The sequence below is a fragment of the Adiantum capillus-veneris genome, chromosome 8, assembly GCF_014529385.1.
Source record: "Adiantum capillus-veneris isolate H3 chromosome 8, ASM1452938v2, whole genome shotgun sequence".
Taxonomy (NCBI): Eukaryota; Viridiplantae; Streptophyta; class Polypodiopsida; order Polypodiales; family Pteridaceae; genus Adiantum; species Adiantum capillus-veneris.
In genome coordinates this window covers 131,901,498-132,045,676 of record NC_140938.1, presented here as the reverse complement: position 1 = coordinate 132,045,676, position 144,179 = coordinate 131,901,498, and the positions used below count along the sequence as shown (strand labels likewise).

At 42.1% G+C, this 144,179-nt stretch overlaps 2 protein-coding genes across 4 annotated transcripts; both read right to left on the bottom strand.

Moving 5' to 3' along the window:
• Positions 1-63,158: 63,158 nt before the first annotated feature.
• Positions 63,159-126,037, bottom strand: LOC147452974 (thylakoid lumenal protein (Mog1/PsbP/DUF1795-like photosystem II reaction center PsbP family protein)). 3 transcript variants are annotated; one of them, XM_086518524.1, is made up of 5 exons: positions 125,693-126,034; positions 104,308-104,411; positions 103,980-104,091; positions 103,572-103,799; positions 63,159-63,451 (listed from the first exon to the last, which is right to left on the bottom strand). In XM_086518524.1, exons 1-5 carry the CDS (start codon positions 125,982-125,984, stop codon positions 63,387-63,389), a joined length of 801 nt encoding a protein of 266 aa, XP_086374650.1. In that variant the 5' UTR covers positions 125,985-126,034; the 3' UTR covers positions 63,159-63,386. The 3 variants fall into 3 exon arrangements, with proteins under 3 accessions (XP_086374650.1, XP_086374651.1, XP_086374649.1); XM_086518525.1 differs by lacking the exon at positions 63,159-63,451 and adding an exon at positions 73,332-73,411 and having other exon boundaries at positions 125,693-126,036; XM_086518523.1 differs by lacking the exon at positions 63,159-63,451 and having other exon boundaries at positions 103,477-103,799; positions 125,693-126,037.
• Positions 87,948-90,960, bottom strand: LOC147452975 (uncharacterized). The gene has a single exon (XM_086518522.1). It carries the CDS (start codon positions 90,406-90,408, stop codon positions 88,267-88,269), a length of 2,142 nt encoding a protein of 713 aa, XP_086374648.1. The 5' UTR covers positions 90,409-90,960; the 3' UTR covers positions 87,948-88,266.
• Positions 126,038-144,179: the final 18,142 nt, after the last annotated feature.

Sequence of the window (144,179 nt, the reverse complement as noted above, 5' to 3'; positions counted from 1 at the left end):
ACAATAATGGCAACGCATCTTCTTTTTGCCCTTAGTACCAAAATTTCAAGACAAATTGCTGTCAATAGAAACATTGCGAACAAAAGTTTTGCCACTCGTAGCAGAACCATAAGAAGTGGCTGCATTGCTGTTACCACCCTTTCTTTGAGAGGCAATAAAACCTATTCAACTACATGCTGTCTAGTCCTATTTTTTTTGGACAGTGACTCTTGCAACAGCAATGTGCATATTGCATCAAACTTGACAACTTCAAGATTTCCTTGGGTCATGAGTCTCCACGTACTAGCAAAAGTCTGATATGAATCTGGTAAGGCATCAAGAATAGTCTGCACAAGGGAACTGTCTGAAATGACTTCACTTGCAAAAATAAGTAGGTCATTGATATCCTTGACACCAGCAAGGAAAGTGTCCATATCATCTTCCTCATGCATAATCTTTGACTCCAACTCTTTGCCTCATTGCAACTTGCATAAAGAGCAGCCAATATATCCCAAGCCTGTTGCTGAACGAATGTGAGGAACAATGGTGCGCTTCATAGACAACGAAATCAATGCATAAGCCTCCGCATCCTTTACATCCCAAAGAGATTGTTCTGCCGTAGGCAAAACAACTCTAATAGTAGCATACCTTGTGCAAGACCTGCAACATCCTCAACATCGCCTGCATCCTCAGAACCAGGACGTACATCAATGCCCTGCACAATATTCCAGACGCCCTTTCACACAAGACCATGTTGCATCATGTAAGCCCACATAGGGTAATTGTCCCCATCCAACCTATCCTCAACAACAAACATCTTGAACACATCTGTGTTGTTGTCAGCCATGGTAAATGCTGCACCTGATGTGCAAACTGCCCGAAAAGAGGAGAAACGAAGCGGGAACAACACGTGCTATATAACACAAACCGTAGAAGACTGTAAGGCACCTGTTATGCAAAAAACGGCATTGACAAAAATTCTCCACAAAATGACGAAATAGCCTGTGCAGTACTGCCTGTAGTGGAAACGGAGGCCAAAATGAGCCCTAATCAAAACTCTGAGCAGACTAAACTCTACGAGCTCTGCCAAAATTTTTGTCGACCTGTGAATGCTTGCCAAAGCTCACTAAAATGGGAGAAAGTGAGCAGGCGTGTGCTGGAGCAACTGGTGACTAAGCCTGAGAGGACACAACCTGCTCTAATATCAATTGTTGGGATTAGGGTTGTAGAGAAACGCACACATCTTGGAGAAGATAAAGGAAGATCAAGGCACACAATAGAGAGTGTGTTACTTAGTGTGTAATGGAAAGATAGATAGCCCTAGAGTGATGGGCGTATTTACAATGCACGAGGAAAAAAACCTCCTAAAGAGGGAAAAAATGCCCCGATGGTCCTAGTGTGTTCACACACATCACTACCACATGTATATGGTAACACTCCTGTTCTCTTTAATTGAAAGTAGGATGGAACTCTACGTCTTTGTATTGATTATCATGGATTGAACAAGGTAACAATCTATAAGTATGCAATACCAAGGATTGACGGATTGCTTGAACGATTACATGGAGCTTTTATCTTCACAAAGGTTGACCTTAAGTCAGGGTATTACGAATCTGAATCAAGGAGGAGGACATACCAAAGATAGGATTTAATACTTGTTTTGGACATTATGAATTTACAGTTATGCCTTTTGGACTTACTAATGCTCCTGCAACTTTTAATCGTCTTATGACCAACGTGTTTTGAGAGCATCTTGATGATTTTTTTCTTGTCTTCTTTGATGATATCCTGGTTTACTCAAGAAATAGAGAAGAACATGAACAACATGTGCGGAGAGTACTTGAACTTCTTCACACCAAAATCAACTTTATGCAAAAGTAGTAAATGCACCTTCTTACTGACAAGGTGGAATATTTGGGATTTATTGTATCCAAAGATGGTGTTTCTATCGATCCAAGTAAGATCAAAGCTGTTACAGCTTGGCCTACACCAAAATAAGTACGAGAAGTACGTGGCTTTCTTGGTTTGATAGGATGGTATTATACATTTATTGAGGGTTATGCTAAGATTGCATCTCCATTGACTAATACGCTTAAGAAGGCTAAAGTATTTACTTGGAATGAACGTGCTTACGATAGTTTTGAGAAACTCAAAGAAGCTTTGGTGAATGCTCCAATACTACAACTTCCAAACTTCTCAAAGACATTCACTGTGCTCACTGATGCAAGTGGACAAGTTATGAATCTCGTAAGTTACATATACATGAGTTAAATTATCCTACACATGATTTGGAATTAGTGGCCGTTGTGCACTCTCTTAAAGTATGGTGACATTATCTTCTTGGAAGGAGATTTGAACTACATACCAACCATAAAAGCCTAAAGTGGATCTACATTCAACTTGACCTTAATATACGGTAACGAAGATGGATGGAGTTGTTATGCGAATATGATTTTAGAATTGAATATAAACTTGAGAAGGAAAATCTTGTGGCCGATGCCTTGAGCAGGAAGAGTACTGTAGCGGCTGTCACAACCTCTACTACTTCTTTAATTGACCTTATTTGAGAAGGTATGACTAAGGACCCGTATTACATAGAAATCCAGTACTTGATGAACTTTAATAATCTCACAGAGAAGCAAGACAGGAAAATCAAAGGCTTTCATGTTGAAGGTGAAGACCTTTACTTCGGTAACCGTCTTTGTATTCTGAATCAAGGTGGAATCAAACTTCAAATATTGCAAGAAGCTCATGATATACCTATAGTAGGATATCCAGGATACATTAAGACTTACTCTATTGTAAGAAAGAGTTTCATTTAGCCATGACTAAAGCGTGATGTGTTGAATTATGTTACAAGATGTTTAACATGTTAACGTATTAAAGCTGAATAAATTCGATATCCCGGTAAGCTTTAACCTATTGACGCTCCACAAATGAAATGGGAATGAATATCCATGGATTTTATTACATGACTTTCTACATCTCTGTGATATGACTCTATTTTTATGGTTGTTGATATGCTTACAAAAATGACCCATTTGTTTCCCATCAAGACAACATTTACGGCTAAGGATATAGCTCAAGTCTTCATGAAAGGTGTAATTTTTCAAGTGTGGGAGGATGTAAGATCCCCAATTTTTGGGTCTCTTCTAAAAATAAGAAAAATAGCTTTCAATATCTATTTTTCCAAATTTTGTCTTAACATGCTTGATTGACAATGTTGGAAGGTTCTAAAGTAAAAAGCAAGGTCGTTTCCATATTCCAGTAGGTTAGACGAACGTTTGATGTAGTTTTGGAAAAATTCGCTATTTTTAGGCTTTTCATGCTTTTTATGGTTTTAGGTGTTTTTTTTGCAAAAAGCAAGGTCGGATCCTTGATCTACGCGTTCCGGGGAAGCTATGGTCCAATTTTATAAAAATCTGCTTTTGAGTGCTTTTCACATTATTTATAGCTTTTCATGATTTTTAGTGCTTTTTAGTAAAAATCGAGTCCGTTTTCTTATTCGAGTGGATGAGGGGAACCCGTGGTTCAATTTTAGAAAATTTTACTTTTGTTTTTTGCTTTTCAGGTATTTTTAGCTTTTCGTGCTTTTCGGCGTTTTTGAAAAGCAATGTGCTTTTTATGAAGACCTAACCATAAAAATATTACTTTTAGTCTCCGTTGGATTTAAAAATGATCACCCGAAGCAAAAACGGACCAAACTGGATTTTTATGAAAATTATTTTTATAAAAAACGGTACCATAAATATGCTGGGGCAGTACAAGAAAGCCATAATTGTGTCGGGACATTACGGTGTGACATAGTCTAGCTACGGTTTCCATTAGTTGGCCATATATTGTCCAGTTGGTCAATTTTACTGTGAAAATTGAATAGTAAGTCGGGGAGTTGACCACCAAAAGCTGTGCCATGTTTTCAAAAGCAAGAGGCTATTCCAGGCTGAAAACTAGCTCTACCTGTAGCTTCTGACCAGCTGCAGAACCTATAAATTGGCATAGGGTGCTCAATTTTCAGTGCCGTCTGTTGCATCTACTACCGCAAGGCTGCATGTATCTATTATACGGAGTGGTGTAAACTCTTCATCACCATCTCTATAAGCTCTTCTCTCTTGGGAAGAAGAAGAAGAAGAAGAATAAGAATAAGAAGAAGAAGAAGAAGAAGAAGAAGGATACTCTCTCTCTACTTGCTTATTATCTTCTCTCTCGTTTCACGGTGTACGCGCTCTCCGAAAGCTTTCATGGTGGATACCTCTACGTAGCTCTCATCACCGCTCTCTTGAGGCAAAGCAAGAAGCCTTTTGACATCCCCTAATCGAATTTAAAGCACGGTGAGAAGTTTTAAACTCCATAGCCATCATCTCTCTCTCTCTCTCTCTCTATGTTATTTTTTTTAGTAGTCACCCTCTCGGTGATTTTTTTTTCGTATACGAGTGCATGTATGGATTAATTGAGTACATACAAAGTTTTCCCATTATTATTTCATCATATTTAACACCCTGATTTATGCACATGATGCGTTTATGATCATATGCGTGCATAAAAAAGTGCTTTTTGTTTCATGTCATAGAGGTGGTAGGAACACTATTTTGGTCATAAATCACAAACCGTTATGAATCAATCCAAAACCTCCTTACCAGAGATAAAACACATCATTTAGAACATTTTGGTGTCATGTGAAAAACACGCATAAGCTAAGAGATATGGTCAAAAAATAGCTTGCTGCTCACTGCACAACCAATTTTTTTGACTCCAGGCTCCTTGGAGAACCACTAGATAGATCCACCGGATGGGCAAACCCACTTAACCAATTGAAAATATTGATGAAACTTGATGATAAATGAATTTAGGTCTCCGTTATCACTTCAAAAATGCGAGTTATTAATTGTTCTATAACCGATTTTACCTACACGTATAGGGGTGCTACCATATGACATCGTGAGTTAACCGAGCTATTTTTATATGCTTTATGGTTTGTTTTGGTTAGTTGATTTCAACTATTAGATGGACAGAAACTTATGTGAGAGTATATGGTTAAACATCACGAACCGCATAGGCAGATATGATTAAAGCGGCTTTCTTTTGGGATTATCGTTTGTTGTGTGAGTACCATATGGGTGAAGTGATGTGATAGAGTGATAGTCTATATTATGGATCTTAACTTGAAGCATTGGTTTGAGGTCAAATACTTACATTTGCATGTTTTGCATACTCCCAAAATGCCAAAAATTTGTTTTTTCCATTTGTGTGAAGTTATGGTTTATGGTTGATCTAAAGGTTGGAGTTGTTTTGCATCATGTTTATGGTGATGGAATGTTATCATATGATGTATGAGAACTTATGGATTGATGTGGATGCTTCATATGCATGGTTATGATTGCTTTCCACCCCTCTAGGTTAAAACTAGCGTTATGTGGTGCTAGAGAGGTGAAGTGCAAATGTGATGCATCAACTTTGCATGGTTGGATGTTGTCAAAATTGGATTTTTATATCATGATTAGTTGTTGGTCGGACTCTTTTTATGCATGAATGAATCACTTCTTAAGGGCCGCATGTGTATGGACTCCAATTGGTTGCAAGGGATAATTCAAACTCCAAGTGTGGGACTTGGTTCAATGTGGTTATGATCTTGGTTAAGGGCTGAGATTCCCTTATGGATTATGGTGGTGATTTTTTGGTGGAAGCCGGTGTGGCTTATGTGTTTATTTTTGGATATGGTCATGCTGTCAAAATGCTGCCGGAATGTTTGCAGCCATGTTATGTTCTAAAGTGGTTATGCAGGATTGGTTGTGCCTCACCCGAGTTGGGTGGAGCCAGAACACCTCCACTCTCTACCTATGTCTTCTCTCTACCCCTTACCCTTTTCGTTCTTCTCACCCTTCATCCCTCTACCCTCTACTTCAGTCCTCCCTATATTTTTATCACCACTCTTCTCTATACCCTTTACATATCCCCTCCCTCCAGCCTCTACTTCTCTTATCCCTCCCACCTCTACCCTCTACTTCTCTCCTCTCCGTATGCTTTTTCTCTCCACTCTTCTTTATACCCTTTACAAATCCCTTCTCTTTAGACTCTACTTCTCTTATCCCTCACACCTTTCATCCCACTATCCTCTACTTCTCTCCTCCCTATACACTTTTTCTCTCCACTCCTATATACCCTTTAGATATCCCCTCCCTCCAACCTCTGCTTCTCTTATCCCTTTCACCTTTCATACCTCTGTCCTCTACCTCTCTCATCCCTCTCACGCTTCCTTCACCGCATCCCTCTACATTTACATACAAGTATTGGAATGAATATAAATCACAATATGTTCATCCATCAATTTATTTTGAACAATCACAAGTGCAACATTTTGTTGCAAAACAAAAGATTGAAGTAATGTTTTTTATGAGTTATCATAAAATCTCTACCAAGGTTGAGAAAGCAATTTCAATATTATGGTTACTATGAGTAATGTGTTTGTCAAATCTTTTGTTTTGTTAAAAGATTTTTATGCATTTGACTCAAACTTTCACATGTAACACTTTCTCACATAGATACATGTATCGATGGAATCATTGATAGTAGTTGTGTAAATAAACTAAATCACACACAGAGTCCTTGCTATTTGTGACCATTGTGATGATTTTGTAAAGATATAATGCACAAAGATGTGTGTGTGTGTGTGTGTGTGTGTGTGTGAGAGAGAGAGAGAGAGAGAGAGAGAGCGAGAGAGAGAGAGAGAGAGCGAGAACGAGAGAGAAGGATGTTACCTAAGCAAATTAAGGAAAGAATGAGATGCAGTTGAAACGGTGCTACCTAAGATAAATACATACAAAGATGGAAGGAGAGAGAGAAAGAGATGGAGACATGGAGACAAAGGAGGGATAGAGAGAGAGTGTGTGTGGGAGAAAGAGAGAGAAATGGGGTGAGAAAAGACGAAGAGAGAGGGGAGCGAAATCAAGAGACATAGTGTATGAGATGGAGAGAGAGAGAGAGAGAGAGAGAGAGAGAGAGAGAGAGAGAGAGAGAGAGAGAGAGAGGCATAGTGAGAAAAGAGGGAAAAAGGCTAGATATTGAAGAACTAGCCCTTGAAAGTTAGAAGGCCAAAGAAATAATGAAAATAAAAAATGATATATATAAAGAGGACTATGTGCATCACATGTGTATTAAATCTCTCTCTCTCTCTCTCTCTCTCTCTCACCGTGGTCCTCAGTGCTGATCTACTCACTCATGAGTGCTTGCCAATTTATCCTCTACCCCAAGCGCTTATTTGACCCTATTCCCACCTCCAAGGTCTCACTTGGTCTTTTTCAATACAAGATGCAATGAGGGAGGTCATCCACACCAATCAAGCTAACATACCTCTTCGTGACTACACCACGGTTGGATCCAATAGATATTTTACAAGCACAAATTTGAGAACTCAAAGATGAAAACACAAAACTCAAGGTGGACCTTGTGGCCTTGGATACCCATCTCACCCTCTTGGAATCACAAAAGCAAGTTGACACTGATCATATTCTTGCCAAAGAAAGGAAGTTGATCACATGCTCACCACCACAAGTGTGGAAAACCTTGACACTCAACTCAATGAAGCAACCATCGTTGTCTCTTCCAAGGTAGAAGAATGCATACAAGAACGCTGTCAATGGGAAGGATTGGTGGCATCTCTTTGCATCCGTGGCTTGCCCTCTACGTGGTGGGAGGTGAACAATGATTACACTTTGACCTCAACCAAGCTCAACCAAGCCATTCACCCAACCAAGCTTGATCCCAACACAATCAAGAAGGTCCATCACGACTACTGCACCAACCAAGGCACCATTGTCTTAAAAAACAAAGAGGCACACATAGCACTTCTACAGTAAGGTCAACTATTCAAGGGCTCCAAAGTTTGGATAAGCAAGGCCTTGATCCCCGCTCAACTCAAAATCAAGAAAAAAGAACTTCAGAAGGCGCAAGATGCTCAAATAGTAGGCAATTGGCCCATCTATTGAGGTGGCAAGGTGATTATTGAGGAATATTGGGTTCCATTTCAAGAACTCCAAGACCACCCACCCTCCCTTACCCACCATCCCCCCATCTATAAATAATGGCAAGGATATTATTAAGGAGTTTTGGGTTCCAAGAACTCCCAGACCACCCTCCCCCCACTCTCTAAGTGACGTATGTCACAATTTTGTTGTATCCGCATCTAGCCATGTTTCCAATGTACCCTCTTGATAAGAGGCACTATGTATGTTTTCTTGGTCCCATAGGTCATAGTTTGTTGTATCTGCATCTAGACATGTTTCCAATGTACCCTCTTGATAAGAGGCACCATGTGTGTTTTCTTGGTCCCATAGGTCATATTTGACCTTTGAGAACGAAATGAAATCTATCTTTCTCTTCTCTCTCTCTCAGACCTTCAAAGAGGGGTCAATCTATAGTAAGTAGTCATTGTCCAAGCCGATAGACACCCCAAAGAATGAGGATACTTCCAATACATTTTTGTAGAAATTGGGCACTAAATAGGTTTTTCCTTCTTAGATTTTTGCTAGTAGCATAATAAAGTGACTACTACTATATACATTTACATCTACAAGCAATCGATTTGTGTAGGTTTTTTGATATTGTTGATCTCTAAAACGCCAAGTAGTTTATTGTCTTGTGTGGGTCGTGCCATTTAGCATAATTTGGGTTTGTACATTCTTTTCTCTACACAACCCACTTTTGCATTAGTATAGTCACTAGCAATCCTGAAAACAATAAATTCAATGGATGATGGTGTTGGCTCTAATAGTTCTATTGCTAGAGTTGTTTTATCTACTGCTAAGCAAATATCTTGGGATGCTAAAGATTTGCAAAGTCATGCATTGATACTTGCACCACTGCAGTCCAAGCATGGAATATCCTAGAACAAAATTTTGGTGCAAAGACAAAGCAAAGTAGAATCAATTTAAAGAAAATCTTGTACATTTTAGTCATGCTTCAAGGGGAGGATGTCTTTAGTCTCGTCTCAATAAAGTAATCAGCATCACTATGAACAACTCACATAGATCAATTGTCAAGTTTTTGGTAGCCCCTTTCATGAGTGCCTTACCCCCATCATTTGACCATATTGTAACAATTTTGGAAGAGAAAGATGCTGCAACAACCTTGCAACATGTTGTTAGCTCGTTGCATGACAAAGAGAGGAAATATTTGAAGAAGTTGTGATGAAGTGGAGGAGCTTTAGTTGCATCTTGATTAGCATCAATAATTCAACCATTAAAAAGAAGTGTCATGAGTGTGGCAAGATTGGAAACTTCTCCAAAGATTTTTACAAAAACAAATCTTGCATCAAGAGGGGACATCCACTATCCAACTATCAATGTAGAGTTAATAGTATTTGTAACAACAAGTTAAAAAAGAAAGGACAAGTCAACCTATTGATATTAAGCAAAGGTGACTAGGACTCTAATCAAGAATCAATTAAAACTAGTGTACACCATAAACATCAAAAGAGAGTAATTGAAAGAATAATGAAGATTACATTATGATCAATAGTTAACAAGATCATGAAAAGATGAAGAACCTCATGACTACACCTACAAACGAGTGTGGCTCTAGCTTTCTAAGCATAAAGCTTAAAACTCAAGATTAGTCCATTCTCTAAGAATACATAGAGCTATAAAGAGCCTCTTTATATAGGCTTGGACATCAAGACCAAAAAAATAAAAACCTTGCTTAGCGTGTGCTCAATCACCATGATGGCACACAATTGAGTAATTCTAGATTTGTTAATCCAAAATATAGAGAGACCACCAAATTCCACTCTTCACACACCTTTTGTTGCACTTGTCTTATAGTTGTAGCTAGATTGCAATAATGCAAAGCCGTAAAACTCCAAAGTTCCCAAAACCCTCAAGGAGAAGATCCCAAAGGTATGTATCCCTCCTCCTTTTCTCTGGCACAATTAATAAGAAGAAGAAATAGAAAGCTGAAATATCTCTTAAACGATGTAGGATTTGATTCTACATGTGAGATGCAAAAACAGGGTGAATGAAGTCAAAGATATGTACCCCTTTTCCTTTTCTCTGCCACAATTAATAAGAAGAAGAAATAAAACACTAAATATCTCTCAAATGGTGTAGAATCCGATTCTACATGTGAGATGCAAAACACAGTGAACGAAGTTTTCCTTCCGTCTTTTGCAAGCTATTTTTTAAAGCAAAAAGATACCAAAAATTTTCTTCATCAACCTTTCTCTTGCATGTCCTCCCCGTTTATACACAAAAGCAACCTCCTATTTTTAGTTCTTTCTGGGGACGCAAATTTTGCTTTTCTATTTTTGGATCTTTCCTCTCAATTTTTCTTGGGACCCAAATATTTTGCTTTTTTATTTTTGGCTCTTTCCTCCTCAATCTTTCTTGATGATTTTCATCAACCGTCATAGTACTTGGCACATGCTACATGCGAATGTTCTCCAAGGAGGCATCAAGGCCTCCTCCCCCCCTTTCCATGTGAGAAAGAGCTCCACAAAACCTTTTTTAGCTTTTGTACAAGCATCACATTTGTATACATATAAACCAAAACTCCACAAAAGTTAAACCAATTATGTAAACACTTTCACCCCAATATTTCACATCATAGATTCAAAGCATCATGAAAACATAGGATGGAAAAGATTAACACTCTTAGATTCACTATGTTGACAAATGAGTTGTGGAAGTGTCTCAAGGGCAAGTGTAAGCATGATTGGCTATACTATAAGTTGTGGAGTATTTTGCAAAGAAGAGCTCTCTGTCACTTTAATAGAAGAGAAAACTATATAGGTCCACACACCATCCTTGTTTCATGAGTCATTGAACTAAATAATTAGAAACACATTTCCATCAATAATGTGGGTGGTTGCTACAAAAGAGAAGAGTACATGTGCCCATGGATTTGGATACTAGGCATCAATATTTTATTACTGTCAAATGAATCCAAGTGTAGACTGGTCAAGGATATGAAAAACATACACACAAGTAAGATGATAATTTTAATGGACAAAAATGCACCATAATCCAAGACTACATCTCGCATTGTTAAAAGTGTTATGCAAACAAAGTTGAGCATCTGAATGCAAGGAGGGATATTGCATCAAGGTCTTAAATATTGAAGTGAAAGAGTATCTCTTTGGTTTTGACATGATTACATTTAGGTCTTGGTAGATTAGGCGATAAGGATGTATAGATTTCTTCCTATCAAGTCAATAGTAAGATTTGTTTAGAGTTGTTTTTTGCAGATTGTATTCAAAAAATTGGGTACAATGCTCAATTTAAGTACCACTAATCATCCTAGGCTAATAGCCAATCATAGTGGGTTAGACAAGTGCTTGGAGATGTGCTTTATGTAAGCAAGGAATATACTAATTTGAAATATCACTATCCATATTCGAGTTTTTGGATAAACTTTTTAAACATGTAATGAATGGATTTAGTTTGTTCATGTTTCTATATGGCTTTCAACATAAATCACATGTCAAAGTGGTTAGATAGAGAGAAAATTTAGCTAGGTAAGGGTTTTGTCCATGATCATATTGATATGTTTCACTTGTTGCACATTGTTTGTTGCTATGCAAGACATATAACGGACTGTTACAATTGGTATGAGAACAAAAATAAAAGACATACTAGCTTGAGTAAAGTAATCAAGCATTCCTAAGTGTACCAAGATATTTAGACATTCTAGGAAGAAGTACCCAAGTTTTCTTCTAGGCAACAATCAAGAAGTTTAACTTAAATGAAGTTGCCTACAAGTTAAAGTTCTTTGCTAACTTGTGTGTCCATCCAAAGTTTCATGTGAGTCATTTGAAAAAATGGTTAAACACAGTAGAGGAGATGGGGTTGACACAAGGCATGTTAGCAGCTCGTTCATAGATTTTATCCAACTTCTCATTCAACTTCATGAAATAGAAGGTAATCATGATTATTTTGAGTAGCTTTGTGAAAAAAAGTACTTGTTAAGTGGAAATATTCAATCAAAAAAGATTCCACTTGAGAAACCATTAGCATTCTTAAGAAAAGATTTCCCAATTTTTCTTTTCAAGGACACAACCTTTCCACAATGGTGGTAGGGCATGGATCCTATGGAAGAAGGCACCCTAAAAAGAACTGGTAGGTAAGGGGCTATATAAAGGATGGGCTTATATGCATGATGATTGGATGGGCTATATAAAGGATGGGCCTATATGCATGATGATTGGATAGCATGCTTTTGAAGTGAGGGGTGCAATATGCTTGTCTAGGGCTGATCTATGGTCATTCTTTTAAGCTAACAGTCTCCTTTTTAAAATTTCTTCTCTTAGTCAGTGGAAGCTCTACTATGCTTAATTATGTATACATCAAACTAATATATATTATCATATACATACAGTTCTTCTTAATGAGGACCTTTTTAGGGGCGCTTATGCTCTACCAATACTCTAGGTGTGTTGCATTCAAAAGATAACGATAAGTCCATGAGCATCATGTATGGAAAGTGCCTCTTGAATCTCTATTTTGGAAGTTTAAACCTCCCTCTCTCCCTTTGTGTGTGTATGTGTGTGTGCGAGTGTACCTACCCTAGGCTTTTCAAAGTGGAACTAAAGCCAAAGCATCTAGTTATCGCTAAAGCCTTCCCCAAAACCAGAGTAGTTAATGATCATCAATTCTCAAATAGTTCTTGCATACTCATCAAAGAGGAACAATGTCCTAGCCATAAGCTTTCAAGCTTAGCTTACACCTGCTATTTACACAAAACTTCCCAAGTGCAAGTGAAAGTACCAAGACCATGTAATCGTCAAAGTAAGTGATCTCCATCCACGCATTGCCCTAATTTAGAGTAAAAATATTTTCAAACAAGACAGAAAGGGAAGTTTTGCCTTACTTGTACTTTTTAGTTGAAGTTGCAATCAAAGACGAGAGGAAAATTCAACCAAGTATCACAAACCAATGAAACGTGCCTTCCCACAATAGACGAGGGAAAACTTGACATGTAAAACAAAGCTGTTAAGCATGCTCAAGGTAGGTAGACCATGCCACAGTCCAGAACTAAGAGTCCAAGCTAATACAAAAGTTTTTGAGTTGTAAAGCATGCGCCAAGCTAGGTAGACCATGTCAAAGTCCAAAACTAAGAGTCCAACCTAATACAAAAATTTATGAGCTAGTATTATCAACATGTATTAGAGTAGAATAAAGCATTTTTCATATTTTCTCAAGTATTTAGATTCCAAGACCAGTTAGATAAGAGCTAAGAAAACTATCAAAATCATATGCTTAGCATTTCTAAGACAAAGAATTCCACACCTAGATGGCAGTAGCAAAGGTCGATATCACAATCATTACCTTATGTTTTAAAGGTAGAATCAAAATCCATATTCTTGGAGTGTATTAGAGATTCATGAGGATTTTCAAGAAGAGCTCTATGCAAGTGAAGGTATCAGAAAACCCTAGTATAGTAAGAGCATCCTAGGGATCAAATACAGGTCATGCTAGATCTATGAGCTAGGGGAGTCTAAGAGCCAGCACAAACTGTAGACCACATTTGTCAAATGTCATCCAAAGTGTAAGAAAAGGAAGCAAGCACCTAAACCTCTCAATTAGAGAGCACAATTAAGCTCAAATTTACATAGCGAGAAATAGCTAGGCATTTTTAATAGTTTGCCAAACTTAGAAAAGATAACCCAATTTTAAGTGAGTATATGCATGTTAATCCAGGAGGTAAAGTTTCCAAGCTGCAACTCTTCTAGTTAAGTATATCCCATCTATTTTAAAAAACTTCCCAAGTGAAGGTAGCAAGTCATGCAAAGCCAAATTTATGTAATCATCATAGACAATAAATTCCAACCAAGAAAGGTCTCAAAAAAATGGAATCGCAATAGAGCCCCAAAAGAAATCCTATTCGAAGAGCCAGTTAGAGGTGAGATTAATCAAGCCCCGATTCAAATAGTAACTTATTAGTATGAATTGGTCATAGCAGTCCAATCAAGGAGAGGAAGCTTAGAGCTAGTAAACTGTGAGAGTTATCCACATCATTTCAAGACAAACATCCTCCAAGTAGAGGTCAAAGTGTCAATCTAGGATCCAAGGATAGCTTTAAATTACAATGGATATACATAGTTTCATATAAGTATAAAAATATTGAGGGAACCTTGCTAGGCATGCCCTTACTAGCTACACCCATGCCTTTCCATAAAAATCCAATTGTTTAAGAAGTTTCTTCAAACCAAAGAATCAAAGTATCATAATAGTCAAATTGGGTTTCCCAACGCAGAGGAAGATATGTTATAGACCAAAGTAGTTGAAGCCGTCGAGAAAGAAAAAACAATGTAGACAAGTCATGGCCGAAAACCATGTTTTGTCAAAACTAGAATCCAACACAATAGAGAAATCTAAGAGCTAGAAACACCAAAGGTCATCAGAGCATTATATAGTTAGGAAAGCTTCAAGCTTTCTCAAGTATCAAGATGCCAAAACTAATCAATCAAGTAAGAAACCATTCCCAATACCAAAGTAAGCATTTATAATTTTAAACTACTCAATGGGGGTTGTCTCATAAAGCTATGAGGGTGTAATAATATAGAGAAGCAACTAGGGAAAGTAGATGGGTTACCCAACAATGCATTATCATATCAAGGTTCAAGTCTGATTCAAGCCAAATCTAGGATCTAGGAAAAGGTAAGAGCTAGCAATTGCAGTAGATAATATGTGTCAGATGCAAGTAAAAATGCATAAAGGTATAAAATATTTAGGCCCATCAAGCATAAATGAAATCAAAGCTCAGGGTTTGCTATCCATCGGAGCTTACAAGAGTTAGGAAGCAATCAACATACATTCAATGAAATCCATGTTAGAAGGAACCCTGCTAGCCATGCCCTTTTTAGCCATGTAAATGATTTACATCATAAAAAATCAATTGTTTAAGAAGTTTCTACAAACTAGGGAGTCAAATTATCATCATTCATCAATTTCGATTTCCCAAGGCATATGAGAGATACATTAAATGTAGCATTTAATGGCCTAGTAACTTGTGTGTAGCGGAAAATAGCATGAACATAGTGAGCATTTCATTTAAATAGATTCCTAATGATATTAACAAGAGTTCTTGGGTGGAGAGAGCAACAAAAAGCATAACACCTAGTTAGATAGCATGAACAATACTTCAAAAGAGAGAGAAATTAAGCTATTGACAATAGTTCAGGGAGCCGGTCCCCCCTCCAAAAGGCTTTGTATTATGGTTTCTCCCATCAAGAGAGACATTTTACAATACAATTTCTTGTGTTTCTTCAATACTAGCTAGTGCAATGAAGATGGAAACTTCATGCACTAAGAAAAACACTTATCAAACACAACATCAATTCCCTCACGGTCTCAGACCCAAGACCTCACACACCTTTGAAGATGGTGAGAGCTAGCGGGGTATGAGAGTAGATTGAGAGGAAGAAGGAGTATTCTTATGAGAAAGATGTACATCTGCTCACATAATCACTCACATTAGCATAGCTTAGCTTAGTAATTAGCATGGTAGAGGAGATGAGCATGCATTGGAGCTTGGCTCTTGGTTGGATTTGCATCACAAAGCAAAGAGTTGTTGGTGTAGGCCTCCCTTCTCACAAGCTTAGAGTAGGTGATAAGCTTTCCATTAAATCTTGAGAAGGAGACAAAGTCTTCTTTACTTCACACATGAGCTAGGGTGAGTGTGTAAGTGATAATCCTTTGAAAAATCAGCCCTCTCTCTCTCTCTCTCTCTCTCTCTCTCTCTCTCGATCGACCCCTCTTGCTATTTGCTCTTGCTAGCATCCTATTGGACCTCTCTAGGCTTAGCCAATGGTAATTAAGAAGCATAAGTGATAGCCTTCTGACATGTGTCCCCCTTTCCCCTTTTGTGAGAGCTTTAGGTAATTATTTCATTCAACTAAACTCTCATTGGACCCCTTTGCCTCCTAGCCAATAGGAATCAGGCAAGCCATTGGGATATTGAATGCTCATTGGTCCCCTTGGGAGACATTCCAATAGTCTTCTAGAGAGCTTAATTCTTATTGGTTCTTTTATTAAGTGTTTTTAAATTAATTAAACTAGATTTACTCTAGCCTAATTCTCATTGGTCCACCTCCAATGCCATCCAATAGAAATTGGGTACACCTTGTGGGCATCTGGGCTAGGAAGTTGACATCTGTCCCTCATTCCCTTTGTGTAAAGGGAGCTTGTGTGTGTGTGTGGGTGTGTGTGTGTGTGTGTGTGCATGTGAGTTTCTCTCTCATCCCCTACTTGGAAGGCTCACCCCCTCCTATGTAGGGATTGCTAAAAACTTTTGGGACACACACACAAAGCATCCAATTTCCCCCAAGTTTGACCTTTGGACACAACCTTTGAATTTTGGAACCTTAGCATTTTGGAAGTCTTAATGGGCTGAACCTTAGGGTCTTTTAAGCCCATTGTTGCACATGGCTCTTTTACAGATGGCCCCCCCTTTGGATCCCTACTGTGGCCGGTCTGCTAGCTTAACCAATATTCTAGCTTTTTCTCCCCTGGTACTTCCCCATATTAAATGATCAGTTTAACATGAGAAATCATTTAGGAGAATTAGATATTTATTATTATGACATTACCTCTCTCTTGAAATCATAGTCGTCCTTGACTATGGGGTAGAGAAGATAAAGCATATTCATTAGTCCTTTTCTTAGTGGGTAGAGGATCCCTATGTTACCCTACGACATCATTCCACAATAGATGACTAGTCCATTTAGCGCTTGAGAGCCTGAGGCTGCTGCAAGCATGTCTGTGTGTTAGTCCTATCATCTTTCATAGTAGAGTGAGAAGCTCTACTTGGTGTTTGGGAGACATCGTCTCCGCAAACTTGATCTAAGCATGCATACTACTTCATTTTTGTGCACAATAAAGAAAAATAGAGTCTTATAAGACAAAAAATTTGTTCATTTTTAACATTTGTACATTTGCTTACTCTAGGGAAGCATTGTAAGCATTGACAAGGTTTAGGTTATCCTTTAATTCTATGCCTTGCATCCATCTAGCATCTTCAAAAGGATAATTCATATAGTCCATATTCCCATATTCCCATGGATAGACTTAGGCAATCCAAAGATAAAATCCATGGATATGCTCTGCCATGGTGAATTAGGGATTGGCAAAGGTTGAAGCAATCCAAGTTGCTTCCCTCTATCAAACTTCGTCTTTTGGCATACCACACATTTAAAAACATACTCTTGTATGTTTGCTTTCATGGTAGGCCAATAGAAATATGTTTCAATCCCCTTTATGGTAGATTGAATCCCTCTATGCCCTGCATAAGGAGGAGCATGAGATTCATACATTACTTTCTCACGTAGTGAGCTAGTAACGCATAGTCTATTGCCATAAAGAAGATAACCATCTTGTAAAGTAAATGGTTCCTCTTTCTTCCCTAGTGCAAGGGCTGAAATCACATCTCTAAAATCGGGATCAATAGCATACTCATCTATCATAGAAGATAGATCATTGTGAGTTGCTATGGAAACCGCATTCACTTGCGGCCGTCTTGAGAGTGCATCAGCTACTTGATTATGCTTGCCAGCAATGTGAGCAATATGAAAATGAAATTGCAAAAGGAAATTTTCCCACCTCATTTCTTTGTCGGAGAGCTTGGTCTATGTCATGAAGTACTTAAGACGTTGGTGATCCGTTCACAGAATGAAAGGAGTCCCCAATAAATAGTGCTTCCATGAGTCTAAGACATATAGGATTGCAAGGAGTTCCTTTTCATATATGCCTAGAGCTTGCTCAACAGGGTCAAACCTTCGACTTTCATAGCCTATGGCATGCCCTTCTTGAAGTAAAACAACTCCAAGACAATCACCACAAGCATCACATTGGACCTCAAATGGCTTTGAGAGATCAGATAATGTAAGCATAGGTTGAGAGATAAGCTTTTCTTTAAGCTTTTCGAAAGCATTGTTCTCCTTGGCAGACCATGTGTACCTAATGTTTTTCTTTGTTAGGTCATGTAATGGTCCCGCTATTAGTGAGAACTTTTCTATGAAGTGTCTATAGTATGCGCACATACCTATAAAGCTTATTAACTCATGAAGATTCCTTGGTTTAGGCCATCCTTTTATTACCTCTAACTTTGATGGATCCATTTGGATGCCATCTTGAGAGATAATGTGACCTAAATACTGAATCTCTTGTAAGAAAAATTCACTTTTCTTTCGATTAACATAAAGTTTATTCTCTCTTAGAACTTGAAATATTACCTGGAGATGTCGCTTGTGTTCGTCTAATGAATTAGAGTAGATGATGATATCATCAAAGAACACTCCAGTAAAGGTTCGTTGAGGCCTGAATAGCTTCTCCATCAAGCGGTTGAATGTGGCTGGTGCATTGGTGAAGCCAAAAGGCATGACAATGTATTCGTAAAGACCAAACGTAGTGCAAAATGCGGTCTTTACAATATCTTGATCAACTATCCTTATTTGATGATAGCCATTTTTTAGGTCGACCCTACTGAAGTAGGTGGACCCTTGTAGCTTATCAAATAGGTCTTCTACCCATGGAACAGGAAACCTATTTTTGATAGTGATCCTATTTAGTGCTCTATAGTCGACACACGTATGATATGTGCTGTCTTTCTTTTGCACCAGTAGCACAGGAGAACAAAATGGAGATGAGCTAGGCCTAACCATGCCCTTCTCAACTAACTCATGCACTTGCCGCATAATCTCCTCTTGTTGAGCTTGAGAAACTCTATAAGGAGGTTTGTTAGGCGGTGAACTTCCTGGAAGAAGTTCGATTGCATGGTAATCATTGCCTTGTTTAGGAGGTAGCTCACAAGGGATGTCGTCAATAAAGACATCTTGAAACCCCGTGAGAAAATTGGATAACTCTAATTCCTTTTGGTTGTGTATATTTTCTTTTGCTAAAACATTAGGTTCATTTTGAGAATCTTTAACAAAAATCATGTTCACGGAAATAGAGCTCTTTATTGACTTGTTGAAAGCTTGTGTATGTACAATGGGCATAGCGGGTGGGACATCTCCCATCTCATAGGCTTGTATGCCTAGCTTGGTGGCCAACTCTATAGATATAAAATTGTGAGTAGAACCGGGGTCAAAGAGAATAAAAGCATCATGTTCTCTTACCTTTCCCCAAGCATGGCATAGAGGAGATCCTTTGTGGTGAGTTTCCTCCTCTTGGATTTCGACCAAGGTAGCTCTAGGAAGATCATGGCGGTTGTTCTTTTGGGGACAAGCGCGGTATGCATGCCCTTGTTCGCCACACTTGAAACACTGGTTATCCTTGCGATAACGCTCAAGCTCTTCAGGAGAGAGTTTATTTTTGCCTTTGTAAACTCCCTTCTCCTTAGCTTTGTTGGAATTGCCCTTAGGAGACTTTTGGACATTGTCCTTCCCCTTAGGATCATTGGAACCCTTGTTTTTAGGGGGCTTAGAATTTCTCTTAGCCCCTATGAGAAAATTGATTCGAGAGGCCACCATAGTATGATGTATTCTCGCCGATATGGTGCGTGGCCTTTGGGAGTTGACATACTCCGCCATTCTTCGATTAAGCCCGCACAAAATTGCTGCTTTTGCTCTCCAAAAGTGCCATCATAGGTAGGGAAAGAGATGCTCTTCCCTCCCTCTTTGAATTTCTTGAGCTTGGATGACCTCTTCCACGCGGCATTAGGATTTTCTATGGCCTCTTCTTTTTGATGGTTCAAAGGTTGCACCATCACTTTCTTCTTTTTGATGAAGAGAGGATGAAGAAGATGGAGAAGAAGGTGTCCTCTTTCTCGCCTTTTTCTTCTCTTGCTTTTTGTCATCCCTCTTTGAAGTATGGTGTGGAGAAGTATGCGATGGTCTTCTCCATTTTGGAGGTGATGGAGAGCGTTTAGCCCACCATCTTCATGGAGCCATCTCTGCTGAGGAGGCGGGAGACTCACTTCTTTATCATTCCTTCGGTGGAGGCTCTTGAATTCTCCTTTGAGAAGGAGATGCGTCATCAAGGAGAAAATTTTTGAGCCCTTCATAGGGATCCTCTTCTTCTTCCCAAATCGGAGAGAGACCTCTTTTGGAAGTCTCACAAGGAGGCTTCCTAGGTGCCCTCTCGTCATGGTGGAGAGCTTGGAGAATCCCATGAGCACGAAGCTGCCGTTGCACTTCACTTTGGAGGGATGGATTTCCCATGGCTTGTTGAAGCCTAGAAACAAGATAGTTAACAAGAATCGAGGCATCATTAGTAGCTTTCTCATTAGCAAAATCAAAGTTATCAACATTAATTTCACTCTCTTTACTATTGTCAGCCATTCTAACAACTTTTAGGTGTAAAATTTTGAGGTGTACTTTGGCACTTCAAGCCCTAGTTGCTACTCCTTTTTATCCCTTTAGAAAAAGCACTCAAGCTACTGCACCGTGGCTCGAATACCATTAATTGCAAGGAATAGAAGAGAGGGTTGTTCAACACCAAAACAACACCGACTCCTGTCAAGCTATTAATAGCTCAATAGTGGTTAGCAAGCCCCGTAGGACTCCACTATTAAGACCATAGCTCTTGACAGTGATGCCCCATTAACTGCACAAAGACAGGCGGACTGCAAGGCTGAAAAATCCCTATTCTACTTACTCACATGCAATTAATAGTACCAACCATTTATAGCTAGCTTGAGGACCTCCCTTCTTGAGCAAGAAAAGAGAAACCTTGTGCTCTAATACCAATGTAGCATTTAATGGCCTAGTAACTTGTGTGTAGCGGAAAATAGCATGAACATAGAGCATTTCATTAGAATAGATTTCTAATGAGATTAACAAGAGTGCTTGGGTGGAGAGAGCAACAAAAAGCATAACGCCTAGTTAGATAGCATGAACAATACTTCAAAAGAGAGAGAAATTAAGCAATTGACAACAGTTGAGGACCCCTCCAAAAGGCTTTGTATTATGGTCAAGAGAGACATTTTACAATACAGTTTCTTGTGTTCCTTCAATACTAGCTAGTGCAATGAAGATGGAAACTTCATGCACTAATAAAAACACTTATCAAACACAACATCAATTCCCTCACAGTCTCAGATCCAAGACCTCACACACCTTCGAAGATGGTGAGAGCTAGCGGGGTATGAGAGTAGATTGAGAGGAAGAAGGAGTATTCTTATGAGAAAAATGTACATCTCCTCACATAATCACTCATATTAGCATAGCTTAGCTTAGTAATTAGCATGGTAGAGGAGATGAGCATGCATTGAAGCTTGGCTCTTGGTTGGATTTTCATCACAAAGCCAAGAGTTGTTGGTGTAGGTCTCCCTTCTCAAAAGCTTGGAGTAGGTGATAAGCTTTCCATTAAAGCTTGAGAAGGAGACATAGTCTTATTTACTTCACACATGAGCTAGTATGAGTGTGTAGGTGATAATTCTGAAAAATCAGCCCCCTCTCTCTCTCTCTTGGTCAACCCCTCTTGCTATTTTCTCTTGCTAGCATCCTATTGGACATCCCCAGGCTTAGCCAATGGTAATTAAGCAGCATAAGTGATAGCCTTCTGACATGTGTCCCCCTTTCCCCTTTCATGAGAGATTTAGGTAATTATTTAATTCAACTAAACTCTCATTGGACCCCTTTGCCTCCTGGCCAATAGGAATCAGGCAAGCCATTGGGCTGTTGGATGCTCATTGTCCAATAGTCTTCTAGAGAGCTTAATTCTTATTGGTTCTTTTATTAAGTGTTTTTAAATTAATTAAACTAGATTTACTCTAGCCTAATCCTCATTGGTCCACCTCCAAGGCCATCCAATAGGAATTGGGTACACCTTGTGCGCATCTGGGCTAGGAAGCTGACATGTGTTCCTCATTCCCTTTGTGTAAAGGGAGCTTGTGTGTGTGTGTGTGTGTGTGTGTGTGTGTGTGTGTGTGTGTGTGTGTGTGTGTGAGTTTCTCTCTCACCCCCTACTTGCAAGGATCGCCCCCTCCTATGTAGGGATTGCTAAAGACTTTTGGGACACACACACAAAGCATCCAATTCCCCCCAAGTTTGACCTTTGGACACAACCTTTGAATTTTGGAAGTCTTAATGGGCTGAACCTTAGGGTCTTTTAAGCCCATTGTTGCACATGGCTCTTTTACAGATGCCCCCCCCCCCCCCCTTTGGATCCGTATTTTCCCTCCTTTGGATCCCTACTGTGGCCGGTCTGCTAGCTTAACCAATATTCTAGCTTTTTCTCCCTTGGTACTTCCCCATATTAAATGATCAGTTTAACATGAGAAAATCATTTAGGAGAATTAGATATTGATTATTATGACATATTACATACCAAACTAGTTTATGAAAAGCTATCCAAAAAGAAAACGCAATATAGACAAGATAGATACTACCACCATGTTGTGTTAGAGCTATCCATTCACATAGTCAAGGTCAAGAGGGTTGGTGGATCCTTGGCTAGATGATCATAACCAACTAAATGCACAAATATTTAGGTTATCCTTTTTTTTTTGGTAATAGAAAGCTTATGATGACACAAAACCATCTTACCTACATTATAAAAAATTAGTAAATTTTTTGAACATTATCTTGGAATCGTTTCTCACCGTGTCAAAGTTGATCGGATAAATATTTGTATCTTTTGACACCTTTGTATCAGACAATTTTGATGACATTACAATCTCTTTTCATCTTCTTGAAAAGAGAGATGGAGGTATTTCCCTAGCCAACATAAAAGAAACAAGTGAAAAGCTCACGAGGCCTTCCTCCTTTTCCTCTACTCTTGTTTTCCTTTGTTGCTCGCATGAGAGAGAGAGAGAGAGAGAGAGAGAGAGAGAGAGAGAGAGAGAGAGAGAGAGAGATTTTATATTATCATCCTCGGAGGTCAAATATGACCTATGGGACCAAAGTTACATGTGATGTAGTATGTGTGTGGCTGATGAGTGACTCTCGATGCTCCAAAATTGTGGTGATGAGAGTCGCAGCGGAGAGCCCACATTGTGGCTAGGAGAGAAAGTGTGTAAGTCTAAGTCATGGCAGAAAATGTGTGGGAAGCAATTTTGGATGTGAACAAAATCTGAGCACTCTAGTAGTGTGTGGTACTCAGACTCTTGAACTTGCAGTGAGCATAATGTGCACACCCCATTTGACTCTTCTGCATTGCCCTAATACCCTGTATCGCATCGAAGGGAGTGGGAGATAAGCTAAATGGCTGCGATAGTTCATATCATTGAGAAGGGGATAGGTTCGAGCATGTAAGGGTGAGTGTGGTTTCCTCTTTTAGCAAAGAACATGGCTTTGTAGTTGGGGGCAATATGGGTGGTGTAATGTATGCATCATGCACAGATTCCTCCCAAGACATAATACATTGGCGTTGTAGAAAATCTTCATTCACTTGGGAGTCAATCGAGGCATCATGTAGCAAGTGTAATGCATCTCATCTCCCAAATCACTTCTTTATTTATTGCATCCATCCCGTGCTCAAGATCTTGCTTTTATGTGTCTGCTGAATTCTTTTGCTTGCTTCCCATGCAATTATAAGAAGTCAATGTGAGGGAGTTTGACGCATCTTTATCATGTACTCAAACAACCCTTTCGAAGCCCATAACCTCAATTGGAAGAGATCATGACTCAAGAAGTAGGAACACATATAGTGTTTGTGTCGTAACTTGGAGAAAATTTGTAAGAAAACGCTTTTGGACATTCTCAAACACTTTCCAAGTAGACTTTGAGATGCTACCGTCCCATCAACTCCATAAAGAAGAACCAGTGTCACCAATGTGTCAAAAAGGTACTTCTTGAGAACCCAGCACTTGATATTTCCCACATTACACATGTTCTCAAATGCATAGTACACTCTTTTCCACTTCCAAACAGTACATAACACATTCATGCCCCTTGTGATTGGCCAGAACCTCAAGACCAAGGTACTTAAAGATCATGACAACTTCAAGTGTCTCATTGTTGTACACAATGCATGGCTTCTCCTTATGGTTTGTTTTCACAACTATAACCTTTGTTTTGGATTCTTTCACAATCAGACCACTATGCAAGCAAAAGTTCTCAAGGACAACCATAAGCTCTTGTGTATCCTCTAAAGTGTGTGCTAAAAGCACTACATCATCCGCATACAAAAAAAGCATGATTACCCCATTGCAAATAGTGATCTCTTCAATACCTTCTTCTTGCATAAAGTCAGGTACCATTTGTTCATTTGTCCAATTGATCAATACATAGAACAAAGAGAGTTAGTGACAATGGACATCCTTGTTTAACTCCAATAGTGCTTGCAATATTTTTTAAAATTCCTCTTCTCATGATCAATTGACACATCACTGTTAGAAGTTGGACACACCCCACGGAAACTAACTACTCGGAGGATTATAATTTTTGTAATTATTCATTCATTGAGGAAAACCTGATGTTTCACCTTGTAAATATTGGGACTTACAGAAGTTTCCAGATTGTATCCCAGTTTTGACTTATAGATTGAGTAGATGGTTGATTTTGGAACTTTAGGGTTTGAGAATTGTAAGGTATATATACCACTTTTTGACCTTAATGAAAAAACCTTTTGTCTTTTTTAAAACAAGTTTTGAAGTCTGTGAGTGAGCGTACTGTGTACGAGAGAGAGAGAGTGTGAGCTTCATCTTGACGCTACGTGTGCACCAGTGGTCAGAATTGAGTACGGAGAAGTGCAGCGTGTTGCCCCCGACGAGAGCTACGTGCCGATACCTACATTGCCTGCGTACGGTCCGGTTTTGCGAGCTCCTTCTACGAGCTTCATCTGGTGTTTGGGTAAGCATACGTTGTCCGATTTTTCATTGTAGCATATCCATGCGTTCACATTGAGTAGAACTACACATTAGGCACTTTAGATTTCAGAAACGAAGACCTGTAGATTTCGGCCAGACATCCTACGTGATTTGCATCGGGTGTTTTGGGTTGGGTTTTTGGTTCATAGACCTTAGGGAGAGCGTCCTATTGGTGTTAGTAGGGTCTCCTTCAAGTTCTATGGTGTTTTGAGATTGTTTGATGGGTATTCGGCTCTAGACAACGTTGTAAAAAGTTTCCTCTTATGCACTCTTGAAGGCTGTGACTTAGACAATTGGTAGAGACCTCTGTAGGAATTAGTTAGGAGTCGGTCGAGTGTAGGTTGACACCTTATGCTTGCTTCCACGCGCCTGCGGGTCGAGCTTCGTCCTTAGCTGACATTATATGTTAGGTGAGTTCTCGCTGTGCTGACGTCCGTCGCGGCGTATTCGTCCAACATTGGCGCCGCTGCCGGGGACGAAAACCTTAGGTAGGTGACCGAGACTAATCCTTGAGGATTGGGATTTTTGGCTTGCCAAGAGTCTCTTTTTACACTTAGATAGGATCAGAGGGTGGAGGACTCTCTAGGTCTTAGAGGGAGTCTAGGAAGCGTGTGTTTGGCCTAGATCCTTCGTCTTAGGTAGATTAGGTAGACCAAGATAGTTTTAGGTAGTAGTCGAGTTCTTGAGTAGGAATTAGAGTGGTAGAAGCGGTGAGAGGGGAGCTTGAGAGTCCGGAGAGGCCAAAAAGCAACCAAAACATAATTATCACCATTTCACATGATAAGTAGGAGTAGAGTAAGTAGGACATCATGATTCAGGATCTAGAGCATTTCATGCATGAATACTTGCTTGGTAAAGTCATCACAAGTTTGTAAAAGATGCAAAAAGACGCAAAAGTGTGTTTGAAAGCCTAATTGAAGTCCAAAAGTTACTGTGAGTGTTTCTGATAGATCTGGAGAGCATCAGGAGCATTTCTGTCAGGAAAGAAATTAATTTCAAGCCAGGAGACATCCTACGCGTAGGATGTCGACAGGCTAATCTGGTGGGAATTTTGGGATTTTGAGTTGACCAGTCAATGTGTTCAGAAGGTAGGGTTTACCCTAATTTCAACTGGAAAGTGAAAATTTGACCATATCTTGACAGGATAAGGCCAGATAGACTGAAATTGCTAGACATCCTACCCAAATTGTGCCAAAACATTATTTTGAGACCAAAACCATAAGATGGCTGCGTGAACATGTCTTGCATGATATATTGAGTGACTGAAAGGGGTTTCACCTCATTTGGGTGAGAAAATTGGGTTCAAAGCGGACTTTAGCACTTTTGACTGAAAAAGCCAAGAACAACTAAAATTGGGGATTTTTGAAATCCAAACAAAAATCTAAGCATACCATTGGGTTACTGACATCAAGGGGAAGCTGTGGGACAAGTCTGGGGTCAAACAGGCCAAAAAGACATCCTACGCTTAGGATGTCTTCTGTGTGATTTTGGACTCTAAACAAAATTTTGAGTATACCAAAGTGATCAGCAACTCAAGGGGAGCCTGGGCTTTGAGTTTGAAGCCATTCTGATGAAAAAGACATCCTACGCGTAGGATGTCTAAAGCAAGAAATTGAAGCCAAACTTTGACAGTGAGCATAGCAAGGTGTTGTATAGCCTAAGGCAAGCCTCCTAGTCAATTTTGGTCCAAATTGGAGTTGATTAGACTGAACAAGATTAACAATAGGCTATCGGAACAGATTTCTGACTCATTGACCAGCTAATAGGTGTCCAAATCAAAAAGAAAAAGCAGCTGTAGGCTCAGTACAACAAGGGGAAACCATAGTGCAAAAATCCAGGCAAAACTAAGCAGGAGACATTCTACGCGTAGGATGTCTATTGGGACCTACTGAAGAGAAAATTTGACCGGGCATAGACAGTGTTGGGGTATAAAGCCCAATGTGGTCGCCCAGGTAAGTGGGCAGGCCGCCAGGTATGTACACATATTCTTTTGTAAAACCTAATAAGAACTCACTATGCTCTACACATTACAGTAGAGCGAGTTCACAATATCGTCGTGCTCTTCTTCTCACACTCTCTCTCGCGTCGCACTTCCACTCGTACTCCTTCAACTGAAATCAGAGCTCAGATCGAGGCTCGGGGCAGCATTTGCAGGTAGCCAGAGTCACCTGCTCAGATTGGAGTGAGATTCGACAGGCGAAGACACGGCCCCAATTCCTGCGGTCATCTCGGCCACCGTTCGGCTTCGACAAAGATCTGCGCAGGCCATTTTCGACTACGTGGTCTTGGCGGGTGCAGATCCGACTCTGCAAATTTGGGGTTTCGGCCTACGACTGCAAGTGCTGAGGATATCTACACTTCCAGAGTGCTGATTTGTGGCTATCTACACAACGAAGGACGGCTTACAGCTCTTGGAGGCGTGTCACATACGACATGGGCGCACCTACACACAGACTGTAGGCGACATCCACTAGTTCATCAAGTAGCTTGTGTTTGCTGCTTGATATACCAGATTTCATCCTGACATTGCAGGTACTTCCACATGGGATGTATTGTCAGAGATGATGTATGTCTGTTAAGGGTTTGCTGGATGTGAGTCACGCAGCAAACAACCGCCGCAGCAGTTACAGCATACAATGGGAAATTTGTGGATGTATGACTTTGTGGGAAGTCTATGTATTGTCAGATTTACTGCAGCCTTTGCTGAGGGTCGAGTGAGGTTTTATTGAGCTGGGGGATTCTCGAATTTTGAGATCCTTTCGGTGATACAGGTCTTGGAGCGATCCCTCGAGCACCCTTAGATAGGCAGCTAGGATGTATTGACTGTGAGTTAGACAGTTGGGATTGCATCTTTGCTTTACTGCCGTTGAGGTATTGTCGAAATCTATGCTTACAGGACAGTGACATGACAGTGAGAGATAGTACAGGTGCACGACAGGTTTATCCACAGCTTACAGTGTTAGAGAGACAGTGGTTTTTTGAGCTGTTTTTGGTTTGTTTTTGAGTACACCAGAGCCATTTTACAAAGGAGACTCTGTTAAAATTTTTGCAGAATCTGAAGCTTTCTTCATTTGACAGGTTGATATTGGTTCAGAGGACAGTTTACAGGGAAAACTTTGTCGAATTTTTCTCAGGAAAGTAAACTACTGTGAAGCGTAGTTATGGCTCGATCACAAGACACTGCTCTTTACAATATCAAGAAGCTAGATGGAACCAATTTCCCATTGTGGAAGAAGCAGATTTGGCACGTGTTGGTACAAAAGAAGCAGATAAAACCTATAAAGCTCAAGGGGATAAAACCAGAAGATATGGACGAAGATGAATGGAGCAAAATGGATGAATTGGCACTTTCTACCATTATGCTGACTTTGGCAGAAAGCATTTACTTCAATGTAGCAGATGAGATGTCGGCTTATCAAGCATGGACAAAGCTGAGTGATCTTTATGAGAAGCAGAGTGCAGCTTCACAGGTATACTGGCGTAAGAAGCTTGTTGACTTGAAGATGAAAGAAGGGACCCCTATGTCCAATCATCTGAATGAATTCAACACCATCTACAGTCAGTTGTCAGCTCAAGGTGTCAAGTTTGATGAACCTGTTAGAGCTATGTTCCTGTTGATCACATTGCCGGAAAGTTGGGACACTTTTCGCACAGCTTTGAGTAATTCTACACCTCCAGATGGTTTGACCATAGCAGGTGTAGAAGGCAGTTTGCTTACTGAAGAAACCAACAGAAAGACAATAGACAAAGGCAAAGGAACAACCTTAGTTGTCAGAGGAAGGACCAAAGAAAAGTACAAAGGTGGAAAGAGGGATCAGTCTCGTAGCAAGTCCCGCAGTGCTAAAGGCAGGAGTGACATAGACTGCTACCATTGTGGCAAGAAGGGTCACATGAAAAGAGACTGCAAAGAATGGAAAGCAGAAAAAGGCAAAGAGAAAGCTGAATACCATGGTGAGAAGAACAAGTCCTCAGTGAAGATTCAAGAAATAAATGTGACAAACACTGTTGCAGAGGATGACAGTCTATTGTCAGGAGACATCTACTTCTTGAAGAATACAATGGACTCAGCTCTTCTTACAGCATCTGATGGAAATGCACTGAGTGACTGGATTATAGACTCAGGGGCATCACTTCATGTGTCTCCAAACAAGGAGTGGTTTACCTCTTATGTGACCACTAAAGATCATGTTCGGCTAGGCAATGGGCAGACATGTGAGATCTTAGGTGTTGGAGATGTTCAATTGAAGTTTCAGAATGGCTCTTCTTTCACGCTGAAGAATGTGAGACATGTTCCCGCAATTACAAAGAGCTTGATCAGCACAGGTTTACTTGATGATGCTGGCTACGTCACCACTTTTGGACAGAACATGTGGAAGATATCCAAGGGTTCTATGACAGTAGCACATGGAGTAAAGTCTGGAGGACTTTACATGATTTATGTATCAAATGTCTCTAAAAATGTAATCAATGTAACCGAGCAGCCGAACGTTTCTTTGTGGCATAGCCGGTTAGGACATAGGTCCAAGAAGGGAATGGAAATCTTGTCTCGTTCTGGTTCCTTGCCTGGCTTGTCATTTAATGATTTTGAATTCTTTGAACATTGTCTGTATGGTAAGAAAACATAGCATCCACATAAGCATAGAAGCAGTAGAAGAGATACACAGTTGGCACTTGTTCATAGTGAATTGTGTGGACCTATGCCTAACCTATCTCTAGGGGGAGCTTCTTACTTTATGACATTTATAGATGATTACTCGAGGAAAGTAGGGGTTTACTTTCTCAAGCACAAGGATGAAGCGTTTAGTGTTTTCAAAACGTTTGTGACACTTGTGGAGAACCAGAGTGGCAAGAAGCTTAAATGCTTAGGCACTGACAATGGTGGAGAGTATGTTTCAAAGGCCTTTTAGGACTTTTGTGAGTCAAAAGGTATAAAACGTGAACTTATTGCTCCTTACAATCCTCCTCAAAATGGTGTTGCTGAGAGGATGAATAGGACTGTTAGGAAATAAGACGTAGCTAAATAGATAATTGAGTAGATTACTTAATGGAGAGAGACAGATTTATATACACGAGATTATAGAGTAGAGAGAGAGAGAGAGAGTACACACGATATACGTGGTTCACCCAATGTGGGCTACGTCCACGGGAAAGCAGCCACTCAATGGCTTTAGTACTTCAAAACAAGAAGTAGTTTACAAAGGGATTATACTCTTAATGGAGCTCCCGCCTTGCTTCACTCTCACCACCTCACACTCACCTTGTTGCATCAACTTCACACTATGAAATGTGTGTAGAAATGGCCTCCTTTTATAGGCCAAAAGGGCTGCCCTCTCTTATGAGAGACAGCCATGTGTAGCCGCCCTTGTGCGAATAAGTCCAAATCGGACCCTTCAATCCGCCCATGTGTGGCCGCCCTTGAGAAGACAAGTCCGCTTTTGAATTCAGCCACCAGCCATTGAATTCGGCCACCGGCCACTGGCCATTGACTTCCGACCACCAGCCATCGGCCATTGACTACCGGCCACCGGCCAACCGACCGGTTGTTTTCCGACCACTTTCCGGCCACCGTCCAGCCATAATATTCCGGCGAAAAGTTGCCCCTGATTCTTGTCCGTGAAAATTTTGGTTTCCAGTGAGTGATTTTCCTTCACGCATGATGGCTTCTCCTCATAATGGGGGCCTTACAAATGTGCGCTTTTACCACAGAAAATTACAAGGGTAAATCAGGCTCCATACTTAACAAGGACCATACAAGAGAAGGTCAGAAGTATGTTGTCTAATGCAAAACTGCCAAATGGGTTTTGGGCTGAAGCTGTATCAACAACTGTTCATCTTATAAATAGATCTCCTAGCAAGGTTTTGCAGAAGGATTCAGTGGCAGAGATGGTATGGTCAGCCCTCATACAAGCATCTTAGAGTCTTTGGGTGTGAGGCATATACTCATGTTCCAAAAGAATTTAGGAAGAAACTTGAGCCAAAGAGTAGAAAGTGCATCTTTCTAGGCTATGGTAATTCTGGTGAGATAGGGTACAGACTTTGGGATCCCGATGATGTTCACTTTAATGAAGCCAAATATCATTCTAAACCAGAGAGGGTTGAGGAGATTAGAAGAGTTGTCTTCCAAGAAGATGGACCTGCACGTGCAAGACAAAATGTCAGGGCTCAAGAGGAGCAAGGACAGGATAGAGTGGAACCACAGGTTGTGGCTGAGCTTGAGCCACCTATTTTGCGTAGATCTGGACGTATCACGCGACCTCCTGATAGGTTTGTTCCATCTATGAACTATGTCATGTTGACTGATTGCAATGAGCCTTCATGTTACAAGGAAGCAGTGCAAATGAAGGACTCCGGGAATTGGCAATTGGCTATGGAGTTAGAGATGACAGCTCTGCATAAAAACCAGACATGGAAGCTAGTTAAATTACCACAGGGCAAAAAGGCTCTACCTTGTAAATGGGTTTACAGGTATAAGATCACCGCTCATGATAGTTAGCCAAAGTACAAAGCAAGGCTTGTTGCCAAGGGCTTTAAGCAAGAACAAGGCATTGACTTTGATGAAGTCTTCTCTCCGGTGGTCAAGATGACTACATTGAGATTCTTTCTTGCATTGGTTGCCATATTAGATTTGGTGTTGCACCAAATGGATGTCAAGACAGCGTTCTTGCATGGTGATTTAGATGTGGAAATTTACATGCAGCAGCCAGAAGGGTTTGTTGAGAAAGGCAAGGAAGATTTGTATGCCAGTTGTTAAAGAGTCTTTATGGCTTAAAACAATCACCGAGGGCATGGTACCATAAGTTCCACAAGTTTATGCTTTCTCAAGGCTACAAACGTAGTGAGTTCGATCACTGTCTATATACAAAGAAGGCTAAGGATGGCAGTTGGCTGATCCTTATTTTGTATGTGGATGACATGTTGATTGCTGGCAAGCACTTGGAAGAAATTTCAGCTTTGAGGTCAAAGATGGCAAAATCGTTTGAAATGAAAGACATGGGTGAGGCAAGTCATATACTTGGTATGCGCATTGAGAGAGACAGATCAAAGAAGTTGATTTGGTTATCTCAAACAGAGTATATTGACAAGGTTTTGCAACGTTTCAATATGGAGAAGGGAGTTCTCGGCTAAGGAAGCCGACCTGTCCAACTTTATCAGAAAACTATGTGGTCTCACCTCTTGTTTTGCTACCACTAAAACGTTTGATCCTGCCAAGGCCCTAAAAGGCCTCTTCTGTGGGGATGATGCAACATTGGAAGTAGTCAAAAGATTTCAACAAGGACTTAGCTCATCAAGTGAAACCTCTCTACTCGATATGGTTCCAAAAAACTCTAAATATTTTCCCTTCCTCCCTCCTAGGTAGATTGCCATTGAGGGGATCGAGCTTGACCATCAGCTTTGGGAACTCCATAATAAGGCCTGTATTGCACCCATCTCAATTTAGACTTGGGTCTTCCTCGCAGTCCTTCTAGCCTCTACAAGTGAAGACTGTCGCCTGGAAACCCTCAAGGGGGTTTAGTTCTTGGATAAAGGGCATGTCATTAAAGCTCCCTTCAATATGCATTTCTTGGATTCTTGGAAATGCCCAGTCCTATTTGGAATTTATGTTAGGACCAAAGGTACAATGACCTTTTCTAAACAGAGCAGTGAGTTTCATTGAGAATTAATCTGGAACATCTATCGACCATATCTCAAGTGTGAATGCAAAACTTTAGATGCAAAAACTGACTATGAAAGCAACATCCTCTGGTTCGATCATGCAATTTGGTTCCTCCTCAACCATTTGGAGGACCTTTTTCCATCACACACAAAGGGGCATTTTCTTCCTATAATTTGTTCTTGGCTTGGAGATCATGCTAGGGAAGCTGTGCGAGGCCATATTGCGTATCTTCACTTCAGAATTTCATGTATGAGGTTCTAAAAGAGTTAAAATTAGATGCACCCAGTCAATTGACTTCAAATCTTAGTGCTTCTAAAGGCATCAAACATATATTATTTCTTCTCAAACCCTCACTTGATGTAGAGGAGACTCCCACTATTAAAAGGCCCTTGCTGACTAGTTCTGCTTCACACTCCATTACCTCCTTTTTTCCCCCTTCTTCTACACCCGCGTCCTCTGAAGGACGTAGCAAAGCTAGAAGTTATGTCAAAGGGAGGGGGAAGAATCTTCTGTCAAGAAAATGTTTAACCCCTGATTGTATTGCTCTTTTAGATTAATCGGACTGCTTCTAGAAAGCTGTATCTATTCAAGGAAGATAATCTTAGGAAGCAAATCGTTCATTGCCACTTTACTAATCGTATTTTTACTTTTTTTAACACCAAAGTGTTTGATGCGGTACGCTTTTCAGCAAGAGTTTGGCAATACTTATAGGTTGGATGAATTGACATTTGACTGGACTTTTAATCCTCCCCTGAAGAATTATGTTTATCCTACTGACTTTCTTACTTCAGACAAACAGCCATAGTGTATGTGTTCTCTATTCAAAAATTATTGTTCTGATTTCAATGATTTTGGACAACATATTTGTACTACGGATATGTTTTTAATTAGTTCAAAAGAAATCAAAGACCTATTGGGAAAAGATCTGAATCATATCCCACTCCAACCGATAAACCCACACTTGGCTTTTGCCACACTACTCACTTGCTTGATTGACATAGCCAAGCTATTGGAAGTAGACAGTCTACAACATACCAGACTTTTTGATTCTCTATTCTCCTATTTTCAAACATGCATTGATCAATTCCACCTGCATGGATAATCCAGGATACAACATGGATTTCTCCTTCACTTTTTTCTATGATTAGCAAATTAAAACAGGATTGGTTCATGGTCGGGGGCTTGACAAAGCCCCTCATATACCCACTTTTATTTGCAAACACCTAGCTAAGATAGTAGCTGAGTCTAGGCTTAAGGGATCAGAGTTCCTGCTCTTTGAAATGACTCTAGGAGAAGCCATCAGATAACTAGACTCTTCACTTAGTCACTTTAAATTAGACACTCATGGTTTGAAACTGCCCCTACTTTTCCCCATGTATAAAAGTCACAAACATAAGTTTAGGTGGATTTCAGATGCCTCCAATTGTATTATGTTACATGCCACAAATGTAATCACTACCTACCTTAACCTGATTCTCACTGATTTCAATAACATTTGTGAAGAAAAATTCACGACGAGTGAAACCTTCACTAGCCTTAAGGTCATTACCTTTTGGCTTGTAAAAAATGCAACTGAAGTGTTCATTAACCTACCACAATACATCTTTTGGATGGTTCTAGCCGATATCACTCAGTGCTATGAAAATATCTCACTTTTTGATGACTTTGGGCTGCTCTTTGTACTGCAACACACTAGTAGAACAGTGTTTGATAGGAGGAAGGGGATGGGATATCATGTTATTTAACTAGCTAGGAGTCCTAAATGGGTTAAAAACAAACTCAAACGACCTCCCACCCACTATAATCTATATAATTTAATAGAACTTATTGAGTGGCTCTTCGAGGGGATCGATGCTTCTAGCAAATCCATGGTATCCCCATGGGATTTCCTTGTTCTCCTATTATGTGTAATATTTATCTAGCTTTTTTTTAGTACAGATGGATACTTAAACAGTTACAGACAATTGACACCTCTATTAATCTGACATTGTTTCGACATACTTACTGGTATATGGATGATGTGCTAAGTCTAAATAATCCCATTTTTGCTCAAAGCCTACCACAAATCTATCCCGACAATGTTAAGATTGAACCCACCTTCATGGAATGCATCAACATTGGTAACAATAACTATGTAACTATAACAACCTTTTTGAATTTTAAGCTAACACTTTTTTCCCCACTAAATGGTAATTTTGTTACTGATTTCTCCTGGAAGAGAGACAATCTTAACTTGGGACATATTGAATATGTGAAAAGGAAGAGTAACCGTCCACATAAGGTGGCATTAAAAACTTGTCTCGGCATGGTGTATCTTATTGTGTGTACTCATCCACGGACTCTTTCATTGCCTTTCAGGAAATTTGTCACCTGATTAAGAAATACAAAGCTAATGGGTTTGCCATAAAAGAACTACTTGGTACCATTAGGAAATTTCTCACAAAAAGCTCTTGGCCTCTCTGCTTGGCCACCAAGAAAACCATTATTGAACTCTTGAATCTCATGCATTAGCATGTTGGTGTAGGGGAGGTCTCACCACTTGGTGATGACCCCTCACCAAGTGGTGGACCTTCCCTTGGGTAAGGGTGGGTGTCTCTCTCTCTCTCTCTCTCTCTCTCTCTCTCTCTCTCTCTCTCTCTCTCTCTCTCTCTCTCTCTCTCTCTCTCTCTCTCTTCATATCTGTTTCCACTAACATAGAATTGTGCATATCCCCCTTGGTCTAAGATGCACTTCTATCCTTGACATTAACTATGTAACTAGGCAATACCTAGGGGCCTAACTAACTATCGGTTGGCCGCATGACTTATCTCCACCACATGGAGGGCTAACCACACCTAGCAAGTTTTACTCTTGAGTTCCTTTTAAGTCCTGTATCATTTTAGGAAGATACCCTTTGTGACCTGCATTCACTCCCCCACTCTCTTTTGGGTGCATCCATGACTCTAATTCCTGTAAATGACGCGCAGATGGGCGTAGCTCTGGCTGGTAGGACTTGTGGAGGATTTTGCAGATTCCTCTGCTATCTAATAATACTCCCCCATTCTCTTTGACTTGGGCCCTTATCTCTGGAACTGCCACACAACACTAAAGCTCCTCTTGACAATGAATCAGAGGGCTTCTATCCTACATACCTGCTTCCCAAGGTGGGCTCCATGGCCAATTGATGGTGGCACTGGCGGGAATGGGAACATCTGCAAACTCTATTTAGGGTGAGCTTTTGCTCACTTAGTTTTCATTAAGCATATCTTTTTTTTCCTTTGTACTGTGTGTGCTCTGCATCAGCTTCCTACCCTATTCTACCCTATTGCTCTCAAGTTTAATGGCTCCCAACAAAAAGGCCGCAACTGAATCATCCAAGGTAGATGCCTACTCAGTGATTTAGATTACTTGTTGTGTTTGATGGCCCTGGGAAAAACGCTATATTATGGTTGGCCTTAAGGTGGTTTTATTGTTTTTGAAAAAAGCATAGGCTAGTTAAAACCATTGCTGTTGTTCATATGTACTTTGCTCAGAGGTTTTTTAGCTACCTTTTCTACTCTAAGTTGTGGACTAATATAACCTGTGGCAATAATTCATTGCTATGCTGACTATTTGACTGATAACAAGAAAGTATGGGAGGTCAACTATTTTGTGGATGATCATCAGAAATTTGGATTAACATACTGCCTAGTATGGCCTCTTGGCTACATTGGTTTGACTCTTGTTGGACTTGTCATAATGACCTAACTTTATTGTCCACCTTGTCTGAAGTTTTAATTACCAGTTTGGTGTTGACAATTTATACAATTACTACGTCTATGGTATATTATTGAATTCAAGAATTATCCTTTTGAAGATGCTAGATGGATGCAAGGAACACAGCTTAAGTATAATATGAACCTTGTCAATGCTTACAATGCTACACTAGAGTAAGCAAATGTAAATGCATTTTGAATAAACAATATTTTTGTCTTATACGACTATCTCTTTTGTTTTACTGTGCACAAATTTAAGAAGTATGCATGCTTAGATCATGTTTGTGGCGACGACGTCTCCCAAACACCAAGTAGAATTTGTTACTCTAATTTGGAAGTATGACATGGACTAAAGAACAGACATGCTTGCGGCAACTAAGTCTCTCAAGCACCAAATAGATTAGTCATCCATTTTGGAATGATGTCGTAGGGTAGAAAGGGATCATTTACCTGCTAGGAAACCATGGACTAATGACTAGCCTTTACCTTCTCTACCTCATAGTCGAGGACGACTATGATTCAAGAGAGAGGTAATGTCATAAAAACTAATATTTCACTTTCCCAAATGATTTTCTCATGTCAAATTGATCATTTAATATTGAAGATAAAAGGGAACAAGAGTTAGAATATTTAGATGTGATCCTAGACCTATCTCACAAGGGAACCAATAGGAGAGATAGTAATCTCTCAATAGGGGTCTAAAAGGAGATAATATACCAAAGAAAATTGTGCACCTAATGGAGATTTAAAAGTCCTTAGATTAAGCTTCATTAAAGCCTCCAAAGGTCAATGTTAAAAGTCCTTAGGCCTAGGACCATTAGGTAAGACTATGGCCAACTTTAAGTGCTTAAGCCAAAAGTCAACACAACTCCTACAAAGGAGGAGCGAGCCCTACATCTAGGAGGATGAGAGAGAACACAAACACACACTCCAAGAGTCACCCTTCCACATGGGGTATAAAGGACATATGTCAGGCCCCTAGCTAAGTTGCCCCCAATTAAACTTGAATCCTATTGGATGGCCTATGGAAAGGACCGATGGGAAGTAAGCTTAATTGAATTAAGTTTAAACATTATGGAAAAGCCCATAAAAAGGACCAATAAGAATTACAACTTCCTTTATTCCTATCGAATAGTCTATCAAGGGGTCTAATGAGAATTGAGCAAACCATGTGCAAGCTTAATTCCTAATGGCCAGTTGACCTAGAGAGACAATAAGAATTTAGCTTCAATCATTTAATAAATTAAGCTCTCTCTTAAAGGGGGAAAGAAGGACACTTGTTTAAATGCTATACCCCTTGCTTGTTATGAACTAGGTCTTGCATTGGCTAGCCCCAAGCTTGGGCCAATGGGCTTTGAGCTAGAGTAAGAAATCTAGGTCGATTTATCGCTCTCTCTCTTTCTCTTGTAGCCCACAACCCCTCACAAACACACACACACACACACACACACTCTCTCTCTCTCTCTCTCTCTCTCTCTCTCTCTCTCTCATTGTGTGTTAAGAAAAAAGTCATCTCCTTCTCCAAGCTTGAGAAGTAGAGAGCCTACACCAACATCTCTTGGCTATGGAATGCAAATCCATTTCTTTCTTAACCATACATGCTACCCCTCCTTGCCCTCTTCGTTGCTTGAGATTCTTTGACCACATCAATGAATGCACATTGTAATCCTCCAATTTGTTAATTCTTTGTGTATCATGCTTCTAAGTTTCAACAAGAAGTACAACATCAGCTTTGCTTGTTAGTTCATCAATGCTAGCCTCGGAATTCCATGGGTATCCATTGCAATTCCAAAAGCATACTTTCAATTGTGACTCGAACTCATAGGTCGCGCATTTCTATTTGCTTGAGGGACTTGCCTCCTCCTTGGACACAATATCTTCATGAGAGTTATCCTTGTTTTTCTTATTCCTCTCCTCATATGCCTTGCAACACATATTTTGTTGCTTAATAGTGCAATCTTCACATACAAAACATTATGTATTCCTCAAGTAGATTCAACTATTATGAAGGATAATCTTTCGTTTGGTCTCATCCAGCATGGTGCATACAATTGGTCATTCTCTCGAATGAGGAGCTCTTTGCTTACTCTCATGAGAGTTATCCTTGTTTTTCTTATTCCTCTCCTCATATGCCTTGCAACACATATTTTGTTGCTTAATAGTGCAATCTTCACATACAAAACATTATGTATTCCTCAAGTAGATTCAACTATTATGAAGGATAATCTTTCGTTTGGTCTCATCCAGCATGGTGCATACAATTGGTCATTCTCTCGAATGAGGAGCTCTTTGCTTACCCACTCTATGTGCTCCATAAACCATAACTCCTGACATGCCAAAGTGGGTTTTGAAGAAATATTTGATGACAATGGAAAGAGAAGGAGGTGTCTCTAACTTCTCTTCAAGAAATTTTCGAATAACAATGTTCTTGAAACATCGCTCCCGTTCAACTCCTCTATCCAAATTCTCTACATTGTTTATTTGAGCCATAGCTTGCATGAGAGAGGAATTAAGAACCACATTGCTACCACATACATCAGCACAAGACTTGTTTGTGCATACATTTTTCATGTCACATACATCGCAGCTCATGGCATCAAATTTCTCCTCTTTCAATACATGGTCATGCTTTATCTTACTCATGTGCTCCTTTAAAGAATTCAAATTCACAAGAGAGCATTTACGTTCCTTGACTTCCTCTTCAAGTTGCATCAAACGTGTTGTTTGCATCTCAAGTGTCCTCTTGAGTTTCTGTTTCTCCACCACAAGAGAGCATTTACATCCTTGACTTCCTCTTCAAGTTGCATCAAACGTGTTGTGTGCATCTGAAGTGTCCTCTTGAGATTCTCTTTCTCAACCACAAGAACCCTTAGCGTACCATTCTCCATTGCAAGTGCCCGTAAATCTTCACCTTGTTTGTTTACGGCCTCTTGCAATGATACCAAGTATGCCATGATCATGGTTTTCGATGTCGTTGGTTGAGTGGTTGATGTTACTATCTCCACCCTTAGGAGATCTTGGATCATATTCTACAATGGTTGTGGACCTTGTTGAAGAAGAAGAATCCTTGTGAGTGCCAAAAGAGAATTGTATGTAGTATAAGAGATTAGAGTCAACTTTCCCAAACCTGTTTACTTCAAAAACGCCTTCCATAATTCTAAAAATTTCTATCTTTACATCAATGCATAGAGGGCATTGTGCTCTTTGATTGAGGCTATAGATCACCCAAATCGGAGTTCGGATGAAGAAGTTATATGTGAGAGAGAGAGAGAGAGAGAGAGAGAGAGAGAGAGAGAGAGAAGTTCCTTGGGCTACAAGACCAAGATGGTAGAAGAGGGCGAGAGTCAAACTCGAGAGTCTAGAGAAAAGGCTAAAATTTCTTGGGCTACGGTATGGTGCTCAATCAAGGTGGAAAAAGAGGTGTTGTGGCCACTTAGAGTTTGGAGCTCCCTTGTGTCTTTTTAATATAAGTATAATATTATATTTTAAATTAATGCGACCTATCTTTCACTTATGAAAAACATTAAAATTTTCATTCGCTTTCAAGTTTTCAATGATTCTTTCATTTTAAGCCTTACATTATTTGACTTATTTTTTAGTATATTGATTTAGAATTGCCAAGTGAACCTTCACCTCGTCATAATAGTGACAACACTTGCCATCCGTCAATTGGATTATTTCTCAAGAGAGATTTATAAACTTAGAATTTTGGCCAATCCAAAAAGGAGCTAAGGCTTTGCCCTTTGTGCAAGCCAAAAAATATTCTACTTGTGCCCATCTATCATACTTACATAACTACTCTTCTTTGCCCATCCTCCTTTCTCTCTTTTTCTCAAACACATGCAATATTGATATTACTTTCGACAAATTTTAAACATCTCTTGCCGTTAATTTGAAGCCTTAGATTTAAAGATTTATTATACCAAGTGTGCATCTCTTTGCATGCGCATATATTAATAGGTACTTCACACAAATATCTAAGTTGAAAAAATTGGATATCGTGAAAGGCAAACTTAGCTCTATGCCTATTGCACACACAAATTTTGTCGCTATGATTTGTGCATCATTAGGAGGTTTTGTTCATCCCTAATACCACTTGAACAATGGAGAGTATAGCTATGTTGCAAAACACAAGCAAAAATATACGAAGAGAAACAAAGCATGCCTTGAAATCATAGCATGACGATCATAGAGAGCAAGATGGCAAGCAAGACCACTGCATACGCACCTCCTAGAGCGGACTTCTACACATGCATGCAAGAGAGACAATGAGACATAGAAGATAGAGAAGATGAGCGGCATGAGCATCGAGGCAAAGGATACTCCCCCCTCATGGATCCTTCCATGAACCCATGTGAGCGTCTTTATAAATTTCAAAAGAAGTTACAAAAAGTGAGCTCTCTCTCTCTCTCTCTCTCTTTGTAAGCTTCTTCTTAAATTTATAAATAGGCTAACATGGTCCATGGAGGGACCCATGGGGGAGTAGCCTTTGCCTCTATCTAGTGTCAATCTTCTCCTATCTCGTGCTCTTTCTCATATGGATGCATAGCACTCCCGCTTAGGAGGGGCACGTGCCATGTGGTATCTCATAATCTTGCCCTCTCCAGTCATGGAATTGAAACATGCACACAAGGATTCTTTTGAGGTATGCATTCTTGATTTTCTTGTATGCATATCGTTTCATATATATTTGCACGTTTTGTCGTGCTATCATTTTTTGTCACATGGATTGTCACTTCAGAACTAGCGAATGATGTCAAATGCTCATGAATAAGCCTCTGCTATCAATAACAATAAGGCTCTATTATTAATAATAGAGCCTTATCCATGTGCATTTGACATCCACCAATTGATCTTAAGAGACAAACCAACGATACAAATTACTTTAAACCTATCGACCATACAATAAATATACAATAGTGTATTATAAATAAATACCATTGCAACCAAGGTTCTTCGGTATAATTTAGTTAGTTTTCAATTAAGATATGAAGTGTTTGTAGGGAATTTTCATACAATTCAAGGTGGACTAATTAACTCAACATTATACATGATTCCTCTCTATGTAGACTCAACTTTTGTTTTTGACAAGATCGTGATATAGTTTTGGGCATCATTTGGTAGTTCTATCTCCTTTTCCAGGATTCTCTATCATAGACATGGGATATGTATTTTTGGACATCAGTATGGAAAAGGGTCCATTCGTAAGCAATCCTAACATAATATATGGTCTAGATACAATGGGTTTTCGACAGGATAATGTGCAAGATGAAAAGATGGGAGTATGTGTTGCTCCCCTTCTCGAGCAGGGTGAAAGTGATCAATTCATTTATGCTACCCTATATAGCTTTCACTCGTCCACTGCTCAAGCTTGCCAAGTGCAATTGGAAGAACTTCCTAAAACTTGTGAAAAGATTCTTATGGAAAACTAACACAAAAGATGCCACGACGTGGTAGTGGGCCAGTTGGGAATTGATTTGCAAGATCGGGAGCAAGAAGGAATAGTAATTCTCAACCCTGTTATCCATGCAGTGGCCCCATACACTGGATTCCTTGCATCTATTTTAGAGCAAGACTAGGCATGGGAAATTATGACTAAGGACATGGTCAACAAGACAAAACTGCTCTCTCAAGAGGGCAATGGGAAGGCCTGGAGGTGCATGTTAGGAAATAAGACGTAGCTAAATAGATAATTGAGTAGATTACTTAATGGAGAGAGACAGATTTATATACACAAGATTATAGAGTAGAGAGAGAGAGAGAGAGAGTACACACGATATACCTGGTTCACCCAATGTGGGCTATGTCCACGGGAAAGCCGCCACTCAATGGCTTTAGCACTTCAAAAGAAGAAGTGGTTTACAAAGGGATTAAACCCTTAATAGAGCTCCCGCCTTGCTTCACTCTCACCACCTCACACTCACCTTGTTGCATCAACTTCACACTATAAAATGTGTGTAGAAATGGCCTCCTTTTATAGGCCAAAAGGGCTGCCATCTCTTATGAGAGGCAGCCATGTGCGGCCGCCCTTGAGAAGACAAGTCCGCTTTTGAATTCGGCCACCGGCCACCGGCCATTGACTTCCGACCACCGGCCATCGGCCATTGACTACCGGCCACCGGCCAACCGATCGGTTGTTTTCCGACCACTTTCCTGTTGGAATTAGGGTTGCAGAGAAACACACACAGCTTGGAGAAGACGAAGGAAGCTCAAGGCACACAATAGAGAGTGTGTTACTTAGTGTGCAATGGAAAGATAGTTAGCCCTAGAGTGATGGGCGTATATACAATGCACGGGGGAAAAAACCTCCTAAAGAGGGAAAAAATGCCCCGGCGGTCCTAGTGTGTTCACACACATCACTACCACATGTATATGGTAACAAATCCCCCCTGGAGTGATGCGGTGAACGAGAGCTGGCACATGAGTAAAGGGAAGTGCCATGCCCTGAGGACAGGATCAGTCCCCCAAGGGAAGTAAGCCCAAAGCTTTGCGGAAAGCTTCAAGCTTCTCACGAGACAATGCCTTTGTGAAAAGATCTGCAAGGTTGTCCTGTGTTGGCACATAAGCCAAGCTGATCTCTCCTGCTGAGAGCCTCTCCCTGACATAGTGGTAATGCACCTCAATGGATAAAACAAGCCAAGATGTAAAGTGCCACTAAGGTAGCGGGAAATCCTCTTGACAGCTTGCCAATGCTTAGACCCTGGGCTATGCATAAATCTGCTGACCTGCGAGACTACAAACTGAATATCTGGCCTCGTGTTGCATACATAAATGAGGCAGCCAACAGCAGTTTGGTAAAGAGTGACATCAGCAGGATCGCCAGCATCATGTAGACTCAACTTCAAACCTGTTTCCATGGGAGTGGCAATATGTTTGCAATCCTCAAGTCCAAACTTACATAGCAATGTCTCTATGTAACTTTTCTGACACAAGGCAATACCACCATCACACTGCTTAAACTGTATACCCAAGTAATGATGCAACAGCCCCAAATCTTTCATCTTGAAAGTAGCATTCAAATCAGCCATAAATTCAGCAATATGTCTCTCATTTGGTCCAGTGATCAGCAAATCATCAACATAAAGAACCACAATGAGAAATACATCATCCTCACGCTTTACATACAATGTGCTTTCTGTTGGACTGTTACGAAAGCCTCGTTTAACCAAATGAGTGTCAGCTTTCTCATACCAAGCACGAGGAGATTGCTTCAACCCATACAAAGCCTTCTTACATTTGCACACTTTGTCCTCTTTTCCTTTTATGACAAAACCGCGAGGCTGCGTTACATAAACTTCCTCAAATATGTCACCATTCAAGAAAGCAGTAACAATGTCTGATTGATGTACATCCCAACCAAAATAAGCTGCCAATGCACATAGAAAACGCACAGTAGTCATACGACAAGTGGGAGCAAAAGTCTCTTCATAATCTATGCCTTTTTGTTGTGCATAACCCTTTGCAACAAGTCGAGCCTTATGGCGATCGATCTCACCATCCGGCTTGCGTTTCAACTTGTAAACCCACTTCGTACCAATGGCCTTTTTGCCAGGAGGCAAATCACATAAATTCCATGTGTCATTCTCTATAAGTGCATCATATTCTGATTTCATGGCATCATATCATAAATTCCATGTGTCATTCTCTATAAGTGCAGCAATCCAATTTTCTGAATTCTGTGCTTCATCAAAAGACAGAGGATCCTCAACATCATGTAAACTAGACACAGCCAAAGCATAACAATCTGATGCATAAGATGCATGGCGAGAGCCTGAACGAGTACGACTAGATAAAAGTGCATCCAATTTACTGTCACGCAAAGTGTGCACCAGCCATTTTGGCATACCTCTAGCCTGCTCATTTTCAGCCCTTTCCTCATCAAGGACATCATGTTCATCTGCATCAGTAATAGGCTGATCTAAAACATTTTCAGAAACCCCCATAGGCTGTACATTTGCCTCATTGGAACTTACATTCGTATTTCCACCACTGAAAAGAGGCAACAAAGTGTCATAAATGTCATGTGAGCTTACATTACTGTCTCTAGTACATGACAGCAAGGGCTAAACAGAGTCTTCCACAAACACTACATCCCGTGAAACCAGAATACGTTTTGTTTGCGGATGATACAACCTGTAACCTTTGCTTTCAGCACTATAACCAACAAAAATACATTTGACAGCTTTATCATCCAATTTTCTGCGCTGCACTTGTGGCACCAAAGCATATGCCAAACAGCCAAAAACACGCATGTGCTCAATAGAAGGTTTTCTATCATGCCATGCTTCATATGGAGTAATAGACTGCAAAGCTTTCGTAGGACACCTGTTAAGTACATAAGTGGCACACATGATGGCCTCAAGCCAAAAAGAATGCGGCAAAGCTTGACTTTTGACCATACATTGTGCCATTTCCGTTAGTGACCTGTTTTTCCTGTCAGCAACACCATTTTGCTGAGGTGGATAAGGTACTGTACATTGGTGTTTTATCCCACGACTAGCCAGAAATGCATTAAATTCATGAGACATATACTCCCCCCCTCGATCGGAACGGAGGGTGCCCATAGTACATTTTGAGACATTTTCAGCCATAGCCAAAAATTGTTTGAAGCACATAAAAACTTCGGACTTCGCTTTAAGCGGAAATACCCATGCATGCCTGGAGTAATCATCAATGAAAGTCACGAAGTACAGGTAATTGCCCAAGGACGGAGTTTGCATGGGCCCACAAACATCACTATGCACAAGCTGCAACCTGCATGTGGCCCTAACTGAACCATCCTTTGGAAACTTAGAACGTTGCATTTTACCCAGAATACAGCCTTCACAAACATGTTTGACAGGTGCTTCAAGAGGCGGCAAAGAAGCAACCATATCAGATTTCTGCAAACGCAGCAAACTGGCAAAATTCAGATGACCAAAACGTGCATGCCAAAGTTTTGCATCTGAAATAGCCCTTGAATCTGCAACAGCATTTGCAAAATTTTGTCCACACTTGTCATACAAAGTGAGCTTATACAGCCCACGGCACAAAAGCCCAGATGCAACAATTTCATCACCAAAACTGAGATCATGAACTGTACATCTGTCATCCACAAATTTGACTACAAGTCCAAGTCTAGCAAGTGCGGATACAGACAAGAGATTCTTCTTGATCCCAGGTACATAAAGTGCATCAACAAGTGTGAAGGAACTGCCATTAGCAGTAGTGAGCACAATCTTTCCAACTCCCTGAACTGGATAAGAGGCGTTGTTGGCACAAGTGACTGAATTCCCATGAGGGACAGACTCGAGAGAGGTAAACAATTCACGATGTGAGGTAATGTGCTTTGTAGCACCACTGTCGAAATACCACACATGTGAATCTGTAGCAACTGACAAGCATGCATCATGGACAGCAGGATTGTAAGTGCACTCTGCGCTAAAAGCCCATTCTGCATCAACATCAGCATCACAATCTCCTTTCACAGAAGACTCAACAATGGCTGCATTTGTAGTGGAACCAGCATTTGCAGTGGAACCACCCTCTTTCTTCTTAGCCTCTTTGGCCTTCAACTTAGGACACGACTTGATCAAGTGATCATTGGCTTTACAATAATGGCAACGCATCTTCTTTTTGCCCTTGTCACCAGAATTGCCAGACGAAGTGCTGCCACCAGAAGCATTAGGAACAGAATTTTTGCCACTCACAGCAGAACCATAAGAAGTGGCCCTATTACTGTTACCACCCTTTCTTTGAGAAGCAATAAAAGCCTGTTCAACTGCACGCTGCCTAGTCCTGTTTTTTCTAGAAAGTGACTCTTGCAACAGCAATGTGCATAATGCATCAAACTTGACAACTTCAGGATTTCCTTGGGTCATCAGTCTCCAAGTACTAGCAAAAGTCTGGTAGGAATCTGGTAAGGCATCAAGAACAGTCTGCACAAGGGAACTGTCCGAAATGACTTCACCTGCAGAAATGAGTTGCTCATTGATATCCTTGACACTAGCAAGGAAAGTGTCCATATCATCTTCCTCATGCATAATCTTCGACTCTAGCTCTTTACGCAGCAAAGCAATTTTAGCCTCATTGCGGCTTGCATAAAGACCTGCTAGAATATCCCAAGCCTGTTTTGCAGATTTTGCTGAACGGATGTGAGGAATAATGGTGCGCTTCACAGACAACGCAATCAATGCATGAGCCTACGCATCCTTAACATCCCAACGAGCTTGTTCTACTGTAGGCAAAACAACTCTAACAGCTGCAATCCTTGCAGCAATACCTGTAACATCCTCAACATCGCCTACATCTTCAGAACCAGGACATACATCAATGCCCTGCACAATGTTCCAAACACCTTTTGACACAAGAACATGTTGCATCATATAAGCCCACATAGGGTAATTGTCCCCATCCAACCTGTCCTCAGTAGCAAACATCTTGAACACATCTGTGTTGTTGTTGTCAGCCATGGTAAATGCTGCACCTGATGTGAAAACTGCCCGAAAATAGGAGAAATGGAGCGGGAACAACTTGTGCTATATAGCACAAACCGTAGAAGACTATAAGGCACCTGTTATGCGGCAGTGACATAAAATCTGCACAAAGTGACGAAATAGCCTGTGCAGTACTGTCTGTAGTGGAAACGGAGGCCGAAATGAGCCCGAAATGAGAAAGTGAGCAGGCGTGTGCTGGAGCAGCTGGCGACTAAGCCCGGGAGGACGTGACCTGCTCTGATACCAATTGTTGGAATTAGGGTTGCAGAGAAACACACACAGCTTGGAGAAGACGAAGGAAGCTCAAGGCACACAATAGAGAGTGTGTTACTTAGTGTGCAATGGAAAGATAGTTAGCCCTAGAGTGATGGGCGTATATACAATGCACGGGGGAAAAAACCTCCTAAAGAGGGAAAAAATGCCCCGGCGGTCCTAGTGTGTTCACACACATCACTACCACATGTATATGGTAACATTTTCGGCCGCCGTCGGCCATAATAATCCTGCAAAAAAAAAAGTCTCGGGGGCCTCCGCCCCCGAGGCCTCTAAAGTTGCCCCTAATTCTTGTCCGTGAAAATTTTGGTTTCCGGTGAGTAATTTTCCTTCACGCACGATGGCTTCTCCTCATAATGGGGGCCTTACAAATGTGCGCTTTTACCACAGAAAATTACAAGGGTAAATCAGGCTCCATACTTAACAATCTCCCACTTGGAGACTGATCTCCAAACCAAACTTGTGATTGCTTTCCATTCTGGCTTCTTATCCTTGAATGCCGATTGAAGATGAGCAAAAGCTCAACTTCTCCTTGTTGACCACCTTTGTAAACATGTCTGCAGGATTTTCACTTGTATGTACCTTTCCTAGCTTTAGTTGTCCCTCTTCCAAAAGAGTGCGTATGAAGTGATATCTCACCTCAATGTGCTTTGTCCTTGAATGAAAGGTTGAGTTCTTCGCAAGATGGATAGCGCTTTGGCTATCACTGTACAAGACACAATTGTCTTGTTTGAATCCAAGCTCTTCTAAGAATCTGTGAAGCCACAGAATTTCTTTGCTTGCCTCCGTCATTGCCACATACTCTGCTTCCGTGGTAGAAAGTGAAACCACTTTCTACAGCTTTGAAGCCCAGCTTACTGCTGTGTCTCCAACCGTGAACACATAGCCAATAGTGCTCCTTCGAGTATCTTTGTCACCTACCATATCTGCATCAGCATACCCTTCTAGAAAAATATCAATTCCTCCAAAATACAAAGCATTTGTTGTTGTCCCTTTTAGATACCTAAGTATCCACTTCACAGCTTGCCAATGCTCTTTACCTGGGTTGTCCATGAACCTACTCACAACTCCCACTGCATGTGCAATGTCTGGCCTTGTCCAGACCATAGCATACATTAGAGAACCTACCGCTGCAGCATATGGAACTTTAGACATATAGGCTATCTCCTCTTGTGTCTTTGGACACATATCCTTCGTTAGTTTAAAATGACCAGCCAAAGGTGTAGAAACTGGTTTTGCATTTTGCATTGCAAACCTTTCTAGTACCTTCTTGATGTAATCTTCTTGAGATAGCTTTATTGTCTTCTTCATCCTGTCCCTTGATATTTTCATATCAAGTATCCTCTTTGCAGCACCTAAATCTTTCATTGAAAAAGATTTGGACAGCTCCTCTTTTAGGTCTTTGATGTCCTGCATGTTAGCACTTGCAATCAACATGTCATCAACATACAACATTAGGATGATGAATTTCCCATCTCCCAAATTCTCCGTGTAGACGCAGTGCTCCAAGTTGCATCTTGTGAATCCATGATCCAACATCCATCGATCAAACTTCAAGTACCATTGTTTTGATGCTTGCTTTAAACCATACAAGCTCTTCTTTAATCTGCAAACCATTTTCTCCTTATCTTTTACTTCATACCCCTTTGGTTGAAGCATATAGATTTCCTCCTCTAAGTCACCGTGAGGGAATGCCGTATTTACATCCATTTGCTCGAGATTTAGATCATGAGCAGCCACAAGGCTTAAGACAAGCCTAATTGAGTTCATTTTTACAACATGAGAAAATATTTCATTGAAGTCAATGCCTTTCTTTTTAAGAAAAACCTTTTACCACAAGCCTAAACTTGTACCTTTTCTTCCCAGCTTCTTCTTCCTTTAGCTTGTACACCCATTTGTTTTGAAGTGCCCGCTTACCTTTAGGCAACTCAACCAACTCCCATGTTTGGTTGCGATGTAGTGAGTCCATCTCCACTTGCATGCTCTTCGTCCATTCTTCTTTGGATTCATGTTGCATAGCTTCTTCATATGATTCCGGATCTCCAGCATTTGAGATCAAGAGATGGTTGAAGGAAGGAACAAACCTTTCTGGAGGTCTACTTGCTCTTGTAGATCTTCGGGGAATAGGTTGAGGCTCCTCATTTGGTTGACGTTGTTGCACATTGTCACCGTTTGCAGTCCTTGAGTCTTCACCGTCCTCAAGCTCCATGTACTCATCACTTGTTTCTTTTGTTTGTTTTCGTTCCAAGTAATCTTTGTACATATTTTGTTCGTTAAAAATTACATCCCTACTCCTTAAGATTTTACCATCTTCAGGATTCCATAGGCGATACCCAAAGTCTCCTTCTCCATAGCCAATGAAGAAACACTTTTTGGACTTTGCATCTAACTTTGATCTTAGGATTCTATCTATGTGCATGAAAGCCTCACACCCAAACACTTTGAGAAATGCATAATTCACCGGTTTACCTGTCCATGCCTCTTCTGGAACTCCCCCATCCAATGCCGTTGAGGGTGACCGATTGATTAAGTACACAGACGTACTTACAGCTTCTGCCCAAAGCTCAAGCGGTAGGCCTGCATGTAGCCACATGCTTCGTGCTCGTTCCATGATTGTCCTGTTCATCCTTTCCGAAATCCCATTTTGTTGAGGTGTCCTTGGGGTTGTCCTTTGCCTCCGAATGCCATTGCTAGCACAAAAGCTTTCAAAAGCTTGGCTGCAATATTCGCCTCCATTGTCGGATCTGAGGCATTTAACCTTGGTACCTGTTTCATTCTCCACAAAGGCTTTCCACCTTTGAAATATGGAAAATACATCGGATTTATTCTTCATGACATAAACCCATGTTTTTCTAGTCGCATCGTCTATGAATGTTACATAGTACAATGAGCCACCAAGTGATGGTGTACTTGCAGGACCCCAAACATCAGAATGAACCAACTCAAGTTTTTTATTTTTTCTTTCATTTCCTGATTTTTGAAATGTTACCCTCTTTTGTTTACCATAAACACAATCTTCACAGAACTCTAAGTCCACTTCTTTCAAACCTGGTAGAAGCTTCTTTGTTTGAAGGATTTGCATTCCTTTGGCACTCATATGCCCAAGTCGGTAGTGCCACACCGCACTGTCAACTTTTGTAGTTGCTGCATAAGCTGAAGGTTGCGTGCTAACAGTACACAAGTAAAGTGTACCGACTTTTTCACCCTTGGCAACCACCAAAGATCCCTTTGAGATCTTCCACCGTTTGTTTCCGAATGCAATGTTGTGACCTTCATCGTCCAATTGTCCTGTAGAGATCAAATTTTTGCGAAGAGAAGAAACATGCCTAACATCTTTAAGCTTCCATTCATTTCCGTTAGCAGTTTTGACAGAAAATGTACCTTTGCCGACAATCTCACAAGCTTCATCATCTCCCAAGTATACATACCCAAAATTACCTTTGGTGTAGTCTTGGAAATGTTGCTTGTGTGGTGTCGCATGGAATGAAGCTCCGGAATCTACTATCAAGGAATTAGACACATTGTCTAATGAGAGAATTAGAGCATCTTGCTCTACTTTACCTGCCACATTGGCCTCCGATGTTGGCTTGTTGTCTTGAGACTTTGTCTCCTTCTTCTTCTTGGACCAGCAATCCTTCTTGACGTGGCCCTTCTTGCCGCAGTTCCAACATTCAAGAACTGACTTTGTGCGTGACTTGCTCCGCCTTGAGCGATCACGAACCTTTTGGTTTTTGAACCTCTCCTTAAGCCTTCCTCTTGTTTCCACTGATAGTGCAGCAATTGATGATTCTCCTGTGCTTCTCCTTCGCATTTCCTCGCTTAGGAGAACACCCACAACATCATCAAACTTAAGAGTATTTGCGCCAGAGATAGAATTACTTACAGCCATCACAAGGCTGTCCCAACTATCCGGTAGAGATGATAGTATAAGGAGAGCTCGCACTTCGTCATCGAAATTGATTTTCACTGATCGAAGTTGACTTATGTTTGTGTTAAAGTCATTTAGGTGTTCTGCAACTGAACCATTCTCTGCCATCTTTAGATTGAACAAGCGCTTCATAAAAAATACCTTATTGGATGCCGATGATTTCTCGTAGAAGTCGTCAAGTGACTTCATCAAGTCCTCCGTGGTCTTCATCTCCGAAACATTGAAGGCCACCGTTGACGCCAAGCTTAACCGGATTGTTCCCAGTGCCTTTCGATCAAGGACAATCCATGCTTCATCTGCCATTGTTGCGGGCTTCTTCGTAAGACCGCCTAGTGGCAAATAGAGGTCCTTCTGGTAGAGATAGTTTTCAATCTGCATCTTCCAATGTTGGTAGTTTTTGCCGTTGAACTTCTCAATCTTGAGCTTCCCTTCGTCCGCCATAACTCCCACTCAATTCAAGGAATCCTTTCCTTGAGATAATTTAGCTACGAGCAAACCTTGCTCTGATACCAGTTGTTAGGAAAAAAGACATAGCTAAATAGATAATTGAGTAGATTACTTAATGGAGAGAGACAAATTTATATACACGAGATTATAGAGTAGAGAGAGAGAGAGAGAGAATACACACGATATACGTGGTTCACCCAATGTGGGCTACGTCCACGGGAAAGCAGCCACTCAATGGCTTTAGTACTTTAAAACAAGAAGTAGTTTACAAAGGGATTATACCCTTAATGGAGCTCCCGCCTTGCTTCACTCTCACCACCTCACACTCACCTTGTTGCATCAACTTCACACTATGAAATGTGTGTAGAAATGGCCTCCTTTTATAGGCCAAAAGGGCTGCCCTCTCTTATGAGAGACAACCATGTGTAGCCGCCCTTGTGTGAATAAGTCCAAATGTGTGTAGAAATGGCCTCCTTTTATAGGCCAAAAGGGCTGCCCTCTCTTATGAGAGACAACCATGTGTAGCCGCCCTTGTGTGAATAAGTCCAAATTGGACCCTCCAATCCGCCCATGTGTGGCCGCCCTTGAGAAGACAAGTCCGCTTTTGAATTCGGCCACCGACCACCGGCCATTGACTTCCGACCACCGGCCATCGGCCATTGACTACCGGCCACCGGCCAACCGACCGGTTGTTTTCCGACCACTTTCCGGCCGCCGTCCGGCCATAATATTCCGGTGAAAAAAAAGTTGCCTTTAAAGTTGCCCCTAATTCTTGTCCATGAAAATTTTGGTTTCCGGTGAGTGATTTTCCTTCACGCACGATGGCTTCTCCTCATAATGGGGGCCTTACAAATGTGCGCTTTTACCACAGAAAATTACAAGGGTAATCAGGCTCCATACTTAACAGTGCACTACAAGCTTCTCATCCCTCGATGGTCTAGACTTAGCCTTGGAGGTACAACGGGTGAGTTAGTATAGAAATGCAGTAGAGCTTTGAAGGCACTAGAATGGGGAGAGTTGACCATATATTTTCAAAATTCCATCAACCACTAGTCCCCTTGGTTGTCTAAAATAGGTCACATTTCTATAAACGTTTCTGGAGGAATACACCAAATAAGATGAACAACAAGGGACATAGACATTTAGCCCATTTAATGATTGACCAAATGGCAGTTCAATTTAATCTCAGTGGGATAGAAAGACTACTGGCCATCAGAGTTTTAGAAGGTATGGACAACTTTTGTATGCCGGTGTGTGAGTCTAAGTTTGAGTGGAAATCTTGGAAATGGCCCAAGTTCAGGCACTTCTGTAAATTGAAAACCAAGGATGTATATTCACTCTTATGGCCTTGCAAGATTGGTTCACTCCCCTTAACAAGAATTGGGGGAAACAATTGTAGGAGTCAAGATGGTTGGCAATAGAGAACAACATATGGACACTGCATTGGCCGCTTGCAATGAAGATCTTCACTTGGAAGGTGTTATGGGGGGCTCTACCTACAGGAGTAAAGATTCATGCAAGAGGGATTTGCTCCAATAGATGCTCGGGCTACAGAATGGCAAGTGAGGACCTCTCGCACATGTTCAAGGAGTGACCAGCTATCAGCGGGCTTGCAAGGAAAATATGAAAATGGGTTCAAAGGACCTAGGGATTAGAGTTCTTCAAGAACGATCCGTTCCTTGGAGGGAGGGTAGCTCTTGTGATCTTCACTCAAATAGTTAAATTTTGCTACTTTAAGCAAATATGAACGGCTAGAAACTATCGGGTGTTTGAGAATGTTCCTATTACTGCTAGCTTCACAGAGATTATATAAGAAATGAAAGAATTGATTGTAGCCTTTCATAAAAGGAAGGACTCAAGCGAGTGGGTTTAGGCCACCGTGAATGTTTTAATGGGCTTGAACTGACCTTGAAGTGGGTTATGGTGTGCCTCTGTACAATTCCATTGTAATATGTCGTCCCTCAAGGCTTGACCTAAGCTTGAGGTATATATGTAATTTTTTGATGTTCATTCAATACACACATAGTTAAGATCATGTCACCAGGACTCTTGTTCTTTATAAGAACTCATGTGTTCTTCTTTAGTTCCATGGCCGAATATCCCTTCTTTTTTTTTGCAATCCTCACTCAACAGAGTGGGTTGAAGTAAATTAAAAAAAAGATCATACACCTCCACGCTCAAAATGAGCCATGGAGTTAAAAAAATTTACATCATACCAAAACCCATCATCACAACCATGACTCGGGGGCTTTTACAAGGAGCCCCCAAACCCATACAACCAAAATAACCACACATCAACATCAACAAAGCTACCAACCTAAAAGATCTAGATATAGGCTAGTAAGGGAGCCACCCTGCGAGCAAAGCAAATTACTAAAAAGAACTTGGGAGGTTGCCACAGGCACTATGTCCCCTGCCACCACAGGACCTAATCCCTCCCAAACAGGATCAAAGGAGCATACTGTAAAAAGCATCAAGATTGCATCACGGGCGGGGCCCAAGGTTCCCATCACTGGAGAAGAAGCATATAATGAACCACCACCCTTGCTGAAAGAGGAACCATGCACCAACAGGCCGAACATGTGTTCTTCTTTATTTCCATGGCCCAAGATCTTACCTTCGTCCATTATGGATCTCTTACTAATGCAATATGTTATGGATGCTTGGAGCCTTTTGCAATTAATACAATTGTCTATAACCACTCACACCACACAATGTTATTGAAGACCACACCTCTTTGCCATTTCTTCCAAGTTGTACGATGTATTTTTGGTAGGGTGTAGGCCAAGGGCTTATCCTCCATATGTAGTGCATATGCCATGGTTTCATAGTTGGATGATGTATTTTTTTGGTAGGGTATAGCCAAGGGCTTATCCTCCATATGCAATGCATATGCCATGGTTTTATAGTTGCTACTAGTAGATACCACAACAAAGTAAATTATGACCAAGTTGGGCACAGAGGAGGAGTTCCTCGAAGTGGAAGAATTCGTACCCCTATCTCAGTAATGGAAGAACTTTATATCCAGTCGTGGAATGTGAAAGGCTATATGCTCACACATCTCTTCTAAGAGCTAGTTCACATGCACGTCGGGTTTGCCAACTGGTTGCCAATCAGTTGTGAATTTTTCTTGTCCTTATGAGGGGTTGATGAAAATGCTTGAAGCTGGTTGGCAACCAGTTGTAGCACTGCTCCAAGGGGAGGGGGTGGAGCGGGTAGGCAACCGTAGGAGTGACAAGTGCTTGGTTGACTTCTCCAAGCCTGCAAAGGGAAGGCGCTAACCATGTCATGAACTTTTCCAGGCTAGTGTACTGAAAATAGGAATTTTCTCAACCGTGTGAACATAAAATTTGTCGGTAGTAGCTGGTTGCGCAAAAGTTTGCAACCTCGCGTTCATGTGAACAACGCCTAACTTGATCACCATGGATCATTGTTGGTCTAGTCATGGTCAAGCATCGAACGTATCTAGCAAATGCTACTCTATTAGAGACCCGTCCCGCCATGGGGCTATGGGGCTTGCACGGGTAGGAGAAAGTTGCGCAAACTTTTTGCAGGACCCGCTCCACAAGCTCTGAGTCGATTGAGCAATGTACACAGTTTCGTTCCTTAGCCACGGAAACTCCAGCAATCGGTCAATAGAGCACACAACCTGTTGGACAAGTCCTTAACGCTACAAATTTTACTAAATAGGTACTTTTTGTAGCATTTGTGGAACATCACGCATGGGGTCTCGACGTAGGCATCTCATGAGACGGGGCTCTTACATGTCATGGTGACAAGTGAGATCATGTCACCTCATCAATATGTCGTGTGTCATGGTGCCACCCACTCTCATTTCTCCTTCCTGATCTATTCAAGACGTGTGTTGTTGTCTAATTGCAAATCAAGGGAATATAAAACGGCATACATATGTGAAACCCGAAAATGCAAAAAAAAATCACTAAAAATTTCTAGTGAGGAGCCAAAGGCTAGGTTATATATACATAAATATATTCCTTAACAAAGAGGAGCTTCTCATCAAAACTATTAGATAGTATTGATACATTGTATTGCTTGAGAACCCAACATTTTACATCTCATGCAAAGATTGAAACTTCGGAAGAATTCATGAGAGTGAGCACCTCAAGTGAAAAGAGAAAATGAGTGAGAATTTCATTTTGAATATCCTAGGATAGGCATCCACACATATATACACATATACTGGTAAAAAGATACTTTTCCTAGTACTTTAAATACATAATGAGCTTGAGGTCCAAAATCTACCCAACCATAACATTGTCTTACTTAGATCACTTCTCGACATAGGTCTTGTTAACCTTTCTCCTGATTCTCAACAATTATGCCTTGGACTTGCTTGTGCCTTACATATAGTCAACATACTCAATACTAGCCAACCATTTTCTGTGAGTTTTTGTACTAAGAGAATGTAGTCCCCTACCATCCATAGAGCTATGAACCCCCGACTCAGAGTAGCAATAAGACCATTCTATCCAAGACAAATCAAAAGGAGCCTCACACCTGGGATGAGAAGCTTCAAACAACACTTTGGGCTTACAAAATGTGTTGTCTGAAGCCAATGTACCTATGGAGTTTGTATTTCCTAGTCTCAAACTGGCCATTGGACATGATATGGACTACAATTCAACACTAAAAAATACACTAGATGAGTTGTTGTATTTGAATGAGATTAGGCATAAAGCAATAGTGGAATAGGAAGTAGTACAACAATGAAGGAAATATTTGCATGACAATTAGTTGAGGGTTAGAGAGTTTAGCAAAGAAGACTTAGTTTTACTCTATCAATCAAAATTAGGCCCAAAGAAACCTAATCTAAAGATAACATGGGTCAGGACCATATGAAGTGGACTTGGCATTCTATAGCACAATTAGATTGAAGGACTTCTCTAGACTGATTCTACCAAGGGTCTATAATGGAGCAAAAATCAACTTGTACTATTCCACATCAGCAAAAATCCCAACACCAGATGGGCAAGATAAGTAAGTATCTGATTCTGACGATCAACCATTGTATTTGTTTTTGGCTAGATCAAAAGGCTAAGGATACGTACTCTTGGTTTGCGACACCATCATCATCAAGTGAGTTCTCTTTCTCCACATAGAGCTTGTCGTAGAGTTCAGATATGGTGAAAAGAGGCAATTTATTCTCAAGCTCTACAAGTTATACTGGAAGAGCAAAACCAAGCCAAACTACAACTAGGATTGGTACGTCTGGAATCACCATGCACAGTCCCTTGCCAATTAAGGATGATGAACTTCCAAGATTCTTTCCATCATTATATCCTAGGTATAATGAACCATTTGATTGGCACACATATGTCAAAATTGTAGATCAAATAAGAAAATGATATGAGCATAGCAAGGCATTGCGGGTCACTTGAAAGAATGTTTTGAACGAGCTAGAATAGAAGACCACCATCTCAGAGGAGCTGAAAGATGAATGGTCAACTTCATAGGGATGATGATTTAGTGGCAAAGTTAGATATCTTAGTATTCTAATCAATCCATCAAATAAACTATTACAACTCTTGGTGGAAGCTTCCAAAATCCCTTTGAAGGACCTAGCCAGCATAGCCAGCTTTGCACTTAGCTCAAAGAGATGGTCAAAATCCTCTTTGAAACTAAAATCAAGGCCAATCTCCAACTAGCTAGATTCATATTGCATCAATATTTCATAAATTAGCAAGGGCAAGACTCACTAGGGGAAAGAAGGCATTATATGACCCTGACACAAAGACATGGAGTGCACTAACACCTTATGAGATTGAAATGATGATTGAGCGACGAGAGCAGTTGAAGCAAGAGGCCATTTATTGGATAATTTCGAAGGAGAACACGGCTCCAATTCTCAAGGGAGTAGCCAACATGAAACACTTAGATTTCACTTGAGACTATCAAGACGGCCACTCTAAAGAAGGCTCTAGATATATGCAAGCACAAACATTGATATCGACGTAGCATCTAGAATTTTGGAATATACCAGAACTCAAAGAAAGGAGAGGAGGATATAGATAGTGGGAAATGCATCTATATAGACACTTATACATAGTTGAGTTAGCATTTCCCAGTAGTAATTACGACCATTAACTATAACAGTGCACAATCAATCAGAAGCCAGTACGAGCACCTATAAATAAGATCGACTACTTTCACTTTGGAGACTTTCACTCTATCTATGTGTCTTTAGTCCTTTGTAGTTGTTGAGCTGCTACTATTATGGTGATCAAGCTCTATTGTTACCCAACACTTAGTTCAGTTGTACTTCTAATCTAGTATTTAAATATATCAGTTCCAATATTTTGTGTCCAAACTTTTGACTTTGTACTCTCTTTAGTTCATTATCTAATTTTCTTATGTTCATCTGAAGTCTATATCTATTGAAAATTCTATCTGATTTGAACTCTGACTCTGAATCTCCAACCTGGAATAGTTGTTAGAGTAACTAGCTCATTCCTCTCTCTCTCTCTCTCTCTCTCTCTCTCTCTCTCTCTCTCTCTCTCTCTCACACACACACACACACACACACACACACACACACACACTTATATATCCACCTGCGTCCCTCATCTCCCCTCTTGCAGGCTTTAGGCCTATGATATGCCACAATAGTGTCTCATCCCCTTCTGGTTATTGACTCAACACTGCTACATCACATGGAAGTCTTCCTCCCCCTCTATTGCACCGATTGGCTCTCCCTTCAATTGTGAGTAATACAAGACTCCTTTATTGTGTGCATGATTGCATGATTTTCGCTTTCATTAATTTTTTTCCTTAGGAGTATGCACAATTATCAACTCTTGATGGCTTCATTGGAATACATTCTTGTGACCACCTTACTTTATAGCTCTATTATCACACATCCTCCATGTGTACAAATCTAGATTTTTTTGTGGCTACTCTATGCTTATTGTTTGATGGATGGTAGCTAATCTGCTCATGGTTATTCAATAAGAGGAAATGGTTGCAAGCCCAAATCCTAGACTTTATATAAAGGTGAGGGATCTCGCATGCCTCTCTTAGCCTTTCTTTTCTTGATTTTCTATTTGAGTTTAAGAGAGTGGGTGGGAAGAATGAATGCTTTATAGTGTTTCTTGCCTATTGGGCTCTAAAATTTGTGGACTATAATTTCCTTCCAATGGACACTTACTTTTGCCACTTGTTCCTCTCCTAGTCACATAAACATTATAGAAAAACCATTCTTTCCCACAAGTCTTGCCTCTATATCATGGCTACTTAATGTGGCTTGGATCAAACTTACGATGTTAATGAATCCCTAATTTGACATATTTTTGTAATACAATTTTGATGATTTAATGTGATAAATTGATAGAATTCTTAACTTGATGGTATTTCAACACTTACACATGGCTTGATATGAGCTTTCTTGTTATGACCCTACTAATCTCCATTTTACTAGTCTCTTGGTAAAACCTAACATAGAAAGCTTAAAATTGGTTGTTACAATGAGTGTCCTTTTTCAACACTCACATGTGGGATTAGACGACCTATTGGTAATTTTGGCTCTTTGATTTCTATGGTGCTAATGAATCCCTACTCTAGGAACACTTTTCTTGGTCAAGGCTATGATAATCAAGGTCATTGGTGTAATTTATGCTCTTAACAGGTGTTGTAATTTTGGTCCTTTTAGCCTTGATTTACTTTTGGCATTATGATTATTGTCCATCTTTGGATTTCCTAGATCCTGCTTGTTGATTGGTCTTCGACTATTGCTTGTCTGAGTTTTCTTTTTTCAATAAATTCAAGGAAACACTCATGTTGGTGTCCATGGGCTGTGGCCTAAAAAGTAGGTTTTTTTATGGCTTGTGTTACTGCCTGACACAAGAAATTTCGTAAAGTGTCAATGTTGTTGTGTAGAGGCATTGATTGACAATGTCAGATGCCATAGGATATGAGGCTAGGGACTATTGTCAGTTTTGAATCGCAATGACTACTGCAATGGGAAAGTCGTCATACTAATTGGATTGACAATTATGTTGGTATGTTGTATGTGGATTTGTCTTTATGCTATGTGACACTTAGCACCATTACGAGGGACTGTAACCTAAGCTATTTGAGTCAAGATACAATGGCAAGAGTTTAATCATCATTAATTACTTACCAATCTTATTAGATTTTAGTGTATATAACTCAATTTTGGTTTGATTTTATGTGCGCATCATGATTTTTTATTAGGTTTGAGCTCTATTACTCCCAAAACCCCCTAAATCCATTTTAATTATATTGAAACTTAATTGAAAATCGATTGATTTTCACCAACAAGTCACCATTTTTTACTAACCAATCACTACTTTGCACTACCAATTAGCTCAATGCCACTAGGAAATGACTAAAAATTAATAATTCTCACCAATTTTGTTAAATTTTCACTAAACCAATCACTAATATTACTATGCTATACATGCTCATTATTAGAGGATCGTTGAATACTCTAATTGATCACTTGTGCTCTAATTGCTCACCAATTCTGTTAATGTGAGTGTTTGATATGGTGGAAAACTCATCAAATTGAAAGCTTAAATGTTAACTTTGTAGCAATAATACTTTTTCAACATGAAGAGGATTAGATTGAAGCAAGGATGGCTAGAACTCAAGAACACGCAATAGAAATAGTATAATTGAGTGTGCCTATACAAAAATAAGGCTTCCCTAGAATAAGGACTATATATACAAGCAAGGAAAGAACAACCTCCCGGTGAGGGAAAAGGTATCCTAATAGTCTATGTGTGTTCACACACATCACCACCATACTGTTGTAACCACTTTGTGCCCCTCCTAACGATAAATTTTGGCACCACATTCTTGTTGAGTGAGTAGTCAAAGTCAAAACTAGATGCGATCAACTACACGAGCCCAATAGAGAGCCTCTTGAAGGCTTATGAGGTACAAAAAGAATTCATTATATTGATTTACACGGACGAGTGGGGGTTGCATCCTAAACCCTATCACCTATGCCGACCCGAAAGATGGCATGTTAAGTGTCAATGAAGTCCATAAAGCTCCTTCCATACTATCTATGATGGAGGAGGGAGGATGCATCCCACACTTGGTCACCTACACCGACCAAATAGGTGGCCTCTAGTTTGCAAGGAGGTGACACATCCCAAACATGGTCACTTACACCAACTACTCACATGGATGGTTTCACCTACAACAAGCTGATAGGTGGCTTGTTGAAGGCCAAGGAAGTCGACAATATCCCACTCTACTAATGGAGTTGGGAAGGGGAGACTCATAACGCACAAAATCAACTGAAGATTCTTGAAAAATAGTTTCTTGAAGGCCTAGGAAGTCGATGAGGCTCTTGCTATACTAAGATAGAGGAGAGGGATTCATCCCAAACACCTTCACCTACAACCTGAAAAATGGTTTGTCTAAGGTCAAGGAGCTTGACAAGGTGTCATCATACTTTCTATACATGGAGATGAGAGGATGGACTCACCATAGAATCCCCACAAAATGATGCACAATGGCTTGTTCAAGGTCAAGGAGGTTTCATACTCACTATATGTGGAGATGAGGGAATGTACTCATCATAGATCCCCCACAGAATGATGCACAATGACCTGTTTGTTGATAGCTTGTTGAAGGATATATTCTTCAAGGGAAGGACCTGATTATTTTATAATAGCTTGACCAATTGTGGCATTTCGTCTTATTGTTGTGACTTATGCATGCATCCTTTATTTTAATACTATTAAATTATTTGCTTTGAACTCTTTTTTACTTTTAACATTGTAATTTGAAAAGATGTTAACAACATTGTTTCCATTCTTGCAAGGGTAGAGTTCCATAAAAGTTTGAATGTGTTGTAGCATTGTTGATCACAACAAGCAACTATTGAGTGTAAAGGTATGTAAATGTTTAAAAAAATATAGCTCTATTATAGAATGCAAAGAAAAAACACACTGAAACTTGTGTGCTATCGTGAGAATTGACATCTTCCCAGGTTTTTTAAATATTTGGGGAGGACTATGCAAACTCTAGCATACAAGGAAACTTGCATGTTTTCTTTTCTTCACAACATAAAAATATCGGATGCCATCATACATTAAACTTTAAAAATTATAACCCACTCCATGGTTTTATTTTTTGGCCATATCTCTTTGTTCTAAACAAAACATCATGTTCAATGCATCAAGCATAGTATCACGAACAACAAGAATCTCTCTCTCTCTCTCTCTCTCTCTCTCTCCCCCCCCCCCCCCCCCCCCCCCCAATGTGGGCAATTGGTGTGTACATTTAGATGCTACTAACAAAGCACTCTAGTTCATTATCCCCATCTGCAAGAAGGAAGAACCTTTCGAAGAATTAAGTCCATGGAAGAGTCAAGGACATACCAAACATACTAAACAAGTTCAAAGCGTACAAGGGTGGACAATTCAGCATACGAGGCATTCGAGTGCTTGGAAGGGAAGAAGAGTCAAGGACATAGCCAACAAGGTCAAAGCGTACAAGGGTGGACAATTCACCATACGAGGCATTCAAGAGCTTGGAAGGGAAGAAGAGTCAAGGACATAGCCAACAAGGTCAAAGCGTATGGGGGCGGACAAATCACCATATGAGGCATTCAAGAGCTTGGAAGGAAAGCTCCTAGGATTTAAGGATTCTCCTACTCCGCACAATAGGTGCCCCCAATTCATTTGAATTGTTTGAAAGCGAATGACAAGTTTAAAACCTTAGTAGGAATTGTGATATCTCGCATTGAAAGTGAACACGCTTTAAGATATGGAAAATCAAATGTGTGGAGGAGATGAAAGGTAGAAAGGCAAACAATGTAGAGGAGACGAAAAGAGTCCTCTCATAAAAGAGAAACCTTGCACATTATTATTCTCTCTTTCTCTCTCTCTCTCTCTCTCTCTCTCTCTCTCTCTCTCTCACACACACACACACACACACACAAATAGTAACATTCCTTAGATGTGGGGTGTAATATCCTTAGCCACTACCTTGAGAACCAGCTAACAACTTAATTCACTTTTTTCAAAAGGAGTCATTAAGAACCATGTACAAAGAGATTCTAGTAAAGCAGAGGTAGATGCGTCTACAGAACTTCATAGTGCAGTTACTAAGAGATCAAGCGACATCAATGTTATATAGACAAGAATGGCTATGCTATCATCACAGACACCAGAAAACGTTCACACCGGGAGAGATTACCATCAGACTGCCTTGAGAAAAGACCTGTGTTCACCATGGTTACCAATAACAGAAAATAACACAGAGCGGGGAATGGAAACGGGCATGAATTGTCATTCCTTGATACAGATACTCACATCTACGACACAATGGAAATTCAGATCAAGAAGTTGGAATGGGAACAGGGAACGGAAGCCTGAAAATGGCCATTCCCCGTAACTATCGTGTCCAAATTAGAGGTACACCAGGAAGACAAACCAAGAATCTCGAGGAAGAACAGAAAGGCAAGGGCTGGGAAAGGGGGTAGGCAGCAATGGGTGAGGAATTGGAATAGCGGAGGTTAAATGGGACGTGGGAGTGGAGCAAGTTACCACCAGACAGAAGTAGAGAACAAGTGGGGATGTGAAATTGTTAAGTACAAGGCAAGATCAGTGGCAAGGGGGTACAGCAATACACAACTCTACCTCTTGCTGCTCTGATACTTACGTCATCCAAGAAGCCAGGCAGATATGAACATTGGACTCGGGCCTCTGAGAAGCGCCATACTTGTACTATTCTTCTCCTACATCCATTGCATTCCTATCTTAACAAACGGGAAAGGAAACATGGACCGTAGCTCCATTGGAAGCCAGGAGTCTGCTTTCCTCAATTTATCATTCCTAACACCCAACAAAATTTCGTGAAAAATAACAGTGTCGATCCATTAAAACCTAAGAACCAAAAAAGGTTAATTGGTACATGTTAACAGCTGGCCATTTAACAAAGAATTCAACTTTGTTAGCTTCATAACTGTAACAAATTAAATCACTCTCAGTGACAAAAAATTACACAATGCCGGCATTTTAACGTGTTTCCAAGCTATAGAGGTTAAGATAACTTATACATGGTATGTTTCTTGTTAAGTAATTTGAAATACAGGAAACTGCATGCAGGATGAAAGAACAAGTATACACTCGATGCTGATGACAGCTTAAGTTCTTTGCTCAAACCACCCGGAATGACTCCCAAATATTCTTGAGCTCATTACCAAATTTCTTCCACTGTCGAGCTGCACCAATTTGCCATAATATAATGAGTGATATTGCTGATAAAGAGTAAATTAATACTTCATTCTGATACATCAACTCAATAACTGAGAACACAAATACACTCATAAAAACTATAATAATCCGCCTGGGAAACCCCAAGCAAAGCACAGCTGTGAGCCTCAAGTATATGACTGTTCAAACAAGTTGTGGCTCTGGTTAGGACAAGAAAATTTTAATTTGATCCGAGCTTCATGCAATAAAGATTAGAGTGCAAGTGATACTCCTGTTTTGTTTGAGAGAGAGAGAGAGAGAGAGAGAGAGAGAGAGAGAGAGAGAGATGGATTATATTATCGTCCTCGAAGGTCAAATATGACCTATGGGACCAAAGTTACATGTGATGTAGTATGTGTATGGCTGATAAGTGACTCTCGATCCTCCAAAATTGTGGTGATGAGAGTCGCAATGGAGAGCCCACACTGTGGCTGGGAGAGGAAAGTGTGTAGATCTAAGTCATGGTTGAAAATGTGAGAGAAGCAAGTTCGGATGTGACCAAAAGCTGAGCACTCTAGTAGTGTGTGTGTGGTACTTAGACTCTCGAACTTGCAGTGAGCATAATGTGCATAGTCGATTTGACTCTTCTCCATTGCTCCACGCCCTGTCTCATATCGAAGGAAATGGGAGCTAAGCCGAATGGTTGCGATAGTGCGTATCGCCAACAAGGGGATAGGCTCAAGCATGTAAGTGTGAGTACGCTTTCCTCTTTCAGCAAAGAACATGGTTTTGTAGTTGGGGACAATATGGGTGGTGTAATGTATGAAGCGTGACCCACCCCATATTTCTCCCAAGCCGTAATACATTGGCATTGTAGGAAAGCTTCATTCACTTGGGAGTCAACTGAAGCATCATGTAGCAAGTGTAATGCATCCCATCTCCCAACCCACTTCTTTATGTCTTGCATCCATTCCGTGCTCAAGATCTTGCTTTTATGCGTTTTTTGAACTTTTTTGCTTGCTTCCCATGCAATTGCAAGAAGTCGATGTGAGGGGTTTTGACGCATCTTTATCATGTACTCCACAACCCTTTCCACGCCCATAACCTCAATTGGAAGAGATCCCGACTCAAGAAGTAGAGGCATATATGGTGTTTGTGTCTTAACTTGGAGAAAGTTTGTAAGAAAACGCTTTTGGACATTCTCAAACTCTTTCCAAGTAGACTTTGAGATGCTCCCGTCCCATACTTCAACTCCATAAAGAATAACCGGTGTTACCAATGCATCAAAAAGATACTCTTTGAGAACCCAACACTTTATGTTTCCCGCATTACATATGTTCTCAAATGCATAATATGCTCTCTTTCCCGCTTCCAAATGACACATAGCACATTCATGCCACTTGTGATTGGACGGAACCTCAAGGCCAAGGTACTTAAAGCTCTCAACAACTTCAAGTGTCTCATTGTTGTACATAATGTATAGCTTCTCCTTATGGTTGGTTTTCACAAGCATAACCTTTGTTTTGGATTCATTCACAATCAACCTACTATGCAAGCAAAAGTTCTCAAGGACAACCATAAGCTTTTGTGCATCTTCTAAAGTGTGTGCTAGAAGCACTACATCATCCGCATACAACAAAAGCATGATTACCGCATTGCAAATAGTGATCTCTTCAATGCCTTATTCTTGCATAAAGTTAAGAACCATTTGTTCCAATTGATCGATGCATAGACCAAAGAGAGTTGATGACAATGGACATCCTTGTTTAACCCCAATAGTGCTTACAAAAATTTCTGAAATTTCTCTTTCCATACGCAATTGACAAATCACCTTCTCATAGATTCGAGAAACCGTAAGCATAAACTCACTTGGCACTTAGAGTTCTTCCATCCTTCTTCACAAATTGTTACGTGGAATCATAATAAGGGCTTTCTTAAAGTCAACAAAACAACAATACAATCGCTTGCCTTTCAAACGACTTTCCTCCATGAGAACACAAAGAGTGACAAGATGATCAATGGTGCTATGGCATCGACGAAAACCCGCTTGTCCTTTTGCACGCTTGTCATTCTCTTCAACCCAATCACTCAATTTCATCTCCATTATGCACCCAAATAACTTTGTCATAAGAGACCCAATCATTATAGTTCGGTAGTTGTTTACATTCTTTACGTTCCCTCCTTTATGCAAAGGCTTAACCCAATTAGTACTCCAATCATAAGGCATACCATGTTGAAGTGCAAGGTTGAACATATCACACATCCACTCATGAGTAAAATCTCCCGTCCATTTGATCATCTCCGGCTTGATACCTTGAAGATCTCCCATTTTGCAAGGAGTGGCCAACTTTTTAAGTCCACCGCATACATTCTCAATAGTAAAAAAAAAAGGACATACATGTGAGTGAACCATAAAATAATATTTTTTCAGCATTTTCTTGTTCATATAATTGACTACAATGAGACTCAAGTCACCAAAATTCTCAACCCGCTTGCCCCTCAAGTTTCTCCAAAATCTTCCACATGCATGTGCCTTTTCTTAGACTTCAAAAAGTTATTGCTTTACTTCCCATCTTCTTCTCTTCTTTTGAATCAATGCCTTGTATATATGCAAATGACTTTGATAGTTGTCTTTGTCCATAGTTGCATCAAGCTATATCAAGGACTTTCGAGCATCTTGACATTCTTTATCAAACCACCTTTTGCGTGATCTATCTTTATTGATACCATGGAGATGCTTCATGGCGAAGCATTCTTCGGAACAAGAACCAATAACTTTCTTGAAAGCTTCCCATTTAGTTTCCAATGGTGCGTCATATTGAAGCTTTGTCATCCATAACTTTTGCTCAACCATTTCAATGTACATTGGTGCTCGTTTGAAATCCACAAATAGTGATAGTTTCTCTTCCCTTTGGCTGAGATTATCATGCTTAGTTGCTCCTCCACATGAAAGGTCAATACATAAGGTCCGATGGTCGGATTCCGGAATCCATTGGCTAAACATAAAACTCTTTATGCGATACATAATGGCTTCGGAGAGTAGCATATAGTCAATCACACTGTCCCCATTATGTTTCCTACATGTAAATCCATCTGTTTCACTCCACAAAGATACACCATTGGCAATGAAAATATCCGTGCTATTACACGTGTAAAAGTAACTTTCCATAGTGATCCGGCTCTTTCTCATCCATTGAAGCACGATCATACAAGCAAACTTCCTCTAACTCCCTTGAAATGTATGGTATAGCAAATTGTTGAGTATCATGTTACAATGTTATTGTGCGAGCATTCATATTCCCAAATACAATAACATCACCTTCGCCTTTGAAATAAGCAATGTCCTCTTCTAAATAAAAAAATGATTGATCTCTATCCATGCAAGCATAAAAGGGGGAATCATGATGAGGAATGTAGCAACCGGCTACAAAAATGGGTACTCTTTTTTATGTCATAATTTTGAGCCATACATAACGTTTGTAATTGTCATCTTTCACAATTGATACAAAATCTTCCGATCCTTTTTTAACCATACATGCTACCCCTCCTTGCCCTCTTCGTTGCTTGAGATTCTTTGACCACATCAATGAATGTACATTGTAATCCTCCAAGCCGTTAATCCTTTGTGTATCATGCTCCCAAGTTCAGCAAGAAGAACAACATCGGCTTTGCTTTTTAGTTCATCAATGCCAACCCCCACATTCCATGGGTATCCATTACAATTCCAAAGCATATTTTCAATTATAACTTAGTCTCATAGGTCACGCATCTCTATTTGCTCGAAAGAGTTGCCTCCTCCTTGGGCACATTTTCTTCGTGAGAGATCTCCTTGTTTTTCTTATTCTTTTCCTCATATGCCTTGCGACACATATTTTGTTGTTTAATAGTGCGATCTTCACATACAACAAAACATTTTGTATCCCTCAAATAGATCCAACTATTATCGAGGATAATCTTTCGTTTGGTCTCATCCGGCATGGTGCATACAATTGGCCGTTCTCTTGAACGAGGAGCTCCTTACTTCCCCACTCTATGTGCTCCATAGACCATAACTCCAGACATGCCAAAGTGGGTTTTAAAAAAATCTTCGATAACAATGGCAAGAGAATGAGGTGTCTCTAACTTCTCTTCGGGAATTCCACGAATAACAATGTTCTTGGAACGTCGCTCTCGTTCCTTCAACTCTTCCACGTCCACATTCTCAACATTCTTTGTTTCAACCATAGCTTGCATGAGTGAGGTATTAGGAACCACATTGTTACCACATACATCAACCCAAGACTTGTTTGTACATACATTTTTCATGTCGCATACATCCTGGCTCATGGTGTCAAATTTCTCCTCTTTCAATACATAGTCATGCTCTACTTTGCTCATGTGCTCCTTCAAAGCATTCAAGTCCAGAAGAGAGCGTTTACATTCCTTGACTTCCTCTTCAAGTTGTATCAAACGTGTTGTTTGCATCTCAGGTGTCCTCTTGAGATTCTCATTCTCAACCACAAGTACTCTTCGTGTGCCATTCTCCATTGCAAGTGCTCGTAAGTCTTCGCCTTACGTGTTTATGGTCTCTTGCAACGATATCAAGTATGCCATGATCATGATTTCCGATGTCGTTGGTTGCAACGATACCAAGTATGCCATGATCATGGTTTCCGATGTCGATGGTTGGCTGGTTGTGTTGCTATCTCCACACTTAGGAGATTTTGGATCATTTTCCACGATGGTTGTGGACCTTGTTTAAGAAGAAGAACCCACTGAAACACATTGTATGTAAAATAAGAGATAAGAGTCAACTTTCTTGAACCTGTTCACTTCAGAAATGCTCGTACAAAAACGCCTTCCATAACTTTGAAAATTTTCCAAAAAGGACTGCCCTTTCGCCGAAACTCACTAACACTCTTTGGTCTAGAGCGATTGAACTATCAAACACTCAACCAAGAAGAAGAACCCTTGCGAGTGCCGGAAGACATTGTATGTAAAATAAGAGATGAGAGTCAACTTTTTTGAACCTGTTCACCTCAGAAATGATGTTACAGAAACGGCTTCCATAACTTTGAAAATTTATGTCTTTACATCAATGCTTAGAGGACGTCGTGCTCTTCGCATGAAGAAGTTATGATCAAAAGAGTGAACTGCTAAGAGAGATGCCTCACGTTCATACGATATGGTTGTATTGTACGGAATGGATCCTTATGTACATACAGATTCTACCTTGATGTCTAATAAAAAAGACCAAGGTAAGAAAAAGGAAGAAAAATAAGTGACTGAGTAGAGGCACACGGTAGTTTCTCTCCGAAAGCCTGATCTCCTAAGTAGGTTGTCACTAGAAGTATCATCACATGAACTCTCTGATGAGCTGCTGCATCAAGACACAAACCTCCTCCTGGATATCTAATCTCTATAGTTCTACCCACAAGAGTTCCACGTACTTAGAAGAGACATGTCCTACAGAGTGCTGCTCTCTAAGAAATTTGTCACCTGCCACTAAATGCTTCTTCTTCTAGAGCATATTGAGCTCTATAATAAAGCATGTCATCTTCGAGTAACACTAGTAAGAAAAAGGATACACGGTAGTGATGTCGATTTTGATAAGTGTGTGCCTTTTGGCCTTGGAGATCCGGAATCTGATATTGGAGATTCTTTGGTGGAGTTTTTGGCCTCTTCATTGCAAGTTCATGAGGACCTGTTTCTGCATTAGCTCTCTACTACAGTAATCCTTCACTCCTTTGTCACTAGCCTTTGATGTATCACCAGTCTTTTGTAACTTTGTATCACTGGTGGTTTTTCCCCTATGGTTTACTGGTATTGTGTTGCGTTCACGTGTTTGAGCATTCTGTTGCCTGTGTGTCCTCTCCAACTGCCCTAATTTCCCCAGTTGTCTAGCTTTCATCTTCTCCTCAACACCTTCCGTTTAGATTAAATGTTCTTTCCCCTTGGTTGGACTCAATAAAGTTACCCGGGTACTATTGTCTTTTGGTGCCCAAACGCTTTGCAATAAGTGCATTGGAAACATTTCTCAAACCTATGCTCTTTGACTTGCATTTCGTACACCACGTCTCTACTTTTCCTACTGAAGGCCTAGCCTTAGAGATCTTAGATATCTCCTTAGATAGGGCCTCAATCTTTATAGTCCAAGCTCCCTTCTTCCTACTCTTGGATGTGTCGTCGGAATCACTATTCGAAGAGCTGGAGCTGGTCGACGATCCAACAATAGATGACTCAGTGGAACTGGAACTCTCTTTTCCTTTTCGCCTCTTCTCTTTCTTAGCTTGTTGCTCTAGTTTCAGAGCTCTTTGCACGACATCATTAAACTTTTTGGTTGGTGCTGGTCCTTCCTATTCTCTTAATTTCTTGCTTCTGAACCTACACAAAAACCATGCATGCATGCGGTTTTCTAATGATGGCTCATTCAACTACTAGGTGAGTTCCTTGATTTTCTCCACATAACTCCTTACAGATAGCCAACCCTATTTGATTTTATCCAATTTGTAGAGGATGTCCTCATCCCCATGGTTTTCAATCTAATCCAACAAGAAAGCCTTCTTCGGCTTACTATAAGATTTGAGTTTGCACGTTGGGTAATGATAGTACCATTTCCTTGCTCAATCCTTCATAGTTTGTGAGAAATACTTTGCCTAGTCATCTTCATCGATGTCTTTCACATCAACATACTATTGATTGAAAGGCCTATATATGGACATCTGGATCATCTCTTTTGCTGCCTTCGGAAACACAATTTTCAGTTCACTGTGTTTGGTTTTATGATGATCTGATTCCTTTCCCCGGTGTCTAGATTTACCATTGTGATATGGTTTTCTCTTCCGATGTTTGTGCTAGCTATGATGGTCCGTGTCTGGCATCTGCTTCCCATCTCTCATTGTAGGCGTCATTTTCTCTGTAACTATGTCAGGCTCGTTCCCTCTACCAGATTTTGTGTAATCTTGCTCGTTTACTATGCTTGCTGGCATCACTGACATTAGTGTAAACTTTCGCTTTGCCTTTCCCATTTGAATGCCGAGATACATGTGAATGAGAGCCTCTCTCAACTCTTTGTGAATTTTGTCTTCTCGAATGTGCTGAGTGTTGAGAGGCTTGATGCTCCTCACCCCTTCTCTCTCCATTGGCACCAGTTTCTTCATTCTGGGAGCGTGGTTGTTCATCAGAGCCTTGCTCTGGTTCCTTAGCTACCGTGCTGATATGGTACTGATCTTTAGCAAAACTGCACTAGGTCTCCAGACAACGTGGAGGCATTGCGAATAGTTGATTGACCTTGAATTCAGGGTAGGAGACTAGTTCCTGGCAAGAGCTTTAACTCACCTCCATGATCGCCAAAATGGAATGAGCTGGTTACTTGACGGCTATTCCAGGGTTAGAATTTCAAAGTCACATGCCAAAGGTCGGATCAGATTCACTAAACAGAATCAGACTTCAGAAAACCATACGAAAAAGTCAGACAAACAATTGAACTGATATGAAAGACTTCATATGACATAAACACGGACAACTGGAAGTATAGATTCAGATTCATAAACTGGTTCAAAAGTACAAAGTGTGGAGGTACGAATGGTAAAGCACTTAGTGCTTAGAAGCTCTATGAAGTGTATAGCGATTAGTTACAAGAGATACAAGAGTTCCAATCTATTGATAGACTGATTGATAGACAGACCCCCAAAATGGAAGTAATGGGTCCTGTTTATAAGTGTCTGTAATGGTGTCTGATTGGCTGCACAGTCAGACAGGGTCTAGTAACTGCTCGAAATTCCGCGATGTAACTCGTCGAGCTGATTCCCATGTAGGCTATCTCCAAGGGCAAGTTCCCACCAACTAAATGCCTGCTCTTCCAAGTGCGAAACCCTAACCCTAATCAACCTTGACCGGTCAGTACACACTTCCCCTTTCCCTCTTGCAACCCTGAGCCTGCATTGTGAGCTTTGCGCACGCTGTGACATGCACACTGCGTTGTTTGCCCGGTAGCCCACTGGTGCCACTCTTGCAGACCATACCTACCCGCAAGCTTCCCAGCCTATCAGTCCTCCCCTTCCGCGACCTTTCCACCTTCCAGCCACCCCATCCACAGCCCTTAGTCAGGCCCAACAGCCTTCTAGCATGCCACCCACAGCCCGCCTTAGTTAGCAGCCTTACCACTTCAGTTGTACCTTTTTCTTTTAGGCACCCTCCATCTTTAGCAGCCCTGCAGCTTACCACCCTTACTCCCTTTGGTTCCATCCATGTTCACAACACCTGCCCTGCCACCTGCAAGCCCTCGCATAGCCAGCTGTTAAGTGAAGTTCGTGGAAACGGAAGCTGTGGCTGATGGAGCGTCTCAAGTAACTTTCTTTCCCAAGGTTAACAGGTAACAAGTTTCAAGTGTTTCCTTGGCCTCAACTCAAAGAGGCTTATTGTGCTGGTCTTTACGAAGTGCATTGACAGCTAGGTGTAAGTCATATTGGCTCTAGACTCTGGAAAACTATATTCATGCAGGTGCATGGAATTCCATTGGGTCACCAACACCAGTTTTCGAGGCATTCTTGGTATTGCTCATTGGAGATAAGTCACTTCTTCATCATGGATTCTCATGGAATCTCCGTTGGAAACAGATTCTCAGCAGTACACTCAACTCCATTCACTGTTCAGTGGCAAAGTGGTAGGAGAAAGGTCAGCGCCATAGCTTTTGAACTTCCTAAGAGCTTCCTTCCTAATGTCACCTACTCTGGGGATTGTGATTCTCTCTCCATTGGGGAGAGGTTGCTATTAGGTTCAATTTGATACACCGGACGAGGCTAGTCTAGCATTGGCACAAGTCCCCTAAGTTTCAGCAAAGCTTATTGTTATTTGTATAGATTGGAGCCAAGGATTGGATCTAGCTAGCCTTCTCAAGAAGGACAGACGAAGGTATTACATGGTGATAAGAGGTCAGAGGCAGAAAGAGCTAGGAGAAGAGAAGCAAAGAAGAGGAGGAGAGTGCGACAGAGGTAGATAGAGGCTCCTCACAAGGTTGCTCCCATACGTACATACAGATCGTTCCGTACTGTTTGTTCTGTACAGGTCCGTAAGTACTATTTTTTAATTATAAATTTCGGACGGGCTACGCCACATATGACATTTTCATGTGTAAATTTCAGGGCTTTAAGGGCCTCTCAGATAAGTGCTGGTGGTCTTTTTTAACGCTCTGCTAAAAGTTGAGTTTCTGGAGAGAGCAGAACAGAGTCACACGGAACCTGCAAACTGAGTGCAGAGAGCACACTTTGCCGCTGCAATGCATAGATTCCATCGAGGTGCATCCCTCTCTCTCCTCTCTCTCTCTCTCTCTCTCTCTCTCTCTCTCTTTGCCTCACGCACAATATTGGGTGTCAAGTCTCTCGTGAAATTTTCTTGATCTTGCGACGGGAGGCATCATGCCTAAGCCAACCAACCCTCTCTGGGCACTGCACACCAATTTTATCCACATTGTCAACACTCCAGGGAAAAGTGTTTCCAGCAGAAGGCGATGGCAGTGCAAGTATCAACTTTAAGTTAACTAGCACAATTTCTCGAGTCATAAAGCACTTGACAAGCATTGACACAATCAATAACTATACGGGGTGCAAGATGATTTTTTCCAATGGTATGTATTTTTACATACCTATAAATCTCTTTACAGTAGGTATTTTTGCCAATGGTATGTATTTTTATGTACCTTAATTTTTTTCCTGCACGGGACAATGTACAGTACGTACGGTTCCACCACATACATTACGCACACATCAACCATGGAGTGCAGCTAGACATGCTTACAGGAATAGGGATCCACCACAAAGTCCACCTCTTCCAGCAAGCTCTTCTTCAACAAAGATACCATCTATTTCTCTAGAAACTGCTAGGGTTCATTGGGATATAACTATACCTTCATGCAATTTGGATAGAGTTGATTTCTTCTTGTTGTGCTCATGACACAGTACGAGGAGAACTTCCCCCTCTTGGATTACAAACAAGTGATAAAATCACAAGGCCTGCCAGGCATGATAAAAATTTCTTTTTGACATCCAATTTTTCAAGCCCCCTTTTATATGCTTTGTGTAATGCAATCAACTTATATAATTGGCCATATATAACGTTAACTTAAAGATATAAATACAAAAAATGACAGGCAATTTTGAGATTGTTTTGATAGGCAAAATAGCCCTTGACAAAAAAAGTAGGCGTCAATTTTAGGCCTTGATCTGAGGGTAGATCCCACTTTAAAATCACTACATCTCTAAGCTTTTTAAAAAACAAACATAAGCGTGCACATAGAATTGATTAAAAAAAGCACCCTTAAGCTCTACACCCTAAGCTTTAGATCCCTATGCTCTACACCCCACTTTAAAAACTCTACATTTTTAAGCTCTAGAACCCTTTTTACAAATTTAAAACTGTAGATCCGTAAGTTGTAAATCCCACTTTAAAAGCTTTAAAGTTCTAAGTCCTAAAACTCTAGCGTCTCGGGGTGACCCTCCCCTTACTTGTGGATCCATGTAACATTTTCACTTTCTTTAATTCAAAGTTTTACCTTCTAATAAAAAAAAAACTCTAGGTCCTCATTGGATCATCGAAGACCTTACTTTAAAAGTTCTACATCTTTAAGTTCTAACTTAGCTTTTAAATCTTTAAAAATAAAAATAAAAAATCTTTAAAGGTTAAAGCCCCAAATGATAAATTCCTTCCATAAAGTTTTAACTAACAAAAATGACAACTTTAGTCTATTACCTCAAGTTTCAAGGGGTGAACCAAATTCTCAAAATGAAAAGGTGGGTAACACAAATTTCAAAATGAAAAGGTGACTCTTGGGATTTGTGGAGCCTCTAAGGCTTTATCATTTAACATGTAAGGCTGTCAATGTTTCATGCTTCCAAAGGCATTGGGCAATGCAAAATCTTTTCCTTGATATATGAGAGTTCATTTCATATTTCAAAACTCAAGACATGTCCATCATTAGATTTACACAATTCATTTCAATGAGTACCCACTATCTTATTTCAACCAATCAACATTTTTGACATGTCAAAAAATGCTTAAAAATACAACTCAACCTTTTTCCTATTTTAGTCAGCAAAAAGAGAAGTGATCTCTATAGCCTTTGCCCTTTGGGCAGGCCAAAAAATGTACATGTTAGAAGAGTTGAGAGACTCTCTTTTACAACTAAGAAATAGTCCTTGTCCTTTACTGTATAGTTTATTGTCATGTTGGGGACCACACCTCTATGGTGATTGGTTGTGTGCATTTATCATGAGGCTCTGCCCTTGAGATGTTTATTTCAATAAAAATATTTTTCTTGTGTGTGTGTGTGTGTGTGTGTGTGTGTGTGTGTGTGTGTGTGTCCGAGAGAGTGGTGTGTGTCTGTGTGTGGACTCAACGTGAATCAGCCTGCGCGTGAGCCTCTGCAGCGTCTGTGCTCTATGCCCTGTGACTTTTCACTTGTGGTCAGCCTCCTCGGCTCACGTCAGAGGTTTGCTTTCAGCAGGTGATGAGAGCAGCATTACAGTGTGACGACCTGAGTCTGCCAGCAGCAAAGTAATCGAGTTAGGTTTCCACCAGCAGAGATCAAAGTGACGAATTAGGGTTTCGCCTTTAGTACAGCAGAGCGACGAGTTAGGCTTACAAGCACCTTCCCTTCAATGCATTTCTTCTCAGAAGGCTCTCTATTAGTTCTACTCGTGCACGTTTTTTAATCGAATTTCTATGTGGCAGAGACTGGTTTATATACAGTTTTGTGGCCTTGTACAGAGAAAGATGATGAACTATAAAAGTGAGGGCTCATCTAGTGTGTGCTTTATTCAATAGTTTTTATTTGAGGTAGACCTTTGTCTGTAGAAAGTGCGGTATTGGTTGGTTATGGCAGAAGAAGCTGTATATAAGCGTAGGAAACAAGTTGATATGTCCTCAATGGATGTTGCAAACATCATAAAAGAGTGTTTGTCGGAGGATTTTGCGGACGCTCAGAATGCCTCGGAAGGTCAGCAACCCACTACTAAAGTGGTTATTTTGGTACAATATGCGTTGAATGCGGTTATTTTGTTTTTCCCTAGCAAGATGCCCTCGGCTCAAGATGTAGGTCAATGGCTTGATTTTTTGTTGGAAAGGCAAGCACTCCGAGGGGTGTATTTTGGTGCCCATGGTTTTTATGAGGTGTTGTTGGCACACATGGAAGCTCGTTCGTAACTGTTGGAAATGTCGCCTTTGTTTTTTCAACATGCAAATGACACATGTATTGCCATGGGCGCTCACTAAAGATTTCCAAAGTTTGATACGACACAGGTGCCCAGTTTGGGCACAGACTTGGAAGCATTTTTTGCCTCTTTTTGTTGCTCAATTGGGCAAAGTGATATGCCCCCCAAAGTTGGATACTAATTTCAATAGATTTTGTGTGTTGTGGGATACACGTAAGCCGACGCCCTCAAGAATCACGGTTGACTCTGGTGATCCGATGGTAGAGAGAAGGCCGTTTAAATTAAAATGGGGGAAGTTTGTAGGTGCATGTTTTAGCTGTGGCAAATTTGGCCATATGCAGTTTGCATCTGCTTCTCATGATCGTAAGGAATCGTGGGATAGAGTGGTTCACTCATATAAAGATGCTCTGTAACAGACTTGGACACTCCAAGTCAAGAATCAACCGCGATAGCACCAAATAACCACTTCAAAACAATTCACAGATCACAATAGATTTGCACTGGCCCGGCGGAGTTCCGTGTCTAGAGATATTGGCCCCAAAGACTGGCGCCCCTTTCGGTATTTCTTTTTGTATTAATCAATCATCAAAGTACAAGAGAGCGGTAGGGTTTCACTCTCAGACTCTGCGTCCAGATGCTCTGAGAAGTGAGGCCCTCACCACTAATTTAAAGGTTACAAGGGATGCCCAAAAGCAGAGCCCCAAAAGCTTTTAAAATCAAAAGCATCAGTTCTCTCTCTCTCTTAGAGAGTCTTTTTTCTTTTTTTTTTTTTTTAAAAGCAAAAGCATAATTCCCATTGCTCATCATTTTCCAAAAAAAAAAAAATTCTTTTAATAATCCGCCTCCGCGATTTCCGGAATTTAGGGTTTCTGGCAAAAATTAGGGTTTGTAGGAATTTTAGGGTTTCTGGCAGAAATTAGGGTTTTTGCTGTCCGCCACATCATCACTTTGTGACATACCCCCCTCTTGAAAGCATTGTAATCGACCGCGATTACGCCTGCAAAACCGACAAAAGCCATAAACCGTCTTAGCAGACACTGACTGTTAGTACCTACGTACTAGGAACACACATCTAGCACATGTACAAAATCGACAGTCACATCACACGACATCACAGGACATCACCAGACATCACAGGACATCACATGACATTCAACATTCATTCGGATCTTAGACCATGATTTATCGGCAATGTAGCTAGCAATCACATCTAGGTCCAATCGGGACCTCATCGATGTCCGATTGACTAACCCCTATTGCAACCATGTCTATTCGAGATCAATCAGACCAAAATGCTGCAGTCATTTCGGCTATCAATTCCTGCACTCACAAGAAGTCAAGAACAAATTAGTATCATAATCAGGAATTCCATTTCATAAAGTCATCCAGTAGAATACTGTCAGCTCTCAGTATCCCTGAAGCTCAAAGAGACATCAGTGACTTTAGTATCAACATCGAGGCATCTGTTGACAAAGGAGTGGAGTGACTCCCCATTTGTGCATCCCACTGCACCAGATCTCCGGCCAAGCTGAATTCTGGGTTCCGTTTGGAGTAGACTATGCTAAACCAAAACATCGAGGTAAAGTTTCACAATCCGAGGAGTATCTGCTAGGTCCTCCTCCTCCATCCACTTCGCATCAAATGCAGGAAAGTTCTTGAACTTAACCAAGAACCGCCTTCGGACTTTACCTTTCTTCGTATCATTATGTGCCAAAATCTGTTCAGGAACAAGGATCTCCTCGTTTTCTTCCACTTTGGGTTGCTCATCAGGCTCCCCATCATCAGGCACATCACCCTTAACAGGGTTCAAGAGACTCACATGCAATGCATTGTGAATCCTCCAAGTATCTGGCAGTTTCAATCGGAAGGAGACATCATTTATCTTGTCAGTAATCTGGAAAGGTCCGTAGTATCACATACTAAGCTTTGGAAAAGTCAAGAACAAATTAGTATCATAATCAGGAATTCCATTTCATAAAGTCATCCAGTACAATACTGTCAGCTCTCAGTATCCCTGAAGCTCAAAGAGACATCAGTGACTTTAGTATCAACATCGAGGCATCTGTTGACAAAGGAGTGGAGTGACTCCCCATTTGTGCATCCCACTGCACCAGATCTCCGGCCAAGCTGAATTCTGGGTTCCGTTTGGAGTAGACTATGCTAAACCAAAACATCGAGGTAAAGTTTCACAATCCGAGGAGTATCTGCTAGGTCCTCCTCCTCCATCCAGTTCGCATCAAATGCAGGAAAGTTCTTGAACTTAACCAAGAACCGCCTTCGGACTTTACCTTTCTTCGTATCATTATGTGCCAAAATCTGTTCAGGAACAAGGATCTCCTCGTTTTCTTCCACTTTGGGTTGCTCATCAGGCTCCCCATCATCAGGCACATCACCCTTAACAGGGTTCAAGAGACTCACATGCAATGCATTGTGAATCCTCCAAGTATCTGGCAGTTTCAATCGGAAGGAGACATCATTTATCTTGTCAGTAATCTGGAAAGGTCCGTAGTATCACATACTAAGCTTTGGAAAAAGCCTCTCCTTTCCCTTTTTCTTTCTTAGGCGTGCCTTCTCAAAAGTAAGAGCACCCAATCATCCTCCTTCAGTTTCCAGTCGCGACGATGGCGATCCGCTGCCTTTTTCTGTCGTTCTTGAGACTCCTGCAAAGTCTCGCGAACCTTGGCAAAAGCCGTATCCAAATCTCGCGAATATTCATCCGCTTCAAATTTCTAATCTTTCGTGCTCAGGAAGGATGGAACCTTCGCAGCAGTTTCAACAATCTCACATGGCGTCTTCCCCGTCGAAGAGTGTATCGTGTTATTGTAGGCAAATTCCACCAAAGGTAAGTTCTTTTCTCATTGAGTCTTTTGATGCGAGATACAAGACTTCAATAAATCTAAAATCACTGAATTGGCAATCTCAGATTGCCCGTCAGTCTGCAAGTGGAACGATGACGAGAACTGCAACCGCGTGCCAATGTTCTCCCAAATTGCCTTCCAAAACAAACTCATAAATCTGGGGTCTCTGTCGGAGACAATCGTCTCAGGCGTGCCATGTAATCGGAAAATCATCGTGATCATTCTGTATTCTCGGGAGATAAAAAAAAATGAAATCCATTTCAATATTTTCCCAGGGGCGGGTGGGCATGGGTAAAGGCTGTAACAATCCCTATGCCTTATGCCTGTCAAACTTGACCTTCTGGCATACCAAGCAACTATGCACAAACTCTTCCACATCCTTCTTCAGTCTCCGCCAAAAGAAATCTCTCTCTACCCCTTTCATGGTGGTAGCAATGCCGCGGTGACCCGTAAAAGGTGGACAGTGGCAATCAGTCATAACCTTTTCCCTCAACGGCTGTGTAACGCACAACATAGTCTTTTTCATCAAGTAGCCTTCCCGAAGGGAGTATCCAGCTACTGTCTCCCCATCCCGTATCCGTGTGAAAATATCTGCAAAATCTGTATCTGTGGCATACTGATCGACCATATCCTCGAAGCTCCTATGATGTATCGCGGAAATAGCCAGAACCAACGGTTTTCGAGACAAAGCATCTGCCACCACATTCTTCTGTCCCTGCACATGGACAATCTGGAAGTGGAACTGTGACAAGATGTTCACCCACCGCATCTGCTTTTCCCAAAGCTGCTTCTGTGACAAGAAGTAGCGCAAACTCTGATGGTCTGTAAAGACAATAAAATCCGCTCCGAGTAGGTAATGCCGCCACTGAGTAAGAGCGTGGATAACCGCCAAAAGCTCTTTCCCATAGATCTGTGCTGTCATCTCCGACCTAGAGAACAAATGACTCTCGTAAGCTATGACATGGCCTTCTTGCATCAAGACCGTACCCAAACTACGACCACAAGCATCACAATATACTTCAAATGACTTCTGCAAGTCTGGCAAAGTCAAAATAGGTCCCGTAGTCAATTTCTCTTTCAATGTCCGAAAGGCAGTCACCTCTGTGGGTCCCCACGAAAAAAGTACTCCTTTCTGTGTCAAGGTATGCAAAGGGGAAGCAACCTCTGCAAACTTTCGTATGAACCGCATGTAGTACGAACACAATCCCAAGAAGCTTCTAGCTTCATGGACATTCCTCAAATCGGGCCAATCACGGATAGTCTCTATCTTGGCCGGGTCCATTTGCACTCCTGCTGCTGACACAATGTGTCCCAAAAAGTGTATCCATGGTAGGAAAAAGTCACTTTTCTTTACATTAATCACTAGCGTGTGATCTCGTAATGCCTAAAAGACTTGAAGCAGATGATCTTTGTGTTCTGCCTCATTCTTGGAGAAAACAATGATGTCGTCAAAGAAAGTGCCAAAAAAATAGCCTGTACTCTCGAAAAATCCTGCCCATCATCCAGTTAAATGTCGCAGGAGCATTGGTTAAGCCAAAAGGCATCACCAAAAACTCAAATAACCCAAAAGTCGTCCGAAAAGCTGTCTTGTAGACATCTCCTGGCGCTATCCTGATGTGATGATATCCACTCTTCAAGTCAATCCTGCTAAAGCACGAGGATCCCTGTAACCTGTCGAGTATATCATCGATCCTAGGAGTCGGAAATCTGTTCTTGATGGTGATTTCGTTGAGAGTGCTATAATCGATGCACATTCTCCAAGATCCGTCTTTCTTCAAAACCAACAACACTGGAGAGCAATACGGTGAAGTACTAGGCTGGACAAGACCCTTTTCCAAGAGGTCTTTCACTGAGTTCATAATCTTTTCATTCTGTACTCGGCTCACACGATAAGGTGGCCAATTCGGTGGCGTGCTTCCAGATATCAGATCAATGGTATGATCTTCTGGCCCTCTCAAAAGCAATCGGCATGAGCGTGGATAAAGAAATCTTGGCGTTCTTTTCTTCAGGTCAAAACATATTCAACTTTTATCCATCGTTCAGTTCTCCCAAAAGAATGAGTAAGAAAACTGAAGTTCATCAAGTACAATCTCTAAGCCCTTCATTTATCAAAGTCACTTTCTCGGCCCGGTAGTCAACCACGGCGTAGTTCTTGTGGTACCAAGGGATCCCGAGTAGAACGTCACTCACGTGCCCTGAACACCCCTGTCATTGCAAACGAAGTTTGCCAATGCTCGGTGTAATGGCAACATCCCATCCGGGTGCCAGTCGAACTACCTCCGCCTGTGGCGTCAGTCTGTCGGACGTAGTTCCAAATCGAGCCGCCAATTCCAAGTGAAAAGAAGTTGGCCTTGGCTCCTTCAAAAGAGCTTCCTGATCCTTCGCTTTGCCTCGAAAGCGGCAAAGTTTGTACTTTCATTCATTAGATTCGGAGCAGGTCCCACGCCATGTGGTACCAGTTCTGCTTTTCTATCTGCCTTTTCTGCCACATTCCTCAGCTGCTCTCGAACTCTCAGATCTGTCGTCGTCTTTATCATTCTGTTCTTTCTGTGCCTTATCAGGGCACTTTGCGGAAATATGTCCATGTTCCCTGCATCCAAAGCACTTCCCCTCTCTGATGAAGCGAGCTCTCTCCTCAAGAGTAAGCTTGGGTTGTGCATCCTTTTTCTCTGGCTTGCTCTTTTTCTTTCTATTTTCATTCCCAGAAGTCTGTTCGGCTCGTTGTGTCATGGCCTTATATGTGGGGTAGGTCAAACTGCCAGAGTGAATGGCAAAGCCCCGCTTCGCATGACTCATCAACTCCTGAATAGAAGCTGACTTCTGTTCCAAGCAGTGATCTCGGATCTCTGTAGGTAGACTCAAGGTAAACCACTCAATCTGTTCTCTGAACGAGATCTTCTTGAATGAAGAGGCGGGTAGAAAAGAGTTCCAGAATCTTTCACAATAAGCATTGATTGTATCTTTCTTGGTCATCCGAAGATGGTTCCAAGCAGCTCGTACATCTCATTCATATTCTTGCGTCAACCAAGAAGAAATAAAAAGCTTCTTAAATTTCAGCCATTTAACTGGTGCAGTCTTGTTTAAAAGAAGCGTGGACCACCAAGTACGAGCATTCCCCTTAGAGTAAGAGGCAGCTCTCCGAATCTTGGAGTGCTCTGAATAGCGTCCTCCCGCGAAAGCGATGTCAAACTGCTGAAAAAAGACACAGCCTTCGAAGCATCCGAGTATCCTGAAAAAGTATCAAACTTGATCGAGCGGCCACCTTTCTTAAACTCTCGGACTTTCTTGCTTTTATCTTCGAGAAAGTCATACTGGTTGGCTTTGTAAAAATTCTTCTTGTTCGCATAAAACTTTCCATCATCGGAATCTGAGCTGTCTGTAGACGAGTCCTCAATAGAACTGTCAGTCTCTGGGCGAGATGTAGCCTTCTTTGCCTTTTTCTTGCCCGTTCCGAAGCTTTGTGTCTTGCTTCGCTTTTTGCTTTTTCTGTCTTCTTCGCTCTAATCCGAGGAGCTAGAAGAACTGTCAGAAGAAGAAGAAGAAGAACTGGGTAGGTCTTCAAACTTGACGCGCTTCTACAATTTCTTTGCCTTGTCAAATGTCGACCGACGACCCAAATATCCCGGGAAGTCAGTGCCTTTCTTCTGCTTTTTGCCGTGCTTTTTGGCTTTCTTTTGCGTGTCAAAAAGCTGAGCAATCCGTGCATCAACCACGTTCTCCAGTTCCTTCTCCGTATATTTCTTGGAGGCAGAAGGTTTCTTGAGAGCGGGTTTCGGGAGTGATGTTGTGGTTCTCTGCCATTCCATCTGTACCTCTTCCAGAGAGGTCTGGTTCATATATTTTTCCATCGTCGGATCCTTGGCAAAATTGAGCATCATCTTTGTTGCATCGCTGATCAACTGGCGACGCTCTATCTCTCGCCGCTCCGCCTAAGTAGGCCAAGGCGGGCCATACTCTCTGCCTGAATCTTCGTTGTGATCCCAACCCGCATCTCCAGATGCAGAGGGAGTCGACTGATCATTGCCTGAAGCCATAGGTGCAGCGGAAAAAAATTCGGGGATCGGATTTCCCGTAGAAGAGAAATCGGCCGTGCTCTGATACCACTGTAACAGACTTGGACACTCCAAGTCAAGAATCAACCGCGACAGCACCAAATAACCACTTCAAAACAATTCACAGATCACAATAGATTTGCACTGGCCCGGCGGAGTTCCGTGCCTAGAGATATTGGCCCCAAAGACTGGCGCCCCTTTCGGTATTTCTTTTTGTATTAATCAATCATCAAAGTACAAGAGAGCGGTAGGGTTTCACTCTTAGACTCTGCGTCCAGATGCTCTGAGAAGTGAGGCCCTCACCACTAATTTAAAGGTTACAAGGGATGCCCAAAAGCAGAGCCCCAAAAGCTTTTAAAATCAAAAGCATCAGTTCTCTCTCTCTCTTAAAGGGTCTTTTCTCTTTTTTTTTTTTTTAAAAAAGCAAAAGCAAAATTCCCATCGCTCATCATTTTCCAAAAAAATAAAAAAATAATTAAAAAAATTAATAATCCGCCTCCGCGATTTCCGGAATTTAGGGTTTTTGACAAAAATTAGGGTTTGCAGGAATTTTAGGGTTTCTGGCAGAAATTAGGGTTTCTGCTGTCCGCCACGTCATCACTCTGTGACATGCTCTGCTTGGGTCGACATCTGTGTCGTAGCCGATGCATCAAAATCCCATGCAAGGAACGCATATGGAGTCCGCTTTATTGACTGTTAGTATGGAGGCGGATGTGCCTATGGGCAATCCTACTTGATGATTGTGCCTTGTGCTTCTATTGTAAATACTATACAGATGAAGTCTCCTCTAAGATGTCTTACGTATAATGTGTGCGGATTGTGCAACCACGACGAGTGGAAGCTGATATGGCATTATGTATTGTCACGTGACACATCCTAACCCTATGTGTCCGTGGACAAGCTACACCACAACAAGGTTCAGTCAGTCCAGTCAGTCTAGATTTAGCAGCGATCTGGCACTTTTGTGAGTCTATTCGTAGACCGTGCATGCCCAGTCACTTAGCATAGATGCATATCCTCTGATTGCACATAGCATGATCATCAGTATTCCCTTCAAAATCCAACAGATTCAGGCAGGGGAATTTTCCAGTGCATTTAGCCTATTTTCCCTATTTTTGGTTATTTTCACTTATTATTTTTAAGTGACTTTCCAACAAAAGTAGGTAGGGCAATTTTGCTAAGTTAATATATAAGCAAACCCAAGTTAGCACTTTCTGGCAGAAGAGGCAGCAGGAGCTTCCCGCTCAACAGGCAACTTCTCAGCAATACCTCCCCCAGCACCCTAGCATTTTTGGATCGCCAACCTCGCCGGGCATTCCCAGATCCTTGGCGTTCCACCTTGCATGATCGCTAGCCTCTCCCAGTCCCTAGCGTTTGTGGATGCCATTCATCGCCAGCAAAGTCAAGCATTAGCGTTTTTTAACCTCAGCCAAGCAGTAGCGTTTTCAGCCCAAAAACACCAGCACACCTACAATCTCAGCGTTTTTGGATCAGCAATTTCAGCATTGAAAAACGCAAGTTTTTCAGCAGATGAATCGCAGCAGAACAGCCCCAGATTGGTTGCAGAAGTTCCCCCATCCTTAGCCATTAAAACGCAGCCAAAACAGCCATTTTCAGCCACCGAAACAGTCCCGAAATTCAGCAATTAGAAGATCTCAGATTTCAGTCATCAAGTCGTCGTCGTCACCATCGTCGTCGTCGTCGGCATAGTCCAATTGCATCAATCCGTTGCATACACATTGTACCACTTTGTGCAATCAAAACGTAGACCACTCTCGCCGACGAGAATGGGGCCTTCGGAGGAGGGTTTTAAAACGTCTCTGGTGTCGTATCTCTCTTCTCTCTCTATCTCACAGTCTCATACACTTGCACGCACATTGTCCATTCACTTTGTTCGTGATCCTAGCACTTTCCACTAAGAACAGAAGGCTCTCCCTTCCATAAGAACTAAAAGGAACCTTGAGCACAGTTCGGAGCACTCATCTTGAGCAAAGCGCACCTAACATTGGTATCAGAGCTTTGGCAGTGTTCTGTATCACTCAAAGAAAGAACCATAAGAACCACAATAATTTTTTTGCTTGTTGAGGTCGCACGAACCAAAGTTCACTTGGGCGTGTCGATTCCTAATCGTGTTTTGTTGAAGAGTGACAGGAATCCCAAGAAAGAAGGGCTTGTCCAGCCTCCCCTTGTGTCTCTTTTCACTCATTGAGAGCGGACCGTGCACTTAGTGGCCGGCCAATCCACGTGAGGTGGGAAAAAGCAACCTTGGTGTGAGCGCAAGGCCGGTAAGGGGTAGAACAACAAGAAGCTAGGGACCGTGAGCGCGACGAAAGAATTGCAAGACTTGCCGAAGAACAAGCAACTAAGGACCGTGAACAAGAAGCTAAGGCTCGTGAGCAAGCAGCCAAGGACCACGAGCGCGACGAAAGAAACGCCAGACTTGCCGCACAACAAGAAGACAAGCGCCTTGCTTTCAAACACGAGCGTGACAGAAGAAAAGAAAGAAAAGAACTAAGAAAGGAGGAAGCGGCAGCACAAGCCGCGGCCTTGGAGGTCGAGCGTGAAGCTCGAAGGGAGCTACACACTCAGGAATTGCTTGCCCAAGTCCTAGCCTCGAAGACCGAACCACCCAAAGATTGTGGGAGTTCATCAAGTGGCGCAAGCCACGATGCGGATTCCAACCATCCATTCACAGAAGTAGACTTTCAATAAGTATGACGGTAAGATGGATGCTACGGTTATTCATTCTTGGTTGCATCAATTTAATGCTTATTTTGCGACAACTAAGAAGACAGGAAATAGCAAAGTTTTGATGGCAGCTATGTACCTTGCCGGTGATGCCATCAATTGGTACCACACATGGCAAGAGGCATAGCTAGCCGCGCACCTAGAGGCAGCCGACGGATTCAAGCCCCTTTCTTTCGATTGGGCTGATTTCCAAGACAAGCTCAAGGCGCGGTTTATGCCACCTCAGTATCTCGTACGATTGAAGGACGATTGGCGCGCTCTCAAGCAAAATGGTATGCCGGTTATGTCTTTTTCTAATCGTGTTTTGCAGCTAGGTACCCAATTACGCATGTCGGATGATGAAAGCAAAGAGGCATTCCTTTTTGGATTAGACGACTATATCAAGTTCGATGTAGAATTCTTCGATCCAATCGATCTCAACAAGGTGGTAGCGATTGCTCTCGCACAGGAGATGAATCACAACAAGGGAAAGCCTAACGAGAACAAGACTTCCACAAGTACCTCGCAGACTTCTCAGAACCCGCATAACGGTAAGAACGGTAAGAATGATAACTCTTCTAACCAATCTTCCAACAGTTTCTCATCAAAGAATTCTTCCAATGAATCTAAGAGCACATAACCTCTTTTGGTCACCACCCTGCTACACTTCATTACTTGTGGCGGTTTCAGAGACAACAGGGGAGATTATTAGAGCGACTTGATCGTTTTTACATTGGCCCTTGGACAGCAGCTCTAGGTGGATTTACTACTATTTGGAGAGGGACCAACCTCTCATATCATTTACCCATCTCATTGTTTATCTCCTTCAATAGATCCTCTGCACAGAGACGAGGCTGCCGCATCCCTGACAGTGTTCTCACCACTCAAGTTTTGCAACAGCAGATTCGTGACTTATGGTCCACGAGTGCTTCTTATTGTGGTCCCCCTGGAGAGTTTCTTGCTCATTGCATTACTCAGTCTAGTATTTACTGCCGTGATCAGACTGCTATTATTCATCGTCAATTGAGAGTACGCGAGTCTGAACTTCACATTCCTCTTGGTTCCACTCAGCGCTTGCTTAAGGAGTGGCCTCAAGATGCTTATCTCGCTGCTAGACACACAGAGCTCACAAAGGAGATTCGTCGCGTACAGGAGGCTAGGTCTGAGTTCACTCATCATGCTTCAGTATCTCATTGAATAGCTAAAGCTGATCGAATGAATAAAGACTTCTTCGCTGCGCATAAAGAGCGCCCTCCTGGCACCACCCTTCGGACTTTGTGCGATGCTCAGGGGACACTACATATGCATCCTGATGTTATTCTTGATATGTCTGCAGATTATTTTGAGACATTGTTCACTGCTGATGTATGCACTACTGAGGTTTTACTTGCTCGTGAGTAGATCTGGCATCACACTTGACACCGTTGTACAGACACTATGGCAGAGATCTTGTTGGCACCCTTCACACTTGCAGAGCTCCACGTTGCTATCGAGAGTCTTGATCCATCCTCCTGTCCAGGAGAGGATGGCCTCACTAGAGCTTTCTTTTTGACATATTGGGATGTATTGCATATACCACTGCTTCGCGGTTGTCAAGACATCTTTGCATCAGGATATATGCATCCGGATCTTTGTTCAGGTCTCATATCTCTTATTCCGAAGGGGGGTGACACCACTCAGCTCCGACAGTGGAGACCTATTACCCTACTCCCTTCGGTCTATAAGATATTAGCGTTACTGATCAGCCATCGCTTGCGCCCGTTCTTACCGGATATTATTCATACTTCTCAGACTGGCTTTGTCATGGATCGATGCATCATGGATAATCTCTTCACTTTTTATGAGGCAGTAGAGTGGGCCAGATCATCTTCAGTAGAGTGCTATTACTATTGGTGGCCGAGTCAGTCGCAGTTTTGAGCTTTCTCGATCTGTCCGTCAGGGATGTCCTTTAGCAGCGTATCTGTATCTGTTTGTAGGAGAGACTATGTCCGACTTTCTTCGTGCTCAGAGTCGTGAATTTCGTGGCTTGAACATACCAGTACCTACAGCTCCGGACCTTATCGATCAGGAGTTTACTGATGACACTATGCTGATGTTGCGCGATTTGCTTGCTGCTCTTGATGCCATGCAGGAGGCCCTAGAGGTTTTTTGCATAGCTAGTGGTGCACGCATTAACTGGCATAAATCCTATGGGTTACTGGTTGGCAGTGATGACATACCTACTTGGGGGGTAGTTGATGGTGTCACATGGCTGCAACCGGGTCAGACATGCAGATATCTGGGCTTTCAGGTTGGATTTGATGTTTCCTCACAGCAGCAGTTTGCACCCGTACTATTCGCAGGAAGCTATGTCATTGGTCTTCACGTCATCTGTCGTTGGCTAGCCGTGCATTGGTCGCCAACCAGGTCATTCTGGCTACAGTATGGTATACGGCCTCTTGTTGGATGCTACATTCTGGCATAGTTTTTTCACACGGCAACCATGCGTCTCACTCGGGCAGGTATGGAAGCCCGATATAAGCCCGATTCAGACCCCCCGAAGATTCCATACGTGGAATACCATACGGCACTAAAATATTAGTGTATATATATATATATATATATATATATATATATATATATATATATATATATATCATAACAAATAGCAATTAAAATTAAAACACTAGACTCTAGAGAGTAGCCCAAAGCCACATAATGCATTAAAACATCATAGAAACTTGAAAATGTAGAATCTAGCTAAATCAAGGAGTCGAGAGCCGAGAAACAGATCAAGATCTCTGATCAATAGATACATCAAATGATCAATGAATCATGATCATACTAGATGGCAAATATGGAGCCTCCAAAACCAACAAGACTGTATTGAGTACTCCAAAATTCAAATGACAAAACATAAATAGAGCCTAGAGGGTGGAGTCCAGCCGCTCGATGCTAAATAGTGAATCCAAAACATAAGTACCTAGTAGAATGTAGAGCTAAGAGGAGTCACGACCGAGGCTAGAGCAAAATGCAATGAGCTCTAACTCTCATCAAAGGCCACCTCCTCATCATCACCCTCATCATCCTCATCCTCAACAACGGAGCATGAAGTCCCAATATCACTCGGCATGCTAATCAAAAGAGACTCCATAACATCAGCAGTGCTATGTGCAATACCCTCCTGAATCTCCTGCAACTCAAGCAAGCGCTCCTCATCCTTCTCTTTGTTAAGCATCTCCAATGTCACCTCCATTCTCTCATAGCCGCGCTCTTTGATCTTGCATAAGAGCCTCAAGTTGGTGTGTATGTAGACAAGCTTCTCGGTATGAGCAGGAAGTAACCTATTTCTTCTCTTGGTGTGAATGAAAGAGAAGGTGCTCCAATTTCTCTCACATGGAGAGGCACATGTCCCTTGAGACAGCACCTTAAGTGCAAGAGTCTGCAATGTGGGCGTGCAAGCCCCAAAAGTCTCCCACCATTTTACACCCTCTTGCATTCTCTTTGGATCCTTTGCAATAGGATGAGCAAATGACTTTCTTTCAGTGAGAAAAGTGCCCAACTCATCAATGAGGGTACCCTGCATGGTCAAATCACCCTTGGTATACCTGTCCAAAAATTTCATCCACCCGTCATGAACCTCACTATCATTGAATTGCCCTCTTCCTCGCCATATAGGATGCAACAAGTATCCCACAGCATGCAATGGTGTGTGCATCATATTCCATCTATCAACGCATAGGTCCTTGATCTCTTGCATCCTTGCCGCATCAATACCTTGCATGTTTTGAATTTGCTCAACCATGCGATCCGTAAGCTCATACACAAGCCCCATGGTGGCTCCTTCCCTATCAACCAAACGAAGTATCTTCAAGATGGGAGCACAAATCTTCAAAATCAACTTGGCCTCTTGCCAAAAGGATGATGCATTAAACACAATGTCCGAGACCACTATGGCCTTTGCAGTCCTGGATGCCTTCATTTTCACAAATTTTGCATCAATCATAAGCCTACGCACACCTTGCATACATCTCTCATCCACAAGACTAGCCAACATGATGAAGTAGTAGGCAAATCGAGTGGCCGATGGTTTCAACAATTCCTTCTTGCTAAGCATTCGAAACAATGCCAAGACAGTGGACTTCCTTGTGACAAATGTGACAACCTTTGTTGCATCTTCAAAAAATTTTGCAATCCAAGGGAGCTTCCCAATATCCTCAAACAAGAGGTCCAAGCAATGGCATGCACACCTCGTGAAAAAAATGTGTTTCCATTTCTCTTCCACCATTTGCCCGGCCCCAACACAATTAGTTGCATTGTCCATGCATACCTGCACAACATTGGAGGCTCCTACCCCAATAATCACATCCTTAAGCTGCTTGAAAATAAATTCTGATGTCTTTGTCTCCCCAGATGTGTCCACAGATTTCAAAAACACAGAACCATGTATAGAGCATGCAAGAAAGTTAATGATAGACCTGCGTCTAGTGTCAGACCATCCATCACATACAATTGTGCATCCATGTTTTTTCCATTTCTCGTGCACACCCATGATCTCATGACCAATGCATTTGACCTCATCATTTAACTCTGTGGTGCGCAAAGCATTGTATGTGGGAGGCACATACGATGGACCAACTTGTCCAATTGCCTTGACCATTTTCAAAAAGAAAGGACTCCGCACTTTCCATTCAGGAATGTCCTCTGCATAAAAAAACCTACGCAAGGCTTGATCTGCTTGCTTGCGTGCTTGCAAGCTAAATGCACTTGCCAAGGGCCCTTGTGCAACCTTCCTCTTCTTGCTCGAGGACCCCACATTTGATTTGGAAGCCGAAGTCCCAGTGGCACTTACATGAGCACTCCCCGATGCATGTGTACTCATTGAGCCTGAGGCAGAGGCATTAGCTCCCAAATCATCCACCAAGGCATCTACAAATGCATTTGGGTCCTTCCCATCATTCTGTACATCTACACGCAATCTTGTGACCACCTCTTTGACGTCCTCTGGCACCAGTCCACATGGGCCTACACCATAGCCAGAGAGGGACAATAAATGTGCACGAATACGGGAGGGACCGCCGTCCAAGGTATGCCCACAATACTTGCATTTACATGTAAATTGCCCTTTCTTTTGAGGCTTCAATTGTTCTACATACTGCCATTCGGGACGCTTCACTCGGCCCATATGGATTCTGCAAACTTGCAAGGTGCACACTGCAAAGTTACAAACCTTGACAAAGTGGAAGCCTCACGAGTAACGGACGGCGTAGGTGAAGAATCAGCCGCGCGCGGGAGAGTGTGTGGGCACTGGGTAGGGCTCCCGGCTCGCGGTCTCGAGTCCTCTCGGCTCTCAAGCTTTGATGGGGGCTCTCTGTGCAGAAACGGGATGGCTGCAGGTTTTTAACAATTCGCGCAGAGGCGTTTTGGGCCACATTTGACAAATCGGGGGCTTTTTTGCCAATGCGTCAAAAATGCCCTGCTCGCGTCCGAAAAGCTGAACCATGCGGCAACCATGCGTGCACGCGTGAGGAAGCCCGATTGGGCAATCGGACGCGCGTGGAAAAAACTATGCATTCTGGTGTGATAGCTCAGCTCCGCTGACTAGTGCCGGACTTTTTATGGAGTGGCACAGATGGGACTACTGATACTCGTGCTCGAGTTCGCTGGTCCACGATTATTCGTCCTAGGTCAAAGGGAGGCCTTGGCATTATTGATCCAGAATTACAGAGCCACGCCCTTCTTACCAAGCTTATTGTTCGGGGTCTTTTTCCCGGCCAAGAACCTTGGAGGATGCTTCTTCACGCCGCTCTTTGCACAGTGACTCCATGCCTCGGCACTAGAGATGGTCATACTTGGCATACAGGGTATCGTTTTCTCTTTACGGATGCCCCCTTGTCCACCACCACCCTCTCACCCTTCATCCGATCGCTCCTTCAGATTTGGGTTTCCATGCGACGGGCTATCATACGCTCACCTCCCTCATGTCGTGAGGAGATTGAGCGCCAGCCTCTCATTTGGAATGATGCAGTTCTTGATTCTTCGGTTAATCCACCTTGTCAGCTTGGAGAGAGGACTCACATTGATTGGGCTGCTTGGGACACTGGCCCTGCTGCCTCTATGCAGTTGTTTCATGCTGGATGCAGATTTTGTGGCAAAGCATTATGACATTGGTCGCGGGGTGACAGACAGACTGCTTGAGATTAATTCCACCGTTCCTTCACAGTGGGATGCAGTCATGCGAGGCACGGTTCAGATGCCTCCCCATTGTGGCTGGGAAGGCCTCTTTGCTCAGAGCACTCTCTTATTAGTTTGTTTAGACACCATGCTGTTCACAGTTGATACTGACAACTCTCAGGGGCTTCATGCTAGATTGACATATGATGCCACCTCTCCGCACCTTGTCTCCCCCGGCGCTCGATGGGAGGCCATACGAGTAGTTGGCTCCCGCGGGAAGCATCGTTGTGTTGACCCCCGTTTCGCTTCCGCTGATGCTGCACTTTGGAGGCTTTGGGTGTGGGAGGGTCGTGCCCTATCTCAGCTTTATTGGGACCCAGGAGAGTGGCATTGGCCTCACTCTGACCCCACCGGTGCACCTGTATCATTCTTTGAGTACACTGTCAAGATTGGAAGGTTAGCATTGATGAGACAGCAACCAGAGCAGCCCACTCATATGCATTTCTGGTTACATTCAGGTCTCTCCCATGCCTATCTACAGCAGTTTTGGTCAGCCATCTGGGATTTACAAGCGTCTCGTCGTATTTCTTTTTTCATGTGGATGATTGCACATGTAGGACTTCCAGTTGGGACTTGGCTAGCTACTATGGGTCATGATCCGTTATGTACTCAATGTCCTTTGCGACTACTTGAGTCACCTGCACACTGTCTTTGGTCATGCTCAACTTCTCATGTAGTGTGGCTTGCAGTTTCCTTTTTACTTAGCAGAGCGGGTGTTCAGCATGGATTTCTCACTTGGGGATCTATCTCATGGTTGATGCCGATGCCCGGCCCGCATCTTTTCTACGAGGGCTCAGACACAGATCCAGCCTTTATGTTTACCTCGACTGGTTATCGACGAGGGACTTTGGCTATGCTACCACAGATTGCTTGGCAGGGGGATCCTCAGACACGTGATGAAGTTTTTCCAGTCATCACTAGCATCACACTATGGAATGTTTGGAAAGCTCGTTGTCTTCACATTCTAAGTGCGGCTCCACAGCTCCTTCAAGATACCCTCACTGCCATTTGGCTGGACATCATTCACACCCTGATTTGGCAGTGGGATTCTTCCTCAGGTACATCTCGAGCAGCTGAGGCTCGTCGATTTGCCTTCCTTCGGCGTTGGGCCCGATCCCCACTCTTCTTCACACTTACAGGTGGCCAGATTACATGGCATTATGCCCCTCCTCGGTGGTTTCTCCTCCACTCATCACACCAACCACATGAGATTGTTCTAGTCGAGTTGTCACTATAGTGGCTCTCATCCTTACATTCAGCTTGTACACCCCACGTGATAGGCTATTTTGGCATCCGCTGGGGATTATATTGTACTCAGTAATATACAGCCCTGACTTTTCCCAAAGAGAGAGAGAGAGAGAGAGAGAGAGAGAGAGAGAGAGAGAGAGAAATCCCTTTGCCCTCTTTGCTTACCCTCGAGGGAGAGAAAGACCCGCTTTGCCCTTCGATTTGCTCCCAAGCTCCTCTACCGTACTCACAACTACCCTTTTCCTTGCCTTATTGCCCTACTCGTTGATTCCCTTCGCTTCCCTCTTCTCCCTTCCTCCTTTGTTAGTAGAGGATGAGAGCGAGCGAGAGAACCAATGCTTTGCTTCCTTACCGAGGATGAGAGAGAGCGGGCGAGAGCCTAAGAGCTTTGCTTCCTTCGGACTCCCTTCTTCTCCTCCTTTCGTTCTCCACTTTTATGCCCTAAAAACCCCACTAATAATAGCCTTTTTTTGCCTCCCTTAGCAACGACGGCGACGTCGTTGCTAGGGGGCATAAAAGTCGTCTCTTGCTGACGTGGCAGTCGGCCTTCGCACCGGCATCAAACGTTGCGAGTGGCACCAATAGGCATCGCCCCTGCAAGCTGAGCAATTTTCGTTTCTTCATGGCGCTCGTTTGAGCCTCGTGCAGCCCGCTCTGTGTTCTCTCCTCCCTACGCAGCTCGCCCTGCCCTTGTCCGCCATGCTTCTCTCTTTTGCTTTTTCCCACTTACCCCTACTAATAATCCTCTTGGGCGGCCTTTTTGCCATAGCTTGGGTGGCCAATATTATTTGGCTTTTGTTGGGGGGCCTTACTCCTTAAACTCATGGGCGGCCATAGTGCCTCTTTATTGGGTGGGCGGCCTTTGGGCACCACATTAAGCATACATATCGACCAAGGCATTGCCAAGCAGTATATCTACCTCCATTGGGCGGCCACATTGGGCGGGCATTGGCCCTTTGTTTCTTTTGGGCAGGCGGCCCTTAAAGGGCATCCCATTTGGCAAACACATCTACTAAGGATTTGCTCCGCAAAACAAAGAAGGCATCATATTTGGTACACATGCCGGCCAAGGCAATGCGAAGCACCGCATCTCTCTCGAGCAGTCCTTGACTAACAATATCTTCGTGAATTTTATTGTCCATACCTACATCTCGAATAATGTCAAAATTACCCGCCTGCAGTTCTTTGCTCTTTTTCCCATCATGGAAGCGGAGTTGCACGACATTCACCCCCTCTGAACTTGCATAGCCTCCGGTCTGTGCCTACTGCACTTGAATCTGCATCTGCTCTAGGTACCTTAAGCTCTTTGCCATCATCAGACTCACGTAAGTGGTAAACACATGAAAAATAAAATAAGGCTTATACCCTATCAATGTTTTAGCTTAATCATTAGGTAGTTGCCCATCAAAAATCTTTGAACCGTATGTACCGTATCTCCAAAGCATTCAATTATGGAAAACTGTTTAGTGAACCCCGCCAGACTCAAGTGCTCCAGTTAATGATGCACACGGCTTGACCATTAAGCTCGCTTTAGGGAACCCTGTCAAGCTCAAGTATGCCTTACTCTGTCTGCACACGGAATGGCCATCAAGTCCTTCACCTTCAGTTCTGGTAGCAGAACCAACTTAAAAGATGTGAAGATACTTCATCAATTGTCCAAAGAAGTCAATTGGCAGCCAGCCATGTAATCTTATTGAACACATAACCAAAAACTCTTTTGACTTAGTATAATATAGAAACCAAAACCTTGTACCATGCAACCTGCTACAACAGAAAACCGGTACTCTTCAAATCTGCAACTTTGCACTTTAGTAGCATCCAGGATCATTGTCAAAGGAGGAGTTTGCACCCCCTCCGATTCATCATCATCACATTCAAGTCCAGGTTCCCACTTTAGTAGCTCGGCATCACAACAACTTGTCAATGAAGGAGTCTGCACCCCCTCTGAATCAACATTTTGCAGATCTTCAAGCAAATACTCTTGCTTAACCAAGTCCTCAAAATCTGGTACATCTAAATTCGGTAAATCTGGTATACCAAAATCCATGATCATGCTACTCTCAACAGCATCCCTGCTTTGATCTATAACATCTGTATCATCATTCAAACCTATGATAGAATCTGTACCATATCATCAATCAACTCTATGGCAGAATCTGTACCAGAAAAAATTTGCTCTAATCCTGAGTCAGTAGCAAAAGTATCACTTGTAAGCGAATCTCCTTGCATGTCCACTTGAATATGGCTGCACTCATTCACCTGCACAATTTCTTCTTGAGCTTTAGACAGTTCGTTGTTTTGATCCCTCGATTTCTTTTTCTCCTGTACTGCATTTATAAGTTCTTTGAAAAATTCACATGTGTATCCTGAAGCTGTGAAGCCTCGCCCTCAAAGACTTCTACTTCATGCACAACATCTGCAAAACCCAACTTTTCATACACAGCTTTAACTATGTCGTCATCACTAGCTTGTAAGAAGGTAGCAACCTGCACAATAAACTCATCAATCACAGCTTCTAACTTTGATCGTACTTGTCCTCGGATATCTGTGTAGTTTGGTAGACTTGGACTCTGTTCTTGATAGCTTTCATAATGCTCATAACTTACCTGTACAATAGCTTCTTTGAAATACTCCCAGTCGTCGTTGCAGACTTTGGTAACCTCTTGAATCTGCTCCTTCAAATCTGAACTCACTAACTGCTCAAAAGATCTAACCATTAACTCTTCTGGTATCCCTCTTACCTTAGTTCCCAGCTCATAACACTCTAGGTAGCCCTCTAGATCATAACCATCGAAGACTCGCCTCTCGTCGTATACTGCATCCAAAGCTTCATTCATTTGATTTTTCTTCTTAACGGTCTCCATTTCAAGCAGAGATCCTTGAACCAATTGAAGCATCTTCGAAAAATCTAGGACTGTTAACTTATCATCAAAACCGTTTGCACTTAACTCTGCAATCATCTTCATCATCTGCTCTAAATTCTCCATCTTTACCTCCCACCCCGGCTCGTTTCGCTTCAGGTTCACCAAAGATGTCGGGAGATATGTGTTCGAAATGTGAGCCGGGCAGGCGTCGGGCCTCTGGCTGTGAGAGGTGTGAAAGAGAGAGAGAATGAGAACAACAGATGCAACTGAATCTGGCAATCACCTTACCCTTCACTTAATCAAGTCAAGCTTTAAGTACAACTTAATCGATAGCCAAGGCGGGTTGTTACCAGCACCAACACTTGGATCAATTGGTAAATAGGAGTTTAAGCTCCCTCTACAGATTAACCAGGCCGTTAACGACACCGGGCTTACTATAACGATTAATTGATTTCTTCAGACTGATGACGTTGATGTTAATTCTCTCTTTTCATTTTATCTGCTTCAACTGCCCTTGGATTCTACAAGTTTTAATTCTCTTCACTGCCTCAATTCATGCTCCCTGCTCTATATGCTTTGCGCTGCCTTAATTGTCGTCGTAAATTTTTACCAATCTCTAAATGATAATGGTGATGGAAATTTTCCTCTGCTGCTTTATCTGCCTCAACTACCCGTGGATCTGCAAGCTTCAATTCTGCTTTTCCTTGCCGAGCTCGGACTCGTTACCTTGCTGAGCTCCAATTCCCTTTTCTGCCTTTGCCAAGCCGAGCTCCAACTCTTGCCAAGCCGCTTCAATCTTTCTTTCTTACTTACCTTCTTCTGCTCGATACCTTTCAATCGTTAGATTTTCTCTTCTTACTTGAATATCGAGAGCAAGAGATCCCGAGTCCTTCTTCTTCTTCTCAAGCTATTCCCCGCCTTCTCCTTCTCTCTTCACCTCATGTGCCGACGAAGAGAGAGAAAGAGAATTCCTCTTGCTTGTCCAACACGAGAGAGAGAGAGAGAGAGAGAGAGAGAGAGAGAGAGTCGTGCCTTTGCTTCCGTGCATTTGTTCAAGCAAGAGAGAGAGAGAGAGAGAGAGCTTGGAGCTCTTGCCTTCCTTTGATCGATTAAGCACGAGAGAGAGAGAGAGAGAGAGAGAGAGAGAGAGAGAGAGAGAGAGAGAGAGAAATCCCTTTGCCCTCCCTTGCTTACCCTCGAGGGAGAGAGAGACCCGCTTTGCCCTTCGATTTGCTCCCGAGCTCCTCTATCGTACTCACAACTACCCTTTTCCTTGCCTTATTGCCCTACTCGTTGATTCCCTTCGCTTCCCTCTTCTCCCTTCCTCCTTTGTTAGTTGAGGATGAGAGCGAGAGAGAACCAATGCTTTGCTTCCTTATCGAGGATGAGAGACAGCGAGCGAGAGCCTGAGAGCTTTGCTTCCTTCGGACTCCCTTCTTCTCGTCCTTTCATTCTCCACTTTTATGCCCTAAAAACCCCACTAATAATAGCCTTTTTTTTGCCTCCCTTAGCAACGACGACGCCGTCATTGCTAGGGGGCATAAAAGTCGCTCTTGCTGACGTGGCAGTCGGCGTTCGCACCGGCATCAAACGCTACGAGAGTGGCACCAAAAGGCATCGCCCCTGCAAGCTGAGCAATTTTCGTTTCTTCATGGCGCTCGTTTGAGCCTCGTGCAACCCAGCTCTGTGTTCTCTCCTCCCTACGCAGCTCGCCCTGCCCCTGCCCGCCATGCTTCTCTCTTTTGCTTTTTCCCATTTACCCCTACTAATAATCCTCTTGGGCGGCCTTTTTGCCATAGCTTGGGCGGCCAATATTATTTGGCTTTTGTTGGGCGGCCATACTCCTTGAACTCATGGGCGGCCATAGTGTCTCTTTATTGGGTGGGCGGCCTTTGGGCACCGCATTAAGCATACATACCGACCAAGGCATTGCCAAGCAGTATATCTTCCTCCATTGGGCGGCCACATTGGGCGGGCATTGGCCCTTTGTTTCTTTGGGGCGGGTGGCCCTTAAAGGGCATCCCATTTGGCAAACACATCTACTAAGGATTTGCTCCGCAAAAAAAAAGAAGGCATCATATTTGGTACACATGCCGGCCAAGGCAATGCCAAACACGACATCTCTTTCGAGCAGTCCTTGACTAACAATATCTTCGTGAATTTTATTGTCCATACTAGCATCTCGAATAATGCCAAAATTACCCAGCTCAACAGTGCCGACAACTGACACCAACTTCTGCCTGACAAGATGTAAATCCCTTTAGACTTCTCAAACTGCATAAAATGCATACAAACCTTGCCGAGGCTGTAAAATTCCCAGATGGCACACGGACCGAGCGGACCAGACTGGTACAAAACCGGCCCCCGGTGAATCTTTAACGGCCAATATCTTGGCAACCGTAAATCCGATCACTGATCTGAAAAGACCGACGCGCTCCACAAAGTGAGCACTTCAGGCCTGTGCATTCACTTCATTTTTGTCCCCTTAGCTGCAGTTGCCCAATCCGGTACAGATCTGCAATTGACTCAAACTTCGAACTGCCATAACTTTCTCACCGTAGCTCCAATCGACGAGCTGTAAAGACAGGCTGGTAGAGCACTTCAAGCACTGCAGTTCTAGATCATAATCTCCCATCTGTGCTCACTTCAAGTATACTCCTATTTAGCATCATTAAGGCATCTATTGGCCCTTTTAAGCCGCATCCGGCATACATTAATCATTAAACTTGGCCTATTAGCAAGCACTGATCACTGCTCAATAAATGTGTAGGCTTCATCAAAGCTTAGCTTGCAGTTCTTTGCTCTTTTTTCCATCATGGAAGCGGAGCTGCACGACACCGCCACCTCTGCACCTGCATCTGTGGAGATTGAAAGATCGGAAAGAGACTTATCTATTGCTACTAACCTACTCCATGATTGAAAAAATGACGCAATGTGGATACATACTCCTAACTCCCCAATGAAACCCATTCACCTTGAAGGCGGCATGGATCCCGTAGTGCAGTATAGTTCTTTGTCACTGGAAACCAACCCTAGCTTGGAACAACCTACTCCACTTGACGAATCAAACGAAGATCTGCTGGAGTGGTTGGAAGCTACCAAGTCTATGCCTTGTTATGGAGTCTCTATTCAACCTGTGCCAGAGGATACACGCTATTCCAAATTTTCTACAATATCCGAGCCCAATGAGCCAACTGCGCCGACAACCAATGGAGAAGACCTACAGAACTCAACCTCCACCCGATCTGTGTCTGACTCTCCGGCCAAGCCATATTCATCCTCTGTGTCTGTGTCTGATGTACTACCCTTCACCAAGTCTCTTCAAGGCAGCTTACAGCAAAAAGATGTTGATTTCAAAGTGGATGACACACCAACTGCTGTTGTCTTTCTACTCCTAGACGCGGCAACTTCTTCACCTGCAGTGCAATCTTCAGCAGTGCCCTCACCAGACCCCATAAAGGGAGCAAACTTCGGCATTTCTGATACCCACCCGGCTCTACTAGGCCAAATGCAGCACAAACGATCGTATTTACTTTGGTCTAGGTCACAGAACAAGATTAAAGTAGCCCGTTTTGCAGCAACAGACTATGATTTTGCAAGAAATTGGTTTGTAAATACTCTATTTTTGTGCCTCCTCTTTCTTGGCTTCCTCACCCCTATTTACCCCTCTCTAGCCCCCACCTCCCTCCCCCTCTTTCTATCTTCACCACCCCTATTTACCCTCCCTCGCCCCCTACCTCCCTCCCCTCTCTCTATGTTCCTTACCCCCTCTCGCCCCCTACCTCCCTCCCCTCTCTCTGTGTTCCTCACCCCCTCTCACCCCTACCCACCCCCTCTTGCCCCTACCCACACCCACTTGCCCCAACCCACCCCCTCGTCCCTACCCTCTCTCACTCGCCCCTACTCCACCCCCTCTCGCCCCTACCCTCCTCACTCGTCCCTATCCAAACCCCCTCACCCCTACCCTCCCCACTCGTTCCTATCCAAACCCCCTCACCCCTACCCAACTACCCTCGCCTTCCCTTCCCATCTCGCCCCTACTCACCCCCACCTCGTCCCTCTCTAGCCCCTCTCTCCTATCCACCTCCTCCCCTCTTGCTCTCACCCTACGGCTCCGAGTTTGCAGTACCTTGGGCTGAACAGATTACAAGGTTAACAGAACTACAGTAATTAGAATTCTTGGTCAGAAGAGGTGATGGACTGCCCTTTCCTGTAGCATCGGGTGATGGTCAGATGTTGGCAAAATTGAGGTTGTTTTGGATGCGTACTCAGCCATTGTGTCGCACTGGTTTCGCACTGATTTGAGTGTGCAGGATGGCGAGCTTCCAGTTCTTCCACCTTCAGTGCCTGGGTAGTAGCAATGCTCATAGCCCCAAAAGCAGAGGATTTTTCAAACCCTTCTCAATTAGTACAAAAGCAGTTTCTTTTCGCAGTCCAGTATCCTATCTCACCGGGACGGCGAGTGGTCTTGTGGCGGGCAACCTGTAGCAAGGCTACATTGTCACTGGCACACGACAAGCAGTTAGTTGCAGTTGGGCTGGAGTTCACACTAGACGGACACCAAGGCCATATCACCACCACCTCAGTTTGGAGATAGGCTTAGCTGGATTGGGATATCTGCTAGCCTTTGGTGGCTCTTTAGGGATACATGTGTGTGGTTGGTTTCAGTCGTCGAGCAAGATTATCATCTTCTTCTTGTATGGTTTAGCGTCTTTGTCTAGTGTCTCGGGTCCATACACTACATGTATGCACTATCCCCACACATCTGAGCCTCGACACCCCATTGTACCTATGAGTTCTTGGCTGGAGCTGAGTGTGCTGCCATGCCAGAGTCTGTACGGGTTTCTTTGAGTTAGTCGAGTTCCATATGTTCAGGTTTCACTACTGAGTCTTGCTATTGTTGCTTTGTTCTTCATTGTCTTCTGTGTTTTCGTTCTGTGGAGTGAGATCTCACGCACACTGCATTGAGGAGCACCCACTATAGAGAGCACGACACATTATCTCCACTACAAAACACTCCCTTGAGGTAGCTGTCTACGGGAGGATGGCTTGACTCCTAGTTTTTTCTTGGAGTACAGGGACTTACTTGGCTCAGATCTTTGCAGCGCATTCCAGTACGTTTTGCACACTGGCGAGATGCCTGACAGCATGAGTGAGGGCTTGATCTACCTAATCCCAAGGAGGGCGGCTCCTTGAATGAGATTCAACAGTGGTGACCCATTACCATCCTCAACTCATCCTACAAAATTCTAGCAAAGGCTCTGAGCTTGAGGATCCACCCACTACTAGAGAGCATTATACATGGGACCCAGACAGGCTTTGTCAAGGAACGTAGTATCCTTGACAACATCTTCACTTTCTGAGAGGCGTTTGCCCTCGCACGTCTCCGCGGAGAGGACTTGGTGATACTCCTCAATTTTGAGAAGGCATAAGACAGAGTTGACTAAGACTTCTTGGAGGGCACTCTACTCAGGATTGGCTTCACAGATGCTTGGATCAGAGGTGTGTCAGCTCTCTACAAGCGTGCGCACAGTCAGATGCTTTTGGCAGGGGGAAGAGGAGAGTGTTTCTTGCTCTCACGTTCGGTCAGACAAGGCTGTCCTCTTGGCCCCTTCCTCTTTCTGTTCTATGCTGAGGCCATGAGCACATTTTTGACTTCTCAGCAGGTTGGCTTGCGTGGTCGTGAGCTCCCTATCAAGGCAGATGAGCTTCTAGACGTTGAGTTTGCCGACGACTTAGCCTTGTACTTGGATGGCCAGGAGGCCAATCTGCACATGTGCGAGCAGGCTCTTGAGGTTTTCTGATGTGCAGGCGCACTAATCAACTGGAGGAAGACAGTAGCTTTCTGGATTGGCAATGCTAATACACCTAATTGGGTCACCAGGTGAGGGTTTTAGGTGGATCCCCCTAGGGACTGCAGATCGTTACTTGGGTTGTCAGGTTGGCCTGGACTTGTCCCCTAAGCAGTAGACTGCTCCCCTCCTCCTATCCATTCGGAGGAAGTTGCTGCATTGGAGCTCGGCACGGCTCTCTTTGGCAGGTAGAGTTGTAGTGGCCAACCAGGTGGTGTTGGCTACTATGTGGTACATCACGTCTTGCTGGATCTTCTCGAGCTCCTGTATCAGCCAACTAGAGAGGCTGATCAGGAACTTTCTTTGGTCAGGGCACGACACTCAGTTTGCCGGGGTCAAAGTGGCCTGGCAGGTCATCACTTTACCATGTTCTCAGGGGGGGCTAGGGATCATAGACCCAGTATAGCAGAGCCGGGGAAGTTTGTTGTCAGAGTATTGCTTCCAAGGGAGGATCCCTGGAAGGAGTTGTTGCTTCAGCGGCTTAGAGCTCGAGTGCCTCATGCAGGAGGCCCTTGGAGCCCTTCCATCAAGTGGACTTTTAAAGAGATGCGTAGAGTTGGTCTGAGCCGGAGACTAGAGGATCGATTTGCGGTGAGCCTGCTTCGCTCTTGGGAGTAGCTACGGAGAGGCCTGGAGCAGCACCAGCCCACTTGCACGGAGGAGTGCTTGAGACAGTCCCTTGTTTGAAACCCCATGTTTAGCACGCAGAGAGGCCACTTGGTTGGTAGTAGGCCTCATGTTTCCTGGGGTACCATGGCAGAGGGTCCAGCCCGCACTCTAGGCGACTGGCTTCAGTTCTCGGGTTTGCTAGAGGAGGTACAGAGCACCCAACTACGGGGCAGGTCGACGGTACACTTGGGGTGCTGCAGCCTGGTCCACTCTTACGGGCCCTGCACTCCAGTTTGAGTTGGCTTCCACCAGCAGGATGAAAGTGATCCAGGGGGCACCTACAGAGCTTACCCCCCAAGAGTGGTGCTGTGAGAGAGGTGTGTTGGGAGCTCATCTGTGGCCTGACACTCTGGTTCATTTGGCGGGCCCGCTGCTTATGCATCTTTGAGGCTCTCCCTGTTCCACCGGCAGAGACTGTTCGTGATGTTTGGCTGGAGTTGGTCCACACTCTCAGGAGCCAGTTCGAGAGACTGCAGGCATAGTTACCAGGAACGGGAAACCGGAACGGGAACGGGGAACAAAATGCCATTCCTTGTTACGGGTACTCACATTTGAAACACGGAACGGGGATTCGGAACGGGAACTTGGAATGGAAACGGGGAACGGAGACCTGAAAACGGCCATTCCCTGTTACTATGACTCCAGGGCAGTTCCGACCGCATGCGGGAGCACAAAGAGGCTTTCTTGCGACTCTGGCATCCAGGGCCATTCTTAACCATGGTCCAAATGTACCCAGATGGCACTACCATCCATTTGTGTGGCTTTTTCCTCCTCTCATTTCGTGATTTAGCCCCCATTGTCCATATTCTGTTTTTTCATTGGGAGCTGCTATTGATATAGACCTCTCTGGTAGAGGTGATTGTAGCACAAAGTGCTAGCTGGGCAGATAACAGTATTAAGGTTAACTGTGCAGGCAATAGCATCAAGGGATCCCACTCCTCGTGGAGAATGTGCAGACAGGAGGACAAAACATGGATGGGGAGGTGATGCCTGAGATTATGCCTGCAAAAGGGAATATGCCAGCACACTCTCCTCAAATTCCTTGTATGACCAGGGTCAGTTAAAAGGAACCCATTACGAGTTTCCATGCTCCTAGTTGTCCATTTCTACAGCATGTATTATTGTTTGTTGGCACAAGCGTAGCAAGGAGTGCTCTCTTCTCCTGGAAAAGTCAGGAGGAGGACTTTGTGCCTGTCGGTGAGAGGAAGGCCCCAAGGATTTTAGAAACAGCCCTCAAGAAGAGAGTTGCTTTTCCAAGTATACTGCCTCCACATCAGAGGGCAGGTTATGACTGCTTCAGGGATCTCTGTTCGACACAAGTGAAGCCAGTTGAGTTCTAAATCTGTTCAAGCTTGAGCCGTAAACATGTTAAGAGGGTATTCTTGACCAACTATAATATGCTCATAGAACAATCAGAAAAAAACCAATTCGAATGCAGGCACTGCTATAAATGATGAGCTCAATTTGGATAGTAAGTTTACCATTGCCACTGACAGTCATGAGATAAAGCCTGTTTCCAGCAGCTGTTGCAGTTATAAGAACATGAGGCACATTGAGTTCATATAGGTAATATGTCCTTCCGTCATGCTCCTTTACCATCATGTCCTTCACTTGACCTTCTACATTTTGACCAACCAATTCTGGTCCAAAGGCATCGATAACTTTTTCAGGCGGCCCAATCTTTTCCATCGTTGCATCCTCTCCAAGATCTGAAATTGAGCAAATGGAAAGCAAGCAATGTTAAATATCTGTAAGGTCAGAAGCTCTGAGCTTCTAATATAAAAGGGGAAAGAGGCGGTGTTGGTGGTGGTGGTGGTGGTGGTGGGGGGGGGGGGGGGGGGGGGGGGGGGGGGGGTTTGTGTGCGGTTGGGGTTAAATAAGTGGCATACCACTTGCAAATCTTAAAACTGGAGCCACCACAACACTCAAGCTTCCTTCCTGTTTGCTTAAAAATCTAAGGTCAATTTCAGTACCTCCAAGATCAGCAATCGAAACAGGAACCTATGGCCATAATAAATATTAGCAGAATCTCAAAGATAATGTTGATGAATTTCAAAAAGGAAACTAAACAATTTTGAAAACAGATGGAGATGTAGCTCAAAACAGGCTCAAAATCTTGCACTAAGAAGCACTATAATACCAAGGAAATTGGATTGGTAGAGTTTTCAATTACAGACTGCCCAATCCTCAAATATATGATCTCATGGTTGTGCTCACCTCTTCCCAATCCTCGGGAACTCTAAATGTATAGGGAATGATTGGACTCCAGCCAACACCATGGCCACCAGACTTCGCATCTGGTCTTCGATAGGTTCGAATTCCTGACCAATCAGATCAGGTCAAAAACTGTTAGGTAGACCTTAAAACCTTTTAATAAATAAGTCATAATTTGTTCAAGGGACATTAATGCCTTTATATTAAAGGGATCACTTCTCATTATTGAGAAAACTGACCAGTGGCATTCATAAATTTTGCTATATAAGGTTCCTTCCTCAGCCTCTGTGCATATCTGCCTACCTTTCACGTCCACGATAGTCAATTTACTCACAAATTGGAAACCCATGGCAATTGGCAGCTCATTGGCAAACCAAGCAACAAGGCTGCATGCCATTTTGCATTTGACATTAGATCAGGACCTAAAAATGAACTTGAAGCCAAATGCCAAGACAAAGGGATAGTGGGGCAAGGCGAAGACGAGTGACATTGTGAGGCATTTTTTGAAATGCAAATTTTTTTTTTATATAAATCCCTTTGGAGACTTCCCAACTTTCTTTTGTGAATGTAATGTACATAGTATACATAACTTGGTGCACTTTTTGATGGCAATCACCCGTGTACATGTCTTTGGGGAGTTGGGTCCCTAGATGTGGCGCCTTTTTCTTGGGATGCTTTAAAACAATGTAGAAAAGGTTTTTCTAATGTAAATAAGTGTAGTGCAATGTGATCGAGAAGATCCACCTAGAAAGTTCGACATGTAGGGTTTAAGATTTAGGGTGTCATTACTGAATATATGTGGAAATTGGCATGCAGACCCATTAAAAATGTATCTAGAGGCAATGAGTAATGTGAGTATCTGCGGTTCCATGAATTTGGAGCTGAAATATGCTTCTCCACTTGATTTGGGAAATTCCCCCTCCCGGGTAGTGTTTTTTGGCCCAAAAAGGCCATTTCAGAGTAAAATCTGCCAAACATCGAAGTAAAATGGCCAATCAATTGGCATTGTATGGGTCAAAATAGTCAAAATGCCACATCAGCCACGGTGATGTGATTGCCAGCTCTTTTTGGGTGGGGGGGGGGGGGGGGGGGAGTCGTCTTCCTACGAACAAATATCAACACTTTATGCATTATGAAGAAGAGGACAACAGCTTGCATGGTGGTGCTTGTGTGCAATCCGCCCTTCTTTCTTCTTGTTTTTCGGTGTGTAAGAGAATAAGGGTTTTTCCTCTTCACATTTTTATGTAGACTGTGTGTATGAGAGTGCTTTTCTGTAGACTGTGTATGAGAGTGCTTAAGTTCTCGTGAATGCGTATTGATAAAGAATTGAGGGAAGGGGCTGTCAAAGTCGGCCATCCGGAAGCGTAGAGAGCAAGGGGGGTGTTGGGGGGGGGAGAGAGAGAGAGAGAGAGAGAGTCTCCTGAACCAACCAACCTTGGCAATGAATAACTGATGCATATACAATGGGTTGCGTATATACCCACCTAATTAAATTGCCCTACCCAGACTTTGACAAATAAGTGAAATAAATACCTAAAAGCCAAAATAAATATTGGGATCACACTGGACAGTTCACTTGAGATGCCATAACTATAACAACCTCTTTGCAGCTCATAGTGGACATAAATAGTAAGACCAAAATCGATGAAGAAGCTACCTTGGACACCCCAGTAGATGATCAGTCTACTGGATACACCTCGGTTATGCTACCCTCAACTTTGTACCTTAGAAGAATGCCATCTTGAGCATCAATTGCCTTGTGGAAAATTGTATTGTGAACCACACTACGTCCAAGAATCCCCATTTGTGAATTGTGACACATCGCGTCCAAAACACTCCAAGACAATGAACTTTGAAACACATCCTATCCATCATCCGGCCAACAACAATGGATTGGTGCATGTGCTGTGAACTCCAAACCACGGGTTCAAACACCGGTAACTTGAACTCCAACACAAGGGTCCAAATTATTTATAGGGAGCACTGCTTGCCCCCCTCTACCAATCACAAGCCTCTCTCTAGCTGAAGCTAGTGGCGGCAAATGCTTCTTGACTAGAAATTTGGCGCCGTGGCCACTGTGGTCGCCACCACGTGTGCCATGCCAATCTCCTCTATCAAATCTTTATCACCAAAATCTTTGTCTAGCTTCCCTTTGCCTTTGTCTCTTTGTGTGTTCCTGCTTTTGTCTTTGGCTTCAAACTCCCGCGCCAAACAAAGTGTCGTGTCACATTTATAACAACGGTGTCGTGCAGCTCCGCTACCATGAAGAGAAAAAGAGCAGAGAAATGCAAGTTAAGCTTCTTTGAAGCCTACACATTTAGTGAGTAGTGATCGGGGCTTGTTAACAGGCCAAGCTTAATGATTAATGTATGCCAGATGCGGCTTAAAAAGGGCCAACAGATGCCTTAATGATGCCAAAAATGAGTATGCATGAAGTGAGCACAGATGGAAGATTATGATCTAGAACTGCAGTGCTTGAAGTGCTCTATCAGCCTGTCTTTACAGCTCGTCGATAGGAGCTACGGTGAAGAAGTTATGGCAGTTTAAAGTTTAAGTCGATTGCAGATCCGTACCGGATTGGGCAACTGCAGAGCTGAGGTGACAGAATTGAAATGAATGCACGGGCCTGAAGAGCTCACTTTGTAGAGCGCGTCAGTCTTTTTAGATCAGCGATTGGAGTTCCGGTTGCCAAGTTATTGGCCGATAAAGATTCACCGGGGGCCGGTTCCGTAGCAGCCTAGTCCGCTCGATCGGTGTGCCATTTTGGAATTTTGAGCAGCAGCCAAGGGTTTGAACGCAGTAGAATAAGTGCTCGAGGTAACAGTGCTTTGGTTGAGATGTATGCTGGATGTGATGCACTTCAGAGAGCACAATAAATGCTTAAGTGGAATCTCTTTTAAGGTCGTCTCTTGATACGGGCAACAGATTTCATGATGAGGTTGCTCGACGGGGGCTACTGAAGAAAGATGATATGCTTGGCATTGCTACGGCCGATATGTATGCCAAATGTTTCCCTTTAAATGGTGCCCAAGGGCCATAAGCTATGGCCGACCTCAAAGCGGCATGGCCGCCCACTCAAATAAATTGGCCGCCCAAAGTCAATTAATCTAATGGTCGCTCGAGAGCAAGGTGGCCGCCCAATAACAGAAGTTGTCTTGCTTGGTGTTGCTTGGTCGATAATGTATGCAATGTGATGCCTTACAAAGGCCGCCTGCCCAAAAGCCATTGGCCGCCCAAAATTTACCCTAAAAAAGGGGTTGCCCACCCAATTGAATTAAAGTGGCTGCCCAGTGGGGAAAAAGGGAGGCAAGTGAAAAAGCAAAGGAGGAGATCGATAGCATGCAGGGAAAGGCGACGAGCAGCAGGGAAAGAGGCTCGCGCTGGCGAAACCGAACCTGGGTTCCTTCTCGCACTCTAAGGGATGGCCGCAAAATCCAAGCCACTTCACAAACTTCTTCAAGGCTCCTGCAAGCCACCTTCCCAAAGCCGGTCTCGAGTTAAATGCCCTTCGCGAACCTCTACCACGCCTCCCAAAGCCCGTCAGATGAGAACAAGGTCCCTTCAATGCCCTTTTCAATGGTTCACCTTTCACAACGTTTAAAAACTCTGGCAATTTGTCTTCATAGGTGTAACAACAAGAGAGGGAAAAGGGGGGCATCGTTGGCACCTGCAACAGTGTTTTAAAACGTTGTCTACGCATAGGTATGATGAGTGACGCCGTCATCAGGATTCTGCTTGAGCAACGTTTTAAAACGCAAAGGGGGGGGGGAGTTATTCGCCTAATGGTCCACAGCAACTTGCCTTCGTAGTAGGGGCCGAGGGCGGTGCGGCACCGGCAAGGGCTTTGCTGCTAGTGTGTCAAAACGTGCTGAAAATCACCAAAGCGTCCCCCATCACAATTACTACCCTGTAGTGTTTTGAAACGCTAACGTTGGGTTGCCAACAACAAGGACAGTAGGGAAAGGGGGATAAGTGGCACCGGCAAGGAGATTTTCCACCAGCATTTTAGAACGCAGTTTGCAGAGGAAAGGGATGGCGCTGCTGGTTAAGGGAGAGATCTTTACAACTTCTCCACGGTCCAATACTCCACCAAGGCTTTGATACCATGTCAAAGTCGACGATGCGGAAGCGTAGAGACCAAGGGGAGAATGCGCGCGAGAGAGAGAGAGAGAGAGAGAGAGAGAGAGAGAGAGAGAGAGAGAGAGAGAGAGAGAGAGAGAGAGAGAGAGTCTCCTGAACCAACCCACTGAATAACCGATGCATATACAATGGGGGCAATGGGTTACATATATACCCACCTAAGTAACTACGAAGTGGACATAGATGTCCTATCCAAACTTTGATAAATAGGTGAAATAAATACCTAAAAGCCAAAATAAATATTGGGATCACATTGGGCAATTCACTTGAGATGCCATAACTTTAACAGAGGCTAGGGTTTTCTGCAGGGAAAATTAGATATACCTAGATGAATCCAGGATAAGCCCAGATTTACCCTTAAAGGAAAGTGCAAGGTATAGATCCGATTGGTTATCCACCTCAACTTTAAAAACCGGTACACCTTAAATATGCCAATTATGCTACTTTTTTGTGAGTTAGGATAAGGTTAAAGATTAGAGTTGCGATTGTTTGATTGGAGGCGAGGCTACAAGAAAGGGGGAAAGAGATTAGAGTTTTGAGCTGTACTTGGAAGCTTTTCGGTGATTGAATTTTGTTTGCTAATAAAATGGTGTTGTTGTTGAGTCTCTTGGTTTGCTTGGTTTACAAGTGCTCGTAATTCCAAGCCCCGGCTCCAAAAATCATATCGTTGAGTTGAAAGAAGTGAGACCATTTTGTGTGTTTAGCTGAGGTTTTTTTATTAGGGAATGTATTTTCCAAACAACAAGGAGGCTCACCTATAAAGGTGCCCCACTTTTGCTTCTCTTGTTAGTTTAGGGGCGTAAGTACTCTCGGTTACTACCTTCGTAGTTCGATATAAAGATATGGCTCAATATATTCCAAAGTTTCATGGGCTCCCTCAAGAGGAAGCTTATGCCTTATTGGAGGGATTGGAGGTGGACTGCTTGCTGCATGGTATACAGAATCCAGCAATAGTGCTAGGTTTGTTGGGCTACAGTTTGCAAGATGAAGCAAGGACATGGCTATGAGCATTTGAAGCCCAAAAACCACCTACAGTTCTCGATTACAATATGGTCAAGCACGCTTTTTTTAACCAATACAAGAATGTTGAAGAACCCTATGTAGTATGGCATGAAACTCTTAAGCATGTAAAATAGGACAATAAAAACGTGCACGACTACCTATGAGGTCTCTTTCCCCCAATTCACCCTGCTGCCAGAAACTTATATTGACCTCTTTATAAAACTAGACTCATTGGGATAAGTTAAAAACACCCCACCCATCTATTTTATCTCCCACTTTGAGAATAACTGGCCTTGTTCACACCTTGCCCTCTCTCCTTGGAAATAATGCCTGAGCTTGGCCTTGGGTATTCACCCCTCACCACTTATGCCTGAGCATGAACCAAGTGACCACTTTGGTGGATCCTTAAATTTATTAAATTCTCCATCTTCTAACGATTGGGGGTGCACAAAGAGAGAGAGAGAGAGAGAGAGAGAGAGAGAGAGAGAGAGAGTGTGTGTGCTTTTGTGTAGATGGAGAAAAGTCACCAAAAGAGCAAAAAAACGAGGTATAGAGAGAGGGCTGATTTGGGCATCCCCATCTGGAAAAGCATGGTGCCTCTAAAAATAGGTCAAAGGTAGCTTTTTCTGCTTTTTATCAATTGTCCTGCAAAAACTCACTCAAGGGTTATCTGATGCACTTATGCTCACATGTAAAATGTCCTAGCGCCCCGGATGCAATCTCATGCACTAATGCAGTGCTGTCACACACTCCTTACAGAAAAGCATATGCTTTTCTTGAAAGCAACCATATTTCCTCAAAGCTACTAAGAACCCATCTTCATTCAAGAGCTTGCCTCTTGTGCAAAACTCAATTCAGAATCTACTTAGACTATGGAATATTCCCTGCTTGGTGCTCCCATCAACCACCATGTGACGGGCCGGGAATACATATTTCTCATCACTTAGTCTCTCAGTCACCAAGCGTACGTGTTGGAATTAGGGTTGCAGAGAAACACACGCAGCTTGGAGAAGACGAAGGAAGCTCAAGGCACACAATAGAGAGTGTGTTACTTAGTGTGCAATGGAAAGATAGATAGCCCTAGAGTGATGGGCGTATATATAATGCACGGGGGAAGAAACCTCCTAAAGAGGGAAAAAATGCCCCGGCGGTCCCAGTGTGTTCACACACATCACTACCACATGTATATGGTAACAAATCCCCCCCGGAGTGATGCGGTGAACGAGAGTTGGCACATGAGTAAAGGGAAGTGCCATGCCCTAAGGACATGATTAGTCCACAAAGGGGAGTAAGCCCAAAGCTTTGCGGAAAGCTTCAAGCTTCTCACGAGACAATGCCTTTGTGAAAAGATTTGCAAGGTTGTCCTGTGTTGGCACATAAGCCAAGCTGATCTCTCCTGCTGAGAGCCTCTCCTGACATAGTGGTAATGCACCTCAATGTGCTTTGTGCGAGCATGAAAAACCGGGTTCCTCGCAACTCCCAATGCGCTCTGACTGTCAGTGTAGATAGTGTTGGCAGTATCGTGTTCAACACCCAAATAAACCATAAGGTGTCTGAGCCATACACACTCAACCGTAGGTGTGAAGACTGCCCTGTACTCAGCCTCACAACTTGAAGTGGCCACAGTAGGTTGCTTCTTGCTCAACCATGATATACATGAACTACCAAGCATGAAACAAAAACCACTTGTGGACACTCTCGTGTCAAAACAACCAGCACAATCTGAGTCCGAAAAAGCATGTAAGTTTGGCGGCAATGATCCTCCCTTGGGATAAAACAAGCCAAGATGTAAAGTGCCACTAAGGTAGCCTGCCAATGCTTAGACCCTGGGCTATGCATAAATCTGCTGACCTGTGAGACTGCAAACTGAATATCTGGCCTCATGTTGCATACATAAATGAGGCAGCCAACAGCAGTTTGGTACAGAGTGACATCAGCAGGATCGCCAGCATCATGTAGACTCAACTTCAAACCTGTTTCCATGGGAGTGGTAATAGGTTTGCAATCCTCAAGTCCAAACTTACATAGCAATGTCTCTATGTAACTTTTCTAACACAAGGCAATACCACCATCACACTGCTTAAACTGTATACCCAAGTAATGATGCAACAGCCCCAAATCTTTCATCTTGACAGTAGCATTCAAAACAGCCTTAAATCCAGCAATATGTCTCTCATTTGGTCCAATGATCAGCAAATCATCAACATAAAGAACCACAATGAGAAGTACATCACCCTCACGCTTTACATACAATGTGCTTTCTGTTGGACTATTACGAAAGCCTTGTTTGACCAAATGAGTGTCAGCTTTCTCATACCAAGCACGAGGAGATTGCTTCAACCCATACAAAGCCTTGTTACATTTGCACATTTTGTCCTCTTGTCCTTTTATGAGAAAACTGCGAGGCTGCGTTACATAAACATCCTCAAATATGTCACCATTCAAGAAAGTAGTAACAATGTCTGACTGATATCCCAACCAAAATGAGCTGCCAATGCACATAGAAAACGTACAGTAGTCATACGACAAGTGGGAGCAAAAGTCTCTTCATAATCTATGCCTTTTTGCTGTGCATAACCTTTTGCAACAAGTCGAGCCTTATGGCGATCTATCTCACTATCCGGCTTTTTCAACTTGTAAACCCACTTCGTACCAATGGTCTTTTTGCCAAGAGGCAAATCACATAAAGTCCATGTGTCATTTTCTATAAGTGCATCATATTCTGATTGCATGGCAGCCATCCAATTTTCTGAATTCTGCGCTTCATCAAAAGACAGAGGCTCCTCAACATCATGTAAGCTAGACACAGCCAAAGCATAACAATCTGATGCATAAGATGCATGGCGAGAGCCTGAACGAGTATGACTAGACAAAGGTGCATCCAATTTACTGTCACGCAAAGTGTGCACCAGTCATTTTGGCATACCTCTAGCCTGCTTATTTTCAGCCCTTTCCTCATCAAGTACATCATGCACATCTGCATCAGTAATAGGCTGATCTAAAACATTTTCAGAAACCCCCATAGGCTATACATTTGTCTCATTGGAACTTACATTCGTATTTCCACCACTCAAAAGAGGCAACAAAGTGTCATAAATGTCCTGTGAGCTTACATTACTGTCTCTAGTACATGACAGCAAGGGTTGAACAGAATCTTCCACAAACACTACATCCCGAGAAACCAGAATACATTTTGTTTGCGGATGATACAACCTGTAACCTTTGCTTTCACCACTATAACCAACAAAAATACATTTGACAGCCTTATCATCCAATTTTCTGCGCTGCACTTGTGGCACCAAAGCATATGCCAAACAGCCAAAAACACGCATGTGCTCAATAGAAGGCTTTCTATCATGCCATGCTTCATATGGAGTAATAGATTGCAAAGCTTTCGTAGGACACCTGTTAAGTACATAAGTGGCACACATGATGGCCTTAAGCCAAAAAGAATGCGGCAAAGCTTGACTTTAGACCATACATCGTGCCATTTCCGTCAGTGACCTGTTTTTCCTCTCAGCAACACCATTTTGCTGAGGTGTATAAGGCACTGTACATTGGTGTTTTATCCCACGACTAGCCAGAAATGCATTAAATTCATCAGACATATACTCCCCCCTCGATCGGAACGGAGGGTGCCCATAGTACATTTCGAGACATTTTCAGCCATAGCCAGAAATTGTTTGAAGCACATAAAAACTTCAGACTTCGCTTTAAGCGGAAATACCCATGCATGCCTGGAGTAATCATCAATGAAAGTCACGAAGTACAGGTAATTGCCCAAGGACGGAGTTTGCATGGGTCCACAAACATCACTATGCACAAGCTGCAACCTACATGTGGCCCGAACTGAACCATCCTTTGGAAATTTAGAACGCTGCATCTTACCCAAAATACAGCCTTCACAAACATGTTTGACAGGTACTTCAAGAGGCGGCAAAGAAGCAACCATATCAGATTTCTGCAAACGCAGCAAACTGGCAAAATTCAGATGACCAAAACGTGCATGCCAAAGTTTTGCATCTGAAATAGCCCTTGAATCTGCAACAACATTTGCAAAATTTTGTCCACACTTGTCATACAAAGTGAGCTTATACAGCCCACGGCACAAAAGCCTAGATGCAACAATTTCATCACCAAAACTGAGATCATGAACTGTACATCTGTCATCCACAAATTTGACTACAAGTCCAAGTCTAGCAAGTGCGGATGCAGACAAGAGATTCTTCTTGATCCCAGGTACATAAAGTGGATCAACAAGTGTGAAGGAACTGCCATTAGTAGCAGTGAGCACAATCTTTCCAACTCCCTGAACTGGATAAGAGGCGTTGGCACAAGTGACTGAATTTCCATGAGGGATAGACTCGAGAGAGGTAAACAATTCACGATGTGAGGTAATGTGCTTTGTAGCACCACTGTCGAAATACCACACGTGAATCTGCAGCAACTGACAAGCATGCATCATGGACAGCAGGATTGTAAGTGCACTCTGCGCTAAAAGCCCATTCTGCATCAACATCAACATTACAGTCACCTTTCACAGAAGACTCAACAATGGCTGCATTTGTAGTGGAACCAGCATTTGCAATGGAACCACCCTCTTTCTTCTTAGCCTCTTTGGCCTTCAACTTAGGACACGACTTGATCAAGTGATCATTGGATTTACAATAATGGCAACGCATCTTCTTTTTGCCCTTATCACCAGAATTTCCAAACGAATTGTTGCCAGCAGAAGCATTAGGAACAAAATTTTTGCCACTCGCAGCAAAACCATAAGAAGTGGCTGCATTGATGTTACCACCCTTTCTTTGAGAAGCAATAAAAGCATGTTCAACTGCACGCTGCCTAGTCCTGTTTTTTCTGGAAAGTGACTCTTGCAACAGCAATGTGCATAATACATCAAACTTGACAACTTCTGGATTTCCTTGGGTCATAAGTCTCCAAGTATTAGCAAAAGTCTGGTAAGAATCTGGTAAGGCATCAAGAACAGTTTGCACAAGGGAACTGTCTGAAATAACTTCACATGCAGAAATAAGTTGCTCATTGATATCCTTGACACTAGCAAGGAAAGTGTCCATATCATCTTCCTCATGCATAATCTTCGACTCCAACTCTTTACGCACCAAAGCAATTTTAGCCTCATTGCGGCTTGCATAAAGACCTGCTAGAATATCCCAAGCCTGTTTGCAGATTTTGCTGAACGGATGTGAGGAACAATGGTGCACTTCACAGACAACGCAATCAATGCATGAGCCTGCACATCCTTAACATCCCAACGAGCTTGTTCTATCGTAGGCAAAACAACTCTAACAGCAGCAATCCTTGCAGCAAGACCTACAACATCCTCAACATCGCCTACATCTTCAGAACCAGGACGTACATCAATGCCCTGCACAATGTTCCAAACACCCTTTGACACCAGAACATGTTGCATCATATAAGCCCACATAGGGTAGTTGTCCCCATCCAACCTGTCCTCAGCAACAAACATCTTGAACACATCTGTGTTGTTGTAGTCAGCCATGGTAAATGCTGCACCTGATGTGAAAACTGCCCGAAAATAGGAGAAACGAAGCGGGAACAACCTGTGCTATATAGCACAAACCGTAGAAGACTATAAGGCACTTGTTATGCAGAAAACGGCACTGACAAAAATTCTGCACAAAATGACGAAATAGCCTGTGCAGTACTGCCTGTAGTGGAAACCGAGGCCGAAATGAAGCCGACCTGCGAACGCTTGCCAAAGCTCACTGAAATCGGAGAAAGTGCGCAGGCGAGCAGGCGTGTGCTGGAGCAGCTGGTACTAAGCCCGGGAGGACGTGACCTACTCTGATACCAATTGTTGGAATTAGGGTTAGAGAGAAACACACACAGCTTGGAGAAGACGAAGGAAGCTCAAGGCACACAATAGAGAGTGTGTTACTTAGTGTGCAATGGAAAGATAGATAGCCCTAGAGTGATGGGCGTATATATAATGCACCGGGGAAAAAACCTCCTAAAGAGGGAAAAAATGCCCCGGCGGTCCTAGTGTGTTCACACACATCACTACCACATGTATATGGTAACAGTACGGAACAACTCCTTAGCAATCCTCTATCACCCATCCTATGATGCATCAAAGATGTCCATTTCCAATGGTCGAATACTTCTCCTCGATATTCAAGTCACCCATCCAAATTGACAAATCAGAAGTAAATGTTCTTGGTGGCCCATCAGATATTCTCATTCTTAGGGCTCTCGTCATTCCTCTGGAAGGATTTCCATACTCAGATGTCTCAAGAAAGATTCTCTCTATGATGCTCTATTATCTATATCATCCTTCCGATGACGCATCCAGAAAACCCTATCACTTATGGATCCAATTAATTATAATAATTCATTTAGAATTAACTTTCTTTAAGCTAGAGCTAATTTAGCAACACACTATGTTGAAGAAGGATCGCTTTGTGGACATGGTAGAGTTCAAATTCTTGTTCGATGGTGGCTCCAATTTCACCTACAAGCAACTTAGGGAGTCAGGGCTGCTTTGTGGCTGTGCTCGGTCGTATCCAAGGTAGACGTGCCTTTTCTCAGTAATGCACTGCATTGTGTTCCCACCCGGTAGGTTGGTATGAGGCGGGACCCTTGTTCCTAGGGTTGCCCGGGGTCAGAGTCTTAGAGTCTTTGGAGTGCCGCAGTTTTGCCACTAAATATGTGTCCTAGGTCACTTTTAGTTAGTTTACAAATTTATTAGCATTTAGGCCATAGTTACATGGAACGGCGGGTCAACGTTGGGAACAGGGACAAGGGTCGGAACGGCCAAAAAAAAAAAAGAGTTTTTTTGGCATTTTTTGACCTACACACATGCCACACACATAGAGCATCACTTTGACCACAAATTTACACTAAATAGACCAAAGAGCATGAGTCATATAGACGCAAATGTGCTAATAAAACATAGATAGATACAAAATGAAAAGTGCATGCCACAAGGTTCAAAAAGGACAAGCCTCAAGGATAACAAAAAGTGTAAAGGGCTAGGTAGAGGAGTAGACTCTAGACTCTAGAGTAATCAATGATCATCCAACTCCAGAAGTGCTTGCCTGCTGAATCTCCACATCATCGTCGTAGTCGATGTCGTCAGTGACATGTGAGGCCTCGCGAGGCTCGCAGTCTTCCTCTAGCTCCTCCAAAAGTGTCTCGGCCATAGATGGATTCTCTTGTGCCATCTCCCACTCGGTGAAGGGATATGCCTTGTGTGTGACGCTCTTGGAAAGCATGCGCAAGTTAGCGCTCACAAACACCAAATCATTGGCCCTCTGGACCTCAAAACGATTCCTCTTCTTAGAGGCAATGTAGCTGTACACACTCCATAGTTGCTCCAAGCAACTAGTCGTACATGCTTGGCTAAGGACACGAACAGCCAAGCGCTACAAATGTGGGCCATCTCCTCCATAGTCCTCCCACCGCAAAACTGAGCCAATCTTGCTGCGATTAACCTGTGCATCTACACATCCATAGGAGCCCTTCTTTTGCCTATAGTTGAGTAGCTCATCTCTAATCTTGCGCCTAATGTCAATGCTAGGCTCAAGGCGCTCCAATGCAAGCCGCCATCCTTTGCTCACCTCCTTGTCAGTCTCTTAACGCCTTCCCTGAAACTCGGGGTCAAGCACATAAGCCGCCGCATGAAGTGGAGAGTAGTATCCATTCCACCTGGACTCACACAAGCCACGAATCTCCGCATACTGAATAGGGTCAGACACAGGCTTCTCAAGTGTCTCTATCATCGGCTTCGTAGACTTTGCCGATGCATGGATGCAAGCTATCCACAACTCGAAGTAGGTGTAGAATGGGCTTGGTGACCATGGTGTCAAGAGTCTTCACCTCCTCCCACCAAGCGGCGTCGTCGGCCCATTCTCGGCATTTCAACCCTGTTGTTGCTGATGTAGACTCCGGCATGGCATGAAACTCATCAACGAGAAAGAGGCCCCTTAACTTTTAAGGCTCCGCCACATGTAGACAAGCGGCCTAGCATAAGCCAATTGAATGCAAATCTTGTCTCTAAATATTTAACCAAGGACAAGTGGCTCCTCTTTGAGAACTCGTGGCGCACTTTTTGATGGTTGAACACAAAGGACACAATTTGATTGGTGTCACTAATGGTGGGTGAAATCCATGAAAAGCTCCCCATGTCCTTGAGGAGGTTGTTGAGGCAATGCGCCATGCAAAATGTGACATGGATAGTGGGATACATTCCCTCAATGATAGCCTCGACTGCTCTATTTGACGCCTCTTTATATGCAACCATACAAAGGACATTCTCCGGGGCGATGATCTCCATGGTGCTTGTCCACTCTGTAGCAAGCATCTCCGCGGCCTTTCCACCATCGGATGCATCATGTGACTCCACAAAATACATCCCCCCGAGAGTAGGCCACCACTTCGTGGATGGACCGCTTGCGGGTGTCGCTCCATCCATCTACGAGGAGAGAGACGCCATTGGTCTCCCACAAATCCTTTGTTGCTTGGGCAAGCTTCTCTTTGTCAAGGAGGGTGATGCGAAGCCTCTCCGATGAAGGTGGCACATAAGAGGGGCCATATTCCCCTATTTTCGTAACCATGGTTCGAAAGTATGGAGACCTATCCACACCAAAAAGAGCAAGTTGTGTTAGTATGCTGACCCCATAATGAAATACAAAATGGGAGATTGCAATGTGCGTATGCCATAAGTCACAATGCACACTCACCGCGAAGCATGGAAGGCAATGTGGTCGTGGAAAAAGAATCGAGCAATTGACCTATCCGCCTCTTTCTTCAATTTAGGATTCCAATTTTCGTTGAGGGTGCTTTGGCGATGCGCAATGGAAGCCCCCGATGTGGATGCATTTGTCTTGAACGCTTGAGAGGTGGAGCAAAGGTTGGCTTGCCTTTGCTCTTGCGGTGTCGTTGTGGCGGAGGGATCAACGGCAACAAAACGGCCTTTCTTGGCCGCTTTCGCGACCTCATACACCGCAAGCTTCTCAAGAAGCTCCAACCTCTTCTCGAGTAATACGTGGGCAAAACTTCACCTCGTGGCTGGGTTCATGACAAAGATGGGCTCGCACTTTGTTTGCACCACCCGTTCTCTTGTACGCGCATAGCTTGCATGTCCATGGGCTTGCACCGCCACCTTGACCACGCCCAGTAGAGTCGACTTCATCCCACCACGACCATGTTTGCACGGCGGGCCTCCTTCAAGAAGAGCCGGCTTGAGAAGTGGAGTTCGCTTGAGATGACATGATGGTGGAGAGTCACGAGTGTAGGTGGAGAGAGAGTAGAGGAGAGCTTGAAAGTTGAGAGGATAGAGGAGGGAGAGAGTGGGTAGAGAGGAGACTCAAGGGTAGAGGTCCGAGCCTCGAGGAGAGGGTAGACCGTAGAGACGAAGCGTCGAAGGTAGAGAGGAGAGGCTTGAGAACTTGAGACATAGTGACCCAAAGGGTGGCTTTTATAGCCACTGGGTTGCTTCAAAGATCCAAAATATGGTTGTTGGGTTTGCAACTGGCTATTTGAAACAATCATATTTTAAAACTTAAAAAAAACTGACCGTTGACCAGCCGTCCGCCGTTTCCGGGACATTCCCTTGCGTTCCCACTTGGGCTCTTCGAATCCGTCCGTCCCAAGCTGTCCCCGTCCCGGTTTCGGCCGTCCCCCGCCCCTAGGCCCCGTCCCCTCCGTCCCATGTGACTATGATTTAGGCCATTTATCAAGATCGTGGGGTTTCTAAGTAGGTAGGGCAATTCTGGCAATTCCCTATTTAGACACCCCTCCCCCCCCCCCCCCCCTCTCTTGTACTTTTTGGCATGTTGTTTAGTGTTAAGAGTATCAGAATTTTGGGCACATTCTCTCTGCGTTTTTCCTCTTGTTAGCGTTTTCTGTGTGCGGCCTCTCTCTCTCTCTCTTTAGAGTTTTTCATCATCTCTCTCTCTCTCTCTCTCTCTCTCTCTCTCTCTCTCTCTCTCTCTCTCGTTTTTGCATAGCGCTCCCTCTCTAGTGTTTTTGCATACCGATCTCTCTTCCTCTTGCTAGAGCTCCCTCTCCTTGCCGTGTAGACGCCCTACACAAGGTATCATCGCCTGCATGTGGTTCCCGTGCCCGTATGGTGGGCAGTTTATGCTAGGAGCTTGAATACAAGGAGATCTATTGCAATAGATCTGAGATCCATTTGTTGCCCGGTCCCGAGAGGAGGTTTGCTCGTGGTTGCAGACTAGATCATCACTTGATTCACCCTTTTCTGTTGCACCTTTGACATGGTACTAGAGCCACGGCGTGCTCTCAAATAGGATTGGTGATCTGTGCGAGTTTTTGGTGCCATGACGAAAAGAGAGTTTTTCACAATTTTTCACTCATTTGTGGCTGAGTCTTGCTGTAGTGAGCAGATTTGAAGATTTCCTCTCTTCTACCTTGACCTAGCCTCGTCACATGCCCAAGTTCTCTCACACGATGGAGAGGAGTGATGATTCTGACATGAATTCGGTATGTGATGAACAAGGAGTGGGGAGGTTGGTCCCTGTTCTACTATGGCGTAGACGATCAACCAATCAAGATACCTACCCTCCCTACCATTCCCAGGGATCGGCAATTGAATGGTGAGAACTATGCCATTTGGGAAGCGACCATGATGGTGGTCTTCGACTCTTATGAGCTTGGAGGCTTTGTTTCAAGCAACTTTCAAAAGCCAAAGGACCTTGCGGGAGCGAAGTTATGGCAGTGCATCAATGCTCAAATCCAGTCTTTTATAATCGTCAACCCACATCTAATTGATAAAGGACGCAAAGTTGATTTGGGATCGGCTTTCTTTATTGTATGATCGAGTTTCTCCAATGAAGCGGATAGCCTTAGAGGTGCAGTTGAGAACCCTGGATGCGAAGAACTCATCCATGAGGGATCACATCAACAAAATGCAGGAGCTTCAGCAAGAGATACTTCATAAGGGAAAGCTTATCAGTTCAAAGAACATGGCCATCCAGCTTTTGGCCCAATTACCTCCTCAATATACCAATTTCTATTCTTCATTGATTACTAGTGGCCGCTGAATACCATTCCTTGGGATGAGATTGTTCCAATGGTGTTGGACCAGGAGGAGCGCTTCAATACAGGAAAGAAGTCACACTCTGAAGCCTTAATTGGTTCTTCCAACAACAACAAGAAGTAGAAGGGTAAGAAGAAAAGCAACAAAACAAAAAGAGTTATGCTGAAAAGGAAGCTTTGAAGGCGAATTGGCATTGCAATCATTGTGGGGAAAAGGGCCATTATTGGCGGAAGTATCCAAAGCCAATTGGAGATGCTTCGCCTTCTTCAGCTGTGGTGGTGCAGTCACCAACCTTTGTTCATTTGGAGATCCTACCCTCAGAGGACTCTCCAGGGACATGAGAGGTTAAGACGGCTCTTGTAGTTCGAGAGATGGTCATGATTGGATTTTGGATAGTGGTGCCTCATGGCACATGACACCTTCAAAGGATCTTTTGTCCAACATGCAACAACACTATGGTACTATTTTCATTGGCGACAAATCTGAAATTCCTATTCACAGCGAGGGATCAATGGAGTTGATTCCTGACAGTAGAGGGGGTATGCATACCTCCAAGGTACTTGATGCTCTAAATATAGGATATCATCTTATGTTTGTGCACGAGGTGTGCAAGCTAGGCATGGAAGTGATTTTTACAAAAGATGCGGTATCTATTCGCGATCGTGACTCCGATAAGGAGGTCAGAGGGGGTCAGTGGAGAACAGACTCTACAGGCTCCATGCTCTTTCCTTTAGTGATCATGATACCTATAGGTGAGCTTTGGCATTACAGATTTGGTCATTTGAACAATGATGCTCTTCAGCTTGCTTTTCGTGAGCAGATGCTTATATGCTTACCACATGTTGAGAGTCAGCATGGGAAACGCATTCCTTGCATTCGTGGGAAGCAACATCAAAGACTTGCTATGCGCTGAGCTATTGCCGTTTTGGGGTTGGTTCACACTGACCTTTGTGGACCTATGCTGACTCTTTTCCTTGGCAAAGCTCTCTATTTCATGTTGCTAGTGGACGATTTAAGCCGCTTTACTTGGGTATATTTTCTATAGTAGAAGCCCAAGGCATTTGGCCTTTCAAGAATGGTACGCTGTGGAGAAGGAGAGCAATAAAGTGTTGAAGACTATTCAATCGGACAAAGATGGGGAGTTTACCTCCAAAGCATTCATTCAGTTGCGGACAATTGCATCAAGTGAGAGTTTGTGAATACCGGAGCGCCTCCAGAGAATGGAACTGTGGAGCGGAAGAATAGGATAGTGGTTGAGATGGCACGGACTATGCTTGAGCATTGAAATCTACCAAAGTCTCTATGGGCGGAGGCAGTTGCGACGGCATTTCATACCATAGACCGATCTCCAACCTCTTCAATTCTAGGCAAGACCCCATTCAAGGCTTAGTTTTGTAGAAAGCCCGATGTCTCTCATTTTCGGATATTTGGAAGCAATGTATACGCCCATGTACCGAAGGAGCAAAGAGGGAAGTTTGACCCCACGTTTGTCAGCTAGAATACTTTTTCCAAAGGATATCGACTTTATGATCCCAAAAAGAAGGATGTTGTTCTCAACCGTGATCTCATCTTTGACGAGTTTCTTCCTTCAGAGGGGGTTTCCGCTCCCAAGTCTTCCATGACAACCCCAGATTTGCCGATACTTGGAGAACCAGATTATGATTTGCCTCTTGATGAACCCTCTTCTCCAACTCCTATCCCTCAGGCTACAGAGGAGGATGCACCCGTTGCAAATGATGCAAATGATAGTGGTTCTCACCATAGTGCAGAGTTAGAGCCCGATATACCAGTAGCTCCTCCCCCGAGGAGCAAGTCAGCTAAGTTACCGAAGTGGCTGTTGGAGATCTTGCGAGATACAGGCGACTTCAAATTTTCCACTAGATTGGCATGATGCCGGTACTACACAACAATCTCAACGACTTCAATTTGCTCAGGTAGATATGACTTTATTACATGTGAGCTATGCTTTGATGTCGACAGTGATCAAGGATAGAGATCCTCTGGCACTTAAGAAGGTGCTTTCACAACCGAAGTGGAAGTTGGCCATGCAGAAAGAACTTAATTCCATCAAGAAGAACAACACTTGGGAGTTGATTTCACGGCCTGCCAAGTGGAAGGTGATTGGTGTCAAATGGGTCTACAAGACCAAGTACAAATCTGATGGACAAGGCATGATTCGTTGCCAAGGGCTTCTCTCACAGGAAGGGTGTGGACTATGACAAGACCTTTGCATCGACTGCAAGGATGGCAACCATTCGGATAGTTTTTGCCCTTGCTACTTTTTCGGGTGGCCGGTTTTTCAAATGGATGTAGTTTTGGCTCAACGACGACTTAGAGGAGGAGGTGTATGTGGAGCAACCTCTACGGTTCGAGGATCCAAATTTCAGAGACATTGTTTATAGGTTTCTAAAGGCTCTCTATGGCTTGAAGCAAGCCCCTCGAGCGTGGTATTAGAAATAGATTGTTTCTTCCTACGACACTCCTTTCATCATTCTTTTGCAATTTACAGAGAGGGAGAATTGGTGACTCTTGTTATCCTCTATGTGGACGATCTTGTGATTATAGGTAGCCATGTTCAGCACATCCGTAGTACTATGGAGAGACCTAGCTAGGAGTTTGAGATGACAGATCTCTGTTTGCTCCACTACTTTCTTGGATTGGAGATATGGCAAGAAGAGGGGGGATCTTTCTCTCTCAGGAGCGCTATAACCCAAAGTTGTTGGAAGCATTTGGTATGACTAAGTGTAAATCTATCTACACCGCTATGGATCCCAATCAGAAGTTGTCACAGTATAACCCCTCAAATGTAGCAGATGCTACAAAGTATCGGAAACTAGTTGGTTCTCTTATTTGGGCTCTCAACACCCAGTTTGATGTCAGTTTCTTGGTAGGACTTCTCAGTTCTTTCATGCAGAGACCCGCCAAGTAACATTTGGACCAGGCTCTTCAAACTCTGCAATATTTAAAGGCGACCAAGCCATTAGGAATTCATCATGTGGCTTGAAGTATGAACTCCAAGATCATCCTACGAGGATTGAGTGATTCAAATTGGGGTGGAGATCCAGATGAACAATAGTTGACTACAAGTTACACCTTTTCTTTTGGCTGAGGAGCAATTGCATGGAGCAGCAAGAAACAGCCAACAATTGCCTTATCTTCCACAGAGGCAGAGTACACGGCTTTTTGCAGTGCTAGTAGATGTGAGTCAGTGTGGTTACGGAGGCTACTTTTGGAGATGGGCTTTTCCCAACAGATGACCATGATGTACTCTGACAACCAGAGTTTATAGCCATTGCGAGGAATCTGGTGTTCCATGCCCGGACCAAGCATATAGAGATACGGTACCATTTTGTTCGTGAGAGCACCAAGGATGGCTCTATTTGTCAGATAACATAAATAGAAATTACTCAGAAGAATAAGAAAATAGTCCATTTAGAAACATCCCTCTGGCTTCCAAACAGTTGTTCTCAATTGTAGTGCCTGTAAACTTGTAAATATCCTTCAAGAATCTGTCATGGCACAGTGGTGGCGGCCACAATGGCCACGACTCCAAATTTCTAGTCAATTGACGGTTGCCGCAACTAGCTTCAGCCAAGGAGAGGCTTGTGAGTGACAAAGGGGCAAAATGAAGCTCCCTACAAATAATTCGGACCCTTGTCTTGGAGTTCAAGTTATCGGTGTTTGAACCCGAGTCGGAGTTCAATGCATATGCATCTAGCAAGGAACTAATTAGACGTATCTAAAACACTATCGATGAGTGCACCCATCCATTGTTGTTAGCCAGATACAAAGTTCATCGTCTGGAAAGTCTGGATGTGATATGTTCAAAGTTCACGAATGGGGATTCTTGGATGCAGCGAGTTCTACAGTTCAACTTTCAGAAGGCAACCAATGCTCAAGATGGCCTTCTACTAAGGTAAAAAGTTGAGGGTAGCATAACCGAGGTGTATCCAGTATCCCGGGCAGTGCTCGAGTTTTCATGGTAGCTTCTTCATCGACTTGGTCTCACTATTTATGTCCACTATGAGCTGCAGAGAGGGTGTTAAAGTTATGGCATCTCAACTGAACTGCCCAATGTGATCCCAATATTTATTTTGACTTTAGGTATTTATTTTACTTATTTGTCAAACTCTGGGTAGGGCAATTTGCTAAAGCCTAAGGTGACTATATAAGTACACATAGCTCCCATTGTATGAATATCAATTCATTGCCAAGGTTGGTTGGTCTAGCTCTCTCTCTCTCTCTCTCTCTCTCTCTCTCTCTCTCTCTCTCTCTCTCGTATTCTCCCCATTGCTCTCCGCTTCCGCATCGTCGACTTTAACACTTCCCTGGTCGATTGCTACAAAATTGGACCGGACTCTTCACAAGAAACAAAGTTGACTCGTGTTGTGATATCACTGAAACTTGCTGGTAACTTGAGCAGGAGGGGAATCACTGCAACAACACCACAACTGAGCTAAAATCAACAGACTGAACATGAAATAACACTTGAGTAAGACACAAAATGGGGCGGAGTTCCCTCTCAAACTAATTGGTCCCTCAACTAGTACCCCTTATGGTATTTCTTTTTATATTGGTGAACAACCACGGTTATGATTGTTTCTTGATCCGATTCACATCAATCTGATCTGCTAATGGCGCCCTCTTCCCATTCCATGTGACTATGGTCGTTGGCCCCTCATACAGCACGTATGACCTCGGAACTACTCAAGTCAAGTGACAGCCCCCGCAGTTACAAAACCATGATGCAAACCAGACCTGAAAAAATATCGATCCACGTGTGCAAAAAATCGCAACCCGTTTACTTTTAGGTGGTCAAAACTGGCACAGCACACTTGCTCAGCATAAAATCATACATACAGCTTCCCAAACGAAATGTCCCATCATATCCTGGGATTTGTGCTTTTCTTTCATATGAAGAGGGAAGAGAAGGGGATCAAGAGCGGGGGGACACAATAGCCCTATTGCTGCTGCCTGATACAAAACACCTTGGGCCCATCCTGAGATTCATAAGTCTCACATCGTACCATAGCCACCAAATAAGATAGCTCTTGTTGATTTGCAGTAGCACCCATGGTAAGCTGTCTCAATCGGTAGCAATCAGAAAACGATGACCTCACGAGGACACACTTGATTCTATTTAACAGCTTAAAAATGGAGACATAGAAGATGCAAAAAGATGGTCTGATCAGTTGTTACCACTTTCATCAGGAGCAGAAAGTCCAGGTATGCGACCAGCGAGAAGTATTTGCTTGACGGCAAGAGCCTTTTCGGAGCTCAGAAGGATGGTAGAAAGAGCAGCAGCACCGGAAGATAGGAGGAGAGATCGCCTTCCGCTGCAACAATGAGGAGCGCCGTGCTCTTCTGCTGCCGCGACGATCTTGAGCTCCACTTTTGCAGTCGAAGGGACAGCGCCCGTGGTTGCTTCAAAGATTCGATGGGAAAAGTGCATCTGAGAGTGTAAGGCGACACCAGCAGAGAGCCCTGGCATGGCTACTACTCGCCACAAACCTCCCGCCCCGTGTCCTCCTTCGCGACAATATGATTGTTAGTCGTTTGTTTGAGCCGATAATTTTTAGTCCTTTGAAGTTTGGCTACTAACTAAACGCCACGTCACTCATATGATTGTTAGTCGTTTGTTTGAGCCGATAATTTTTAGTCCTTTGAAGTTTGGCTACTCATATGGCCAAAGTGGGAGTAGAATGAGCTATGGCACACAGGTGGCATCTAGATGTCCAGGCATAGTGGACCGTGTGATCTAGTGGGTCGCTAAACTTGTTGGAAACTAAACGCTGACACCCTCTTATCCTAGTTTTGTTTGAATAAGAGCTCTTTTTTCCCTACCCCTAAAATGGACAAGCCATTTCAATAGTCCGTTTGTGTTTTTAAGAGAAAAAATGCAAACAGGCTTCAAGAACAGCTTGCACACTTGCCATATGTCCTTGCCGCATTGCATAAAGCTTGCAAACTTGTCTATCAATGGTTTGGGTAAGTCCTATGCATTCTTGTTAATGCAAACAGCAAGAGGTCAAGCCATTTCTAAAGTCTGTTTTTGTTTTTCCTCTTGAAAACGCAACCAGACGTCAAAAACAGCTTTCCCTCTTGCCGTTTGTGCTTGTCGCTTCATATATGGCTTGCCTAAACCATCAATGGGTACAAGGGAAAGTTGTGTGCAAAGTGTCAAGCAGAAATGGCAAGTGTGTAAGCCATTTCTGAAGTCTATTTGTGTTTTTAAGAGAAAAAACATAAATGGACTTCAGGAACGGCTTGCACACTTGCCATATGTGCTTGCACTTTGCATACAACTTGCCCACTTGTCTATTGATAGTTTGAGCAAATTGTATGTATTCTTGTTATGACAAAATGGTAAGAGGGAAAGTCATTTCAAAAGTCCTTTTGTGTTTTTTCTCTTAAAAATACAAATGGACTTCAAAAATGACTTGCCCTCTATCGTTTGTGTTTGCCGCTTTGCATATGACTTGCCCAAACTATCAATACGCACAAGGGCAAACCATGTACAAAGCGGCAAGTAGAAATGGCAAGAAGGCAAGTCGTTTTTGAAGTCTATTTGTATTTTTAAGAGAAAAAATGCAAAAAGATTTCTGAAATGGCTTGCACACTTGCCATATGTGCTTGCCGCTTTGTATATATAGATTGGTGGAAATACCTTTGTAAGCACATAGATCAATTAGTATTAGATAACATAGTTTGCTAAGGAGAAGAAAGGAGGAAATCTCTAATCTCATATGAAAGGAAGAAGATGGGTTTTTGATCATCAAAACCGAATTTCAAGATTTTTCAAACATACCTTGAACTCAAGGTATAGGAGTTAAGAAAGAACTCTATCATGATCCCAAGAAGTAAGTAATCATCGTGGGACACTATGCCGAGAGACCACATTTTCTTTCAAGGGAATTTTTCCTTTTGCGTTTGACGACGCCTAGGAAATAGGGCCACATAAGTGCGGAGCAAGGGTGATGGCGCATAAGTAGTTGGCAGTAGGTGAAGGCAGGCTGCAATAGTGGATGGTGTTAGAAGTTGTCACCATGACAACCATAGTAGGGGTGGTTTGGACATGCGGTAGCAAAACATCAACCGGAACCATATGATGAGGACCAGTAGTGCCAACCAACCATCCAATAATGTCAACACAATATAGCCCAGACTCACTCTCACTTACGCATTGCTGCAACCTCAACTACCGGGGTCCGAAGTGGGTCGAGTCCCTCCATAGCTAGTTCAGAATGCAACCGGAGTGGGTGCACTCTCTCCATAGCTAGTTTAGAATGCAACTACCCCATTGTAGCTTCATAGGTCCACAATGTTGCAGCTATGTCATTTGTAGCATTGAAACTCGACTTTCAGAATCAACTCTGGGGTGGTACTTTAAATGAATGGTAGCAGCGAATTTTCTTTTTTTCCATTCATAGTTCACCTTTGATAACAACCATTGGAACCCCTCATTTTATAATATGTCCTTGGCATATATTCCAAAACTTAAAAACTGGAATTCTCGAGGCCTCAACCTATATATTTTATTGGCTTGTTTTTTGTTCACATTCCTCACTTAATCGTAAGGCCTTGCTATTCACTTAATCATTAGGCCTTTTATTTTGAAAATGTACTGACGTGGAAAGTTTTGCTAAGGGGAATCGGTTAAGGTGCATTAGTTTAGTTACTACTTTACAACGTGTTGCTTTGAGTCCACCTCCATTTCCATTCAATCTTGCCCCTTCCTGTATATTGTTAGTGTTTGCATGCAGTTAATATTCATGACCATAACCTGCTCCCTTCCTTTGAAAGCTCCAAAATCCTCATTAACAAGTAGACCCTTGTGAATTTGTGTGTGAGGAACAAGCTCTTTTCATGACAACTAGCTCCTCAAAAAAAATGTAGTATAACCCTTTTTGCAACTTTATGAGCAAGTCTTACGAATCAGATCTAATGCTACCAGCTTGCATCAATCCCTAAGTGATCTTTGGTGATGACTCTAGCATTGAGGTTGTTCTTGAGGTGCTACTAGCAATTCACTATGCGGAAGATCAAACTATGTAAAGGATCTTGAGACTTGGAGTATTTTGGCCACCTATGAGGAGGGATGTTCATTCTCTCACTTGCTACCACACAATTGAAGAGAGAGAGAGAGAGAGTCAATAGTCTCGGGGATTGAGACTCATAGGTACCTACTCTCTAGAGAGAAAAACAATCATTCATTACAACTATGCATGATATCTCACGACATTTTTGAATCGTATCAATACAAAACCTTATGTTAATTTGGAGTTTTGGAGTGGCATACTAAAAGCATATTTCTTGTAGAAATCACCACCATCTTGGTCGTGGTAAGTGCATATTTAGTCCACATCCCTGATATGGTCCACATATGTCATGAAAAGTCTAATTTTATTCGTAGTCATACTTGATCTCTATTCACAATATCTTTGCTATTAGAAATCATACATGTGGCAAGTTGCGACACATGCCTAGCCATTTTCCTTCGAGCACTAAGCATTTTCCTTTGATCACCCAGCATGTAAGTTGCACCAAGCACATGATCCAAGACACATGACACCCTTGACATTGAAGAGACACCCTTAACATTGAAGAGCTCAAGTTATTATGGTTCATGCTCTTTTAAAGAGCACCCACTTCTATCATCCTGAAACCCCCCACCCTTACTCCCCAAATTTGCAATGGGTCTCACAAGAATTTCCTTTGTCAACTTTCTAAGCAAGTTTCCAATACTTGTGCAATCATCCCCCCCCCCCCCCCCCCCCCCCCCCCACACACACACACACACACAAATTTTTATCACAGTTGTCTCACTTACATGGGTGAGAGAATTCATGATGAGATTGATAGCCAAGGGGTGTTGTGTTGCAGGGCTTTGATAGATATGCATGCCAACTATTGCTCTCTCTCTCTCTCTTTTGTGGTTATCGAATAGATGTGTGAGCATTGCAGTCTAGAACAACTGACAGCTATAATCCCTTAATAATATGGTTATTATCTCTTTGTCTTTCTCTTTTATGGTTATCAAACAGATGTGTAAGTGTTGCAATCCGCAATAATTGACAGCTATAATCCGTTATTATATATTTTGTTTTAGAATAGAAGAACCCCTCTCATTAATAGATATATTCTCCTTTTAATTAGGCCATGTAGAGAATTCTACTTAAGTTATCTCCAAAACTCTCTTGTTACAAATCTGATTTTTGTGACCGCTTTTTACAGGTCCTTTTTTGCAATTTCCACTTCATGCTAAGCTAGTTTACATGGATTTCCATACTCCTTCATAAACTACTATTGTAAAATGTTATGAAAGCATCTATAGAGTTTTAAATTGGTGGCAACCGTACAAATTTGTGGAGATTTTCTTGATTTTTAATCTCATTTAAAAGACTCATTTTTTATATTTTCTAACTATGGATTACATTAAATTTTCTTTTGCTCTATTTATAAAAAATTTGAAGAAAGAGAAGTTTTTATTTTGAATAACATTAATCAAATGATTTGATGATGGTTTTCATTGCTTCAAACTTGTTTAACCTCTAATGATTCACGAGGAGCTATGTAGAATATAATGTGGACTACTTCCCTTTTTTAGAATTATTGTATGCATACCATAAAAAACAAGTACATCTTGAGAGACTCAATCAGATAAGTCCTCTCCTCATTTTAATTTCTTTTATTTTTGCAAAGTCGCTTAGAAAATTGAGATGATAATACACTAACCACCTTGTGTAAAATTCTAACATGGATTCTTTGCCTAATGCCCAATCAAATATTTCAGACTGACATGTGATTTTTCTTTGATGATTCAATTTTCTATATGCCCAAATGGCATATATAATGCACCATCATAGTGTTTATTTTACTTCCTTGTTTTTGTAAAATCTCATCATCATAAACCACTTCTCACAACATCTACTTGTATTGCAATCTCTTTGTTTCAAATACTTGTTTGATAATGCTCATCTTCTTTACTTTCTTGTAAGTTATTCTCTCTGCACACGAGCCTAAGTGGACGACAAGGGAGAATACATTGAACAATTTAAAATGGAAGAGATTTTCCAGGTACGTACATCTAATAAAATGTTCCTATTTCTATCTTTTTCCTACCTACATTGTTTTATGAGCTTAGAACCAAACTATCTTTCAAGTCTTGGACTATACTTGAATTGAATGGAACTACTACTAAAGTGATTTGTCATTAATTTTTAATTTAATCACATGAGCTAAGGTGATTTGGAATAATCAACAATAGTTTGTAAGTACTTCACTCAAATATTGTGTCAAAAGAGTTGTAAATGTATTGTTCTTTATACATGTTTAGTTTGTAAGTACTTCACACAAATTTTGTGTCAAACGAGTCATAGATGTATTGCTCTTTATACCTTGTGTAGTCTATTGTCACATGCACATAGATTTGGTGGTTTAGGCACATTGTAAATGTTCATCTTGGTGTAGATTTGTTGATTTAGGAAACATTATCTAAGAGTGCAGATTCGTTGGTTAAGGGAGCACTAGTGCAGATTTGCTGTGTTTATAGAATTGAACTTGGAATTAATGGGAATTGATTATTGAATGATGGCTATGTCCACTGATATTCTGATACATTAAGATATGACACATATTGTTTATTCCTAGTGATATGGGACACTATAATATGTAGTATGTGGATAACAAATGAAATAAATAAATTAGTTTGTTTAAATTTGTCAAGTCTTATTTTGATACATGGCGTTTCTATTTTAACCGCCATTTTTATGACATGACTTGCAAATTAGCAACATAGAAAATGAGGGCAGTTGCTTCTTTAATGGAGATGCATGTTATCAGAATTGATTGTTTATTTATTGTAGTTGATAGGTGGCAACAACATGACTGATTTACTAGCTATGCAACTTATCGAATTTATGGACATTTTATTAATGAAGAGCTCTTTATGAGCAGTTGTCATTTTATGTTCAAGTAGACATTTGTAATTATCTTTGAGCATTGAATGAAATCATACATAAATACAGGCAATAGGGACATTCTCACTCTTGCACAGGAGGAGATTGTACCCAGTGCCTGTCTTTTTGTTCTCCTCTAATCTCCTTCGTTATCTCTCCCATCTCTGTGAAGGTGTAGCACTCCTCTGTAGGAGGTGTATCTACATTAAGATCTTATGTTTTCTCTCACCTTGTGTCCCTCTCAAATCAATTCCATTTTATATTATGTGTGCTATGATCTTTCACGTATGTAGTCTCGGGGGCTTCACTATGTGTAAAATACCATATCACGTGCGTTCAAGACATGTTTGTAAAACTCCTTATCTCTGAATTTTGTTATTCCCTTTTCTTTTAAAATCTGTAAGTTTTAAAAAAATAATGCCCATATATATATATATATATATATATATATATATATATATATATATATATATATTTGTAAGTTTCAAGAACTTTGAATACCCTTCTGTTGAACTCACGTGATAGGTTACATTTTTATTAGGTGACCTCCCCGGGTATGTAGTCTAGTTGGTTTGATCATATGTAGCATGCTATTTTATATTCTTGCTAGCCCTTTGTGCTCTTGTTTAGCCAAACTAGTCTCTTGCCCTTGGGTGCTTTGAAGCTTCTTCTATGTGTCTCAAGGATGAGTCAACACACTTTTTAATCTATTCTAAAGTTCTAAATTCAAATCTATTTATATATAAATTACTTCTATTGTCAGTCTAAACCACTTGTAATGCTGGGTGACTTTTCTTGGGTCACATGGCATGAGCTGAGCGTTTATCCACTTTTCTATTTAAAATCTAAAATGTAATCAATAAAAAAATAAATCAATCTATCCAAAATCAATATGACTCAAAGTAGAGATTAAAGTTTATTCCATAAAGAACTTTTTAACTGAGGTAGTAAGAATATAATACAATACGATACTAGATTCAATTATGTGAACTCTTGAGATGCATTCTTTTGGTGATGGACAACCCTTCCAATTCTTCTACAACCCTAGCTACTTTTTATTAGGAAGTTGGTTTTGTTCAATGATACAAGAAATGCTCAAGATCCATGGCTACAATTTTTTGCGGTAGAGAGAGAGTGTGTAGAGAGAGATTAAAGGAAAGAAATTGAGAGTCAAGAGAGTATACATGAACTGCTTAAAAGTGCACATTGCATTATCAAAAAAGTTTTTATGTATAAAGAGCCTTGATATATAGACATGAAGAGAAATAAGCTTTTAAGATGTAGCTTACATCATAGGCTATCTTCTAGAATGCTTTGTCCGTACGATTAGATACACAAGGGGTTGTCCATTCATGAATAGGGAGCATGCATAGAAGGTAGCTAAAGCGAGACTTACCTCCAATAATCGTCCTCCTAAGCTAAACTTTACCAAATTCAAGAGAATTTTTTTTTTTGGGGGGGGGGGGGGGGGGGGGGGGGAGACTATAGTGATAATGCGAGATAAACAAGAGTCTACTGGTGTAAATGTTAGTAGAAACAGCTTGATGTTGTCAAGTAAATGAGAGACTGGTATAAATGGTAGAAAGATTTTGATGTTTCCATGTAAACGAGAGCCTGGTAATGAGAGATCTTCTCAAGTAAAAGAGATATTGGTGATGGTGACTGTGATGTTGAAAAGAGCCTCATAGCTATGCTAGGTGGTAGAGCCTCTAGAAGTAGCCTTATTAATCGGGCATTTGACACCTTGAGGGTAGTGTGTGAACCTCATACAATGACATAAGGAAGGACAAAATGAGCTATGAAATTAATTTTAATAGTGAGGAAAAGAGGTACAAAGGACAATGAATGTTTCAAATGTCCACCAAGAGAGAATTTTTGCTTGTTGGTTGATTTTCCACCATGTAAGTGTGGAGCAAAAACTTAGAATGTAGAATAATGAGGCTTCTTGAGTTTTGATGTTGATTTTTTTTTATATAAAATGAATTTTCTAAGACTCCATGATGAATTCTGATGTGTTTCTCATTGGATGTGAGCCCTGAAGTGGGTTCAACCTTCTTGAACATGTAAATGGCCTCTAGGCAAAGCTAAATACTCATAATTAATTTTTTTAAAGAAAAGGTTCAACTAATGACTATTGAACAGATACTACCAACAAACTCATTGTCGAAGATGATGTTGCATGGGTAGGTTTCCATTGTTTGTTGATAAGAAGAGGTAATGGGGCTACCGACTTAGAAATAACACACTTACTTGTGTGTGTGTGTGTGTGTGTGTGTGTGTGTGTGTGTGTGTGAGAGAGAGAGAGAGAGAGAGAGAGAGAGAGAGAGAGAGAGAGAGAGAGAGAGAGAGAGAGAGAGAGAGAGAGAGAGATGACCTTTATTTCACATTTGATGGCTTGAATAGGATTCCAAGATGCACCCTTTGATAGCATCCACAAAACAAAAAACCAAATAATGATGCTTGATTTCACTAATGTGTGTGTGTGTGTGTGTGTGTGTGTGTGTGTGAGAGAGAGAGAGAGAGAGAGAGAGAGAGAGAGAGAGAGAGAGAGAGAGAGAGAGAGAGAGAGAGAGAGAGAGAGAGAGAGAGATGTGACATTATTTCACTAATTTGATGGCTTGAATAGGATGCGAAGATGTACCCTTTGATAGCACCCACAAAAAAAAACAATTAATGATGCTTGCTTTTGTTAATGGGGAGCACCTCAAATAACAATGTTTACAACTTTGATTAATGTGAAAACTTTGATATATGTGGAGTACCAAATCCGATACACGCTGAAAATCACCCTAGCTCTGAAGAAGGTCAAAGTGACTAGGTTGGAGCAAAGATTTTGGATAAACAAATATGGTCCAAGATCCCCGTCAATTTTTTCACAAACCTAAGCTAGAAGACCATGCAGACACCCAAACTCCATCTCAAGAGCTGCTTAATCTTGTAGTTTACTTGCAAAGTACTGATTTAGGCTTCTTAGCTCCATCAATTGCACGTTGAGAAAAGTAGCCAGTGCCTTCTTCTTCTCTCCATGCTTCCTCATTGCCTCTCTATCCCCAAGGTCTATTTCTTGGTGGGAGGCTTGCATGGCTGTCTATGCTTTGACTTGCTCCAAGGCTACTCTTAGTGATACAACAATTGGACCTTAAAAGTTGGCACGAGTGTAATTATACAACTTCTAAGGTGATGACCAATCTTTGATCAAGATCCCATTGCTCTGATACTAGCTATTAGGAATCTCGTTATGGTGAGTGATACAAGCAATCCTTAAGATCCATGGCTAGAGACTTTAGTGGTATAATGCAAGAGTGTAGAGAGAGATTAAGAGAAATATTTTTCAAGTAAAGAGAATATACATGAGCTTTTGAAATGCACACACTACATTCTCATTTTAAAAAAAATGCACAAAGAGCTTTTGTGTATAAGCATGAAGAGAAATAATCTTGTGAGATGCTAGCTTACATCATAGGCTATCTTCTAGAATGCTTCATCCATACAATTGGATACACATGGGTTGTTCATTCAAGACTAGGGAGGGACTATGAGTGCACAGTGTTGGAGCATGCCCACGCGTTTGTGGTGAGGAAGGAGATGAGAAGAAAAAGATGCTTTCTTAGAGGAGTCAAGATAGCATTAATTAATTGTGACCCCTTCTTCATCTACTCTATCCAAATATTAAGGTTAGTGAGTCAAAGATGGATGTTAGTGGTGTTGGGCTAGCTGACATGGCCTTTACCCCAACAATCTCCCACTTAAAGTCCAATGTGTCCCTGAGTGACCAAAGAATAAAAGTAGATACAAAACCTATACAATTGTGAAGCATGAAGGTGGCTTTAGCCCACACGCATCAACTCTATGCAGTGCGCAAGCTTCTCAAAAGTAAGGCTCTTCATAAGAACATCTTCAGGGCTGTCACCAATACGAGCTTTGATAGCTTCAATCCACTTATCTCCCAACACATCTCGAGCATCACTCTTCTCAAAACGTAAGCACTTGGTCATTGTACCTTTCAGGATATACTTCACTAAATCCAATGTTTCTTGCCAAGGTTAGCGATGTAGAAATTCACCACTCCCATTGCAAATGCAATGTTTGGCCTTTGTAGCCAAACACCCACCCATAGATGAGGCTACCCATTGCTAAGGAATACAAAACCTGGGCCATCTTGACCTTCTTAGCATTTGCTTTGGGAGAATCATCCTTGTTAAGTTGCACATATGTTGGCATTGGAGTATTTTCCACCTCCCCCACTGCATATTGAAATGATGCAAGAGCTTATGTATGTATGAATTTTGAGACAACTATGTCCTTTGACCTATCATGTTTGATACACATACCATGAAAATGACTAGCTTCTCGGAAATCCTTCATAGCAAAAATTTGACCCAACGTTTGTGTTAAATTGGCAATCTTGTTGTGAGGTACGGGAACTATGTATGGTCATCCATATCCATCTGTCTTCTTTATATAGGCCATCTGGCGCTCTTTAAGGGATCCCTTGGCAACACATACATAGACAACACCCTTGCTAGGGTTGTGCCCTCGTGGTCCTGCCCCCGTCCTACCCTTCTATGAATTTAACCACTAGGTAGATGTGGACCATCATATCCATCCTTGCTACCCATAGTGAATGTAAGCAGATCGATAAATTCAACCTAGAACCAAAAATCTCTTGTTGAAATCTTAGCAACTTTCACTTGACAACTTAGAATGGTTTTACTTGAAAGCGCAAGTGTGAAGGATCAAATAAGTGACCATCAACACTTAAGGAGTGAAATGTCATTCATAATCTTGGTCATACCCCAAAATGATGCTTCTATGGACTAAACAATAGATACTCTCAAGTTGGAATCATATGCACAAACGCATCATTAACACAATCATATCATCCCATTCAAAGAAGATAAAAATTCTCAAAACCCAAAGAAATTAGTTGTCTTAGGTGTCTTTTTTTTTCAATTATAAACATGCCTTGCATATATATAAGAGATATGCTTTAAAAGCGTAATTCAATTATGAATGTGTGGTTGCAATTCCATAAAGCTATAATGGAAACAAGAGATTTCCTGCCTTGAGGCTCTCATAGAAGATTCATGTTATCATATGAAAAAGGTTATTGATAGCCACTCCATGCATGTCAAAACAAAAGAAATCATAATCTCTAACATGTGTAGCACATTGACGTGCAACTTAAAGAATGTCTCCTAATGCACCCTTTGCATACAGCCAATTATATATATATTGCTTATCAATGCACTCATATGCAACAAAGACAAGAAAATACACCAACCTCAATTGCTATTAAAGTACAAAGATAAAGTTATGGGTAACCCCTACAATATCTGCAACAAGAGAATCATCAAGAAAAATCATTGGAAAACAAGAAAGATCTTACATATTATGAAATAATTGTGCAACTCTAGCGCATGCTAATTTCACCTCAATTCAAATCCATTGTCTCAATTATCAAGCAAATAAGTAACTATTATGTGGATAAGTATGTCCCTAATAGAGTATCTTGCAGCATAGCAAAAGCATAAAAGCTACTTGTATGGAATTATATCCACCTTGACATGCCTTGCATGCAAATCATAAAATATAGACTGATAAGCCCTTGGATACAATTGTGGGTTCAATGGTTTTATCTGATACCCTTAAGTGCCTTGCACTATCTAGAACCAATTGGTTTTATCTGATAAGCCCTTGGATACAATTGTGGACCCAATGGTTTTATCAGATACCCTTAAGGGCCTTGCACTATCTAGAAATGGTGTTGATACATTCAAATATGAGTTGAATGTATTATATGTAAAAGGTGGTCTTATTTTTCCAACTCCCTAGTCCTTTGTGCCTTATCATAGATCTGAACTCAATGAGTAGGGCATTGACATGGGGTAGAAGTGTGCTTCTTGTTATGGCCTTTGTTGGGGTAAAGGCATGACACTTACCTTGTTTAGATGCACCAGATGCATCCGACCACCCATCATCTTTACACACACCTTATTCTTTACTAGATAGAAGAATAAGGGTCTCTCTCACACTATGGTGAGCAGCTCCACCTACAACATGTGTCTTCTACTCTTTTTCTCCCTCGCACACACTCCACACACCGTGCACCGTTTCTGCACCCAACGTGCTCACACGTGGTATCAAAGCGTGGTTTTGATGGTAGTCTTGTCCTACTTGCATGTGCATTGATCTTAGACCAGATTAAGGCTTAGAGCCTTAGTAGAGAGAGGAGATCATTGAGATCTATATACGAGAGAAAATTTGTAGAGTACTGAGTTCTTTTAAAGATTCAAACACAGCATCAAAGACAACGCTAGAGATTGAATACATGAACATTGACGAATGCTCTAAAGGTAGCATTGGTGGAACTTGGAGGTAGTGTAGGACATCACATTATAGTAGGTAGCATTAACTTGAAGAAGTAGAAAATCAAAGTAGCACTAGAATACAGGAGTTTTGGTTCTTTTGAACTTCATAGATAGCACTAGCAACAAATAAAGAAAACATTGGTGACTTTGGGAGCCTATGTAGCACAACAAAGAGGGAGCTCAAGTAAGAAGTGACAAAGAAGCTTACGGAATTGATGTGTTCACTTCGCATGCATGTTTCTTCTTTGGCATCAGAGAGAGCTCTAGAAGCTTGGTAAGGGTGTCTGTGCACATACAGATACACACAATTTTTGAGAGAGAGAGAGAGAGAGAGAGAGAGAGAGAGAGAGAGAGAGAGAGAGAGAGAGCTTCCTTGTCTCTCTCACCACACACACACTTCAAGATTGGTGACATTGGCTCTCAGCTCCACTCCAAGACCTTTGACTTCACCTTCAACTTTGGTGACCTCAACATAGTAAAAGCGAGAGAAAGCAGATCTAGGGGCTCTCCTTTGGTGCTTTGATTTCTTCTCTAGCACACATACACAATGACATACGTGGATCCATCGGCCTTACTTGTGAGTAGTTTTTCTTGGCAAGCGACATTGACTCTTGAACGTTTATGACTATGATACGTACATCTTGACCGTCATAGGGATTTTGTGACCCAAATTGTACTTTTCTAGGGCACAAAGCTTGGAGGACATGTATTCTATATGCGGACAGGTGGTTGCTTATCCATGCGTTTGATTTTTGATGAGGTAGTAGGGTGCCAAATTCTATGCCTTGTGCTCACAAGTTGCATTTGTTTCAGTGCAGATTATGTGGCACAACCATTGTGCTCATGTATGATAGTATGGGTTACTTCAAAGAGTTTTCTAGCACGGTTGTGTGTGGTCTTTGCTATGTATGCATATGTGGATACCAAGTGAGCTAGTTACAGCTCTCAGGTGGCAGATTTACAGGTTTATAGGGATTTTGGATAGGTGTAGGTTCCCATAGAGTCGATCATTCAAAATTGAGTGAGATTGCTAGGTTTTTTGGCAATTTATGTATACCATATATGGATTTTCTATTGAGACACCGAGTGTTTTTTTATGGTCTATACGGTTTTGGTGAAATTTTTTAACATTTTTCTTAAATTTTGGGGAATCTCTATCCGTTATTTTACCAAATTTTCATCATGTTTTCTACATATTTGTAGTTACTCTCTAATGCTTCAGGGGTCAATATTTACTCCCACTTTGATATTGATTGAGTTTTAACTCTCACTTTGATGGGTCCCCGATAGGCCTTGTCAATTTTGGATACAGATTGGTGTCCTCATACCCACTCTTATAAACTTTATTCTTTACTAGATAGATGAATAAAGGGCTCTCTCACATTGTAGTGAGTAGCTCCACCTACAAAAGGGTGTCTCTTGCTTCTCCTCCCCCGCACTCTACACACACCGTCCACTAGTTTCTCACCTAGCACGCTCATAGTCTTCAAAGCACCTTGCTTTACAAGTTATGAGTGTCCAATTTAAAGGTAAAACACACATAAAAATCTATAAAAAATTGAAAATTTTCAACCTTTTTTCTCAATTTGTGCCAATCATCTCAAAATCTAGAAGCAAATTCTCGATTGAGAATGAATTTTGTAGTCCTTGCAATGTTCTGGCAAACACCAAATCTAGGCTGATAAATCTTGATCTTGCATGTTGTTGCTAAGTTTTCCAATTGAAGCAGTTTTGGTCAGAGTGATTGAGCTTTGCTAGTATACCTTGTAAGCCCTTGGGTTGGGTTCACGCTAGAACCCATTGGTTACCGTTCATATACAACTTCAAGCCCCTCAAGTTGGTATGATGATAGCATATCTCAAACCTTCAAAGTACCCTTCCAGATTCATAAAGCTTTTCTTTAGCTAGTAACAACTCAATAATGAAAATTATGTTGAGCTTTTTTTCTTGGAGCATTCTGAAGCTTCATCAAGCATTCATGTGCCATGAATGATAAAATCTCAAGGGCCAAGCTGTGATAGCCATACTTCAGGCAAACCTTTTAAGGCTTTATTCTTTCTTATTATGCAATGAATTTGTTCAAAAATGAAAAGAATACAATGTACCTTGAATATGCATAGATGTACTCGATATCAACTCCATATTCCATGACCTTGACACGAAAGCCACATTGCATGCAATAAGCCTCAAGTGAGCTAGCATTCTGATCAGGCTCTGGATAATAATTTTTTGTAGTGATCATCAGATCCACAATGTTGGCAATTCCCAGCTCTTGATTTTGGCATTTGTTTCATCATGGGTGGCCTAGCTCCCTAGTTTGCAAATAAAGTAAGAAGTTGTCCTGCTTGTTGGCTCTAACCTCCTCTTTGAATTCAACTGTGTGGTCATCGACTCTCACCACATACTCTTCATTAGGATCCATATAATTATGAGCCCCATGCTTGTTGGTTTTGTAAAAGGTCAATATGTGTTTGAACTTGAGAGAGGTTCCCATCCCAAATTGAGTAGAAAAGGAAGACATATCAAAAATTGTGTCGGAGTAAGTGTTACTCTTCCACTATGGTCTCTAACAGTCCCTCTTAGTTCACGCTCTCCTCAGTAGATATTCTACTCTCAGTTTCTCGCTTGTAGCCCTGATTTTCTATGACATGGCTTGATCTAAGGTACATAAAGGCCCACACTACTCAATGAAATAGAATACCTGGCCCTTAGAACAAAAAACAACCCATTTTTGTTGTTGTAAACCCTAGCTGGTTGTTGCTTAAGCTTAATCTCGATCACTCCTACACAATCAAAGGTATTTTATTCAGTCTAGTAATTTGCAAGTATATACAAGGACTCTTGGTCAAAATTTTCAACTTCCATCCTGCCAAAGTAGCCAAAGGATCATTCTACAACTTTTGAATTTAATAAACTCAATTTCAAGTAGTAAACGATGTCCAAATGACTTCAAACGTCCTAGGCTATCTATATGAGGTGTCTACCAAACTTGTCAACTATAAAGTGTCAAATTTAAGCTTTTTGGCTATCAGAAGATAATCAATGTGCTTCTTATCTACTACTAAGTCAAAAAAGCATCATTTCCCATTGTTGATGATACTCACTGGTTAAGTATGTGCTTAAGAAGCTATGAATGAGGTTTTACAAATTTTTGGATAAATTTGATTCAATCTCCCATTAGTTTCTATGTGTAGAAATTCCAAATGCAATAGAAGTGGTCATGCATGTCAAATATCGTCTAAATTACTTGAAACTTCTCCCAAGTACTCTATTGCTACTCTAGAACCAATCCCCTTTGAAAAAAATTCCATAAGTTGAATTTTTAGGGTAGGAGATAGTAAGCACATTTCTTATCTCCTAGATCGGAATGAAGACTTTTTTCAACTTTTTTGGCGATGTTCACACTGTAAACGTCACAAATCAAGTTTCATGGAGTTTCATTCAATTTTCAAGTTTCTAGGCCAAATTTTGTAATTGAACCTTGGTTTCAGTGATTTCTAGGCCTATATGGCAACTCAAACTTCCTATTGACTTCCAGCTTGAATCATGCTCTTATTATACTATGTTGATACTTATGGAGTTGTCAAATGGTCAAAATTTTCCTTTTTCAAGCCTTAGGATAATAAGCACTATCATAAAATCTAATATCTAGCTAACCCAAATGATTTTCATACATTAAATTGATCATTTAATGTGGGAGTATAAATGAGAACAAGAGTTAGAATAGAAACATATGCTTCTAGACCTATCTCAGCAGGGGACCAAAAGAAGAGATGGTTGCATCTCCATAGAAAAGGAGATGGTCTACCAAAGAGCAATGTGTAATAAGTGCTTCTAAACTTATCTCAGTAGGGGACCAAGAGGAGAGATTGTTACATCTCAATAGGGGTCCAAAGGAGATAGTCTATCAAAGAGCAACATGCAACTAATGGAGCTTAAAGACCTTAGGGTTAGCTTCATTAAAGACCTCCAAAGGTTAGTGTTAAAAGTCCTTTGACCTTAGGCAAGCTAGGGCTAAGATTGAGGTGGGAACCTGACCCAAGCTTGAGGTGCTTGTCATGCTTAGCGACTAAGGTGCTTGACGTGCTTGTCATGCTTGGTGACTAAGGTGCTTGAGGTGCTTGTTGAGTAAGGTGCTTGAGATGCTTGTCTCATAATTGATGAGTAAGGTGCTTGAGAAGCTTCCCATGCATGGGGGGTAAGGTTCTTGAGGGGATTGAGTCAAAAAGATACCCTACAAAGGAGGGGAAAAGCCTCAAGGCTAGGGGAATCTTTGACTTAACCTCCCACTCACCCAAAGGGCACTCCCTCTCTCAAGGGGCACATGGATACATGTCAAGCTCTCCCTATGCTTAGCCACATGGTGTGCTTGAATCCTATTGGCTGGGCTAAAGAGGGATCCAATGAGCTTCTAGTTCAATTCAACAAATATCTAAATATTCTGAAGCTCTCTCTCTCAAAGAGGTAAGGAGGACACTTGTCCAAAGACTACCCATGTTGCTTGAAATGCATTGTGCATGTGATTGGCTAGGCTTAGAGGGGTCCAATGAGCTTCAAGCTTGAGCTACAAGGACGGGTCAATGAAGGCAAGCAAGGGGTGCTTGGGGGTATACACCCTCTCACACACTCATTTTTCACACATTCTCACTTGGTGAAAGTAGAAGAACTCCATCTCCATCTCTAAGCTTGTTGAGAAGTTGAGAGCCTACACCAACACTCTTGGCTATGGAATGCAAATCCAACCAAGAGCCATGTTTCAACGATTAAGCTTGCCATTGTCTCCATTTTCATTACTATGCTATTATGTATGCTAGCAAGAAGAGCGATGATAAATGAGGAACTATTTCTTTCTCCTATGAATGATTCTTCTTCATCTTCCCTACCCTCATTCCTCGCTAGCTCTCTCCACCTTCGAAGGTGTTTGAGGCCTTGGGACCAAGGCCGAGGATGGTTTATGTTTTTTACAAAGTCTATGTTATGCTTGTGATGCATGAAGCTTTTCATCTTCATAGCATCACCTAGGTCACAAAGAAACACAAAGATTGTATTGTACCAAGTCTCTCTTGATGGGAGAATCTATAATACAAAATCCTAATGGAGGGGGGACCGGCTCCACATAAATCCGGTCCTCAATTCTTGTCAAGTTCACTAATTCTCTCTCTTGCAAAAGTATTGTTCATGCCAGTTAATTAAGTATAATGGTTATCTTACTACCACTAATTAAGTTCACCCTCTATATTCTCAAAGTAATCTCATAAAAATGCTCTGTCATAAAATATAATATTTAACTTTACCAAATGATTTTGTCATATTAAACAGATCATTTAATATGGGAAGATAAAAGGGTAACAAGAGTTAGGATATAGACATGTGCTTCTAGACCTATCTCAACAGGGGACCAAAAGGAGAAATGGTTGCATCTCAACAAGGGTCCAAAAGGAGACAGTCTACCAAAGAGCAATGTGCAATAAGTGCTTCTAGATTTAGCTCAACAGAGGGACCAAGAGGAGAGATGGTTACATCTCAATAGGGGTCCAAAAGGAGGTAGTTTATCAAAGAGCAACGTGCATCTAATGGAGCTTAAAAGACCTTAGGGGGGTTAGTTTCATTAAAGACCTCCAGAAGTTAGTGTTAAAAAATCTTTTGACCTTAGGCAAGCTAGGACTGACCTTGAGGTGGGAATCCTACCCAAGCATGAGGTGCTTGTCGGCTTGCTAACTAAAGTACTTAAAGTGTTTGTGGGAATCTTGCCCAAATATTGAGGTGAATTTTATGCTTAAATGACTAAGGTTCTTGAAGTGTTCAATTCAAAGATAAACTCTCAAGAGTCATAAACGATTTCCATGGTTGATTGGCTAAGTGCTTGAAGTGTTCAATTCAAACCAAATGACTTAAGAATCATACAAGACACATGTCAAAATCCTCCAACATGTGGCCCTCATGATGTGCTTGAATTCTATTTGATAGGCTTGAAAGGGGTCCAATGAGAATGTAGATGCATAAAAAAAAGTAATTAAGTTCTTTCTCTCAAAGAGGAAAAAGAGAACACGTGTCCAAATGATATAATTAAATAATGAGAGAGAGAGAGAGAGAGTATACCCCCTCTAGAGAGAGAGTATACCCCCTCTCAAGGTTGGTCCACACCTCTCTCTCTCTCTCTCTCTCTCTCTCTCACACACACACACACACACACACACACACACACACACTCTCTCTCTCATTGTGCTGAGTGCAAAGTGCAAGAGCTCCATTTCCTTCTTCAAGCTTGTTGAGAAGTGGAGAGCCTACATCAACAATCTTGGCTATGGAATGCAAATCCAACCAAGAGCCATGCTTCAATGCTTAAGCTTTTCATCT

Coding starts and splice junctions, on each gene's coding strand:
- LOC147452975 (XM_086518522.1), bottom strand. CDS start 90,408: ATGGGCCGAGTGAAGCGTCCCGAATGGCAGTATGTAGAACAATTGAAG.
- LOC147452974 (XM_086518523.1), bottom strand. CDS start 125,984: ATGCCAGGGCTCTCTGCTGGTGTCGCCTTACACTCTCAGATGCACTTT. Junction 104,412..125,692: donor TTCTGCTCCTGATGAAAGTG/GTAACAACTGAT, acceptor CTGATTGGTCAG/GAATTCGAACCTATCGAAGA. Junction 103,800..103,979: donor AGTTTTAAGATTTGCAAGTG/GTATGCCACTTA, acceptor GCTCAATTTCAG/ATCTTGGAGAGGATGCAACG.